This window comes from Hemicordylus capensis, chromosome 1 (assembly GCF_027244095.1).
Source record: "Hemicordylus capensis ecotype Gifberg chromosome 1, rHemCap1.1.pri, whole genome shotgun sequence".
In the NCBI taxonomy this organism is placed as follows: Eukaryota; Metazoa; Chordata; class Lepidosauria; order Squamata; family Cordylidae; genus Hemicordylus; species Hemicordylus capensis.
This window is the reverse complement of record NC_069657.1, coordinates 141,230,052-141,371,336: the sequence shown is the minus strand read 5'-3', so window position 1 is coordinate 141,371,336 and position 141,285 is coordinate 141,230,052. Positions and strand designations below refer to the sequence as shown.

Sequence of the window (141,285 nt, the reverse complement as noted above, 5' to 3'; positions counted from 1 at the left end):
GTGGCACAGCTCTTGTGTCCTGCGAGCAACAGAGCCTTCAAACTGAATTTTGATCATGTGCGGGGAGGCAGGTAGGAGCCTGCCTCCTCTCCAGCCCCCCCCCCCCCGCACCAGCGTTTTTGGTCATGTGAACAACCTTAGGGAAAACCCTCAACAAGGCAACTAGAGGTCATGCCTAAGGCAGGGATGCAGATCCCTGAATATTTGAGGAGTTCCTCCTCTCTTTTTACTGAACTCCCCTCTGCCAATCCTAATAACCCACATTCCCCGCATTTCAAAAGCATCTTTCCTTTCCTCCCAAGAACATTTAAGCAAGGAGTTGCTCCTCAAGCTTTCTCACTGTCTACACCCCTGGCCTAGAGCCCTGCCTGAATGTACAAAATGCCTGTGTTGTGAAGCAATACTGCCCAACAGATAAAGGTAAAATGTGCCGCCGAGTTGGTGTCGACTCCTGACAACCACAGAGCCCTGTGGTTGTCTTTGGTAGAATACAGAAGGGGTTTACCATTGCCTCCTCCCGCGCAGTATGAGATGATGCCTTTCAGCATCTTCCTATCACTGCTGCCCAATATAGGTGTTTCCCATCGTCTGGGAAACATACCAGTGGGGATTCGAACCAGCAACCTCTGGCTGGCTAGTCAAGTCATTTCCCGCTGCACCTTTAGGTGGCTGCCCAATAGTTACTTGCACGTTTTTCACAGATGTTGAAGCGCTTGCATAGTACACATTTTCTTCCCTCCATAGAAATTATCTCTGTTTATTCAAACATTATTAAATTCAGTTGGTGGGTCTTGACTTATCATAAGGAAACTTCTGATTTAAAGTAAATTGTGAACTGGGAACAGTTTTTTAAGAATGCCTAGAAAGTGTATTCTTTTCTGAACCTCAGTCTGACTCATTATTCATACTCATCATGGAAGGAAACAATAGTATCCTATGCATGTTTTCTTGGAAATAAGTTCATTGTGCTCAATGAGACTTCCTTCCAGGTAAGTATATAAAGGATTTTAACCCATTGACTGTTCTTCATTTTTCCTCTCTTGGGTAGCTCCTGGTCTCTGGATCCCTCTTGGTAGAAATGGAGAAAAGACAACACATGTTACTGGTGAATATTCTTCCATATACATTTATTCAGAGGAAAGCCAAAGTGGGCATAATATGGCCAGAGTTAGTGCCAACACTTGATCAGGGTATTTGTTAGACTGTACATCCATATAAAGAAAAGAGAACTTTTCAGTGTCTGATCCAATGTTCATCAGGGTCTGAAGAAGGAGGAGGCTTAAATAAAGAAAGGTTTTATACTGAAGGGAAGGTAAAGGAACTGATGAGGAAGGAGGATATTTACAATGGCTAAATAAAGCAACTAACATGCAATCTCATGTTGTGATCTGAGGGCAGGTATCTTTTCAGAGGTTAAGCCATCTTAATAATTCATTAATTGGTTAAATCATCAGGTCTACACTTGGAGATTAATTCACTCCAATTAAAAGACCCACTTCTGGGGACAATGGCTGATATCCTGACTTAATTTACTAGAGGAAATTCAACTGAAATTCAGTAGTCCTTTAGTAATTCCCCCTAGGTAGTAATACTGAGAAATATAGTCAGGATGTCACCACTCACCTTAGTCAAGGGAAGGCAATATGCCATGTGGATCTTGCCACCCAAGTCTAGAACAAGGGGGATGTCCTCCATCCAGCATTCAGGGGTGCGTGCCTAGACCTCTTGCACTTCCAGAGAAATCAGTGTTGCAAGTTCTGAGATTGTGTTTGTTTGTTTTGTTTATCGTATTTCTGTACCACCTGACATGTGCATCCCTAGGCAGTGTACATAAGTTAAAATACAACAAATATAAAAACAGAATAAAATGATTAAAACAATTATGATATAAAACCAATTAAAAGCCTGAGCAAAACATGCTTAAAGGTCTTTTTTTTTTTAATGGCCAGAGTTGGAGAAACTCTGATTTTAACAGGGAGTGCATTCCAGATCCCCAGAACAACCACAGAGAAGGCCCAGTCCCAAGGAGCCACCAAATGAGCTGGTGGTAGCTGTAACCGGACCTCCCCAGATGATCTTAACAGGCAGGAGGGTTCATGACAAAGGAGGAGTGCTCTTAAATACCCTGGTCCCAAGCCATTAATTATTTATTATTATTTATTATTATTTATTTGATTTCTATACTGCCCTTCCAAAAATGGTGCAGGCCAATTTACACAGAGAAATAACAAATAAATAAGATGGATCCCTGTCCCCAAAGGGCTCACAATCTAAAAGAAACATAAGATAGACACCAGCAGCAGTCACTGGGGGTACTGTGTTGGGTGTGGATAAAGCCAGTTACTCTCCCCCTGTTAAATAAAGAGAATCACCACGTGCCTCTTTGCCCAGTTAGCAGGGGTTTATAGGGCTTGATAGGTAATTATCAGCACTCTGTATTTTGCTCGGAAACATAGCAGCAGCCAGTGCAGTTCTTTTAAGATCAGTGTTATATGAGCCCTTTGAGTTGCCCCAGAGACCAGTCTGGCTGCTGCATTCTGTACCAGTTGTAGTTTCTGGACTACATACAAAGCCAGTCCCACATAGAGTGCTTTACAGTCGTCACGCCTGGAGGTTACCAGCATATGTATCACTATTTTAAGGTCATTTTCCTCCAGAAATTGATGTAGCTGATGTATCAGCTAAAGCTGACAAAAAGCACCCATGTTGTTGCCTCAACCTGAAAGACCAGAGAGAGATTTGGATACTGGAGAACTCCCAAGCTATGTACTTCTTGTTTCTGGGGGAGTGCAACCCCATCCCAAACAGGCAAATCTAAACCATCTCTCGAGTTCTGCCCCCCCACCCCAGTCAGTACCTCAGTCTTATTTGGATTCAATTTCAGTTCGTTATCCCTTATCCAGCTCATTAGCACCTCCAGGGCACTTTCCAGACTAGACCCTACAACGGGGTCATGACGTATCTGGGAAGTGTGCTTCCACACTTCCTGCGTCGTGACACCATTCCTTACGCGGACAGCAGGGTGCCGTTCACATTTCCAGTGCCTTCTTGTGAATTTAATTGCTGCGATATAGAGCAAAGACATTGTATATCTGGTGTGGAAAAGTTGCTGTTTTTTCGGGTTGTTAGTTGCTGCGAGACTGCTCCTCCTGCTGTTTACGTTCCGAATGCAGCTTGCCCAAATGGAGGCATTTTGCTGCTGATGAGCAGGTAGTCTGGAAAGTGCCCAGGCAGGCATTTAGGGAAGCTATGCCATTACCTGATGAAGGTGATATGGAGATATAGATTTGGGTGTCATCAGCATATTGATAACACCCTGTTCCAAATCTGATGATCTCTCCCATCGGTTTCATTGGATGTTAAAAAGCACTGGGGACAATATGGACCTTTGTGGAACCCCATACTATACACAGTGCATGGCTTCCAGAGACTTGGAAATGAAATTATGGAAGTTGGATCATGTTTATTTTGTTTGTTTGATGTATTTATAGGCGAAAATTAGTTTCTATATCAACTTACTAGTCTCTGTGGCAGCACTGGTTGCCATCATCCTCCATGGTATTGAGATTAATCAAGAAGTTAAAAAAGGAGACCTATGTGCCAAGTATCCATCTCATGAGTCAAGTTATTTTCATTGTTCCAATCTTGGTCAGGTAAGCTTTTCCTTTGTCTCTATGTGCATATGCAATCCATAATACTTCACTTTTCCCCCCTGATGTGTTTAACCCTTGTCCTATATTATGGGGTAAATTCTGTCCCTGGGTATGTAAATGTAGCGTAACCATGCACCAACCACTGCACTCCCAGCTATGCCCTTGCATAACATTGTTACTTGCTTGGTAAACAACATGTCCAAAAGTATGACCATTCACCAGTTCTAATATTTTTTTATCATAAATAAAAATATGATACAATATAGGAAACCACCCCAAACTGCTTTGACTGTTTCCAGTGGAGTGGTCTCCATCCCAGTCCAAAGTTAAGTCGCTTGGGAGGAAACCACCCCAGACTGCAATGACTATTGCCATTGGGGGGAGTATGGCCATTCCCAATCAATTTTAAGTCAATTGGGAGAAGGAATTAAGTTCTGTTCCTCTTTGGAAGCTCAATTGACCTTGCAAGGTGATCGTGTCTGACTCATAGTCTGAGGCACTGCACAGTTCTGTGCTCCCTAATTTGGGCAAATGAAACTAGCCCCTCCAAGAATGTAGGATCCAGCAGCTGAATGCACATCTAAAGAGAGACTGCAGGGACACAACTTGAGCTCACACGCTGCTCTCCCAGTCCCTCTAGGGGAGGCATAATGTCAATGGTTCTTTGGATTTGAAGTTCTATCCCTCCCCCATCTTTCCACCTTGTATCTGTCCAGCTGCTGTAAGTTAAGACTGTCCTCCTTACACACACTGTTGTCAAGTGTGTGTCTGTCATAGAATAGGAAAGAAAAGAACTTGAGGTGGGAAGCTAAGACTCCCTTGTAGTCTCTCTTATTTTCAGGATTTGCCTGAAAAGGGTCTTCCTAAACTACTTCTTCCAACGAACAGGAATAGAACATTGCTCAGGCTAAATTGATCCTTAATCATTGGGCTTCAACACAGAGACTCTCTTGACGGTGCAGAATAGAAATGACAATGCTTTACTCTTACATCACAAAGATGCAATGTAAAATTAATAATCCAACATAGGAAACTGCCTTATAGTGGTCACACCATTGGTCCATCTAGCTGAGTATGGTAGCAGCTTCTTGAAGGTTTCAGGCAGGAGTCTTTCTCAGCCCTATCTTGGAGATGCCAGGGAGGGAATCTGGGACCTTAGGAGAGGTGAGCTGGTCTTGTGGAAGCAAGCATGACTTGTCCCCTTGGCTAAGCAGGGTCCACCCTGGTTGCAGATGAATGGGAGACTAGAAGTGTGAGCCCTGTAAGACATTCCCCTCAGGGGATGTGGCCACTCTAGGGAGAGCAGAAGGTTCCAAGTTGCCTCCCTGGCTTCTCCAAGATAGGGCTGAAGGAGATTCCTGCCTGCAACCTTGGAGAAGCTGCTGCCAGTCTGTGCAGACAATACTGAGCTAGATAGACCAAGGGTCTGACTCATTATATGGCAGCTTCCTATGTTTTTTTATTTATTTATTTGATTTGTATACCGCACTTCCAAAATGGCTCAGGGCGGTTTCCAATTAAAACAAACCACTAAAACAGTAAAGAGCTAAAACAAATTTTAAAACAACATAATTAACAATTTAAAAACATTTTAAAACAACAATTACAGTGATTAAATACCCCGAAATCGGGTTTTGAATTTTCAAGTAGACCAAATATTTTTTTAAAGCCCAAGTTTAGGAAGCCAAGAAAGCTTGGGTGAAAAGATGGGTTTTGAGGTCTTTTTTGAAAATTGCCAGAGATGGGGAGAATCGTATCTCAGCACGGAGCGTATTCCACAATCTCGGGGCAGCAACCAAGAAGGCCCATCTCTGTGTAGCCACCAGACAGGTCGGCAGCAACTGGAGACGGACCTCCTCAGATGACCTCAATGGGCAGTGGGGCTCATAATGAAGAAGACGCTCTCTTAGATACCCAGGGCCTAAGCCATTTAGGGCTTTGTAAGTTATGACTAGCACTTTGTATTTTGTCCGGAAACCTATTGGCAGCCTGTGTAACTCCATCAGTAAAGGAGTAACATGGTCTCTCTGAGATGACCCAGAGACCAACCTGGCTGCCGTGTTCTGAACCAACTGAAGTTTACGGACTACATACAAAGGTAGCCCCACGTAGAGCGCATTACAAAAGTCATCAAGTCTGGAGGTTACCAACAAATGTACCACAGTTTTGAGGTCATTGATCTCAAGAAAAGGGCGCAGCTGGCATATCAGCCGAAGCTGATAGAAAGCACCCCTGGCCACCGCCTCAACCTGAGAAACCAGGGAGAGGTGTGAATCCAGAAGTACTCCCAGACTACAAACCTATTCCTTTTGGGGAAGTGTGACCCCATCTAGAACAGGCAGATCAAAATTGTCTCTAGAGTTCTGACCCTGCACAATAAGTACCTCCATCTTATCTGGATTCAGCTTAGTATGGAGCCTTGAGGAACACCATACTTAAGCTCAGATTTTGAAGACCAACAGACTCCAATAGACACCATCTGGAATCTATCCAAAAGGTAGGAGCAAAACCACTGTAGAACAATGCCTCCCACCCCCAACCCCCTCAGACGTTCCAGGATACCATGGTCGATACGATAGTATCAAAAGCTGCCGAGAGATCCAAAAGGACCAACAGAGTCACATTTCCTCTGTCAATTGCCAATTGGAGATCATCCATCAGGCTGACCAAAGCAGTCTCCACCCCATAGCCCACCCAAAACCCAGTTTGAAATGGGTCTAGATAATCAGTTTCCTCCAAGACCACCTGGAGCTGAGAGGCCACCACCCTCTCAATTACCTTACCCAGCCATGGGAGGTTGGAAACAGGCCTATAATTGCTCAACTCTGAGGGATCTAATACAGGCTTCTTTAGAAGAGGTCTAATGATTGCCTCCTTAAGACAAGGAGGCATCCTGCCCTCCCTCAGAGAAGCGTTTATGATTTTCACCATGCTGTTTGCAACAACCTCCCTGCTAGATCAAACAAACCATGTTGGACAAGGGTCAAGAGAACAAGTGGTAGGCCTCACCACTCCAAGCAGCTTGTCCACATCCTCAGGAGTCACAAACTGAAACCGATCCAGTTGAATCACATAAGAGGAGTCGTTTGGCACCTCCAGCTCAGACATCAAATTAATTGTGGAGTCTCCATCTAGGTCAGCCCGAATCCGAGAGATTTTATCTGTGAAAAACTCTTTAAACACATCACAGTGGGTAACCGATGACTCCAAATTCTGGTTCAAGGGAACGGGGGCAGATACTAATCCCTCACAACCCTGAACAACTCTACTGGATGTGAACTCGCAGAGACAATACGGGCAGAAAAGAACTGCCTCTTTGCCGCACGTATTGCCTGAGCATAGATCTTTAGATGTGCTCTGTGTCGCAATCTGTCAGATTTGAGTCGAGTCTTCCTCCACTTGCACTCCAGTCGCCTACCTTGCCACTTCTGCCCCCGTAGATCTTCTGTATACTAAGGGGCCAAATTTGAAGCAGGTCGGAGGGGATGCTTGGGAGCAATCATGTCTACTATGTTCCTATGCTCCTATTACCTTCTACATGATCTCAAAAGACTTCAGTCCAGATCATTGAATCAGTTAGAGCATGGAAAGGAGCTGCTCTTGAACACTGAATCCTGTATTCCCTAGCTATTGATTATGATAGTTCTTCCAGTTCTGGAGTTCCAACAGGGCACATTTCCAGTAGCAGGGCCAGTGGTAATCATGTTGGTGTTTTTTTGCCTTTATCTACAGACACTCGCATATGGTTTGAACTCAGTGTTCATCATCCTTTCAGTCCTTGAAATCTCCATAGCTGTCGCTACCCTGGTGATTGTATCCAAATCTAGAAAACAGCAGCTCTATAGCCAGATGGTGAGAATGTAACTCTTCTTTTTTTCCCCCCTTGTACCTGTGCTGATGATGCCCCCAGTCCTAAAGCAACTTCCTTCCTTCCTTCCTCCCTCCCTCCCTCCCTCCCTTCCTCCCTCCCTCATCTGTCCAAACCATCAGTGGCAAGACAAGCACAAGTTTAGCAGCAGCTCTAAGGATGCTCTCTCTTGCTTCCTTGGTTTTGAGAATGTGACTTCAAGCTCTGTCTTGCTCCCTGCAGAGTTGTAGATTTTGTGGGAACAGAATCTGGTCTTGGTATATGTGATATCACTTCCAAGTCCTTTGAGAATCCCAATTTCCCCCTCTGCTGCCCCTTCAGAGGTCCCCAGTACTCTCCTAGAGGAGCTGATCCCTACATGTTTCTTATAATGTTGGAGAAAGACAACAGGGCACTTTCCAGACTAGATGCTCATCATCAGCAAAATGCCTCCTTTTGGGCAAGTCGCATTTGGGATGTAAACAGCAGGGGGAGCAGTCTCGCAGCAACTAACAACCCGATAAAACAGCAACTTTTCCACACTGGATATACAACGTCCTTGCTCTATATCACAGCGATTAGATTCGCAACAAGGCACTGGAAATGTGAATGGCACTCTGCTGTTTGCGTAAGGACTGCGGTGTCATGACACAGGAAGTGTGGAAGCACACTTCCAAGATTCATCCTGACCCCGTTGTAGTGTCTAGTCTGGGAAGAGCCCAGTTGTGTCTGAGCAGAAGTGGGAGTAAAGCCTGTAGAAAATAATTGCTAATTTTAGTGTTCTGTTGTGTGTGTTTTCCAGGCATCATGATAGGAAATATCTCCACATTCCTGTCACACCACTAGCAGCAGTACTAGGCATGCACCTAGAGGTTTTCCTCGCTTGAAGCTATATATCTGCAAACCTCTTACAATCTCTTGACCTTCTCAAGCTGGACAACAGGCACTGCAAAGAAGAAGTCAACTCTGGATCTTGATGGTCTTTTGGATACTGTTCTTCTCTATCTCTCTTCCTAAAGAACAAACTCTAGTTCAGTAGATTTGTCCTGTGAACTTCGCTTCCTCCAACCATCCTGAAGTAGGAAAGAGAGGTGTTTCTCTCCTCATATTTGTGTTATCAAGAAAGAGCACATCTTTACCTATTGTGAAGGTTTACCTGTTGACCTCTTTTATAGGGATGTGCACGAACTGTGGTTCGCACATAGTTTGGGAGTGGGGCCCAGGAGCTTTAAGAAAGAGGAGACAGGTCCTTATCTTCTCTCCCCCGCCCCATGCAGCTTCCTGCTGGGGCGGTGCGCATCCCTAGAAGCTTGTACAGACACCATGTGCGTTCTGACACTGTGCGCGGCTTCTAGGGACATGCATCTCCCCAGCAGGAAGCTGCATGGGGTGGTGGAGAGACGGTAAGGACCTGTCTCCTCTTTCTTAAAGCTCCCAGGCCCACTCCAAAAATGTGCTCAAACTGCAGTTTGAGCACATCCCTCCTCTCTTACCTGTCCCTGGGAAACAATGCCATTGATCTTTAAACTCTCCTCTTATAACTGGTGGACCCAAACCAACCAGTCCTGTGGCTTTTAGGGCCTCTTCCAGCATTTGACTTTCATTCATATAGGTGTTTTTGAATTATCCCTGGGGTGAAGTACACTTAAAACACACAATTAGAAATCCATGTGATTATTATTATTATTAACACATAATTCTGAAAGCACTTAGGAAGCTGCTTGTGGATCTTTCTAGGGGGAAATCAATATGGATTTTTCAGTGATCACGTAGTGTGTACAACTCCAGAGGATTGGTACCTCTTAAGCATGATCATGGACATCAGAACCTCAACCAGTTTGTAACCAGAAGATGAAGGCAGATTACAAAGTCTTCCTTTGCCCAGTAAAAACCATGCCCATTCTGCATCTTGCCCCAGTACTCTACATGAAAGAAAGCAATGTTCAGGCTCAGTCACACAATCAGACATTTAGATGGGCGTTTGTTACATATTACCTTTTTGCCTCCCCTGGGAGTTATTCACACATGCCTTCATGCCGTGGGATATCTGAAGAGCGAATCTGTTTTGCAGCAGATTCACAAGATGTTTAATTCAGGAGATTGAATGGACAGTTCACACAGGGTCAGCTCCTCTCCGCAATCCTTGGCAGATCTTTTTCTTGTGTGTTCCCACTGGCTTATTCTACATTTTTCATCCAAACAATCACAAATCACATCAGAGAGGAAGAGAGTGAGAGCTTTGTTGCTGTTGTTAGTTCGACAGCTAAGAATGGAAGAATAAAAAATATATATATATATACCGGGGTGTGTGTGTGTGTATATATATGGAGAGTGGTGCTACTCAAAATACAAAGAAAAAAGTTACCACCCAATACAAGAAATATACAAATGAATGAAACTTCTTAAATCATTTCATTAATATAAGTCACTTATTATACATGAATCACTTAAGTCACTTATTATAGTAAAACACTGAATATACATGAATCACTTGACCAGGTTTCGCGATAAGCCTTTGTTTCTCAACGAGCTTCCTCAGAAGTGAAATTGTTATGTCCCAAACGTGATAAACTTTACATCCTCCCTGGTGTATGGAGTTCTTCAAAGTATCCTTCAAAAAACGTTTCTTCAACTCCTCCAAAGAGAGTGTAGGTTGTATCAACATTCATAGATTTCTCCAAGGGAGTTAGAGTCCTTCTAAATTCAAAACACAAACCATACATAAAAGAAAACATTTGCAAAACATGAGAGAAAAACATATACAACATACTGAAATTTAGGGGTGTGCACGAACGGTCACACTGCGTGTGACGTAGGCGGCACGCACACAGCGGCGACAGGCGTGCGCGCGCCACCACTCGCGCATGCATGCTGCTATTACGGAGACTAACAAACGACGACAGGGGCAGGGGCGGCAGTGAGGAACGCTGCCGCCCCCAAAACTTCGCTTTAAACTACAGTGCCGGAGGGGGAAGAGCGGCGGGAGGGGTAAGTTCTACCCCCCCGCCCTTAAAGGTAGACCCCCCCCCTCGGTGCTGGTCCGGACCATGCACATCCCTACTGAAATTCATATGTTAACATCAAAGATAATCACCCAAAAGGTGCAACAGTTCACAAACTGCAGCCCAAGCTGACACCCAGTCTTATCAAGCCTGCTTGGATGAACTGACCAAGCTATCTTACTACAGCTTTATAACACTCTCAATCATTCTCAGCTGCTGAAACTCCTAATCAGCCACTATCTGGCACTCTTCATGCTTAATTAGGGCACCACAATTACAAAAAACAAGATCAGTCTAAATTTGTGTTTAAACCATAAGGTGACAGGGAATTTAATCTGTGTATATAAAACGATTATTGTCTGCTTAACCATCTTACTGCATCAACGTTACAGTATCTAAATTTTTCTTTTCTAAAGGTGGAAATCATCACAAATTTAAAGTCATCAGGCTGATGACCAGCTAGCAAAAAATGTTCTGTGAGTGGTGCCTCTAATACTCCATTTTTTATTCTGTAGTAATGTTCTAAAATACGTTTTTTAAAGTTATATGCAGCCAACATATAACTTTAAACATGAGCACATAATAACATATATGGCATAAGCAGAATTACAATTGGAGAATTCTTCCAAAGGCTTAACATAATTGCCAGTAGGATGTTGAAAGACTTTAGTGGGCAATGAAAACTTGCACGCAGCACACGTTCCACATTTGAAATGGCCCTTAACCCTTGACATAACTAACCTCTCCTGTGGCATATCAGAGTGTATCAAATAGTTAAACAAACTTTTATTTTTCCTGAAGCCAATCAGCGGTGGTTCCTCACAACCTGGAATGATATTAACCAATGGCCAATATTTGAGAACCACTTTTTAAATTTTATTACTTAGTAAAGAATAATTCAGTCCCCATGTAATCCTGTGTGGTATGGACTTATCTTTGGTCTGAAATAGACATCTCCTCTGAATGCTATCAGCACGTAGTCTCGCTCTCTTAATAATATGCCAAGGATAATCCCTGTTCAGCAATTGCACCTCAAACGTCCTGACAGATTTCTTATAATCAGAGTCCAGGGTGTTGTTTCTTTTTAATCTGAGGAACTGCCCATTAGGTAAATTATCTTTTAAATAAGATGTATGAAATGATCTATAATGTAAATATGTATTACGGTCAGTCTCCTTCGTATACAATGATACAGAAATATGATGGTCAAATCCAATATGTACATAGACATCCAGAAATGAAACTCTGGATGAACTTATATTACTCTCAAATTTAATCGTTTCATAAATACGATTGATCCATTCAATAAACGCCTGAACCTTCTCTTTATCCAAAATAATAATAAAAATGTCATCAATAAAACGCTTATACAAAAGCAAATTATCAAAAAATGGATTGTTGTCTTTATTGCAAATAATATGGGATTCCAATCTTCCCATAAAGAGATTAGCCAAAGAGGGGGCAATAGGACTACCCATCGCCACACCCTGAATCTGAATGAAAAATTGTTGATTAAATCTAAAGTAATTCTTCTCCAAAACTATATCCAATAATTGTAACAAAAACCAAGTGGGAGGATTTTTAACGTGTCTAAAGTCAAATGTGTCTTTTGCCACTGACCTTGCCTCATCATGAGGTATATTAGTATATAATGATGTAACATCCATCGTAAGAAGCACAGATCCTGCTGGCACTGACTTATTCTCAACCAAACTAATGAAATCTGTAGTGTCTCTAATGTATAAAGGAATTAATTTAACAAAGGGTTGGAGTATATTGTCCAGATATTGAGCTAAAGGTTCAAGCAACTAATTATTTCCTGATATTATGGGCTGTCCTGGTGGAGGAAAACCTGTCTTATGAATTTTAGGCAAAATGTAAAAAACGGGCACCCTGGGATAATCATTTTGTAAAAATCTGAACAGGTTCATATCTATATATCCCATATTCAGCCCCTCTTGTAAAGTTATTTTGATAATATTGTGAATGTGATTTGTTGGATCATGGGGTATCAATGAATATGCTACACGATCTGACAGTAGCCTTTGGACCTCCTGCAGATAATCCTGTTCATTCATAATAACTAGAGCCCCACCTTTATCTGCCTTTTTAAAAATAAGCGTTCTATCCTCCATCAATTCTTTAAGCAGGCCCCATTGTTTCTTAGTAAAATTATAATACGATGCCTGTCGTGCTTTTTCCAATTGTGCTACTTCTCTGAGCACTGTCTGACTGAAGACATTAATAGAAGGCATATCAATATTGGGACAAAACTTAGATTTAGATTTAAACAATGACTCCTCTCTAGAACTCTGTGAATATCCAAAAAAACCTTCAAGTTTAATCATTCTTATCAATTTGAATATATCAAATCTAGTTTGAAAAGAATCATATTTAGCCATAGGTACATAACCTATGCCAAAATTAAGCACTTCTAAATGTTCCCGAGACAGATATCTGTTTCATAAGTTAATCACTAAACTTCTCCCCTTCCCCTTTGAGAGCGCCACCAAAAATCCTGTGTCGTACTTCTTTTAACTGCTCTATCCAATCTATCCCTTCCTCGTAACTCCTCCCCTGAAGTAGCTGCCGATTCCTCAGTGGAATCATACTCAGATGTACTAGGGGTCTGATCCTGCCAAGACACTGGTTTTCTGTAAGGTCGCAATCTAACATTATTCTTATTAATAGCCGTCCACTTATAGACATAGCCACTATCCTGCGCATCCCTGGAAAATTTTTTATTCTTAAGTTCCTTTAATTGTTCCATATACTGTTTGAGTTCTGTATCTATGTCCTTAATGCGTGTATCAAAATCTTCCTTAACCATCTCTTCCTCCAACTGATTAACCGTGTTAACTATCATGCCATCGATTGATGCCACTTCTTCTCTAGATTTCTCTATAATTAACAGCATCAAATCTAATGAACATTTATTTAATATGGACGCCCAGTTGCTACGAAATTCATCATTATCAGCGAATAAAGCTGGAGGTTTGTGAATTCTTAAACCTCTTGGGATTCTATTAGATTTGCAGTAATCATTCAAAAACATAGCATGCAACTGTATTTAGTTCTTTTCTTCCTTAAATTAATTAAACTAACCCATTTCTTGTTAGAATCATCTTTTACAGTGTCCAAAGATTCTAAATTAGCAAGAATTCTCTCTCTGTCTTCATCAGTAAAAGCAAAAACATAGCTGAAAGAAGTCATGTGACTTCTGAGGAAGCTCTTTGGGGGAAAAGGACTTATCGTGAAACCTTGTCAAGTGATTCATGTATATTCAGTGTTTTACTATAATAAGTGACTTAAGTGATTCATGTATAATAAGTGACTTATATTAATGAAGTGATTTAAGAAGTTTCATTCATATTTCTTGTATTGGGTGGTAACTTTTTTCTTTGTATTAAGAATGGAAGAATGGCATGACGAGTTGCCAAGCAGGCAGATCAAAAAGCAGAATGCTTAACCCGAGCCTGCTTAATCTGACCCAAATCTTTGAGGATTTTTATAATGAACTTGCCTTTGTGAGTGAATACCTTCACCACCTCATGTGCCCCCTCCCCACGTACGCATGCACACACACACAGGGGTGTAACTATAATAGGGCAAGGGGGACAATTGTCTGGGGGCCCCCCAGAGGCAAGTCACATGACTGACTCCCCCAGCTGCACACTCGCCCGGGCTTCCTTCAGTTGTATTCATCCTCCAAAATTGATGTGAGTGTTAAGACTTGGAGCTACCAGAACAGCATGTCTTTCTCTAGTACCATTAAATGACTTGCATCGTCCACAATTTACAAACCCTTTTAAAAAATAATTTAGGATGATGTTCTATTGTGGCACATAGGTTATATATATATATAAATTTTCCTGTGCTTTTTGTTACCACTAGTCAGCCTCATTAAGGTTTCTTTACTTCATGAGCTGAACTCCAGTGAAGGGGGGGCCCATTTTAAAATCTTGTCTCTGGGCCCACTCCAACCTTGCTATGCCCCTGCGCATGCACATACACCCCTGACCATCTAAGAGGCAGGGAAGTTTCAGGTGAATCAGCTCAGACAAAAAGGTCTCAGGTTATATCAAGCTATAGCCTCCATTCTGCATATCTAAAGCCTACAAAACCCACATTTTGCAGTTTGTGCTTGCGTTTAACTCAGGAATTTCCCCCTCCCCTTGTGGACTCCCTCCAGAGAATTTTGCCAATTTGCTAAAGCCCTTCCCCCTACCCCCAGCACTTGCAATTGCAGATACTCAGAGCAGACCATACCAAACACAGCTGTCAAACTCCCCTTCACTGAGTTTTGAAAAATGCCGTGGTCACTCCACACATCAAGGGAGAAGCAACAGGGCATAGCAGAAGCTGAGGGTTGTTGTTTTTCTTCAAAAGCCACTGAAACTAGAGGAATTTTTTAAGCCGGATGTACTTTACACTAAACCAGAATGCCTTGATTTGGGGGAAAACAGAGAGTCATGTCTTTACTGGTCACTGACAGCCCGCAGGGACTTCGAGGTAAATGCAGCTAATATGTAGACTGGCACACTCCATTGCGGAGGAGATTCAAAGTAAAAGCCATGTGTATTAAGCCTCCTGGCAAGTGATAAATATTGAACTATACTTCCTAAATTGGTAGTCTGTGTGAAATAATTTAGTAAAGGTAAGAATCTGCCAGGAAAAGGTGTAGCCAATCTCTAATGAAAGTTGAAGACAGGTGGCTATTACTCTATGGAAATGCCTAATAGATTATGAAGTAAATGCTACCCACAAAAATACAAAAACCTCATTTGGAGACACACAAGTTTGTAATGGAGAAAGAGATGTTGTGCTTAAATAAGTTTTGTTATATTAAAAGGGTAGAGAATGGGTGTGGATAGAAGAGTAAGAAGATATAGGCAGATAAGTCAGTAATGTGCTGTGTTCAGAAAATGACCAAAAAACACTGCCTGAAGTTAAATCTGTAGACCAAAATAAAACATTTATTTCAGAGCAAGTAAACAAGTGTTTTGCTCAGGGGCTTTGACCAAATTTATACAAGCATGACCACATGAGTAAAATGGTAATATTATGCAGTATTATTTCCCAAGGTAGAAAATTAAAAAAAACAAAACAAAAAAAAAACATTATAAGCCAGTTTATACATTCAGCAAAATCAGTGGAGGTGGGGAGAGTGTTACATAATAAATTATACAGAGTAAGACTGCACTAGGAAGTAGCATGGAAGCTTGCTGCAGTGTGTGTACAGGGTGTAAAATCAAGCTTGGTTTGCTCATGCAAAAGCTTTGAATGTCCTACAGTTTACTGTCATCTGGAAAGGCCCTATATTTTATTTATTTTATTTATAACTTCAATGAGAATCCAGCTATCTTGGCTATGAAGTTTTCATTTGGCTATATCTCTGTGTTATATTCTAAAGGCACCTATTTATTATGATCGGTTCCCCAGTACTCAGTGGCTTTTGGATGCTTCAGTTGCTGACGTACCTACAAATAACTCCCATGACTAAACCTCAGGAGGATTTATACATATGCCTTGTGAGTATGATTTTGACCTGGTTACACCAAGAGCTATTGTGGTGTAGTGAGCTATGAACCAGAAATTCTCTGGTTTCAATCTCATAATCTCACTGGCTGGGTTTAGGTAGGCCACTGATTTCAAACATATTGAGGTCATTCATACTGTCAAAAACTGTGTTCTACCTTGTTTTGGGAGCTGTGTGTGCTCCCAATTTTTGGTTGTGTGAAAGCAAGGTAAGAGGAAAACCTGGGTAGAAGTGACTAGGTGGAAGCAAGGTAAGAGGAAAAGTTACCCAGATTTTCCTCCTACCTTACTTCCACACAACCGAAAATTGGGAGCACACACAGCTCCCAAACCCAGGTAGAACACAGTTTTTGATTGTGGGAATGACCTCATTGTTTTGAAAGAAGGAAGGAATGAAAATAATCCAAGCACTGATAATATTTAATTGTGTTAAATTACATTAACACACCCGAGTTGAAACATGGCAGGTTGAGACATAATAGAAAGCTATAATTTCCCACTATGGGAATCAGCCTCAGAAAGTCACAGACTTCCTTATTCCCCTTCCCCTCCTCTTTCATGCACAAGAGAAGCATTAAAGCATTTGCTTTTGGATTGAAGTAAAGTACAGTTCCAAGTTATTTACAGACTCTGGGAACTGTAATTTCATTCAGTCAGGACTAGGATCAAACTGGTTTCAGATCCTGGTTTTTCCCCTAAGTACAGTCCACTAAACCACGGTTCCCTGGAATTGTACATAACATGGAACTGTGGTTTGGTTCAAACTGAAAGCAAAGGTTTTCATTCTCTTTCTCTTGCATGTAAAAGGAATGCCTGTAAGAACCCACAGCTCTCTCAGGATCATTAGAACCTGCCCATAATGTGCAAGTTGTTCTACCATAACAATTCTTGATACAGCAGTGGCCAGAGGAGTGAGTCCCTCTGACTGATATAGTCGGTTGCAGATGCAAGAGCTCTTATCTTGCGATTTTTCCTTCAAAGAAGAACAGAACTTTGGGTTCTGTTCTAAACCATTGCACTGTTGTATAACAGTGATAAATGTGTTTCTGGCATTATCAGAATCCCTTTGTGTCGAGTCCAAGCCAGCTTTCAAGTTTCTTGTATAGCATCTCAGGCCTGATGTATCTGTCACCCCTCTTTGCCATGCACTTTCTACATTTGGATTAAAATATACTTGTGTGTGTGAAGTGGTTTGTTCATAAATTCTTTAACTGGCACTGGTTCCAAACCTCCAAATGGTGAGTTTCTTCTTGTGTGACATACATGCACAAGCTCTGATATTACTTGCTGTAGCATAACAAACCAGGAAGTATAAAGTAAATTCAGTAATCTAAAAAACATTGGCTTAAGATGAGAGTTAAGATGCTTTCAGTCTTCACATACTCTAAAAAGCATGGAACTTGCAAATTAAGGTGCCCATCTTAATTTCTGTGCCATGTAATCTGTCAAACCTTCATACAGTCTTGTATATTATGCTGGCTTTAGAAATTAGGCTTCATGCACCCACACTGTATCTTGGTCTTTCCATCTGAGCTGGATAGGGATGCCTCCAGGCAGAAATTTAACAGGTGCAACAGCTCCCCCTTGCCACTACCTCATATAATCTAATCTCCCTTGGTGGGCAAAGTGATCGAGAAGGTGGTGACCGACCAGCTCCAGGAGGTTATGGAGGAAACTGATTATCTAGACCCATTTCAAACTGGCTTTAGAGCAGGCTATGGGGTTGAGACAGCCTTGGTCGGCCTGATGGATGGCCTATACCGGGGAATCGACAGAGGGAGTGTGACTCTGATGGTTCTCTTGGATCTCTCAGCGGCGTTCGATACCATCGACCATGGTATCCTTCTGGGTCGCCTGGCGGAGTTGGGGATAGGAGGCACTGCTCTGCAGTGGTTCTGCTCCTATCTCTTGGGCAGATCCCAGATGGTGGAGCTTGGTGACAGTTGCTCCTCAAAATGGGAGCTGTTATATGGAGTCCCTCAGGGCTCCATTCTGTCACCAATGCTTTTCAATATTTACATGAAACCGCCAGGTAAGGTCATCAGGAGATTTGGTGCTGGGTGTGATCAGTATGCTTATGACACCCAAATCTACTTCTCTCTTTCATCTGTTTAATCAGGAAATGGCGTTCATTCCCTAAATACCTGCCAACATGCAGTAATGGGCTGGATGAGGGATAACAAATTGAAGCTGAATCCAAGCAAGACGGAGGTTCTCATTGTAGGGGCTCAGAATCTGAGGGATGAGTTAGATCTCCCTGTGCTGGATGGGGTTACACTCCCCCAGAAGGAGCAGGTATGCAGCTTGGGGATACTCCTGGATCCAGGCCTTACTCTGCTATCTCAGGTGGAGGCTGTGACCAGGAATGCTTTTTATCAGCTTAGGCTGATTCAACAGCTGTGTCCATTCCTAGAGGAGGATGACCTCAGAACAGTGGTGCACCAGCAGGAAACCTCCAGGCTTGACTACTGTAATGCGCTCTACGTGGGGCTGCCTTTGTACGTAGTTCGGAAACTTCAGTTAGTTCAAAATGCGGCAGCAAGGCTGGTCTCCGGGGCAACCCAGAGAGACCATATTATGCCTGTTTTGAAACACCTGCACTGGTTGCCGATATGTTTCCAAGCAAAATACAAAGTGCTGGTTATTACCTTTAAAGCCCTAAACGGCTTAGGTACAGGTTACCTTAGAGAGCGCCTTCTTCGGTTTGATCCCCACCGCACGCTAAGATCATCTGAGGAGGTCCGGCTCCAGTTGCCACCAGCTCGTCTGGTGGCAACCCAGAAGTGGGCCTTCTCTGTAGCCGCTCCTGGACTGTGGAATGCGCCCCCTGCAGACATCTGTAATTTGAAGTCTTTATTGGAATTCAGGAGAGCCCTAAAGACCTACCTGTTCGGCCTGGCCTTCCAGTGATCTTAAATTGTTTTAAAGGGTCTTTGATGTTTGTGAACCGCCCTGAGCTATTTTGTAAAGGCAGTCTAAAAATCGAACAAATCTCTCTCTCTCTCTCTCTCTCTCTCTCTCTCTCTCTCTCTCTCTCTCTCTCACAGGTTCCTCTGCTACCTTGCTGGTAGCTTGCATGCCCTTGCATGTCGCTCCACTGCCTTATTGCGGCCTCATCTGCTCTTGTAAGGCCTCCAGGCATCTCACCACTGCCTCATGTGCCCTTGCAAGTGTGTTGTCACTTCACTGCTCTCTTGCATGCCTTCACAAGTCCTTTTGCCAGATCTGCTTGATCTCTCAAGGCCCCCACCACCTCAGGTGCCCTCACAAGATCTCTCTACCTTAATAATGATAATGATGGTGATAATAATTAATAATAATTAATAAACAACTTTATTTGTTAGCCACTCCATAACAAATTATTCTCTGGGTGGCTCACAACAGAGGATTAAAACATACAATAAAAACACATTATACAGTAAATAACAGACAAAAAAGTTAAAAAGAAAATACAAAATACAATACAAAACAGCTTAAAAACTCATTTTAAAATTAGTTAAAAATCAAAACAAATCTGAAAACCCAAATTTAAAAGGCCTGTATGAACAAAAAAGTCTTTACTTGGTGTCTAAAAGAACAAAGTGATGAAGCCAGGTGAACCTCACTGGGGAGGCTATTCCATAAACAGGGTGCAACCACTGAAAAGGCCCTCTCCCTGGTAGACACCCGCCTCACCTTGTTTGGCAGGGGCACCCGGAGGTGGGCCTCTGAAGAAGATTTTAAGGTACAGGTAGGGACATATGGGGCAAGGCACTCTCTCAGGTAGCCAAGTCCCAAGCCATTTAGGTTAAAACCAGCGTTTTGAATTGGGCTGGGAAACAGACTGGGAGGAGCCAATACAGCTGACAAAGCACTGGCATAATATGGTCAACACGTCCAGTCAATAATCTTGCAGCACTATTTCATACCAGCTGCAGTTTCCAGACTCTTTTCAAAGGCAGCGCTACGTACAACGCATTGCCGTAGTCTAAGCGAGAGGTTACCAGAATTTGAGTAACTGTGGCCAAGCTATCTCTGTCCAGGGAAGGCTGTAGTTGGCATATCCGCCTGAGCTTATAAAAGACGCTCTGAGCTATAGAGGCCACTTGAGCCTCTAGTGACCACAGTTCCCTCTAAGCTGTGTGCACATGTGCGTGCTCACAAGTTTTTGGATGTCCGCTCAGTTCATTTTAGATCCCGCTCAGGTTGAATCAGGAAGACCCCACTCTGGATGCACATGTGCGCGCGCACTGCCTTGATACTGCCGCCCAGAACAAAACTCATTCTGCACAGAGATGGAAAAAATTAGAGGGACCACTGCTAGTGTCAGTGCTGGATCAATAAACCCCCCCAAACTGTGAACCTGCTCCTTCAAGGGGAGTGCAGCCCCATCTAGAAATGACTGAACATCATTCACCTGGGCAAAGGAACCACTGAGCAACAGTACTTCTGTCTTGTCTGGACTGAGTCTCAGCTAATTCACCCTCATCCAATCCATTACTGCATCCAAGCACCGATTCAGGGAGTCGCCACTCCACCTGAATCTGATGAAAAAGAGAGATACAGCTTGAGTGTACTTGCCCTCAAACAAGACTCCCCAACTTGCCACCCCCTCATGTGCTCTCACCAGTCTTTCTGCCGCCTTGCATGCCCTCACAAATCCCTCCACAATCTTGCTGCCATGCTGCATGCCCTCACAAGTTCCTTTGCGGCTTCATTTAATCTTGCAAGGGTCCCCACTGCCTCACATGCACTCACAAGACCCTCTCACCTTGTTGCCCTCAAGGCACTCCACCTTAGGAACATAGGAAACTGCCATATACTGAGTCAGACCATTGGTCTAACTAGCTCAGTATTGTCTTCACAGACTGGCAGCAGCTTCTCCAAGGTTGCAGGCAGGAATCTCTCTCAGCCCTGTCTTGGAGATGCTGCCAGGGAGGGAACTTGGAACCTTCTGCTCTTCCCAGAGCGGCTCCATCCCTTGAGGGGAATATCTTACAGTCAGAGGCGTATCTAGGGAAAATAGCGCCTAGGGCAAACAAGGAAATTGTGCCCCCTGTCCAAACATCTGACACCCAACTTTCAGATAACTTGACCATAATATCAGCTCAAAAATACAAGTCAGGCTCGTTAATCTATTAATATTTCAAAAACTATTTAGCAGTGGACTTAGCCAGACCAAAACATGCTGGAAAACTACAAATTTCAGTATGCTGGGGCTCATGAAATACCCAAATACTATGTGGAGGTGTACTTGGAAAACTAAACAGAAGTGGCTGTCTAATTCTCTACTATGCATCATAGCATCACCATTACATAAGTTTTAAAAATAAATGGAGAATTTGACTTTTCCCAGATACTCTGAAAATAATGAAAGGATATGCAGAGTAAACTGTGTCACTGCTTGGAATATATCCTAGCATTTCAGAAAGAAAGTTAAAATGAGAGCAAGAGAGCAAGAAACTCCCAGTGGGCCTTAATACTAAGGATTTCACACTGATTCAAAGACAAAATCACCATTAATAGCCATATTATTAAGACATCACATTTAACTCACTTATCATAAGAAGCAAAGTAAGAGCAAATGAATACAATCCTAGCTCATAAGCTTCAGCTCAGTATTCACAAGCCCTGATTCTCTGTACATAATGCCCATCTGAATATGTGTACCATGTCTTATATTATATTATATTATATTATATTATATTATATTATATTATATTATATTATATTATATTATATTATATTTTAAAAAATAACCTGTAGCCCATTTGAAGGGCTTCCTAAAGGCTGTGGGGGGTTCTGCAAAGGTCCCCCCTCCCCCGCTGGCCTCTAGGGCCTCGCAGGGACCATTTGAGCATGTGCGGTGGCCATTTTAAAAAATAATCTTTTAAAAATGGCTGCTCAAAACAAAATGGCCACCGTGCATGCTCAAATGGCCTCTGCAAGGCCTGGCATGACCTAGGGCCTCACAGAGGCCATTTGAGCATGCACAGTGGCCATTTTGTTTTCAGCAGCCATTTGTTCTTTAATTTTTTGATTTTACAAAATGGCGCCCCCCTTCAAGTGGCACCCCGGGCACATGCCCTGCCTGCCCTACCCTAGATACGCCCCTGCTTACAGTGCTCACACTTCTAGTCTCCCATTCATATGCAACCAGGGTGGATCCTGCTTAGCAAAGGGGACAAGTCATGCTTGCTACCACAAGACCAACCCTCCTCCACCTTGCCCCTGCCTCATGAGCCCTTGCAAGACCCTCCACCACAGCACCATCTCTTTGCTCTCACAAGGCCTTCCAAACCTCACTGCCACCTTGTATGCTCTCACTAGTCCACCTGCCACCTTGCATGCCCTCACAAGTCTGTCCACCCCATGTACCCTCATAAGTCACTTTGCCACCCTGCGACCACCTCACGTGCCCTCACATTGCCACCCTGTATGCCCTCACAAGGCCCCCAACAACTGCTTCACATGCCCTTGCAAGTCCATTCGCTACACTGCCACTGTGTCTTTCAAGGGCTCCACCTTACACATCCTCACAAGGCACCACAGATTCATTGTCACTTCGTGTGTCATTGCAAGTCCTTCTGCTGTCTTACAAGTCCCCCTGCCTCCTTGCCACAGCTTTGTATGCCCTCGCAAGTCCCACCAACACCTTGCTGCCGCCTTGCACACTCTCACAAGTCCATTCACCAGCCTGCCACCTCATGTGCCTTCACAAATCCATCACCTTGCCTCTGCCTTGTGTGCCCTCGCAAGGCCCCTACACTTTAATGCATGCCCTGGAGGGAGCCTTCACAAGACCCCTGATACTTCACCACGGCCTCATGTGCTCTTGCAAATCTATTCATCACCCTGCTACTGCCTCACGTGCCCTGACAAGGTCCTCTGCCACCCTGCCACTTCCTCACATACCTTCCCAAGACCCCTTGCCATCACCTTGTATTCCCTTCGCAAGCTCCCTCACCTCGCATGCCCTCACAAGACCCTCTGCCATCTTGCCTCCACCTCACATCCTCTCATAAAGCTTCTGTCACCCTGGAATTTCTCATTAGGCCCTCAACTTGTCAATGTAAACATTCAAATGAAACAGTGCAGGATGAGAAGCTCCATAATGTTGCCATGCTTGAAAATAGCTATACATAGCAAGGAAAGAGTAACAGTAAGAGAGGAGGAGGAGAGGTCTATCAGAGACTACTAGTCAGAGGGCTGTGGACCACCTCCAGCCTCAGAGGCAGAGTGCCTCTGAGTACCAGTTGTAGGGGAGTAATAGCAGGAGAGAGGGCATGCCCTCAACTCCTGCCTGTAGGCTTCCAGCGGCATCTGGTGGGCCACTGTGTGAAACAGGATGCTGGACTAGATGGGCCTTGGGCCTGATCCAGCAGGGTGTTGGAGATGAACTTCCAGTGCATCGACCTTTTGCATCAACTGTCCTATGACCACTAGGGGCATTGGGAGTAGAGACAGTCAATCAGGGTCTCCCTATCTGTCCCTATTCTATGACCCCTGAACTGACTCTGCAGTACTTCCTGTGCTGAGTCACAGTCCTTCCTTTCCTCCTAGAGAGCAGATGGAAACATCTCTCTCTCTCTCCTTACCTATCCATTATGTAGTCCTTTAGATTAGATATAGGTCTTTCCTATCTAAGTGTATTTAACCAATAAATATTTAGTGTTTAGTCATACAAGGATCACCATGTGTTTTGTTTTCTCTAAATAGCTGCAATATCCAAACCATCCTCTGCTACCTACTCTGTAACTGGTGTGTGTGTTCATTCCTTAGTGCTCTGCTGTTTTACCTATTATGGGTAAAAATCAACAACCTCTAACACAGGGCTGTTCTTATGAGAAGGCACGCCCTCAGCTCCTGCCTTTGGGCTTCCCAGAGGCATCTGGTGGGCAGGGGTTTAGCTATAATTGAGCAGATGGGTTCAAAGAACCTGGGCATATGAGCTCCTGAGAGCCCCCCAGCTCCACCCCTCCCTATTTTCTTCATTATCTCCCTCACTCTGAGGGGTCGCCAGAGAGAGGAGTGAACACAGGCCCCCTCTCCACTAGCTATGCCTCTGTGGTGGGCCACTGTGAAAAACAGGAATGGATACTGGACTAGATGAGCCTTGGGCCTGATCCAGCAGGGCTGTCCTTATGTTCTTATGTACTTGAGAAGATAGGCAAGAGAGCAGTTTATTATATTTGTCATATTTATAAACTGCCTAACATAGGAATCTCAAAGTTTTTCACACAGGGCTTTTAAAGCCCTTTACCTCACATCTCCTCTGGAATGGAGGGTGTGCGTTCACATATCAAGCAGATTTACCCCGTGAGCTATCAGTGAGCACTTCACACACAATTTGTGTTTTTCACTACACTGTTTTCAGAGCAGCCCAATTTATATCCAGGGTTAAAATAATCCACTTTTTGCATCAGGTTATTGGAATAACTTTGAGTTCTTCAAGTTTTCAAACTTGAGTTTAAAGCCTCCCAGAAAACTCGTGGTAAATCCTGTTGTGTGGAGAACTCCCAGGAAGTTTTTCACATGGGGCTTTTAAAGCCCTTTAACTCACATCTCCTCTGGAATGGAGAGTGTGTGTTCACATATGAGCCGGAATGACTTACCCTGAAGTCCCTGCAAGTTATCAGGGAGCCGTTCACACTCTGTTCGGGTGTTTCATTGTGCGTGTCTTAGGTGCCTGGACAAGGCGATGGGATGGAGTTTCTTGGAGCCTGAGAGCGATTTTAGCAGGTTTGTTGCTTTGCGGGTGACTGTGTTGAAAAACATTAGAGCATAGCTTGATTTATATCCGGGGTTAAAAAATCCACTACTTTTGTCGGTTTTTTGGGACAACTTTGAATTCGCAGTAAAGCCTCCTAGTAAACTCACAGTAAAGCCTGCTGTGGGTTCCAGTCCCAGGCAGTGTACTGCTATTTAAAATACAGCAAAAATAAAAGTTAATTTTTAACTAAGTAAAACAATTTAAAACAGTTAAAATGTGTAATTTGTTCTGCTTATGTAAATAAGAGTCACAACAAACCAGAGTCATTTTCTTCTCCGTCCAAATAGTGACACCATATTGCAAAATTTAAAGGAATGTTTTAATTGCATGATTACATGATTTGGGAGTGGCCATGATTGTAGTTGGCAGCTTCCAGGCATTGGGTCCTGGAACAACAAAAAGACAAGTGAGCATTTGCCAGATAATGAAAAAGGAGATGTTGGAATGTAATTGGTGGGGGCGGGGGGGGGTGTTGCATGCAAGGGCCTTTAAAGAGTTTGAGTGCGGTATGTTTCTACATTATCAAGTGCTGTACATTTCTTGGGCCTTTAAATAGCTGCATAGCATCAGAGCTTCGACAGCTGTAGCCTCCCTATTATGGAACAGGTTTTGCACTTGTCGAATTTGTGCCTGATACATAGGAGCCCTTCCAGGGGCATAGCTAAGGGAACGAAATGACGTGTTCACCCCTCTCCCGGACAGCATCTTGAGTGAGGGAGAATAAATAATGAAGAAAATAGGGAGGGGTGTGGAGCTCGGGGGCAGGGTTCCTTGGACCAATCCGCTCGATTATAGCGACGCCCCGGAACCCTTCGTCATCCCCCAACCCCCACCCGTTTTTTAATGTTTTGTTTGTTTTCAACTTGGGAAGCCGGGGGAGTAGTCGACGACCCGATGCCTAAACGCAATGCTGTGAGAGTTCCTGCACATTCCACGCCGCCTGTGCCCCTGCATTTTTGCTTGCCATGAAGTATTTAAAAGTACTTTTAACTCAGCCAGGAAAAGAAAAGAAAAGAGAGAGAGCTGCGCCTGAGCCCCTCCGGTGAAAAATAAAATTCATCTTAAAACTAGTAGTTTTTTGTACTGCTTGGGGTATGTTTCAAAACACAAGAAAGAAACGGGTCCTTGTCTAACCATGTTTGCTGAGAATTTCTTTACATCAGTTCCTTTCTATTTCCACCGCTGTTGCTCCGCACATGCGACATGGAAGATCATGCGCGGAGCAATCGGTATCAATGGCAATCGTAACGGGAACCTCCACCAGACTTGCAAGCTCTAAGCGCTCGCCCGCGGCCCCGCGCTCCCTCTTGCGGTAGTCAAACGTTGAACGTTTTGTTTTGTCCCTTATCTTTACGATCAAATGCGTGCATCCGTCACACTGTACGTGCGCCAGTCACAAACATGGCGCTGTAAGTAGTCTTTCCCTTCATTCTCCGCATATCCTGTGTCGCAGGCCTGATGTCATTGTAAAGGGACCGCTGGTTTTCCCACGTGGAGAAGGGCTGCCTGTTAGTAGATTGTAGAAGGGAGTTCGTTCGTGGAGAAGCGTGGTAGCGGTAGCATCGGTTGTTGTGATGGCATTGCAGAGTGCCGAGTTGTCTCCAGAGGGAGTCGAGACGGAACGCGAGGAGGAGTTTCCGCAGTCTGGGGATGGAGAAGGAGTTGCCGCCTTGGTCAAAGTCGCAGCTGAGACGCTGCAGGCCGCGCCCTTGGGCAAGAAGCGAAAACAGGCTCCAACCATCCCTAAAGGAAAGCCTAAATCCGGTCGAGTGTGGAAGGACCCCGGCAAGAAGCGGTTAGTGCTTGATCTTAGGTGGCTGGGCGAGGCGATGGGATAGGATGGAGTTTCTTGGAGCTTGGGAGCGATTTTAGTAGGTTTGCTGCTTTGAGGGTGACAGCGTTGAGGAACATAAATGCACTGTATCTGGCAACTCTCCTATTGGCAAGTACTGTCCTATGTCTTAGTAGCTCTCTACCCTTCAGGCATCTCCAAAGATGAGCATTAGTAGTGTCCAAGCTAGTCTAAAGGCTGCCTCTAACGAGAGTTAGCATGAAATATGTAAAGAATGTTCGCTCTAAGGTGTGTGCATGTGTGTGAGCTCACACATTTTCAGATGTCGGCTCAGTTAATTTTAGATCCTGCTCAGGTTGAATTGGGAAGGCCCAATTCTGAATGCATGTGTGCACGCACTGCCTTGATACTGCCACCCAGAACAAAACTTATTCCACACACAGATTAAAAAAAATAGAGAGAACACTCTTTGCAACCTAGTCCTGTATAAGTTTACCCAGTTCAGTGGGACTTACTCCCTGTTGACGGTTTGACCCTGCTGGCACTAACCCTGCTGGCACTATATCAGGCAGCAGCGATATAGGAAGATGCTGAAAGGCATCATCTCAGACTGCACAGGAGGAGGCAATGGTAAACCCTACCTGCATTTTAACCAAAGACAACCACAGGGCTCTGTGGGCGCCAGGAGTCGAAATTGACTTGACAGCACACTTTACACAGTGCATAGCATAGGATGGCAGCCTTTGTGTGATATTCCATTAATGTCGGCGGTCGGTGCCTTTTTTTGTTTTATGGTTGTGTGTTTTTCCTCACTAGGTTTTCCCACATGATTCAGGACAAGCCTTTGCATACGTCCTGGGAACGCAAGATGAAAGAACGTCAGGAAAAGAAACTAGTGAAAGATCTTGCTCAGCAACTGGAGGAAGAAAAACGAAGGGAGCGTGAGGTGAGAAGAAAAATGTGATTACTGTAACCTGTAAAAATGGTGTGTGTGTGTGTGTGTGTGTGTCCGTCCGTATGTACTCATGAAGTAGATTGTAACTGGGTGTTAATGAAAAGTGGAGTTCCTTCTGTGGCTCTAGATATGGTTTGGTAAGGCCTGGATTAAATGGCTCCTTTTGTTTCATTTTTTCCTGCTAACATTCCAAGATGAAACTGGAGTGTATGGCTTCCTATTATGAGTGTTTCTTAACTGCTTGTTGCAGAAAGACCTCCAAAGCAGTGGAAAAAAATTAAAAACCCCAGATACAAATTAAGATCAAACAAATCCTAAACAGCAATAAAATAGAAGTAGAATGTGTGGAAGTCTCACTGTCTTCTCTTTTGTCAGGAGAAAAAGCAGCGGCGGGAGGAAAACTTAAAACGACGGCTGGAGAATGAGCGTAAAGCAGAGGTTGTGCAAGTGGTGAGTCCCTGCTCATTGTCTTCTGAAAGGAAACATAAGAATGGCCTTGCTGGATCAGGCCCAAGGCCTGTCTAGTCCAGCATCCTGTTTCCCACAGTGGCCCACCACTTCTGGGAAGCCCACAATCGGGGGAGAAGGTGTGCAATTGTTCCCCTGCAACTGGTATTCAATATTGCATCTCTCTGCGTTGGGCAGAGGATAACTGCTGTTACAGTATACGTCAGGGGCTCCCAACCTTGCATCCCCAGGTGCTGTTGGACAACAACTCCCACCATTCCCAGACACAATGACTTTTGGCAGTATACTTAATCCCTTGCTTTCATTACTCACATTCTAGTTATAGAAGTGACAATACCATAACATTGTTCAGATTACTGTACATGTGAAAGATGAACACTTTTTAAAAATTAGCCCAGTAAGATCATTTTGTAAACCATGCTTCCTAATTGCCATTAATTTAATAGGGAGTGCTTTGGGCAGAGTTCTGCGGGGACTGCTTTGTTGATTTGATGCCTCTGTGTACCTAATTCATGTTCCCTTCTGCCCTGCATTCAGCTAGTTCTGACTAAGGCCTGACATGCCAGTTTGATATGTGACTCTGCCTGACTTGTTTTCCTGCATCTTTGCCACAAAGATTTGAGCTTCAAGTGGGTGTGAGCTGAGAGAGAGACATGCTAGGAATTATGCCTAAGCCAGTTACGAGCTTCTCTGTAGCCCCATTCAGATGTATGTATGTTTGTTTTTAAACCTGCTTATGGTTACAGCACCGGAAGCAGGTAGAAAGTCCCGCCCTGGTGCTGTCACCTGGTGCTATTTGTGTGCACAGGAAGTGCCGTCACTGGAACTTCTGAGGAGAAGAGGTTTTCAGAAGACTGTTAAGTCTTGTAGACGAGAAAGAAGCTCAGTACCTTTTTCTTTCTGTTCTTTCCTCCAGATTCGGAATCCGTTAAAACTGAAGCGAGCAAAGAAGAAGCAGTTGCGCCGTATTGAGAAGCGAGACACACTAGCACTGCTGCAGAAACACCAGGCACAGCGGAAAGCAGCAAAGGAATGAGAGAGGCACTCTGACTTCTGTCTGCATCCTGGCATATTGAAAATGACTTCCTGGGATGTACAAGACAGGATGATGGTCCCAGTGCACCAGGGAGCTTGGATGCATTGCTTGTTTTTGCCTGACTTGACTTACAACTAAAGACCAGATTCTTACAAAGAAGTCTGCACTGCAACCAGTTGTTCCATAGCTGATGGCGAGGTAGAATGCTGCAGACTGAACTGCTGGGGATTATTTTAAAACAAATACCTTGCAGGGTAGCAAAAGTCTTGGGTTGTTTTGAAATGGGGCAAAGTCAAGCCTGAAAGCATTTGAGGATTTTCAGCATCTGGAATGTAGGGTTATATATTAACAATAACCTGATGGGGGGTGTGGGGTGGAAGGGTATAGTTGCTTGGTTCTAAAGTGGTTGAAACTGTTTGGCTGTTTTGGAAACTAAAATTACCCCAGTTATGATCTTGGGCTGTAAAGCAACAGGTGACTTGCATGGCTTGGACCTGACTGGAGGTTAAACGTTAAGCCAGATCTGTCACCTTGTCCAGATTCGCTCTTTCTTCTTAATGTACCTCCCATGTGTTGTAGTGTAAGATGTGCAAGTGCAGCAGCACGTGCCCACACGATCTTGCCTTCCCTCCTTCTCCCCAGTATGTGAGCCTCCTAAAAATTGTTCCTAGGGGGTCGGGGGATCCTCGAATGGCATGGGGAGCTGCATTGGGAAGTGGGGGCGGGGATCCTCAGAAACAGGGGCACCTTCTGTGATCAGTGCTCTTTTTGCTGAAGGTGTGTGTATATCTTGTTTCTGGACATTTCCTTTTCCCAGTGCAGCCCCCTGCACTGCATGCCATGCTGTTCCCAAGACTACACCCTGATCCCCAGGAACAGCATTTTGGAGGCCGTGGAAGCCGCCCAATGGAAGAAGGTGCAGGGAACATTGATTGCGCTTTTACTGCTTGCACTACAATCCCAGGAGCTTGTTTTCTGTGCAAGCCATTAGCCTGATATCTTAATCAAGCACCAGGCATCCTTGAAACAGATGCAGACCTTTTGTTATAAGTTTCTCCAGTAGTTATTTGCACTTCCCTTAGTTGGAAAAGGGAAATTGCTACAAAAGAACAATCCAAATAGCAGTTGTGGAATACTTAGTCAGGGTTTTTTGTTTTTGGTGGGGGTTTTTACAACCAGACTAAGGCTTCAGTCCAGCAAGTCTCTTAATGAGAGCACAAAAGGTTGTGGGAGTGTGATAGTTTTGGGTTGGTGGTTGTTCTGCAAACAGGAACTCCCCAGTACAGCAGAGCACATTCAAAGAGGCTTTTCAAGTTGCTTGTGTGTGGTGCTGCTGTTTACAGAAAATAAGCAAAACAGTCTCCCTCTTGGATTTCCTCTGGATTGAGGTCAGTGGCTCAATTTCCACATTGTATAACCAAATCCTGTCACTGACTGTTTAAAAATCTAAGCTGCATTCATTCAAAGGTAGGCTGTTAGTTCTTGCCTAGGAAAAGAACATGAGAATTAAGGCATAAGCTGTCACTTCACTTTGTGAGCATAACAAGAAAAGTGTAAGAGGATATATCCTGTTAATCCAATCCTATTTGTGGGTTGTACAGAAGTCTTTAACTTGAAATTAAAGGAGGCGAACTAGCAGTGTGAGACTATACAAGACTGGTGAATAGTGCAAGTATCTGTCGACGCTTCATATTAACTAACAAATTGTTTATTATTTCAAATTATGATGTTTAGCAAGAGGATAACAGACATGGAGGCCATCCACACAATCACAAACTGTGTTCTACCCAGGTTTGGGAGCTGTGTGTGCTCCCAATTTTCAGTTGTGTGGAAGCAAAGTAAGAGGAAAAACTGGGTAGAAGTGACTCTGTGGAAGCAAGGCAGGAGGAAAAGCTACCCAGGTTTTCCTCCTACCTTGCTTCCACACAGTCACTTCTACCCAAACTGTGAACAGTTTTGAACTCGGGCACTACAAATTCTGCACCAAGTAAAACTGGATTTTTTTAATTATCTATTCCATTTTGCATAATTTACTGCTACTCCTAGGGAGGAGCAAGGAAGTATGTAGAGCACTTGAAGCCTCAAACCTAACCAATGGAGATCTTATTCGGCCACTGGTCCAGCTCCTGAGATGGCAATTTTTTATTTTTTTAAAAAAAATGTGAATATCATAGAGACTATTCACATGCGCAGCCAAAAGCAGGCTAAGGCCACCAAGCCTGTTCTTTCCTGCACGTGTGAACTGCCTGGAACGCGGCCAGTCCCAATGGCACTTCAGCAGCAAGCCCGCCTAGGGAGCCCACCTCGTAAACCACCCTGAGCCTTTTTGGAAGGGCGGTATAATAATTATTATAATTATGAGGTTAAGGGAGCAGGTGCTCCGTTAGCCCCATTTTCTGGACCCTTAGAACAGCCCTGCTGGATCAGGCCCAAGGCCCATCTAGTCCAGCATCCTGTTTCGCACAGTGGCCCACCAGATGCCACTGGAAGCCTACAGGCAGGAGTTGAGGGCATGCCCTCTTTCCTGCTGTTACTCCCCTGCAACTGGTACTCAGAGGCATCCTGCCTTTGAGGCTGGAGGTGGCCCACAGCCCTCCGACTGGTAGCCATTGATAGAGCTCTCCTCCATGAAGTTGCTTAGGGTATCCTGGCAGTCGAGAGTATCCTCACAATGCACTGTACGCTTGTGTGGTGCATTGTGGGATTTCTGGGGGCTTGGACAGCACATCCTGACTCGCACCTCTGCGCTACTGGGGGAAGCAGTGGAGCATCTGGGCATGTGCGATTGTATACCCTGACCATCCAGACCTGGCAGCTGGATCATCTGCTGCCTTTCCTACCCTCAAGCCCTCTCAAGTGATCGTGAGAAAGGGCTCATAGTCTGGGGAAATATTCCTTATACTGTATAGCCACATACACTATGCCTTTGCAGCTTCCACGTATTTGCCCCCTCCACATGATTTTTGTGTGGTCCCATAAAATAAATGTGGAACCCTTTTGTCTCTCTCTTTTTAAGCTCCCTGGAAATGTCTTGGCAACTTCAGTCTGCAGTGGATAGTATGTTCACTTTCTTTTTTGAATTGTATCAAAATAATGTCTGTCCGATCAAAACAATACCAGTGTATAATGGTCCTCTGAAACAAGGGAGTCTCAAAAACCACCTAGTTTTTTATATGTGAATCAGCCCATACGCTCTGTTTGCAGGAGTTTAGGTAACTTCTGCAAACAAAACTTTCAGTCCTGTACTCAGAGGATATGGATTGTGTGGTTATTTACACTGTTACTGATTATATCAGTTACCCCCTGCTTAACTGGGCAAAGAGATACTTCTTTAAGTGTTGATTCTTTCACAGGGAGAGCAACTGTCCCTATTCATGCCAATATAGTATCTCTCCTGATGATGGCTGATGCTCATGAATCCTTTAGAGACAAACTATTTTCTCATGCCTTTTGCTATGTAAACCACTGAGAACCTTTTTTGTTGAAAAGTGGTTTATAAATATTAGTGCTGCTACCTTTGGTGTAGTGATGCTGACAGCCATGCTAATCTTCCCTGGAAGACTAGGAACTGGTTACAGAGGAAGTAAAGGAACTGAAATTAGCTATGTCCCATTCATTTCAATGGGACTTACACTGGATCCTGCCCTTTATAATCAATCAATCTCACACTGAGGCTATTCCCACAATTGCCCAAAAGTGAGCTTAGGGAGCCCAGCCCGCTTTGGGGCAATCGTGTGCTGCAACGGGAGCCACACGCCTCCCGGCAGCTAGCCATGATAAATCCCCCTTCCTTTAAATGAGGTTAATAGAGCGATCACTCTGTTAACCATGTTTTTGCACTCGTGTGTTGCCGTGGCATGCAGTGGCACACGAGTAGACCCCTTGCTGGGACCGCACAGGGCATCCTGGAACTTCCAGAGGCCACACGGCCCATGATCCCCGCAGCCCCCGCCGGCTCTGTGACAGAGCCGGCAGCTGTGTGGGTGGCCGATCCGGCCATCCAGCTACAAGCGGCTGCTCATCTGCAGGGAGAGTGGGCTAAGCCCGCAGTACCCCATCAGACACTTTGCACGTGTTGTGTGAAGCACCTCACTGTGTGTGTGTGTGGGGGGGTATTTTATACACAGGCCCATACATATATAAACATTGCAGCCAGGATTGTCTAAAGGGTGGGGGTGCGCTGGAGGGAGGTTGCTCATAGGTGCCCCCTCCCCAAACTATTTTTCAGTAGAGGGGACACAAACAGCGTTCCCTCTAAGGTGTGTGCATGTGCGCGTGCTCACATGTTTTTTGATGTCTACTCAGATAATTTTAGATCCCGCTCAGGTTGAATCAGGAAGACCCCGCTTGGAATTCATGTGCATGCACACTGCCTTGATACCACCACTCAGAACAAAACTCATTCTGCACACAGATGAAAAAAATTAAAGGGAACACTGGGCACAAACCCTTTTTGCCTTGGGCCCTGCAAAAGCTAGACAAAGACAACCACAAAAAAACCATACCCCCAAGTCTTGCATGAGTTTTCCTTCTAGTCCCAAGGAGAGCTGAAGACCAAAATAGCTTACTGAAACTCTATAGGATGACCACAAAAACATAATCAAATATCCCAGGCATTAGCGTTCTTTCAAGCCTCTCTGCAAGTGGGCTCAGGGCCATCTGCTGCAATTCCACAGGAGCACAGAAAAAGTGCAGGGTTTGTAGGGTTCCAGAACTCAGATTGTTGAGAACCTCACCTTTTTTTTAAAAAAGGGAAATGTTTGTAAAACCTTATAGCTGCACAGATATGCTTGAAAGTGCATGAGCCACATCTGCTGTCAGCCCAGTGGCGAAATAAAGGTTTCCAGTTGTTGGGGTTAAAGCTTCAGTATCCTTGCCTTGCCCATGGCCAACTAAACAAGGGCATTCCTTTCATGCAGCATGCTGGGGCAATTGCCTCAGATGGTAAGATTAGTGGGGTGCCCTGCTGGCACCCTACCATCACCATTAGAGCAGCTCTTTGGTTTTGAAAGGAGACTAGCCCCCCACCAGGGGCATGAGACAAGGCAGCATTTTGCACCTTGCCTCAGGTGCTGCAATATCTTAGGCCATCCCTGCAGCCAAAGTATGCAAAATGGGAATGTTGCAAATATGCAGACCTCTAAACAAGTTGCATTTTTTGCCATAGAGATACAGTATTCAAATTTGTTTTAACGAAGTATATATAGCCCTGCCTTACGGGATAGAAATTTGCTTTAAAATGAAAACAGGTTCTAAAGATGCTGAATTTTACATCCAGTATCCATTTTTGGACTTACACGGAGGCATGGAGGCAGTTGCAGAGCTCACAGCATTGCCAGTAGTATTTAGAGCTAATGTTTTGTGACAGACCATAGCTGCTTTTGCACAATTTTGACCATATTATCTAACATGAGCTGTTTGGGTGATTTCTTTCTCTTTCATGAGGGTACAGCAAACATTGCTGCTTGTTTATTATTTATTTATTCAATTTCTATACCACCCTTCCAAAAATGGCTCAGAGCGGTTTACACAGAGAAATAATAAATACATACATACATACATAAAGATGGATTCCTGTCCCCAAAGGGCTCACAGTCTAAAAAGAAACATCAGATAGACACCAGCAATAGTCACCGGAGGTACTGTGCTGGGGGTGCATAGGGCCAGTTACTCTCAACCTGCTAAATAAAGAGAATCACCACATTAAAAGGTGCCTCTTTGCCAAATTAGCTTGGGCTTATTGCAGATACTCTGCTAATCTCTGCTTCTCTAGGACAGTGAGCTGTTTTTCAGCCTTGAACTATAAGAGGCCCAAATCAAGACATTAAGATAAGATCACTTACACCTGACTTAGTTAGCCTCGGCAACAAGTGGGGGAGCAGTGTTCCCTCTAAGGAACACGTGTATGTGCACACAAAAAATTTAATATCTGCTCAGTTACTTTTAGATCCTGTTCAGGAAGGCCCCATTCTGAATGCAGTTGTGTACACACTGCCTTGATTCTTTGCCCAGAACAAAACTCATTCTGTGCACAGATGAAAAAAAACTAGACAAAAAACTGGGAGGTGGAGTGTATAATTGTCAACGTGTGTTCAGAAATCCAGACAGCACATAGAAGAAAAAGGCATAGAAGGGAAACATCTTGAATTTATACCGAAGCAGTTTTGAAGACATCTGGGACAGAATCAAGCGTGAAAACCTTTTGAAAGCAAGCCCAGAGTGGGAGGGGATAGATATATTTTGAAACTTATTTTTTGAGTCTTTTGATGTTTACTACTGCTATTGCTTTTAATTGTAACTGAAAATTTCTTAATGAAGCTATGTACCTACCTTGACATCATATCAATGTCTGATCTTTGAATTTGTATGCAACTTTTCTTTAATGTGCCTTAGCCCAGTGCCAGCATCTATTCTCTTGTTTGTTAATTAACAAAAATGTGAGGAGTAAAGAAGCCACCACTTTTTAGCCCACTTTCCCTAAGGAAAGTAAGCTTATGAGATCACCTGGCATTGTGCATCTATGTCCCCCTATCAACTTTAAAATGCCTGGACCAATATGAACCAAATTGGGTGCAATTGTAAGGATGCGTAGGGACACTTCAGTGGTGTAGTTTGTGATAATGTCACATACCCTGATTCAAGATGGCAGATGCATGAACATTTAAAGCACAAGTGGGCTAACTTGTGGACCGTCTAATCTATTTGAACGAAATTTGTTACAGCTATAAGGACCACTTCAGTGGCGTAGTTAATGATTATGTCAGACACACTGATTCAAGATGACAGATGTATAAACATTTTGACCATGCTCCTTATGCTTTTTGCTTAAACAAAATGCAAACTGGGCTGCTTGCTGCTGTGATAGGTGTAAAAAAAGGCTATTTGAATTTGCTTCTGAGTTTACATGTTGAGGACTGGAGTTCATGTGGCTCAAAGTCAACATAAATATAGACACATATATTTTATTATGACACATCCTGTTCTTCTTCCAAAGAGTTCAGGGTATTGTGCATGATCTTCCTCCACACTTTTATCCTTACAACAATCCTGTGAGTTAGGTTTGGAGCAAGAGCGGCTCTTCTCACAATTAGTAAGAGCCTCCTGGGGGTTAGCGGGGAGAGCGGGCTTAGCCCGTATACGAGCAGGGCGGCCAGATCGGTCACCCACACGACTGCTGGCTCTGTTACGGAGCCAGCAGGGGCTGGGAGGATCGGGGGCCGCACGGCCCATGGTAGTTCCAGCATGCCCTACACGAGCGCGCAGGGCATACTGGAGAGACCCCGAGCCAGGAGGCTGCTTTTAAGCCTCCCAGTTGGGGCTTTACTCATGTGTTGCTGTGGCACGGAGCCGTGCCACGGCAACTCACTATTTTTTTAAAAAAAAGATTTGCAGAGTGCTCACTCCGCAAACCCGGTTTACAGGGAGGGGCTGTTTGGTGAGTTAACTGCCTGGAGGCCACTGGGCTCACCTGTGAGCCTGGTGGCTCCCATGATCAGGTGAAATCGGGCTGGGCTATAATAGCCTCAGACAGTGTCTCACCTAAAGTCCTGCAGCAGGTTTATGACTGATTGGGGAATACTAAGTCCCCCAGTCCTAGACTTAACACTCTAATCACTATACCATACTGTCACTGGTTCTAAACAGTGTGTGGATATTGACTGCAGGAGAAACCTGATGCAGTAGGGGGAAAGGAGATTAATTATCTTTCTCAAATACAAAAGAAAACATTTTGGCACACAAATCATTTTGGCACACAAATCATCTCAGCTGGGATAAAATCATTTCCATGGGCTTTGCCACTCTTAAGTTGATCAATAAGTTGTTTGACTTCTGCAGTCAATACTGGAGGCCAGTTCTGAGTACTTTCAAGTTAGAGCTCTGACTCCGGAGTGGGATTGGCACTAACAAAAAGTGCATTAAAATGTGACTCCTATACTGTAGCTGGAATACAACAAGTCAGGGACATCGAATCCCAAATGGAGCAACCCGAAATAATTCGCCAGAATAAAGAAGAATTTTTAAGTCCAGCTGGTTCTATAAGCTGTTGCCATGATTGTTCCAAAGCTAGTCTTTTTTTTCTTGCCCAGCAGTGATTTATACTGTCTTTTTGGCCTACTTTGTAATCTGGTTAGACTCAGATGAGGGATCCCTCCCATGTTGAATAAAAAAGTTAATTAATTCCCTTGTTGCAGTGCAACATTCATAGTCAAACCATCCTTTGGATCTGGATCTGTTCTGTGATGACTCGGATGTACTTCTCATAATGGATACCTGCAACTTTTCAATAAGGATTTCATAGAGATCCAAGATAAAATCCAAAGGAGGGTCTGTTTCAGCAATGCATTCACCATTCCTAAACGCAGTGAGTTTTAACAACTGCTCACCAGTTCACTAATTTGTCCACACCACCTGATTCTAAGGGGCCCAGCTTCCTCTAAAGCATCAAATTGCCTATTGAAAGCAGCCTTGACATTGCTCGCCAGGGGCTTACAGATGAAAATCAACGGTAGGTAGTCACTTTTCCGGTCTGACTGCCACTTCAAAGTGTGAAAGGAAGTGATCAAATTCCAGGAAATCAGCAGATAATGCCCCCCTGACTGTTGTGATTCCCCCACCCCAAGACTTTGAGGCTGACTATGAGCCTGAGTCATTAGTAGACAATTTATGACCGGATCAGAACATAAACTGGCCTGGATAATCCTCTGGTACTGCGCCATTCAGAATAAATAGATCCAGTGCATTGGCTAGATGGGCCAAACATAAGCCAGCCACATTACTTATTACATCCCTGGATGTCCTAGGAAAGAGGGGAGAGCTATGCTTATCTCCTGGCGGGCATTCATGATAGGCTGAAAGCAAGGCAGTATTATGGGCACCCATCCTGGCACTGAAATCTCCCCCTAAGATAGCATATGCGGAGGGATATTTGTCTACACAGGTCTCAAGATACTGTTCCACTTGCTTCCAAAGATGGTCTAACCTGAGCATGAAGATGTTGTGGGAGTAGATATAAATTAATACACAACAATGTAAAGCTATCAGATTCCAACAGTGCTGTGATGACCCACTCTACAAAAAAGGGTAATTTAGTAATCACAGTTTTTAAATTCAAGGAACTAAAAAGACCTAGGCCACCCATTGGCCAAGGAAGCAATATCTGTAAGAGTGCACAGGAGGATTTTCAGGATCAAAGTGTAGTGTCAGCTGAACCAGACTCAGCTTGTTAATGATTATCCCAAGTTGCCCAAAACATAAAATCAGTTCTGAGCAGCAAAGTCTCACTAGATCTGAAGCTTTGAGGTGGAACCTGCAAAGAATTCATGTGGAAGGTGATGTGTGAGAAGGCAATAGGCTGCCCCCGCCCCCTCAACTGCTCCAATGAGCCTTGGAGGAGGGAGACTTAAGCAGTGCTCAGAAAAGGATGCAGCTCTACAGAGCTCAGTTACCCTTTCTCATTTGAGCTTTTCATGGCAAAGGGGGCAGACCCCTTTTGCAGGAAGTTAACCCATTGAGGTAATTCACACTATCAAAAACTGTGGTCTTTCCAGGGTTGGGAGTTGTGTGTGCTCCCAATTTTCGGTTGTATGGAAGCAAGATAAGAGGAAAAGCTGGGTAGAAGTGATTGTGTGAAAGCAAAGTAGGAGGAAAACCTGGGTAACTTTTCCTCCTGCCTTGCTTCCACACAATTACTTCTACCCAGGTTTTCCTCCTACCTTATTTCCACACAACCAAAAATTGGGAGCGCACACAGCTCCCAAACCCTGGGACAAACACAGTTCTCGCTTGTGTGAATGACCCCAATGAGTTCTTAACCAGAATATGGCAGCCAGGTTGGTCTCTGCGTCATCTCGGAGAGGCCATGTTACTCCCGTATTGAAAGAGCTACACTGGCTGCCAATATGTTTCCGGGCAAAATACAAGGTGCTGGTTATGATCTATAAAGCCCTAAATGGCTTGGTCCCTGGGTATTTAAGAGAATGTCTTCTTTGCCATTAACCCCACTGCCCATTGAGGTCATCAGGAGAGGTTCATCCACAGTTGTCAGTGCCACCGGCTCATCTGGTGGCTACTCAGGGACAGGCCTTCTCTGCTACTACCCCGAAGCTTTGGAACGTACTCCCTGCCAAAATAACAGCCTCCCCATCTCTGGCAAGTTTTAAAAAGTCTTTAAAGATGCATTTGTTCACTCAGACTTTTAATTAGATACTGTTTTGATAGTTTTAACATTGTTTTAAAATTTTAAATTGTTGTAATGTTTTATTTATCATTTATTCTGTTTTAACTGTTTGCTGGTCAGTGACAGAATAAACTTATATCCTATCCTGGTTTAACTGGTTTTTGTTTCTGTTGTCATTTCTTTTGTTTTAACTAACGTTTAACTTTTTCTGTTTTGCTTTGTTGTAAACCACCTAGAGATGTAAGTTTTGGGCAGTACAAAAATGTGTTAGATAGATAGATAGTTAGATAGATTGATTGATTGATTGCATTGCCTCCATGGGATATGAACTGAGCCTGCTGCTGTTCCTGGGAGAAAAGCCGTTCTACCTAGCGTTCCGATTCATTTTGGCTTTTCTATGGTTCCCTTCACATATTTAGCACAGAAAAGAACAGTGAGGCGAAGAAAAGGCAGAAGAGACATAGACTCCAGAGATCCCAGTCCTGCGACCAAGGAGGGCTTCTTCCCCACCCGCTCTCACCACCCAAGGCGGAAGGGGAGAGAGAGAGAGAACAAGAAACGAGGGTTTCAGGTGCCCAGAGGTAGCGGACCCAATCCGTGCGCTTCTCGAGAAATCGGAACCTAGTCACATGACCCCGCTGCCGCTCCTCTTCGCTCTTGCCCGTGTGTGCCGCTCCTGGCCTCGCCTGACCGCTTTGCTTTAAAGGCAGTGCCCTGGTGCTGCTCGAGGAGCGCTCAGCGCAGCAGTTCCACCGAGAACGCCGCGCCTTTCCCCTTAGCGCCTTGCTTTTGTTGGCTGACCCTTATTCTCAATCTCAAGAATTGAGGCATCTAATAGCTAACGCTATCATACTTCTGTTCTGGTGAGCCGGGATCCGCGAGGGATTGTAGGGGAGGACAACAGGAAGCGCCTGGCCCAACTCCCCCAGTGGTTGGCACACAAAGCCCTTAAAGTTACACGGCAGAGAGAGAACCCCACTCAGCCCTGATTGTGTCTGGAAGACAGATGGTGAAGACTTATGAACCTCCACGGGGAAAGGAGTGGCAATAATGGTCAAAGTACGGCCCGGGGGTGTCTGTCACAGGCAGGCTTGACATCTTGCGCATGTTAGGTACAGCAGAGCCGTATTAAGACGGAGCCCAGAGCTTCCTGTTTTAAGGCGCCCCCTGAATCGGAGCCCCAATCCCCGCGCCCCATCTTCAGCCTCCCCTGAGCGGGGCGGGGGGGCAAATCAGCTGCATGTCGGGAAAGGCGGGTGCTGAAGTTACGTCAGCGCCAGACACGGCCAATCTGCTCCGCATCCGAGGGGGCGGCTGCAATAAAGGAGGCGTCGTTGCTCATGCAGAGGAGGGCAGTTGAAGTATATCCGCCAGCAAAGAGAGAAGGTGCCAGGGCAGGCAAGGAGGAACAACTGTATTTAACTGAATCCAAGACGACCCCCCACACACACACACCGCTTCAGTTCTCTGATGTTAGAAATTGGGGAATCGCCTTAAATTCGGAGTCGCTTTCTATTCGGGTAAATAGAGGTAGGTGCTTTGGTGGCCAGGTGCAAAAACACTTGTGACTGCCGCTGAGCCAAGAAGCTTCGACACTGGAAGGGAGTGGCACGCACATGCTGCCCGAGAGAACCTAGGCATGCTCTCCTAGAGCACTACCCCGCTCGAACCTCACTCTCGCTCTGCCCTCCTTTCTCCCTGAGCACCATCCCTCACCCTCTCCGGCTCTTCGTTCTCCTTTGAGATAGATGGGCAAAAGTTGGACGTTGAATCCTTCGGCGGGCACGCCGGCAGCCTGCTGGGTCCTAATGCTCCCTCTTCGTTCTCGCCGGACTTAGCACAGGTTTGGAGAGAGGCTTGATTTTGGATTTGCCTCTTCCTCTACTTCACTGTCTCTTGCACCTGAAAACCAGTTTCAGAAGCCACCCCACCCCCGCAATTCACTCCCTCTAATGTAAATAATCCATTCCTCTGCAGCTAGAGTAACAACTGTCTTTTCTCTTTTCTAGTATCCTGTTAAATATATGGAAATCACTATATGTTTCCTTACACTGTCATTTTATTTTCACATATCAATATTTCCGTTTCCTGGACCAGCGAGATCTTAATTCAGCCCTGCAAAGGCTTTCCCGTACTGAGTGCCCTAGGCCTCCAAACCAGAGGTACAGGGAAGTATTAAACTCTGTCTCTTCACACAGATCAGTTTTATGTAAAGTTGGCAAACCATCCAGTGCCTGCTTGAAGGTTTTTACCTGGGAGGGCGGGGGTGGAGGAACAAATGTTATATCTGGCTAAAAGTGCTAGATCTGGGGAGAGGGGATCAGATCAGTCAAGTCCAAGAGGTGGATTCTGTTCTTTTGAACTAGATAAGCAGTAACAGACCCTTCTCTTTAAATGCGTGTCAAGGGAGAGTCTGATTTTAAGAGCGAAGGTGGTGGTGGTGCTGAAACTACCCAATGCCTCCCCACCAGCCCTTCCTCCCCTCCCCTCAGGTGCTTTTCTCCTCATGTCTGCTATCGTAAGTTAACTAAGGATATGTGTACCTGGGCACTTTCCAGATTACACCCTGTTCATCAGTAAAATGCTTTAGCTTGGCAGGATTGTTTTGAAAATGTAAATAGCTTGTGCAATCCTCCTACAACAGGAAAATACAGCTGTCCTTCTGCAATGGACTTGCAACGTTGTAGGACTAAAATGCAAGGATAAAATCCCAAAGAAGGCATCGGAAATGTGAATGGTACCTTGCTAACAGCGCAGGGACTGCAGTGTTGAAACACAGTCAGTACGGAAGCACACTTAGTGATCAGTAGTGTGTAGTAGCTGTTGTAGTGTGCAATCTGGAAAGCACCCTGGAGAAGACGGGATCACGCGCAGGCAGGGGGAGGGTTCAGCACCTGCCAGCAGGTCACCCCAATCAACCTGAGAAGGGTTGGGGCAAATAATACACCAAAGCAGGACAGAGAACTTATGATTGGGGCACATTAAGGAAATACAAGTTGAGGTGGTGTCCTGATATGGTACCTATATCTTTTCCCTGGTGGATGGAAAAGCAGATGGAGGGTAATTTTGAGTGGGGAAATGGGCAGAAAGAAAACAGTTGAGAAGTTTCTTCTTCTTCCCCCTGCCCACTCCCTCCCTTGCCCCAGTTCCTCTCTTTACACTCATTGCCTCCCAAAGCAGCATTTGATTTTTATTTATTTTTAATTCCGTGGGGGAAATAGTTGCCTGTGACTTGGTGCCACGTCCTCTTTGGGCCTAAAAATGTGAGCTATCAGGTGGGAAGTTTCCAGTTCAAATCTCACCCTTGCCATAAATGGACTAGAAGGCTGCAGGCAAGCTGCACTCTCTCAATCGCTTTCCACTCCTCATCTACAAAACAGGGATAACAATCATACTATCTTACCTTCCAGAGCTGTTGCAAAGACTATGTGCAGCATTTTGGATGCTCGAAAGCACTTCAAAATAGCCTAGTATTATCAACAAGTCATAATATGTTCTGGTTTGTATTGCTACAGAGTTTGAAAGAGTCTTCAAAAATCTTCTGGCATTAAAAATCTATACAGTATCACTCCACCTCCTCCTAGTTTCTTTCCCACATGAACAATTTTTCCTTTCCCCCCCTCCTCTCCTCCCCCTTTTCCCCCTTTTTGCTACTATAGTCCCTGTTACTACAAAGGCAGGAGGACATGAAACTGGGTCAGGCACTGAGGAAAACTCCTGCATTATTTAAAGTAGGACAGAATATTTTGGAGAATTATTCTGCCATTCTGTTAAACACATTGGAGAATATTATTTTCCAAGTCCCGGAGAGTTTCTCTGTGTGCTCCTTCACGCCATTTCTGTTTCTCTTCATTATTCCCTCTAATAGCAAACTTGATAGCTTGGGCTTGGGAGACTCTTCTACAGGTATGCACAAAATATATTTGTTTTTAAAGTTGGTGGGGGGGATGAGACAGTCCTACCCCTCCAAACATCTCCTGATGTGGACTGTGTATGCACAGAGCCATCCAGTAGAAACAGAATGTTAGAAAGAGCTAAAGAAGGTCCTTGACAGAAGCAAAAATAGAGGCTTCAGAGCAGCCATTGCCTTCCCTGTCTCCTCACACACTGATCTATGGCACTGTATTATTCAGATTTAAGACTTACTTGCTATGCTGCAACCACTGAACTGGACAATTCTGGGCATGTATTGAATTACCCCATGCAGTACCTCTCAGGCTTGGAGCTGGCTGAACAGCTTGTTGTACAGCCAGCCCTGAAACCTCTCCCTACCCTGTACTACAAGTGTTTAGGTTTGGGGCTGGTGATAGAGCATGAGGCATGGGAATGTTACCTGCTTGATTTGAGGGTGTCCCCACCATCAATCCCTCATCACAGGCCTTTCCCACAGGGGTTGCTTTGTCAGAGAAGAAGAGCCAAGCCTCTTCATCCCACTCACATTAGTTCTCACACGCCCCAGTTTGTTTTACTTTCAACTTCACCTCCTTTCATAGGTATTGTCAAGTTCTGGCTGCCATGTTCCAGCTCACCGTAACCCCTGAAAGCAGTCTAGCCGACTTGCCAGTGTGGATCCGTGCCTCTGGCTTGGCCCCTTCTCAGTTGGTGACCCTACATGCATTGCTGACAGATGAAAAGGGAGTGAAGTTTGAATCCAGAGCCTTCTACCAAGCAAACAAGGCTGGGGAAGTGGACCTGAAGGAGGCATGTTCTCTGGGGGGTGACTATGCAGGTGTGTGGCCCATGGGTCTCTTCTGTTCCATGAAGCCAGAAAAGTTGTTCCACAGATTGGTGAAACGTGATGTGATGGGCAGCCCCTACCGTGTCCACATCAATCTCTTTGGCTATCCTGTACTTCTGCCTTCACCTGAGCACGTGCCACTGGCTACTTGCACTGTGGAGAGGTGGTATGCAGCCCCTGGAGTGAAACGTTTCCAGATTAAGGAAGGCCGAGTTCGTGGGGCCCTTTTCTTGCCCCCAGGTAAGAAAACTACTCTGTTTGCTCCCCTCCCCTCTCTGCTTCAGGCTCTTGCCTTAAGTTAGGTGTTATCAAACATTTTGATACTATGACCCACTCAAATAATATATAAAGCTACATGGCACCATCTGCATGTTTAAAGCTGCTGGCTGACATCCTGACTAATGATGCATAGACCAGAAACATGTTGCTGGAGGTCAAATAATGTATTTCCAGCCTAGCAGAGTGCTCCCAGAGTGCAGACAAGCTCTTGCACAAAAATGGCCCACGTTTTGGAAGCATGGCAGACAAGCGCAGAGGCTAGCACTGCATTGATGTTAGGAACACATACACTGAGCCCATTCACACAACCAGACGGGCGGCGGGGAGGCTGTTAATGGAACTCTCCTGGGGTGATTGGTCAGCACCCCAATGTTTGGGCTTTATGGGGGAATTAGCTCTTAAGTGGGGGGCAGCTCCACATCAGTTTTAATTTGTGCAAACATTTGGACTCAATAAATGACTGAGACAAGGTTATAGTTTCAAAATTAAAATAATTTATTTGAGGAGGGGTGGGGTACATAAAAGAGAAAAATATGTGGTTAAGGCAATATTACTATCAAAAATATATTTAACTGTAATGAGGCATGTTAGTTTAGAGTCTAATTGTGCAAGTTTCCCAGCCATGCAAGAGAAAGAGGCTTTTTAGAGAAGGAGGGGGGTTGGATCTAAGAAAGGGGAATAGAGCTAGATTTTGTGCCCAAGGAGAGGTGAAGGCTCATAGCACCTGGTCTGGATGGGGAACTCCAAGGAGCACCAATGGGCTTTGCTCCTCAGGCCTGGCCAAAGCGGGTGCAGGAAGGTTGGAGATGTTAGTTGATAGTGATGATTCTAGGAGGGCATTTCCTCCTTGGACTAGGTTTCCTGGGTTAGCGAGGAAGACAGGACAGATCAGGCTGGACAAGAGAGCTGCTCTGGAAAATGGCACGAAATACTGAACACAGCCCAGCATGGCTTGTGAACAATGAATTGCCCAAAAAGCTGGTGGAGTAGGCATTGGAGTCTCAAGTGAAAGGCACAAGGGAGCACGGAAATTGCAAGGAGCACCTGATGGAGTCCCAAGTAGAGCATACAAGGGAGCACACTGGACCATATAATTGGGACTTCTTATATCCCAAAACATATCCTGGAGGGGAATTCCAACTGACCATTGTTTGGGAGAGACTGGTAAGGATCCCATTGTTTATCTTTCTTTCTGAGTGGAATAATGTGGGAATTGCCAAGGAATGCCAAGGCTTTTGTCATGAAAACAGCATGTATAGATGTGAGAAGGGGGATAAACAGATATGTCCAGTAATCTAATCAGTACTTTTGATGGGTGCATCTCTTAAGCTCCTATCGCTTGCTCAACCTTCTTTGTGAGAGGGGAAATTTACCTACACACGATTTTCTATTTCTTCTTGCTGAGCCAATTAGCACATTGGCTTACTGCTATCTTTTTATGGAAGGAGGGGAAGAGCTAGGCATATAAAGAGTGCGATCTACAAGCCTGGAGACTTGAACATGAGTGTGAGGGGGCTCCTGGGAGCCAACAAAAAAAATCTGTGCTAGTTACAAGGCAGAGTTCAGCCTACCTTCCCCCAGATGATCCCTCGTTATCCTTTCAGTGTGTAAGCCGCACCCTTGTGCAACCCCCACACAACCTGTCATGTCGGAAGCAATGCGGATGACTGCCTGCACTGCTCCCACCAGCACAGAGCAATAGAGGCCAGGGCTAATTTTCCCAGCCTCCGCATATCCCACAAGGAACCATGCGATGAACACAGTGTCTTGGGCATCAGACAGGCGCTCTATATGGAGCCAAGGAGAGACACGAGTCCAGCAGCCAGGTTAAGGAAGCTGGGCTTAGGAGTGGGGTTAGGCTTGGCAGGAGCCCTGGGATCGGGGAGATGTGAACCTCACACGTGACATGCGCAAAAGGCTCCGTGCAGCCTTTTGCACTCAAGTGGGAGAAGGGGCGGCAGGGAGGTATCCTGCCACCCCAATTACTACATAGAATACGCGCGCTGGAGGAGGGAAAGCGGTGGGAGGGGTAAGTAAACCCTCCCCTGCCCTTAAAGGAAACCCCCCCCCCGAACCGGCCAGGTCCGGACCAGTCCGGAGGCCTTTAGCATGGCCTCCGGACCAGCCCGGACCCATCCCTAACCCTAGCCCAACCCTAGCCTGGGTTAGGCTGCTCCTGAGAACAGCCTCACTTTGTTAGTCAGTATTTCAGCCATTGATTTAATTAGGTAGAGATAAATAATGCACATTTGTCTTTTAAATGCGGATGAGCTTGCTTGCTCCTACTTAGTTTTTCAAACCTGGGCTTCGTGTTTGAGACTGAAAATCTCATTTCAGGCTCCAAGTTAATTTCACTAGGTATTTGCTCGTCATAGCAGCAACTGCTGAAAATTCTGGTTCACTCAAGTAGGAATCGAAGGAAGGGAGTCAGTATTTTAATAACTTTCTCACTTAGTTATTTGTATTCCACTTGTTCACTAATCCAAAATTCAGGAAGAAACTGTCTTGAATATAAAGAGAAGAGAGCTGTGACTTCTCCGAGGCACAGAGAGGGGGATGCCTGGATCCTCTGCTGCTCACAAAGCCAAAGACACCATGACAATGGCCCTTCTTTGGCCGCTCACCAGATGAACGTCAGCAAGTGTCTCCCAAGAGAGAACTCCCTCCTGTCCCGTCAGCCCAAGGAGTGCTACTGCTGTGCCCACCATTGGCTTTGTGAGCAGCAGAGGAGCCAAGTAGTTGTTGGCTTTTGTCTCTGCCTCCCATTGTCCCCAGTCTTCTCCACACCTTGGACATGTTGGGTAAGGTCCCTGCCCTCCTGACAGCTCCCTCCTGAGTTGTTCAAGGCCCCATTTTAAGTTGTTTGGGACCCCCTAGTTTGAGAATCCCTGTCTTAAGTGGTAAGCGGTCCAGTGAATGGTCCGAGAGTGCTCAGTGCTGAAACATGGTTAAACTAAGTGGGCATCTGGATGGGAGCCCTGTCTCACCTCAGCTGACGACCCATCTCATTTGGACAACACCAAAAGGGGCAGGAATGAAATCTTCATGAGATCTAAGAACAGTTTGAATCAACAGTCTTTGCTTACCAAATGCTCACCAAAAGGTGAGAGCTGCAGGACAAGAGCTCTTTTGCTCTCGGCCTTTGGCTCGTGCCAAAGGCTCACACATTAGGTGAGCCGCCGAGCTTAAACTATCTAGGAGAAGGGAAAGGAACAAAGACACTGTCTGAGGGCTGGTGCTGCTGAAGATAATTTCCAATCTCCCACCACCGCTAACTAAAATGAATGCACAACTAACAATGGATTTTTAAACATGGAAATGATACTTCTAGTGTTTGGGTCACGGCTCGCATTTCATTAGTCTCATGATCTCTAAGAAAATCTTGAAGAAGACTAAAGCAATGCCTGTACTTCACTTATGCCTGCTCTCTCTGGCTCTGATCCGTCTACAGGGCCTGGGCCATTTCCAGGAGTGATTGACATGTTTGGTGGGTCTGGAGGTCTTATGGAGTCCCGAGCTAGCCTTCTGGCAAGTAAAGGCTTCGTTGTTCTGGCTCTGGCCTTCTTAGCATATGATGACCTGCCACAGACCCTACAAGAACTGGATCTAGAATATTTTGAGGAAGCAGCCATACTGCTCTTAAACCACAGCAAGGTATGTTTGAGAGGGTATGTTTTCTACTGTAATTGTACGAATCGCACTATAAGGCTCTTCTGTTTCAGAAATAACTGCTATATAGTGGGAGTTGAACTCTTGTTCTGCAACACATTTCACCTTTGCAGGTGTCAATGGAGCCCCTATTGGAGGTTACAGGGAGAACATAGTGGGGCCATAACAATAGCAGGACTAAAGCCATGCATACAGACCTATTTCCAGTTAGAGTTGGAATTATCATTTTGTTGCTTGATAAACCGCTATCTTTCAGCCCCTTTAATCGGTGATGTGGAGATAACGCACACTCTCAGCCATACACATACTCCGCCCAGACTTATAATATAGGGTAATATCTATAGACTGTATTTGCTTTTTGGCACCAGACTTTGGGGACCAAGTCCGGGGCCCGCTCTCACAGGGGCCCCATCAGCGCTCCTGCAGCCCACACCAGGAATCTCCTCTCCACACTCAGCAGGCCAGCAAGGCGAGCCATTACTCCACAAGTTCAGCTCAGCTCTCTCACGTGCAGGGAAAGCCAGGCTGCTGCTGCTCCTCCCCCACCCCCACCCCAACAACAGCCAGCTGTTTGGCAGGTGGGTGGGACTGGCTGAGGCAGACTGCTGTGTGCGCTGCTGCATCTCTGCCTGACTTCTTGTTCCCAGCCTGCAGTGCATGCAGGGACAACCTTCTCATTATAGCCGGCAGGAACCGGCACCTCTGCTCTCTGTCTGGTTTCCTGTTCTTGCCTGCTTGAATGGGAAGCTTTCCCCCACGTGGACTGCAGGCTGGGGGGAGAGCTACAAACTCAAAGAGACAGAGTGGCCAGCACTACCCTGTGTACACACTGTCTGGTCTGCCTCACCAGAGCTGCCACCTCCTCCTACTACTCGGTGTCTTGTGTGCCCCCAGAGTTGTCCTTTCCTCTTTGCTCATGAGGGACCCTCCTCTGCTTCTGCTGCTGCTCTCCACTCCAGACAGGTTTGGTGTGTCTCCCCCCCCCCACTGGATTTTCCCCATGATCTCTCTTGGTTTCTGAATGGAACATAGGAACATAGGAAGCTGCCATATACTGAGTCAGACCATTGGTCTAACTAGCTCAGTATTGTCTTCACAGACTGGCAGCAGCTTCTCCAAGGTTGCAGGCAGGAATCTCTCTCAGCCCTCTCTTGGAGATGCTGCCAGGGAGGGAACTTGAAACCTTCTGCTCTTCCCAGAGCGGCTTCATCCCCTGAGGGAAAAACCTTGCAGTACTCACACATCAGGTCTCCCATTCAGATGCAACCAGGGCAGACCCTGCTTAGCTATGCGGACAAGTTATGCTTGCTACCACAAGACCAGCTCTCCTCTCCTTCACAAAGTGTGTGAATGCATGGCATGGGGGCTATGTGGTGTCTTCAGCTTTTTACCCATGATCTGCCTTGGTTTCTGAATGGTCAAAAAGCTCTAGACCTAGAAATATGGGGACTAGTCATAAAACTAGAAACACAGGAAGTTGCTGTGCAGGTGATGCACAGGGAGAACTCCTTTTTAAGTATGAGACACAAGTACAACGAGGTTTATATAACAGCATAACAAGGGGCTGCAGACAGAAGGGAATAAAAAGTTACTATTCTCCCCCCACCCAGCTTTCATGGCTACATGCATCTTTGAGTCTATTACAAGGTGCTCTAAAAAGACTATATAGCTGGTGGAAAAACAGGAAACCTGTGCTACAGGTTTTCATTTGGCAGACAGAGCCACATGTTATTTTTGATAGTTCTCAAAATGGTTGCTAGAAGTTGTTCTTTGTTGTGTTTGAATTCATTGGCATGATGCAAGCAAGAATTTGGCCCAAGTTTAGGAATTCATCAGCATATGAGCATGCTGCCTGAGTGTAAGGGCCCCCCCCCCCCGTAAGGACATTAGGTCCAGGTGGTAAAATTACCTAGCTGCACCCCTGTTTGCAGCATAGTGCTTTAATTGCTTGAAAATTTAGAAAGGATATGAACTCCTGTCTTCTCCTGTGAGGGGAGACAAGGAGAACCCCCTACTGCCGAATCACAGAGATACTAAAGTCCTGGATTTCCATGGTTTTCTATAGGTAGCTGTCACTTTTACCCTGCACAGGAGGAAAAGATAGCATCAAAAGAAATCTGGAAGTCTCATCCTACCTCCAGACAATGGAATTGTCAGTCTAGGCAGGGGGGTTAAGTCTAACTAAGGAAGAGACACCTTCCACAAGAAGAACAAAATGGTGCTGTTTTGCTATAAAATAACAAAAGAATGAAAGGAAATAATCAAACTTGCCCTCCCTGGAACCCCATTTTGCCTTGATCATTTCCAGTTGAAAAGCAGTGCTTCAGCAGCACTAAAGGCTCCAGTGTGGAAGCAACCGAGCTGCCGTTGTATGTAGTCTGGAACCTTGCATTAATACAAAATGCAGCTGCCAGGTTAATCAGGAACAACATGAAGAGACCATATTACTTCTTAAAATGTTACACTAGCTGCTGATACATTTCAGGCAAAATAAAAAGTGCTGATAGTTAACCTATAAAGCCCTAAATCAGGCCAGCTCAATTCAGGGGCCTCCCATAATCCCCAGCCACAGTGGCCAATAGCCAGGGATTATGGGAGTTGTAGGCCAACATCTGCAGGTGGGCCGAAGCTGAGCAGCCCTGCCCTAAATGGATTAGGTCCAGGATATTTAAGGGAGCACCATATTATGTATAGTTCCCACTGTTGTTTAAGATTTGGTGGAGAAATCCATTTATGGTTGCCACTGGCTTGTCTGGTGATTGTTCAGAGTTGGACTTTTTCAATGGTTGCTCCTAGGCTCTGGAACACACTCCCTGCTGAGATGCAGGGTGTGACCTCTTTGGTGGCATTTGCAGGCCTTAAAAATGCATCTCTCTTTACCCAGACATTTGGCTATACGTAACTGCTATCTCTGTGTGTATGGCGGTGTGGGGGGGGATTGCTTTTGGGTTTTATTTTTAACTAAATTTTATATTGTGTTAAATTATTGTGTGCAACCTCACTTACTTCTGAGTAAAGACATTTTGGATCAAGGTATAAGTTACTAGCTGTGTTTGAATCACAGCCATTGATGAAGTGGCTATTTTCATCTTGTGTTATATAAAAATATTTTTCCACAGGTAAGAGGCCCAGGACTTGGAGTTCTTGGGTTGTCCAAAGGAGCAGAGATTGCGCTGGCCATGTGTACTTTCTTAAAGCAAATAGTGGCTGTGGTCTGCATCAATGGTTCCACGAGTATTAATGGTATTCCACTCCGCTTTCGGGATATCCATATCCCTGGTAGCCGCTACTATGCAGAGAAGAGCCTCATCACCGACACAGGAACACTGTGCAGTTATCATGTCATGGGAGATCCTCGGGAAGAAAGTCTTCAAGCCTCTGCCATCCCCTTGGAGAAGGCCGCGGGGCATGTGCTCTTTGTGGTGGGAGAAGATGACTGCAGCATAATGAGCAAGTTGTATGCTGAGGTGGCCATAGCCAGAGCAAAGAAGTATGGGAAGAATAATTGTACCTTGCTATCTTATCCAGAGGCTGGGCATCTAATAGAACCTCCTGGATCTCCCTTGTGCAGAGCCACCCCAATCCGGGCAAGTCCCATACCTTCACAGTGGGGAGGTAAAACGGAGCCCCATGCCAAAGCTCAAGAGCACTCCTGGAAGGAGATCCAGAAATTCTTTAGGCGTCATCTTGGCCCAGCTGGAAACAGTAAATTGTAATATCAGTAGGAAGATCATCTGGTCAGGTGGCTTCTTCTGATCTCGGAATTGGATCATATAAATCATCCCATACACAAGAGACAAGATGGTCTATGTGAGAACATCCCAGTGATGTGGTCTGTCTGTGTATATGTAGAACATACTGGAAACATGACTTGATATTACGATTCAACACAGTGAGAGACCCCTAGAAATTGCATTCAGTTCTTCAATCTGTCTCCTGCTTCTATAAGGTTGCTTAGTGCAAGGCTACACAACTTCAGCCCTCTGGCTGTTGTTGGACTACATCTGGTGGTGCAGTGGTAAAACTGCCACCCTGTAACCAGAAGGTTACAAGTTCGATGCTGACCAGGGGCTCAAGGTTGACTCAGCCTTCCATCCTTCCGAGGTCAGTAAAATGAGTACCCAGAATGCTGGGGGGCAATATGCTAAATCATTGTAAACCGCTTAGAGAGCTTCCAGCTATAGAGCGGTATATAAATGTACGTGCTATTGCTATCTCCGGCCTCAGTAACTCCCATGGCAATAGTCAGGGGGTGATGGGACTTGTATTCCAGCAACAGCTGGAGGGCCAAAGTTGTGCTGTCCTGCCTTAGTGTCTCTGTGATGTAACTATCTGCCGGCAAAATAGGGATGGGTTTTTGGTTCATTTGTTTTTTTCTGTTTTTTCCTCTGCTCTTTAAACTGTCCAATAAGAGGGACTGTACAAGTCTTGGGATAATGTGAATCTCAATATCTACTAGCTAGCTCTTTCAGTATAATATGAAAAATAAAGCAAACCTCTGTATGTGTGTGTGCGCGTGCATGTGCATACACACACACAGGAGGGAAATGTGTTTCTCAGTATAGTTTAAAATAATTAAAATGCAAGTTTAGGATCTTGCTTTTGATGTATTTAATTTATTTCTGCTTTCCTCCCTACTGATTCTCCCTTCTCCAAGAAAATGGATTTTTGTGTGTGTCTTGCCAGATCAGTTGTGTTTTTAAGGCACTTCAGTTGTTTTTATTTTACATTAATTTAGAAGAACATCATAGTGCCTGTACGGGTTTTGGTGTGAATTTCTTTGACTTATGTATTCTGTGTGAATTTGTGTAGCCAGCAGCTGAAAATCTACACAAATTCCAAGCTGCTAGCAACAAGTGCACTTCACTCAGTGGCTCCTTCACAAGCTGCTGTGAGCTATCCTTTCTAAATATATCTCTGGGTTAGGGCAGATTTAATGTGTTGAGATAGTCACCTTCCAGAATTCCATGCTAGTCCTGAAGACCTAATATCACTTAGTCCCCTTTTTTGTCTGCTTTCCACTGCAGAGTGACATGGCTCTTAGAATCTAATGTGTTCAAAGTTTCTAACCTCTTAAGCTTGCAGGGCAAATTTTACATGAGCCCTGACATGCTGCAGCAATACATCCTACACTAGGATGTAATTAATAAATGCATGCCTCTGGCATAATTCTTCTTTAAAAATAATTGCATGTTTTATCTTTGTTTATTGCATATATGAAGATTAGAAGTAGAAAAACTAGGATTCAACTGAGTGAAATCTCAGCGTCTGAGAAGCAATTTTTTTTTTTAAGTTAATTAGTATTTTACATGTGCAGAACAGATTTAAGAATCTTGACAGAATGATTAAATATCAATTCTTAGTAGAACCAGGAAGATAGCACAAAACATTTTGGTGCCTGAGGAAGAAAATCCAAATAGCATCTCATAGTAGTAAACAAAAAAAGTGGTTCTTTAATGGTACCCAAAATATGTCACCTTATATCCCACATTATTTCAGTAGAACTCAAAAGTGGCATACTTAGGTTTCCCAGAACACCTCTAGGGACTGACCAGCTTCGGCAAAGTTGCTTCACCATGTGCCTTCATTCTAGAGTCCTGATATTGACTTCTGGGGTGCCTATATTCCTAGTTACAACAGCTGTAGTTACTGCTTGGAAATGCATGGAAGAGCATTTCCTCACAACCCTCCTTTTTGGTAAGGGAAACAGCAGGATGTATACAACCCAGTACAACTAGGAGTGTGCACAAAACTGGAAAACCCAGTTTGGCTGGTGTCCAACCAGACTTGAGCTGAATCGGCCCAGTCTAGTTTTGTACACATTGAGCCAGGCCCCAGTCCAGTTCAAGTCTGAACCAATTCAGGCCTGGCTTGAAGAGGGGATTTTTAATTTAAAAAACCTGCCACCTCCGAAGGCCTTGGCAGGTAGATGCTGCTGAAGCCGCAGGGGTGTCTCTGGGAGTTCCCCCTTCCCCAGCTGGGGGAAGGGGGGATATTCTATTCTGGTGGTGGCCATTTTGGAGGCCATCGTGCATGCACACTGGCCATTTGCATGGCCAAAATGGCCCTTTTAAGACCGAGGAGCCAGAGGGGAGGGGAAACCGCCAGAGACACCCCCACCCCCATGGCAGCACACACACACACACACACCCCGAGGCCTCTGGAGGTGGTAAGTCTTTTTTTTTTTTTTTAAATCTCTTAGAACCCCTGAACCAGCCCCAAGCTGGTCCAGCGGGGGGGAGGTTCAGCCTGACCTCCTCCTTGAGGTCAAGCCAGTTCTCAAGCTGGGCCGGATCAATGTTGAACCAGCTCAAGGTCAAGCCGATTTGCACATCCCTAAGTACAATTATTGATATCATTACCTTTTCTTCAGGAAAGTATTTAGTTGTTTTTTAATTAGTTTAAACAACTAATTGTCCACCACGGCAAGGAATAAATAAATTTGCTCAAGCTAGAAAAGAGTGCTCCTACTTTCCTTTCACTGCCTCTACATCTGGATTAAATTTGGTGCAAATCGAAGTCCACAAGTTAGATGTCTTGCACCTCAAATGTTCACGTGCCCACCACCTTGGATCGGGGTGGATGTTGTCATTACAAACTGCATCATTGAGGTGTCCCTGTGTGTCATTCACTACAGCTGTTCCAAATTTGATTGAAATTGGTTAGACAGTCCTCAAGTTAGTGCACTTGTGCCTCAAAAGTTTACGCATCTGCCATCTTTGATCGGGGTGGATGACATCATCACAAACTACGCCCTTGAGGTGTCCCTATGTGTCACTCACTGCAACTGCACCTAATTAAGTTTAAATTGGTTAGGCAGTCCACAAATTAGCTTGCTTGCACCTCAGATGTTCACGGGGCTGCCATCTCGAATTGGAGTGGATAACATCATCACACACCACACCCTTTGGGCATCCCTATGTGTCCCTACATCTGCCCCGATGCCTTCTTTTGGATTTTATTGCTGCGTCACAGCCCTATAACGTCGCATCTGCGTTGCAAAAAAGAAGAAGCTGCATTTGCCCGTTCTAGGAGACTTGCTCCCTTACAATGGACCTCTAATGTGCTTTGAATTCGGTGCCACAGTCTGGAAAGCGCCCTGGAGAGGGTCTATTTGCAATTGCCACCAGTTCCTCTGGTGGCTTCTCTGTTGCTGCCCAGAGGCTTTGGAATAGGCTCCCTGACAGAATAAGAACCTCCCCATCTCAAGACTCTTAAGCAGTGTACCCTCTAACAGGGATTCCCATATATTGTTCACTACAACTCACAGCATCCTCAGCTGCAGTGGCCTTTGGCTAGGGATTATGGGAGTTGTAATCAACAACATCTGGGAATCCCAACATCTGGGAACCCTGCTGTTAAGATGCATTTATTCACCCAAGCTTTTTAACTAGCATCAGGGGAGTAACTATAATAGGGCAAGGGGAGACAGTTGTCTGGGGGCCCACTGCCTTGCACCCCCTCCGAGGCAAGTCACATGACTGACTCCCCCAGCCATGCACCTGCCTGGGCTTCCTTCAGTTGTATCCATCCTCCGAAATTGATGTGAGTGTTAAGACCTGGAGCTACCAGAACAGCATGTCTTTCTCTAGTACCATTAAATGACTTGCATCGTCCACAATTTACAAAACCTTAAAAAACATAATTTAGGATGATGTTCTATTGTGGCACATAGAAGATATATATATGCTTTTGTTACCACTATTCAGCCTCATTTAAGATTCCTTTACTTCATGAGCTGAGCTTCAGGTGGGGGGGCACTCTTGACTCTAGGCCCACTCCAACCTTGCTATGCCCCTGACTAGCATTGTGGGTTTTAAACTATTTTAATGTTTTAATTTATGTTTTAATTTGTGTAATGTTTGTTGTAAGCTGCCCAGGGACGTGAGTTTGGGTCGGTGTACAAATTAAACAAACAAACAAACAAAACAGTGGATATAGATATTGATCAGCATCAGCTAATATTCCTCCAATTGAATACTTTGGGAGCATTCACCATTGAAAGAAAATAATACCACAGGCCTGTTGGTCATATTTATGAGGTCACTGATTGTTCCAATGCACTTTTCTTTCAAGTTCTATTTAAACCAGGCCTGCACAACATAAGGCCCGGGGGCCGGATTCAGCCCGCAGGGGCTATTTTACTGGCCCCCAGGTATCCTGCAGCAACACAGGAGCTGGAAACTACCTTAAAGCGCCATCCTGTGCATGTTTTTTTCATTAATATGTTCCATGGTGTTCCCAGCAAGTCTTACTCCCATGAAAGCATGCCTAGGATTGTAGCCTGAAAGCAATGACTGTTTAGGGAGAGGAGAGGCGTTGGCATTTATTTTGGGCTGGCTTGCACTCCAGGGACCTCACTGACTGAGCAGGGACAGGACCTATTTTCTGGCCACTATTTTTTGGTTAAAAGGGAATAGATCCACACATACCTAATTATATTTTTAATTTTAATGTAATGTGCTAAAATTGATTTTGGCCCCTGCATGCCAAGTTGTGGATGGTTCCGGCCCATTAGGGCATTTGAGTTGTGCAGTCCTGATTTAAAGCTTCATAGTTTATGCATAGGCACAACTATCTCTATCAGGAAAACCCACTCTTTTAAATACAAAAATTGATATGGTCAGAGATAACTTTTAATTTTATTGGTAACAATGTTGTGCCTTCAGAGAGAGAAATGCATTGTGCAAACTGTTTCGAAGATGCAATCGGATGTCATCTTCATATGACAATTTTCCTACGTGGATCAATATATAGGAAAAGCAAATACATTCATAGATGCACCTAGGTAATTTGGGAGCCTGGACCTAAAGACCTTTGGAGCCCCACCACCCTTTCTGGCGGCAAGTTATGCATCATCCACCCACCCACTCCCACACACACACCCATGACACAATATTTTTAAAATGTGGGTTCTGGAGGGCACAAACAGCAACTGAAGGAAACAGGTACATTTGTGCAAATATGCATTGGCAGAAACATTTCAACACACAACATATTCCCATCCTACATATTTCTTTCTCCACTCCCCCCCACTGCCTCTAAAGCATCCAGCACAATCATACTCAGTCATCTGGAGCAGCATGGGGCAGCAGAACAGTACAGTGACTACGCCACCCAGAACAGACTAAAGAGGATTTGGGGGCCGCCAGGGGGTGTGGAGTCCAGGGCTAAGTGTAGGACCCTTTATTTACTCTAAGTCCTCTAGCACTGCACGGTCCAACAACAAGGTAGCCCCAGGAAAACGGACACAGACACCAGCTGGTTTTAGTCAATCAATGATTCATGTTTATTATAGTCAGTTAAACAGCAAGCTAGCTCCTAATTCACACACACACACACACACACACACACACACCAGCCCCACTCCAAAGATGATCAGTCTTTGAAAGGGGTGTTGGAAGAAGCGTGGAGGCCTCACTCTGGGTGGTGATGCTTCTCAGGGATCTCCTGGTTTCCTGCCTGACTTATAAAGGGATGTTTCCACTCCGGCTGGTACATCTGCAGTCCACTCTCATTTCCGTGATCACAAGACGTATTCATCTTATCTTTTTGTTCTATTCCCAGTTCTTTCTCCTTTACAATGTCTTTGGCAGTTCTCCCCGGTTTTCACCGATTCTTCAGGTGTTTGGCGTCTTTCCAAACATTGTTTGTGTTCGAGAGGGAGTGGGGCTGGGGCACACTTGATGTTGCTCACTCATGCATTCTTCCATACATACTGTTTGCACGTACTACCTAAGTTTCTTAATTTGTCAAGATCACATGGCTCATAGGGTTACAGAAATGAGCTATTACAAATTAGTATATTGTTTCTTATCTCTAGATCATTATAAGCTTGCGATTCAGCCAAGTATTTCATTGTTACAAATTAATATATTGTTTCTCATTTCTGGATCTTTATAAACTTGCAAGTTTGCCAAGTACTTTATGCATCACTACTATCACAAAGCTAGCATAATTCTACATAAGAGCGCCACTGAGTACACTGCGTGTGCTGCACCTTCAAATGTGATGAATGCAATGTGTGTTATTTTGCTGCATGTACAAAATAGTTGATGGTTCGCATGTCAATTACAGACAAGCTTGCAGAACAATTTCATTTTGATGGAATGGTTAGCAGTTCTTCTTCATACCTTGTAAGATGCAAGGTTCTTTCCCTTCCGAAGACTTACCATTTTTATTTTTCATCAGTTTGGAGAAATTGCATTGCAGTTTGGAGACAAAAAAATAAATGGCTTCCCTCGGCGGGAGAACATGTGTAAGCAACTGAAAAAGTAAGAAAAAGAAAACGGAGCAGAGTGAAGTTAGCAGATAATAGAATATCAGGCGTGACAGTGAATGATGGGCTGAGAGAAGAAGGTTTTATGCATAAACAGAAAACAAGCAAACAAGAAACTGAAGAAGGATGAGGATATGCATTTTTAAAAGGTTCTGTGTTGTGTAAGCCAACATTACTACTGTTTCATTTCCTGTCTGTTTCTTGGAAGAAAATGACCGAGAACGGACACCCAATAACAGTTACGTAGCAATTGCTATTTTATTTTGTACTTGTAAGGGTTTCCCCCCCCTCCAGCCAGAGCTGCAATATCAGCCATTTAACAGAACTATGGCATTTTCTCTTTTTGTACACCAGATGTTGCTAGGGAGCTGATTTCCCAGCAGCTGTTCAGCTTTCAAGAGTCATCCTAGGATTGCCAGATAGAAAGAAAAGAAGACACTGGCCTTGCTGCTGTAATGAAATCTGAAACAAAATCAAATAAAGGGCACACATTATGTCAGTTATAAAATAAATTAAAAAATAACCCCTCATTCTAGGGGCCTGTATCCAAATCAATATGTGAATTCAGCCTCCCCCCAATCCCTGCTGGTACTATATCGGGCATCAGCGATATAGGAAGATGCTGAAAGGCATTATCTCATACTGCGTGGGAGGAGGCAATGGTAAAACCCTCCTGTATTCTACCAGTGACAACCACAGGGCTCTGTGGGAGCCAGGAGTCGAAATCGACTTGACAGCACACTTTACCTTACCTTAAACTCCAGACCTTGTGAACTTTGCCCTTCTCTCTTGCAGTTTTCTCTTGTCCTCTCAGCCTCCTCTCATTGGTCTACTCCTCCCCCCACTCTTCTGATCCATTCCTTCTTCCAGCCCCTCTTTCCTAGACAGGCCCCCCTACTATGCCGCCCCCCCCCCCATGCTGTTTGAATGCTACTTTCTGAGATCCCTTCGATCAGCAATTCTGACTTCCAAATTATCTCTGTTGTACAAGCAGGGAAGGGACAATTTCCAGTGATCTGCCCTTCCCTCTGAAGCCTACGGTACATAATGAAAATATATCCCAGAGGGTCAGTGCTGCTGCACCCACACATTGCTAGTCCAGATGTCAGCCAGTCTTCTTCACAAGCTCAGCTGGAAAAGATTGTTGCAATAGATCAACAATCCACAGTGGCCCTGATGAAGATTTTGAATATGGCATAGCTCTTTCTGGTCATGGGACTAAGTAACCTGTGGTGCTGTTTGTTTGGGGCTTCTCTGGTTTTATGACAATCTCACTAGGTACTCTCACACTGGTTGCATCTCACACTGGTTGTATCTCATCTGTTCCAGTCATAAGCATCATGCCCAAACAGGGAGCTGGTGTAGTGTAGTGGTTAGAGTGTTGGACTAAGACTGAGGAGACCAGAGTTCATAATCTCCATTTGGCCATGAAACTCACTGGGTAATTCTGGGCCAGTCACTTATTTCTCAGCCTCGCCTACCTCACAGGGTTGTTGTGAGGATAAACATAACCATATACTGGGCTCCTTGGAGGAAGAGTGGGATATAAATGTAAAAATAAATAAAATAAATACATAATATGAAGGAATGGGTGGATAAAAGAAGGGGAAAATCAAGGGAGATTTTTTTAAATATGAAAAAATTAGGGGTCCCCTGAGGTTGGACTACAACATCCATCATCCACTGCCACAATGGTCATTTTGACTGAGGATGATGGGAATTATAGTTGATGACATTTAGGGACCCAAAATTGATTCCAGCTGGTTTATGGAACCCACATTGTATGGTTAATAGGGAAAGGGAGTAGGAAATACACAACCTCATGAGCACATTTGATTATTTCCTTTTGGACTCAGACAGTGACTCTTGAAAGGAGAGAATCCATTTATAAAGTCCAACTATAGAGAAGAATTATAAACCACCTCTATATGAAGACAGTAAAATGGGGATATTGGAATGAAACAGCTTTCCCAAATGTTTTCCTGGTAGGATTCCTATGCCCTTAACCCTTGTATAACAGGAAGAAATCAAGCAGAAGAAGATCTCCCAGTACGAAGTGATAGGAAAAAGTTATCCTGATGAATTTTTGTTTGTCGTACAGTCCCTGGTAAAGGGTCAGGAGCCCTACCAGTGAGGGGGTGGGGGTGATGAAGTTTGCAGCCCTGGAAAAAAAGTGAGGCACAAGAGAAGAGATGAAAGGGAGGAACTGATGGGAAAAGCAGCAAAGGTGTTATTGGTTTTTTTAGGACAATGAGGTGGACATAAGAATAAGGGAAAGGAAATGTACTGCCTGAAGCTGTGTGAATGTATTAAGTAAGTCCTACTGACCACAATAGGATTGGCTCCTAAGTAAACAGGCATAGGGCTGCATCCCTAATGAGAAAATACTCCAGGTCTGATATCATCCCTTATAAATTATCATCCCTTATAAATATCATCCATTCAGCCATGAGACTAGCTGGGTGACTCGGCCAGTCACTTCTCTCTCAGCCTAACCTACTTCACAGGGTTGTTGTGAGGAGAAACCTAAGTATGTAGTACACCGCTCTGGGCTCCTTGGAGGAAAAGCGGGATATAAATGCAAAATAATAATAAAAATAATAATAAATTCAGAACAAGAAAGGGGAAGCAAATAAGTGATGAGACGACAATCTAGTTCTAGTTGGAAAGTAGTTACCTTTCCATTTAGATACCATTTTGTACTTTTGACCTGATCCCTCATTAGGGCCCTACAGATCCCCAGGTGCTCACTTGGTTCTCAGCTCAGCCAACCAGCTTGCACTAAACCTATAAAGCCACTGTCCTTCAGCCTCATTGCAATGACTAGTGGCTGTTGGGTGGTGCTGTTTCTGGAGCTGCTGTAGCCATGGGGTGGAGCTGTAAAGTTTTTGTGAGTCTAGTAAGCTTGGTGCTGCTGCTGGGATTTAGTGATGGACAAAGTGACTTCTGGAGGGTTGGCTCCTTGGCCTTGCAGCATCACTGTGGAGAGTATGGTATGCAGCTGCTTGTGTTTCCTAGTCAGGGCCATGATGTTCGCTTTAAGGTTATAGGTAAGGAAGGCTGATTTCTTGCACAATTGCTTGGAATAAGCTGTTCATCATGTAAATAGGATTCCTATTCTGCCTTATGTTCTAGGATAGTAAGGACTAAAATCTCTAGCTAGCCAATAACATGTGTCTCACTTCTGCTTGAGGTGCCTAAATGCCAAAAATGAGTTCTGAACACAGCAGAGCAACTATATGCTTCCTTTTGTTGCCTTGGAATCTTCCTGAAATGCTATAGGAACCTTCCTTGGCTAAACAGCATCTAGCTGACTTGTTTCAGCAGGGCCCACTTGCGGTGGTGCCACAAATGAGCCTCATGATACTACCTTGTGCCTCTAACAGCTTGAAAGCTATAGCAAGAGCTTGTATTGTATTGTGGTTTTGGTCTGGAGCTGGGCGTCTTTTTCTGGAGTGAAATAGTAAAGAGCAAAGCTAAGAGCAAATGAGGTGGGTTACTACCTTGTTTTGGCTAGCTTGTAATGAGCAACAAGTATCTGTTGGAAACTGAACGCAACTGAGAGAACTTGGGAGGTGATTAAGTGTACAAGAAACACTGCATTCTTAATAGGTTCTGTGGGACCTATTTCCAAGCAACCATGTAGGAGTTTAGGTTGCAAGTTCACTGCTTTTTGTGAGAATCCTCATTAAAACAAATTGCAGTACTAATGAGACTGTAAGTATAACAATGGTTGGCACAGAGGCTCTCAGAACTAGTCTTGTCTTTTCTCAGACTTCAGAGCCTCCTGAGAAACTGCAGATACTTCTGCTGTTGTATGCCAGCAGCTGTTCAGCCTTTTTAGCCTGGATGCAGAAATGATCATGCCTTGGTGTATGCAGAGCTTCACAAGGCTCATTAATTGCAATGTGTTTTCTGCAAGTAAGCTTACTCGAGTAGTTCCTGTCCCTTGATTGCTGTTGTATTAACTCTAATCATACCAGATGAGTTTGGGACACCCTTTGAAGCTACAAACTGTTCCATCTGCCGTCACTGGATCACATCTAATGATGATGGGGCTGTCATCTTCTCTGCTGGCTACAATGGTTGCCATGTAATCAAGAAGGTGAAGTGGTTTTTGCTACTACTTGTACTATGCCTCTGTAAACTCAACACCAGGATTGCACAGCAGTTCTGAGCTTGTACAAAGCCTATGAACACACTATATAAGCTAACCTAAGGAAAACTTGAGTACAGGATGGACAATAGGGCTAACTTTGCTAGAGGGTTTCATTCAAAGCTGAATGGCTATGCAAATGGAATTGCTTTTCACTGTTCAGTGAAATGAAAACTATAACACTATTCAGACATCATACCAAAGTGTGGAAGCTGTACATTCATAAGGAAGTAGCATAAGCTCCATGCAGATAGGCTCTGAAATCGTGCCCCACACAGGCCGCGAGTACAGCATTTGTCAAAGGAGACTTGCTATAATGGGAGATTATCCTTATGACTGGGAATACTGGGATGCCAGAGCTGCCCATAATGGGAAGGATTGCTTTCCCAAGTACAGCAGCTGTCCTTAAACACTGCATTTGGAAAATGCTGGGGGTGCAGTTTGCTGATGCACTTGTGGAAACTGAACCTGGATAATATTTCTGTGGTTGCCATAACTGAACGGGCTTTAAGTCTGGTGTAGGGGATCAAGCAGACAGTATAGGTATTGGTGAAAAATCAAACATAATCTCCAAAGATCTGTAAGCTGGGTGCAGAGGCTTATCTAGGGATAATAGCACCTAGGGCAAGCACTGAAATTGTGCCCCCTGTCCAAACATCTGACACCCAACTTTCAGATAACTTGACCATAATATCAGCTCAAAAATACAAGTAAAGCTCGTTAATCTTTTAATATTTCAAAAACTATTTAGCAGTGGATGTAGCCAGACCAAAAAATGCTGGAAAACTACAAATTTCAGTATGCTGGGCCTCATAAAATACCCAAATACTATGTGGAGGTGTACTTGGAAAACTAAACAGAAGTGCCTGTCTAATTCTCTACTATGCATTGTAGCATCGCTATTACATAAGTTTTAAAAATAAATGGAGAATTTGACTTTTCCCAGATACTCTGAAAATAATTAAAGGATATGCAGAGTAAACTGTGTCACTGCTTGGAATATATTCTAGTATTTCGGAAAGACAGTTAAAATGAGAGAAAGAGAGCAAGAAACTCCCAGTGGGCCTTAATACTAAGGACTTCACACTGATTAAAAGACAAACTCACCATTAATAGCCGTATTATTAAGACATCACATTTAACTCACTTATCACAAGAAGCCAAGTAAGAGCAAATGAATACAATCCTAGCTCATAAGCTTCAGCTCAGTATTCACAAGCCCTGACTCTTTGTACATAGTGCCAAACTGAATGTGTACAGTGACTTATATTAAATTACAAACATTTCTTTACCTGTAGCCTCTTTGGCGGGCTTCCTAAAGGCTGGGGGGTCTTCAAAGCTTCCCCCTATCCCGCCGGCCTCTTAATTCACTGCCACAGCCCGTCCCGGGAAGACTTTGGGGCCTGTTTGGGCCTGCAAAGATCAGCGTGGTGACTATTTTGGAGGCTGCCATACATGCTCAAATGCCTCTGCGAGGCCTGGCATGGCCATTTGAGCATGCGTGGCAGCCATTTTGTTTTGGGTGGCTGTTTTTTTTTTTTTTTTTAAATTTAATGGCACCCCCCTTCAAGTGACACCCGGGACACGTGCCCTGCCTGCCCCATCCTAGATACACCCCTGGCTCGGTGCTAGTGAAGGAGGATGCTTATGCTTAGATAGCTACTGGTTCACCAGTACAGCAAAAGCTCCTGTCAGTCTGTCATATTAACTTGCATGTAGGAGAAACGTTAACATTTTGTACAGAGGTGTCCAATACATTGAGTTGGTAGATAACATCCACCCTTGCCAAAAAAAACAACTAAAGGATGCCCTAGAAGTCCCCTTCCCACAAATATTGTGACTGGAATAGAAATGCATAGCTTCACTGTAATGCTGGCTCCATGTTTTCCTGCAGGATGGCCGCAACAACCTGAAGGTTCGTGTAGAGGAACTATCACGCAACAGAAGAGTTACCACCACCCGTGACATCAACATGATCTGCCCTAAGCCACAAGAACAAGTTGTGACACAAGTGGACAACATGCGTTTGGTGCCCCAGCCCCAGCCGCAGCCTGGCCTAGTGCGCCCGGTGCCCCAGCCGCAGCCTGGCCTAGTGCGCCCGGTGCCCCAGCCGCAGCCTGGCCTAGTGCGCCCGGTGCCCCAGCCCCAGCCGCAGCCTGGCCTAGTGCGCCCGGTGCCCCAGCCCCAGCCGCAGCCTGGCCTAGTGCGCCCGGTGCCCCAGCCCCAGCCGCAGCCTGGCCTAGTGCGCCCGGTGCCCCAGCCCCAGCCGCAGCCTGGCCTAGTGCGCCCGGTGCCCCAGCCCCAGCCGCAGCCTGGCCTAGTGCGCCCGGTGCCCCAGCCCCAGCCGCAGCCTGGCCTAGTGCGCCCGGTGCCCCAGCCCCAGCCGCAGCCTGGCCTAGTGCGCCCGGTGCCCCAGCCCCAGCCGCAGCCTGGCCTAGTGCGCCCGGTGCCCCAGCCCCAGCCGCAGCCTGGCCTAGTGCGCCCGGTGCCCCAGCCCCAGCCGCAGCCTGGCCTAGTGCGCCCGGTGCCCCAGCCCCAGCCGCAGCCTGGCCTAGTGCGCCCGGTGCCCCAGCCCCAGCCGCAGCCTGGCCTAGTGCGCCCGGTGCCCCAGCCCCAGCCGCAGCCTGGCCTAGTGCGCCCGGTGCCCCAGCCCCAGCCGCAGCCTGGCCTAGTGCGCCCGGTGCCCCAGCCCCAGCCGCAGCCTGGCCTAGTGCGCCCGGTGCCCCAGCCCCAGCCGCAGCCTGGCCTAGTGCGCCCGGTGCCCCAGCCCCAGCCGCAGCCTGGCCTAGTGCGCCCGGTGCCCCAGCCCCAGCCGCAGCCTGGCCTAGTGCGCCCGGTGCCCCAGCCCCAGCCGCAGCCTGGCCTAGTGCGCCCGGTGCCCCAGCCGCAGCCCCAGCCTGGCCTAGTGCGCCCGGTGCCCCAGCCGCAGCCCCAGCCTGGCCTAGTGCGCCCGGTGCCCCAGCCGCAGCCCCAGCCCCAGCCGCAGCCTGGCCTAGTGCGCCCGGTGCCCCAGCCGCAGCCCCAGCCCCAGCCGCAGCCTGGCCTAGTGCGCCCGGTGCCCCAGCCGCAGCCCCAGCCCCAGCCGCAGCCTGGCCTAGTGCGCCCGGTGCCCCAGCCGCAGCCCCAGCCCCAGCCGCAGCCTGGCCTAGTGCGCCCGGTGCCCCAGCCGCAGCCGCAGCCTGGCCTAGTGCGCCCGGTGCCCCAGCCGCAGCCGCAGCCTGGCCTAGTGCGCCCGGTGCCCCAGCCCCAGCCGCAGCCTGGCCTAGTGCGCCCGGTGCCCCAGCCCCAGCCGCAGCCTGGCCTAGTGCGCCCGGTGCCCCAGCCCCAGCCGCAGCCTGGCCTAGTGCGCCCGGTGCCCCAGCCCCAGCCGCAGCCTGGCCTAGTGCGCCCGGTGCCCCAGCCCCAGCCCCAGCCCCAGCCTGGCCTAGTGCGCCCGGTGCCCCAGCCCCAGCCCCAGCCCCAGCCTGGCCTAGTGCGCCCGGTGCCCCAGCCCCAGCCCCAGCCCCAGCCTGGCCTAGTGCGCCCGGTGCCCCAGCCCCAGCCCCAGCCCCAGCCTGGCCTAGTGCGCCCGGTGCCCCAGCCCCAGCCCCAGCCCCAGCCTGGCCTAGTGCGCCCGGTGCCCCAGCCCCAGCCCCAGCCCCAGCCTGGCCTAGTGCGCCCGGTGCCCCAGCCGCAGCCCCAGCCATACTACATAGGTAAGTGTAATTCTCAGTCTCATTTATTAATAGGCTCTTTAGGCATGTAGAAAATTCCTCCTTCAGCTATTCATTTGGGGATTTCATGCATAAATATAATAACTTTGTTCAAAGTATTTGGAACTGAGCAGAACTTGGAATTCTAGGAAGCCTGTTTGAATCAAAAAGTGGGATTGGGTATCAGTAATTTTGCATTTGGATTTGTGACGCAATGTAATTACTGTCTGCTGCAAGAGATTTACCCTGGGGAATAGGGCTGTTTGCATTGTATGCAAACAATCCGAGGTTAAATCCTCAGCATCCCCAGGTAGAGCTGGGAAAGACTCATGGAAAACTAAGATGGTGGCTGCCAGTCAGTGTAGACACTGAGTTAGATGGAACAATTGTCTGGCCTGGTATAAGGCAGCTTCCAATGTTGCTTCTGCTTTGGAGCCTTGCGTATGCCAACTATAAACTCATTCCCTTGGAGTACAATCTCGAATACTATACTATATCTGTAGGCACTTGCCCAAGCAGGGGGAAGAATAGATTCTAGAGACACTGGTTAAAGAGTGGTCTGTTTTGATGACAAAGTAGCTGCCTTTTCCAAATGAGGACTTGTTGATCTCCTTGAGTGTCTTCTGGGAAGAAGCAGCACAGTATGCACTGGCTGTACCATCTCGTGGTGGTGGTGGTGACTCCTTGCTCTTGCCCTCCTAGGTTCCACCCTCACCTTGGAGCAATGCCAGGTCTTGTCTGGGAGGATTCCCTGTGCAGCTGCACAAGGGCCAGCTGCCTGTTACCAGGCTGGATGCTGTTATGACAACAGGGATCAAGCTGCTCCATGTTACTATGGCAACACAGGTAATGGGTAAAATACACTCGGCTCCTTTTGAGCTTTCTCTTCACTGTCTTGGTTCCTACTGGCAACTGAGGCTTAGATGCAGTCATTATGAGGAGTTCTAACAGGAGAACCTCTTTCTGGTACTAAGCAAAGTGACTAGCAAAATCCCAGTTTAACCCAAGCACAGGACTCCATATTATTTATGCCCTTCACACAACTGCCAGTCAACAGGCTAAGAGACCCCAGTTGCAAAAATGCAGGCATAGGCTTACTGGATTGCATGCATCCAAGACAGGCAAATGGCAAGTTATGGGCTTTCTTGTAGAACTTGTCTTGACACACTTCTCTTGGCTTCTAGCCGCCAGAGTCCTTGATCCTTGGCATAAAGCCACAGTGTTCTACCAAAGAAAAGTACAGGGCTGTGTGGGTACAAGGAGTCGAAATTGATTTGACAGCACACTTTACCTTTAACTCCATTCTTGCGATCAAACTGAACTGGTTTGAAAGAGAAACCTCTTTGAGGGGTCAAAGGTTCCAGGGGGCTTTTATGCACAGTAGGTTTTACCCCGCGTTTACGGGGAGGCTTTACTGCGAACTCAGTGTTGTCCCAAAAAACCGACACAAATAGTGGATTTTTTTTACCTCAGATATAAATTGGGCTACACTCATGCAGTGGAAAAACCCATATCGCGTGTGAACTGGTCCCCAATAACTTGTGGGGACTTTGGGGCAATTCTCGCCGATATGTGAATGCACCCCCTCCAGTCCAGAGGAGGTGCGAGTGAAAGGGCTTCAAAATCCCCGTGTGAAAAGCTTCAGGGTAGCACCACAAAAGGATTTCCGCTTGTAATCCCTCGCTTGTTCCCTCGGTCTTGCAGTCACTCTTCAGTGCCTTCAGGATGGTCACTTCATCCTGGTTGTCTCCAGAGATATGACCGACTACCCGCTTGTCCTTGAGAATGTCAGGCTCTCCTATGCCCAAGCGGGCTGCCAGCCTGTCAGAAGAACAGAGGCTTTCCTGGTCTTCCGCTTCCCCCTCACCCAGTGTGGCACGACAGTTCAGGTGAGGATGTGGCCCTTGTAGCCAGGGAGGTGTTTCTTCACCCAAACCTCGGAGCCAGATAAACAGAGCCTATATCTTGCTACCCTTTAGGTGACTGGTGGGAGACTGATCTATGAGAACGAGCTGGCTTCTGGCATTGACGTCTTGGATGGGCCAGATGGCTCTGTCACACGAGACAGCACCTTCATGTAAGCTGAACTTCCCCGTGTATTGGTAACGCACCTGCTGGTACGGATCACTGCACTTGAGGTGCATCAACACTTGTACAGATGCTCCAGCTGCAACCGGGGAGGGCTTCATCAGGGAGACCTGGGGGCAGTGGCGTGGAGAGCAAAACCCTGTCTTCACAAGTGTGGCTTGAATCACCCTTTCATGATCTCAAGATGGCTGCATGTGGTTGGGTCCTATCCTTTGGTTTGCAAGGTGATGATGGTGGGGCGGGGGGATATATGGGAATTTCATACACTCTGGAAAGCGATGTCTACAGAGCTGTTAGAGGATTTGACGCTTCCCCTGATGACCAGTTTGACAATAAGGCTCAGGACTCTGCACCCTTCGTCAACCCTGTCTTCTGTGTGCAGCCTCCATGCTCGCTGCGTCTACAATGCCACAGACTTCCTGCCAGTTCAGGCTGAGGTCCTCTTGCCTCCCACCCCAGCTCCGGTTCTCCAGGCGGGGCCTCTCCGGTTGGAGCTGCGCATTGCTAGAGGTAGGTGTACTTCAAGCCTTGGTGCAGACGCTGCTGCCCCGACTGCCCCTTATGAGCCATACAGCTGACCCTCTGCCTGCCTCTCTCCTCCAGATGCCGCTTACCTCTCCTATTATGTGGAAACCGATTATCCTGTGGTGAAGGTGCTCCGGGACCCTGTGTATGTGGAAGTTCGCATCCTGCAGAGAACAGACCCGTCCTTGATGCTGGTTCTGCAGGACTGTTGGGCTACCCCCAGCGCAAATCCCCTCGAGCGGCTGCAGTGGCCAGTCCTGGTGGAGGGGTGAGTGGTCAGGAGGCTGCTGGCTCCCTTGGGGGGACGGTTGGCTGCAGTGGCCTGCTTGAATGGGAATGTCTCTTGTTCCCAGGTGCCCTTTTGAAGGAGACAACTACAGGACCCAGCTGGTGCTTGTGGGGCCTGCCACATCTGAGCTGGCCTTTCCCACCCACTACCAGCGCTTCACCCTCTCCACCTTTGCATTTGTGGATTCTGCCTCTCAGTTGGTGCTTGATGGATTGGTAAGAATTTGGGACAAAACCTGTAGTGGGTTCCTTCAGGGTTGAGTATAGAAATAGCAGGTTGTCAAATTAAACCTTTTAGTGCAGGAGTAGTGTGTGCTCAATTCTGCAGAAAGCATTTATGTACATTGGACAAGCTATTAGAGGATTCTCACTTTATTACCATGTTAAACAGTGCTTAACTCATGGATCTGGCCAGGTTTAGAATCCTAGGAGGATCCTAGGATTCTGATAGGAATGCTGCTACCCTGGTGAAAGGAACACTCTCAGGAATAAAGGCCTTGGCTTCTCCTCTTACTAAGACTTGTATGGCTGTTCAGTCCATGCACTCCGCCCATCCCATGTTGGTCAGCACAGATATATGGCCAGTGGCAACTAGCACAATATCAAGAGAACCTAGTGGTTTTTGTGGACCTATGTTGTCCAAGCATGTCTAGTTATGGTGCCCTTGGTAGGGCTTTCCATAACCCTGGGTGGTTCACCTCTAGTGATAAATGAGCTTGAGGGAGGACTAGGCCTCAGTTAGAGCAACTGCTTGGAGGGTAGGTCTAGGCCTGCCACCTGTTCTCTGTTTTAAGGAATTGTTCTTTATTTGTGATTAAAATGTAGGGTCGCTTTTCAAGTTAAAAAGGAATGTTGTTTTGTTCATGTGTGTGTTTTCCTTTGGCCTTGCAATGGACTGCAGTCTATTCCAGGGCTGTCACTCACCCCAGACCTCATTGCTCACAGTTAGAGCAGTATTTGTGTGATTGGCACCCATTGTAACTGTGGTGGCTGCTGCTGTTTCTGTGACAGGCAGCCTTGGGCACCCAAGGCTGCTAATCATGGTAATGACAGCCATCATGTAATATGTGTGATTTTTAAAAATTAAGGCCTTGCAGTGTGTTCCTCATTTTAGAGCTCTTCAGGTGGCAAGCCTGGGTGGGCCTCTCCAAATAAGGAAGAAAGCCCAGGAGAATCAAATCCCTGTGGCCCAATCCAGAGGGAGGGGCAGGGTTTACTGGACAGGGAAGAACTGAACTCTGAGTAAGGTCTGATAGCAACTACTGTAAGAGACTAACTGCCATAGGCTGGGAATCAACTGAGAGTCCCTTACCTGGAAGTAAGTAGGAGGGATTTCTTCTTCCAGGTAAGCTAGACACTTACTGTCCAGTTTAGCTAGACACATCAGGGAATTCTTGTTTTTAAGAGCTTGGATCTGCTATATGGTTCTTGTAGTTGGGAAAGGATTTTTTTACTTGAATGGAAGCAGCAATTGTTGATGCCTCTATAGTTTTTCTTTTCCAGTTATTAATTCTTATAATGTCACTCCTTATTGGGTCCTGCCCTAGTCACATGCTCCTGAAAGCCCTAGGACTGCTCAAGCCTTTCCTGGGGTGGAGGGGGCGGGTTCCCCCAAATATTCTCCCCAAATATTTCCTTGGAAGGGTGAAAACCAGCACTCCTCAGGGTTAGGAGAATTTTGTATCCTGCCTCTGATCGTTACAACTTCCTCCTGTCATGTCCAGCCTCTCGGTAAACATGGCTTCTTCATTTGAAAGCTTATAATTGATATTTAGGTGTCTTGCCCTAACTACACTTTGGTTAGCAATCTTTCCATGCATGCACCCCCTCCAGCAACCGAGACAACATAATTCAACCCGTGCTTTATTTGAAGCATTTGCATTTTATGATCATAACTGGGTTGTGAGAAGTCTATTATTATTATTATTATTAGTGCTTGTTTACACAGTCAGACAGGTGTTATTGACTGGTTTGTTTTATCCAGACATCAAGTCCTTCCCCAGGACCTGGGATGGCTGAATTTTATTGTCAGTTGTTATAGATATCGTTGCAGAATATAGGCTGTTCCCATTAAAGCTGCTTTTTGTAATTGGCTGATGGTGATTTCTGTGGCCCCTATGGTTTTGAGGTGCTCTTCAAGGTCTTTTGGAACTGCACCCAGGGCGCCAATTACCACTGGGATTATTTTGGTCTTTTTCTGCCACAGCCTTTCCATTTCAATTTGTAGATCTTTGTATTTGGTGATTTTTTCTATTTCTTTTTCTTCTATTCTGCTATCCCCTGGTATTGCTATGTCGATTATTTTAACTTGTTTTTCTTTTTTCTTGACTACAGTTATGTCTGGTGTATTGTGTGGCAGATGTTTGTCTGTTTGTAGTCGGAACTCCCATAATATTTTTACATCTTCATTTTCTACCACTTTTTCAATTTTATGGTCCCACCAATGTTTGGCTACAGGTAGCTTGTATTTTTTGCAGATGTTCCAGTGTATCATCCCTGCTACTTTGTCATGCCTTTGTTTGTAGTCAGTCTGTGCGATCTTTTTGCAACAGCTGATTAGGTGGTCCACTGTTTCATCTGCTTCTTTACAAAGGTGGCACTTGCTGTTGTGGATTTTTCGACTTTTGCTCTTATTGCATTTGTTCTTAGTGCCTGTTCTTGCGCGGCCAGTATTAAACCCTCTGTTTCTTCAAGTAACCATTCTTAAGCCATTGCCAGGTCTTGGTGATGTCTGATTTTCCACTTATATTGTGCAAATATTGACCATGCAGGGGCTTATTTCTCCATTTTTCTGCTCGGTTCTTGACTTGTTCTTTCTTGTAGGCCTGCTTTGTTTCATTGGTGTTGAATAGTTTCGCATTATTGACCATTTGAAGTGCATCTTCTTCACTGTCCTTGATATATTCTTCAAGACCTCTTTTCTCCTCCTCTATTGTTTGATGGACTTGCAGTATTCCTCCTCCACCTGAGCTGCGAGGGAGGTATAGCCTATCTACATCACTGCGGGGGTGCAGAGCGTGATTGATGGTCATTATTTTCCTGGTCTTACGATCCAGTGTCTCTAGCTCTGCCTGGGTCCAGTCTATTATTCCTGCAGTGTATCTGATAACAGGTATAGCCCAGGTGTTTATGGCTTGTATGGTGTTCCCGCCATTGAGTTTGGACTTGAGGATTTTTCTAACTCTCCTGATGTATTCACTTCCAATTTTTCTTTTAACTTCAGTGTGTGCGATGTTATCAGCCTGGAGAATGCCCAAGTATCTGTAATGTTCTTTCTCTTCCAGGTTCTTGATCTTGCTTCCATTGGGCAGTTCGATTCCTTCTGTTTTTCTTATTTTTCCTCTGCTCATTATTAATGCAGCACACTTGTCTAGTCCAAACTCCATTGCTATATCGCTACTGAATATACGGACAGTGTTTAGCAGTGATTCGATTTCTGACTGGGACTTATTATTATTATTTTGATTTCTATACTGCCCTTCCAAGAATGGCTCAGGGCGGTTTACACATAGAAATAACAAACAAATAATATCTTATTTATTTATTATTTATTAAAATATTTTATACTGCCCAAAACGTACGTCTCTGGGCAGTTTACAACAGGCGGTTTACAATATCTATTACTCTAGGAGAAGCATTTATGTGGGGTCATTCATACTTGTCTAGATAACAAGTGTCAAGATGCAGGTATATGACCCAAGACTTAAAATTAGGATCCCCTAGGTTAAAATTAGGACTTGTATTCACAGTTGAGTGGTCTAACTTAATGCAAGTTGTTCAAACTTTAATTAAATTTAAATAGTTTAAACAATGGACTACTACAGATCTTGCTACAGTGGTGGCACCAGGAAAAAAAGGCAGGGCACAGAAGAGGCAAAGTGCATGTAAGGTTGGGCAAATTGTGTTCCATATTAGATTCCTGAAACAGAAATGAGATGGGGGCATGCCAGTTCTTGGAGGTGGGGGGTGCATGCACTTTTCTTGCTACAATAAACATTATACCTAAGTTGTTCTTTGGCTTGCGAGTTGTACAGCTACTAAGAACACTTGTTCTATATGAGCACAGAAGGTAGATCACAGAATGACTTGGCCAGCTTTTGGTAGACTACCTAATGCCTGTAAATTGAGATTTAGTACAAAAACGTTAGACACTCCCTGAACCAGCAAGGCAATACTTGTGTTAAGAGTGTAAACTCTGGAATTAGTCCTTAACTGCAAGGACATCCTTGGCTCTGGTTGCCCATGAAGATGAGGGTAGCACATCTGTCCTAACAGGACTCTTCTAATGCAGTGTAACTCTTTTCAGGTATACCTCTTCTGCAGTGTGTCTGTCTGCCATGCCTCTCAGCTAGAATCCTGCAGAGTTACATGCCAAATGCCAGTGGCTGCAAGTAAGTCAGAAGGGCTTTGTTGATGTTCAAGAGGTGTTAGAAGTGCTGCGCATGCCAATGGCTTGTTTTGCCCATGATGACTAAGCACTAGATCTTAGCACTGGTAACTCTGAGATGTGTGGCAGTAGGAGCAAGGAATTGCATCTAGTGTTTGAAATAGGAATAAGAGGTAAGCACAGACTCGTGAAAGCATCAGCTTACAGCACGGCTGCACAATTTCAGCCGCCCTGCAGATATTGGACTGCAACACCATCATCCCTGCCAACTGAGGCTGGGGATGATAGGAGTTCAGGAGAACTAAAGTTGTACAGCCCTGGTCTACAGCTAGGTACCACAATATTGCTTGATACTCGTTCCCCAGCTCTTTCTTAACCTGATATGTAGTCTGGCTGTAGCTGCTTTATAGCCATGGTATCCTTCTGGACCACCTCTCGAGTATAGATATTGGAGGTACTGCTTTGGAGTGGCTCCTGTCGTTTCCTGGGGAGGGTCCAGAAGGTGGTGCTGGGGGACTATTGCTTGGCTCTATGGCCTGTGGGGTCCCGCAGAGGCGTATCTAGGGAAAATAGCGGCTAAGGCAAGCACTGAAATTATGCCCCCTGTCCAAACATCTGACACCCAACTTTCAGATAACTTGACCATAATATCAGCTCAAAAATACAAGTCAAGCTCGTTAATCTATTAATATTTCAAAAACTATTTAGCAGTGGACGTAGCCAGACCAAAAAATGCTGGAAAACTACAAATTTCAGTATGCTGGGCCTCATAAAATACCCAAATACTATGTGGAGGTGTACTTGGAAAACTAAACAGAAGTGCCTGTCTAATTCCCTACTATGCATAGCAGCATCACTATTACATAAGTTTTAAAAATAAATGGAGAATTTGACTTTTCCCAGATACTCTGAAAATAACTAAAGGATATGCAGAGTAAACTGTGTCACTGCTTGGAATATATTCTAGTATTTCAGAAAGACAGTTAAAATGAGAGAAAGAGAGCAAGAAACTCCCAGTGGGCCTTAATATTAAGGATTTCACACTGATTCAAAGACAAACTCACCATTAATAGCCATATTATTAAGACATCACATTTAACTCACTTATCACAAGAAGCAAAGTAAGAGCAAATGAATACAATCCTAGCTCATAAGCTTCAGCTCAGTATTCACAAGCCCTGACTCTTTGTACATAGTGCCAAACTGAATATGTGTACAGTCTGTGACTTATATTATATTATATTATATTATATTATATTATATTATATTATATTATATTATATTATTTATTTATTTATTTACCTGTAGCCCCTTCAGGGGTATTCCTAAAGGCCATGGGGGGTCTTCAAAGGTTCTCCCTTCCACCGCTGGCCTCTAGGGCCTCGCAGGGATCACTTGAGCCTGTGCGGTGGCCATTTAAAAAAATTTTGTTTTAAAAAAATGGCCACTGAAAATAAAATGGCCGCCGTGCATGCTCAAATGGCCTCGGGCCTCACAGAGGCCATTTGAGCATGCACGGTTGCCATTTTGTTTTCAGTGGCCATTTTAAAAAAAATTAATTTTAAAAAATGGCACCCCCCTTCAAATGGTGCCCGGGGCATGTGCCCTGCCTGCCCTACCCTAGATACACCCCTGGGGTCCCTCAGGGTTTGTTTTTGTCCCCCATGTTGTTTAACATATACATGAAACCACTGGGAGAGGTCATCCGAGGACTTGGACTGAGTTGTCCGCAATATGCAGATGACACTCAGCTCTATCTCTCCTTGTCACCTGATCCCAGGGAGGCAGTGGATGTCCTGAATCATGGGCTGGAGGCCATAATGGGTTGGATGTAGGCTAACAAACTGAGATTGAATCCAGATAAGACGGAGGTAATGTTGGTCAGTAGGAATGCCAATTGGATGAGGAGATTTTACCAGTTCTGGATGGGGTTGCACTCCCCTTGAAGGAGCAAGTACACAACTTGGGGGTATTGCTGGACCCGGCTCTGCTTTTGGAAGCTTAGGTGGAGGTGGTGGCCAGGGGGGCCTTTACACCCCTTTTGGCTAGTGCGCCAGCTGCGTCTCTTTCTCTAAGGCAGAACTGGCCAGTTACCCACACCTCATTTATTTATTTGATTTCTATACCACCCTTCCAAAAATGGCTCAGGGCAGTTTACACAGAGAAATAACAAGATGGATCCCTGTCCACAAAGGGCTCACAATCTAAAAAGAATCATAAGATAGACAGAACAGTCACTGGAGGTACTGTGCTGGGGGTGGATAGGGCCAGTTAGTCATATCATGGCTGGATTACTGGATTACACTCTACAGGGGCTGCCCTTGAAGAATAGTGCAAAATGCAGCAGCTACTCTTTACCTAGAGCTGCCTGCTGGGATCACATCACACCCATTTTGAAAGAGCTGCACTGGCTACCAGTTTGTTTCCGGGTCCAATTCAAGGTGCTGGTTTTGACCTTGAAAGCCCTTAATGGTTTGGGCCCTGGATACCCAAGGGTTGCTGCCTGCTTGACAAGGTCATCTGAGGGGGTTCTGCTCTGGGTGCCAACAATGAGGGAGGCTCAGCTGTTGTGCACTTGGGACAGGGTCTTCTCTGTTGCTGCCCCCAGACTCTAGAATGCTTTCCCGGTGGCTATTTACTCCTCAGTCTCCATAACAGTTTTTAGAAAGCATGTTGAAGAGCTTCTTACCCAAGCTCTTATGATTGTCTCTACTTTTATTTTGTATGCTTTTTTATGCTTGTGTATTAAATCTTTTTAGTCATATTTCTGTTTTTATATTTTAGCTCAGGGATTAACCTTGGGTCTCCAGATGTTATTGGACTTCAACTCCCATAAACCCCAGCCCCAATAGCTTTTGGTTGGGGATTATGGGAGTTGAAGTCCAATAACATCTGGGGACCCAAGGTTGAGAATCCCTAACTTAGCTTAATATTTTAATTGTATATTTTTTTTATAGTCTTGTGTGTGTTTTTGTGTGAACCACCTTGGGATTGTTCTAATGAAGTGCGGTATATAAATTTAACAATAAAATAAATAAACAGTGCATCCTCTAGCGTACATGACATTTGTCTCTAGCTATTGGACACACAGAGCTGAGCCCTGGCTACAAACTCCTAGTCCTTGCAATACGATGGCAACTACTGTACTCCTCTCCCCAGCCATTCATATATGGCATGAGAGCCTGCTGGTGAGAATATTAGCAAAATCTCCAACTTGCCTTTAGGAGGCCGTAGGTATCTGAAGACTGACAACGGGACAGAATCCTTGGACCTCATAGGCACTTATGGAGCCGTAGTCTTTCAAGAGAACAGCCAGTCTTATGAGAAACACGTCAAAGGGCAGAATGGTAAGTGAGCAATTGAGAGAATTTCCTACCATGCCTATTATACTTATCCCTGCATCATCTGCTGTTGCAGATACATCTTGGTGTCTGAGATGAAAAACTGTCAATAAGGCTTATCACCATGCTGTTTTCCAAACTTCCATCAAGGGTTTGCATCCTTGCCTACATGGTGCTATGTGTAACTAACCTACGCAGATGGGACAGCTGCAGTGGTGGATTATTGGAGAGGCAGAGTTGCCTATGGCGGCAAAATCTGAGGAGTAGCAAATCTTGCCCCTCCAATTTCGCCTCCCCTTTCTGTGGGCAGCAGCAGCTGCAGCAAGGGTGGAGTGGGCAAGGAGAAAGCCCTCCCTTTTGCCTCCTTTTTTTTTTTTTAAAGGCAAACCTTGTTTTCTTTAAGGTGAAAGGGTGGCAAAAAGCCTTTTTGCCTATGGGTGGCCTAAGATTCTCATTGCAAGTCCCTGATTCATTGGGTGCTTATCTCTACTAATCATAACCTAGATAACCAGGATACAAGCAGTCATATGGGCTTAGAATTTGAGCCTTTTATACAGTCAACTATTTTGAAAGCTAATAGCAGGATAACTACCTGTCAGGCCCATATTATGGCAAGGTTGTTATGTTCTCCCAGTAGACTAGCCTGACTCTGCCAAGAGAAGGGTCTCCCCATGACTTCACCAGTCAAGGAGATATTATGACAGTGTTTCACAAGGTACACATACACAGTTCTTAATCTGTACTCTTGTCCACAGACATGGCCTCCAGTGAAGACCTGACTCTGATGTTCTTAGTGGTCCTGCCTTTGGTGGGTTGTATCCTATTTGTTGCAGTGCTACTGTTCTGGAAGAAGAAAAGCACGATGACAAAACTTTGATACTGATGGAAGGGGGGAAATATATTAAAGAAATTCAACATGCTTCCAGTAGATTGCTTGATATTTCATTTCACTAGATAAACACATTTCAAGTTCTCTCCCAGCCATGTCATTCCCCTCTTTGCATCCCACCACATTTATTTGCACTTAAAGCTGCTGGCAACATCTCTGGTAAAACAATCTTTTGCTTTTATAACTAGCTTTAATGGTACTGATCCACTACTAAAAATAGCTCTGTGTGTGTGCGCACACCCCTATAAGCATGGAAAGGGAATGACTTGTTATGTTGTGGGCTCTAGCAGGATAACTTAACCTAGCAGCAGATTAGAACATAAAGCTTTCATTACAGAACAGATTCAAATAGAAATAAGGTCAGTTGCTAGGACAAACTAGGCAATTCTGCTGTTGCTAAATTGGTATATGGAGAAAGCCTTCATTTGGACTAATTATTCACTGCCCTGGAGGAGGTGTGTTGTCAAACCCCACTTGCTGAGCCCATCCTGGAGGCCTATGAGAGCAAGGCAGAACAGCCAGGTGAGCTGAAAATTCCTCTCTCCTGGCATCTGTCAACTTGTCCTATAACTACTCCTGTCTTAGGCGCTACACTAGCATTACAAGTCATCAATGCTAATCTTGGTCTAGAATATAGTCTTGATCACTGGTTTTTCAAGAACTGAACCTGTACTGGGAGTTTAACTTTTCCTGTTTCAAAATGTGGATAGCCAAAAAATCTGACCAAGTTTAACTGACTGTTAGAAATCCTTCAACTAAAACTGAAAGTATGCATGTGCCTTTAGTGTCGGAGGAGGAAACCTGTAATATAAAATGAGTTTAGACTTGGAAACATTGGAACCAGGCTATGTTGTAAGCCACCCAGAGATCATTTTGTTATAGGGTGGCTAACAAAGTATGTATGTATTCAAAAGCTGAGCTATAGTGAAGCATTTTTAGCCTAATGAAGGTCATAGCTTGGACGTGTGTGGAGATCACCTGCAGGAGGAAGTAGTTTAAGTTAGGATGAGTGTAGAAATCATACCAGTGTAAATGAGCATAAATGGGAGTAAGTCAGGCTGTTCACATTGCTGCTTTCTATTGTTGATTAGGTTTTCTTATGGTTTTCTCAAAGGTTGGTTTTCTCACACAGCCAGCTCCCTGAGCCATCCCACCCATTTCTGGCCAATAGGGTTATAGAGGAGGTTCTGCCTCCTGCTTCTGATTGACACATTCTCTTGTGCCCAGGTAGTGAAAAGAAGGATGTATACATGTTGCCTGCAGATTCCCCCAAATATAATTTTCTTTCTCGAACTTACTTTCCCAGTGTTCTTGCACAACAATAAGTGCATGCTAGATCAGTGGGAAGAGCCAGCTGCTGCAATGGAGCACTAACTCCAAATCACGATATTCAGTCTTGCAAGCAGTGGGAAGCTTCCCTTTCAAGTGGAAGTGCTTTCTATTCCCCTATTACCTGGATTGGAAGTAGAACACAGGAAGCAAGTCTGCCCAGGAGTGGAACTGAGAGGGGTGGCAGGTGGAGCAGACCCTCCCAGACAAGTAGCCACACCTCCCAACCAGTGTTTCCTGTAAGGAGTCCCAGATGTTGATTGCAGCTCCCAGAATCCCTAGCTGCAGTGGGCTTTGTAGTCAACATCTGAGATTTTCTGTTACAGGGAATACTGCTCCAATTCAGGGGTCTCCATACAAATGCCTGGATATCTCACACAACTGTGGTCAACACTCCCCCAAAGTTTGCTGTTACCAAACTGGAGTAAATCCCACCCACTGACCAACTCTAATAATAGAGAAGCAGGAGTAACTCACCATTTGGAAAACCTCCATATGTGCACTTCAGTCTGACCTGATAGAAGAGCTTGACAATTTTGAAACAACTAATAGCAGCATAGTTTTAGAGCTGAGCTATAGCGATGACAAGCCCCTACTCCAGTAGAGTTCTCTCTCAAGAGTCAAAATGCTGCAAACAAACCTACTACTATAGCTTAGGCATCCAAACCAATTGGTCTAAGCAGTCCCTGCCAATCATAGCTTGTCCTGTCCTGCAATCTGATTTGGAGGGATTACTCAAACTAGTTTGAATATCCACACAAACTAGGAAGTGATGCATTTAGGGGATGTGTGAGGCTAGGATGCAGGGAATGTCTAGTTTGAGTGGCAAATATAAGTTGTCACTGAGGTAGTCACACTAACAGATTTTTATCAGCCTTCTGATAATTGATCTTTTGTTCAATGCTTCTGTTCAAAAGTATAAGGCAAGACTTGCCTAGTGGTAGTCTAAGCAGTAATAAGGTAACATGCTGCATAGGTAAAGGTTAAGCATTGACCCTATTACCCCTTAGGATTGTTGATTTCCAGTGTTTCTCAACAGTGTCGTCTTTGCTGATTAGACCCAGTGACTTCCCCAGTGCCACTAAGCATAGATTGAGACTGGAGGGCTCTAAGAGGTTCTGAATACAAGTCATGAGATCAGTTTACAATCCCGGGCTTCTCCCTGGTGACAAACCTGGGTCAGGAAGCCATGGGCTGCAAGTCGTGTAGAAAGAGTCTTCCCTAATTCAGTATAATACCCTAGGGCGCTTTCCAGACTAGACCCTGCAACGGGGTCAGGATGCATCTTGGAAGTGTGCTTCCACACTTCCTGCATCCTGACACCGCAGTCCTTACACGGACAGCAGGGTGCCATTCACATTTCCAATGCCTTGTTTCGAATTTAATCACTGTGAAATGGAGCTACGACATCGTAGCTCCATCTGGCATAGAAAAGTTGCTGGTTTGGGGGGGGTTGTTAGTTGCTGTGAGACTGCTCCCCCTGACGTTTCCGTTCAGAATATGACTTGCCCGAACAGAAGCATTTTGCTGCTCATGAGCAGCTAGGCTGGAAAGCACCTAGAAGGCCGAGGAGGCAGTCTAAGTGGTGGGGAGACAAATCCCCATCAGCCTGGTCTGCGTTGCAAATTTGATTTTAAAACATTCAAAACACACGCCTCACAACTGAATCATCAACAATCAAACCATCCATTCTTAAGCAGAATAGTTTGTGTTAGAACAAAGTGGACTTCAGAACATTGAAAGCTGAGAATATGACAAGTCTCTGAAGTGGAAGAAAAGCTGTGGGTGCTGCCAAAGCCATACCACAATGGTTGTGAAGCTGAGTCAAATAACTGTAATAAAGCACTTTGCACAATAAAAAGTGCTACAGAAAGGGAATAAACAATTGAATTCATATGTATTCATACACCCATGTGTATAATACTACAGAGTATGTATATAACTCTGTAAGTCCTCCTACTTCACATACATGAAGGCCAGCTTCAATCTTGCTATCCCTGAAAGCCCTTCCCATGTACACAAGGAGGACTACCATTTTAGAGGCCTCCGAACCGGTTCAGAGGTTCGGTGCCTGCAGGGAGTGTCTCGCTTTAAGGGTGGGGGGGTGTACTTACCCCTCCCGTCACTTTTCCCCCTCTGGCGATCCATTTTTCTACAAAGTTTTGGGGGCAACAGCATTCCTCCCTCCCCCCCCCGTCGTTAGCAGGAAATAGCAGAAGTAATCGGGCGCGTGCACAGTGGATACTTCCGCTATTTCCTGCTAACAACAGGGGCAGGGGCAGCAGGGAGGAACACTGCCGCCCCCAAAACTTTGTAGAAAAATGGAGCGCTGGAGGGAGAAAAGCGGCGGAGGGATAAGTACAACCCCCCCGCCCTTAAAGCAAGACCCCCCCCTCGGCGCCTAACCGCACTTCTGCGGTTCTGTGCACATCCCTACTACCAGCTTCTGTAGCTACAGTAGCCTGAACTGCAGGATTAGTAAATAATGCTATTTATCTCCATGAATGAAATAAATTATCTCACCTGAATTTCTGTAGAGCAAGCTGCTGTTGAAGGTCCAGTTGTATGTCGGGGCATGTTTTTCCTGGTCATTTGGCAGGCATCATCTCCAGTGCAATTTCTTGTAGTCCAGCAACAGCTGGAAAGCCTCAAGTTGGTCACCCTGCCTGATATAAAGCATTCACACTTTAGGAAGCTGCCTTATACTGAGTCAGACCACTGGTTCATCTAGCTCAGTATTACACAGACTGGCAGCAGCTTCTCCAAGGTTGCCAGCAGGCATCTCTCTCAGCCCTATCTTGGAGAAGCCAGGGAGGGAACTTGGAACCTTATGCATGCAGGTGCTCTTCTCAAAGGGGCCCCATCCCCTAAGGGGAATATCTTACACTGCTCACACATGTAGTCTCTACCACAAGACCAGCTCTGCTCTAGGGATGTGCACGAAAAATTATCAGTGCCGGCGGGGGTAGGGCTTTAAGGGCGGGGGAGAGTGTACTCACACACACCCCCGCCGCGTTTCCCCCGCCGGCGCTCTCCAAATTTTAAGCCTCTCGGGGCGGCAGCGTTCCTCCCTGCCGCCCCGTTCCCCGCACGACCGGTGGGCGCGCGCACGCACGACAGGTGCACGCGCGCTCGGGACTTCCGGCCGACAGGGGGAACGGGGCAGCAGGGAGGAACGCTGCTGCCCCAAGGGGCTTAAAATTCGGAGAGCGCCGGCGGAGGAAACATGGCGGGGGGGGAGTGAGTACACTCTCCCCCACCCTTAAAGCCCTACCCCCGCCGGTGCCGAATCGCCGAATCCGCCCCCACACCCGAAACGTTTTGGCGGCCTTTTCAATGGCCGCCGAAACGTTTCGGGCACAAGCCTACTCTGCTCCCCAAATGATAGGTGATGTTGCACATTAACATTACATGCATTTAGATTGGTGTATGTGGAAGAGATATTGGGGGCCTGGGCCCATAGGAGAGCCTTCTCTGTGGCCAGCTCTCTTCTTTGGAACACTCTTTCGTCCTCTAGATTCATTCAGTCCCCTCCCTAGCTGTTTTTAAGGCCCTTCTTAAGACCCACCTGTTTCGCCTGGCATCTGCCCTTTATTTTATTTATTAATTTAATTTAATTTAATTTTAATTTTGTTATTGTTGTTCACCGCCTAGAGTCTTTGGAGGAGGTGGTATATAAGAAAAATTTAATAATTAAATTAAATTAAATTAAATTAAAGATTGGCAGCTTGATCCTATGCATGTTTACTTGAAAGTAAGTCCCACTGCATTCAATACATTTTACTCTCAAATAAGTGTGCATAGTATCATAGCCTTTAAAAGTTACTTCTAGCTGAGTGGATCACTTAAATGGAGAATGGCTTTTTGATGACAACCAAAGCAGTCCATGATGCTTAAATTGTTTCACAATAACCCCCACAATAACCCTATAATGTAGGCCTGAATCATTAAGCCTAGATTACAGATGAGTGGTTCAGTCTGGGATATCCAGAGAGCTTATGGCTGAATAGAGATTTGAACCAGGGCTATCCCTTCTCACAATGCATGCTATTACCTGTTATCTACACTAACTACTGTACATTACCTAAAATCTATAAGAATTCAAAGCACTCATCTATCAAAGGTCATAAGTGTGGTGTAGTGGTTAGAGTGCTGGACTAGGACTGGGGAGACCCAAGTTCAAATCCCCATTCAGCCATGAGAATTGCTGGGTGACTCTGGGCCAGTCACTTCTCTCTCAGCCTAACCTACTTCACAGGGTTGTTATGAGGAGCAATTTAAGTATGTAGTACACCGCTCTGGGCTCCTTGGAGGAAGAGAGGTATATAAATTTTAAATAAATAAATAAATAAGAATGAACTAATGAGCAGTGGGAATACCATGCAACCTGCACATAAGTAGCACTGAAAACATGCTTGCCTCCCTGTCCTGGAAGGGCTCTTTTATTTTTTACTCTTCCACAACAGGTAGAAATTCAACAGGTGATGCTTTCCCCCATCATGTCGTGAGAAGCTGCATCACTTAAATTTCTGCACAGAAGCCCTCCCCACCAAAAAAAGGGGGAGGTGGGGAAAAAATAATTAAGTACAAAAACATGCCATCAGACAAAATTTTTAGCCACAGATAAGAAAAGATAACAGAGGGGAGCTTTGCAGGACACCTGCCTCCATGGAGCAACAGTCTCAGTCCCTCTCTTTCAGGATCAGTTTCATTTGATTTGGATGTGTTTTGTGGGACTTTCTTGAACACGTTTCAATTCTTGCCAGTTTTAGGACAGAAAAATGACGAGTGCAAAAGAGAGCAAGAAAGACCTAAGAAAAAATCATGGAAATAAAAAAGAAAGAAAGAAAGAAAGAATTAACTAATAAGGAAGGTCACTGATGAAGGGCTACCTGAAAGACTTGGAGAAACTGGGGATTCAATATTTCTTCTTCAGCCTGAACTTTGCACTTTTGACACAGCCCCTCAGATGCTCCCTTCAGCTCTACCAGGTGCAAAGCTGCAGACAGTTTCATGGTCCCTCCCTCCCCTTCCCTGATTTTAACTCCCTGTTCTTGGCGGCTTGTTGCTTATGGAAGGTAGTAAGCTGGTGAAGTTAGTTTTAAGTCTTTAAAAAACAAAAAGTTTACTTTTTCTTTTCCTATAGCCTGCAGCCATGGGGCTGAGCTATGGTAACATCTTAGTTTTGCTGTTTCTAATTGGCTTGTCCTTTGGGCAGCGTGATATTGTGAGTGTCAGTTTTTCAGTTTCTACATATAGCTATGATTGTGGGGAGTTTAGCATGCAGCTCTCTGTATTGCCCAAGCACAGCCTTGCTGTCCGCTTTAAAGTTATAGGTAAGTTGTCTGCTGTTGTCTAGTTGTTCGTCCTTTTCTTCACTCAACTAAAAATAAAAGGGAAACTGCGTGAAAGGTCTTGGCTTCTGATACACAATTATGGGGTTGAATAATAGAATGTTAGAGTTGAAAGGCCTTCTAGACCAACCTGCTGCTCAGTGCAGGAATCTGCTACACCTTCACTGAGAGATGGGTGCCCAGTCTCTGGCTGAAAATCTCTGGAGAAGGAGAGCTCGCAACTGTGTGAAAGGCAGTCTGTTCCACTTGGTAGCAGGGCTGGCTTAAGGCAACAGCCAAAGTGGCACCAGCCAGTGGCGCAGTCAGTTCAGGGGCACCGTGCTGTTGTGTTTCCTCTCTAGCTGGACAATGTTCTCTTGCCCCTGGCTGCCTGCTGCTTTCGCTGTGGCGGCTGTAGTGAGCCTGGCTCACGGAGTCTGGCTAGGGGCAGGGGGTGAGACTGGGAGCAGGAGGAGGAGGAGCAGCCTGAGTCGCTCCCCTGCCCAGCCATAGCAGATAGTGTGCCTGCACAATGCGTGCCAGTGAGCGATGTCACGTGGCACATGCACGTGTCGGTGTTGCATTGCAGGAGTCAGCTAGGCAGCGGCCGGGCGAGCAGATTATGCTGTGCCCAGGGGTGTCGCTATAATTGAGTGGATAGGTTCAAAGAACCTGGGCCACACAGCTCCTGCAGGCCCCACTAGCTCCACCCCCACCCTGTTTTCTTCATTATCTCCCACACTCCTAGGGGCCACCGGGGAGAGGGGCAAACATGAAACCCTCTCCTCTAGTTACACCCCTGGCTGTTCCTCAGTGGATCCGGATTTCCTCTCACAGCTTGGCCTACTGGCCTCTTTCAGACTTTGTATTTGAAGTTAATGACCCTTCCCACTTGGCTAAACAGGAGAGATGAGCTTCTTCAAATGTAAAAATGCACCCCACATGCATAGGAAGTGCAAATAAAAATATATATAAAAATGGGAGGGGGGTGCCAGGGCAAAACTGGTCGACCTCTTGAGCCGGCACTGCCTGGTAGTGCTTCTTCCTCAATTGCTTCGTCAGTGAATAAAAGATCTGGGCATACAACAAATATTACTGTTAGAATTAATATACCACTATATATTGTCAGTTGCTTCTTAAAGGCTTCTGGGGCATTCTTGGATTAGAAACCCCTAAGCTAACTAAATGCTGGTCTCCAAGGCTAAAAGGTAGGCAAAAGGAAAGCAACTCTAATATTGTATCTTTTAGTACAGCTATAGATCTCCTGAGTGTGTCTAGACCAAACTGATCTCAACAGACCTAAATAAAAATGGAGTAAAATGAAAGATGGCTAAGAAGGGAAGGGAAGGGAAGGGAAGGGTCAGGCCTGCCTGAAAACGACCTAATGGAAGCCCTGTCTGTTCCTTTAACCACAACATTTGGGGGTCTTCATTGGTGACAGGAGAGCACTTTTTGGCTCCTTTTAAAAAATATATTCAAAACTTCATCTCTATAGAATTGGAGGGGACCTTGTAAGCTATCCAGGTCAACCCCCTGCACAGTGTAGGGTAGAGCATCCCCAACAGATGCTGTTGGAGGCAGCTAATTGGCCTGCTCCCCCCCACCATACCGCATTAGCATATTTTCTGTGTCACCTGTTCTCTAGGATGTCCAAAACATAAGAGGTTCTAAAAGTACATTAGCAAGATTTTAGTGCCCTGCGTCAAGACCTATATCTGAGTTCATTCCTAACAAACTCCTTATGTATTAAGTTTGTCTGAAAACACACACTGGGCTTGATTTTATCAGATTTCTCTAGCAAGTCTCTCTCTCTCTCCCCCCCCCCCCCGCCCCCCACAATCCAGCATAAAAATAAAGGTAAAGTTGTGCTGTCAAGTCAATGTCGACTCCTGGCACCCACAAAGCCCTGTGGTTTTCTTGGGTAGAATTCAAGAGGGTAGAATTCAAGAGGGATCATCTCCCTCACAGTATGAGATGATGCCTTCCAGCATCTTCCTATATCGCTGCTGCCCGATATAGGTGTTTCCCATAGTCTGGGAAACATACCAGCAGAGATCTGAACCAGCAACCTCTTGCTCCCTAGGCAAGTTACTTCCCCGCTGTGCCATTAGGTGGCTCTAACAGTCCAGCACAGGTGAGGACAAATTGTATGGCCCACTACTAAGGAGTGATGAGTGAATACTGAACAGTAGCAGTCTGAGTTGAGCATCTTAGGCTTGTAGCAGCTTTGGACTTCTCTTTGTTTTGGCTGGAAATACTGTAACTGACCCTTCTGGAAAGATGCTTCTTGATCCACATAAGGGAGAAAGGATACATGCTCTTTAATTCTCAGCTATAATCCTATTTGGAAAGTGCAGGTGGGTTAGCTATATAGAAGGCAACAGTGTTCCAGGTGATTTGTTTGGGGGTTCATTTGGATTTTGTCCATGCATTAACAATGAATTATCATAGGCTTGTAAATAACTGTTTGGAGGCCACTATTGCGTTAAATTAAAAGACTTCAGTTAGAACTTAAAGGCCTAGGTCTGTGTGGTAGGCAAACTAATAAAAAACCAGGGCTAGTGATTCCTGTGGAGTTATTTGGGCTCTGTGGTTGAGCCTTAAAAGATTCAGCTGTGGAAATGGTAAATGGGGATCTATTGTGTGGTTTGGGTATGGGTGGAGAATACAAAGTGTCCCTCCTGTTCGCAATATCATCTTGGATAGGAGTGTGTCTTTTGAGCTATTTTTGTTGACCTATTTTTCTACAGATGAGTTTGGGACAACCTTTGAAGTAACAAACTGTTCCATCTGTCGTCACTGGATCACATCTGATGAAAAGGGGGCAGTGGTGTTTTCTGCTGGGTACCATGGCTGTCATGTGCTGAAGAAGGTAACTTCCTCCATGTCAGTTCAGCTACTGCTGGAAGAGGCAATGAGTGGTCAGGATATTTGAGAGAGGAGGATGCTGAATGTAAGAGAGAAAGAGACAACTCCATTGTAATCCTCAAATAAGTCCTGAAGCAAGGCTTCAGGGGAAGGTCTTGTCTGCCTGGTTTTCAAAATAGAGAAAGGCAAAAAGACTGGACTCTAGAATGCCATGTACATCAATGGCACTATATACACACAAAGAAGGGACCCTGCCACAAGGAACTTGAAAACGTCAGGGGGGGAATGAATGCAGGAGTTAAGGTGGGAGTGGGGAGAGCAAGAGTTCATAAATTATTATTTTGTAGAGTTGGAAGGGAATTTCTGGAGGTCTTCTAGTCCAGTGTTTTTGGAGTCATGGACCAGTTTCCTGGACCAGCAATTAGTAAGGGGGTCACCCCCCTCACCCCCAACCCCATGCCCAGGCACCCCCCAAAAAACCATTTCGGGCAGCTCTCTGGAACTCATTCCCAGGCAGCCCTCACTGCATTATGAACTCCAATGAACTCCAAAGAGCTCCTGCCGGCTTGAAATGGTTTTGTTTGTTTGTTTTGGGGGGAGGGGTGATTTTTATTAGTGATGCCTCACAGACCCAACACCTTGCAGACTGGCACCGGTCCGTGGACCGGTGGCTCAGAAACACTGTTCTAGTCCACTTCTCCTGCTAAGTGCAGGAAATGGCAACAGCATCTCTGACAGATGTATGTCCAGCCACAGTCTGAAAACCAACAGCGAATGAGAGCCTAACATTACATAAAGCAAATTCTTCCATGTTTGAACAGCTCTTACATTTAGGAAATTATTCCTAATGTGTAGCAGAAGTGTGTTTTCTTCTCATTCTAACTCATCGGTTCTAGTCCGGCCCGTGGAAGCAACAGAGAATAAGTCTGCTTCTTTTATGCAACACCTCAGATGTGTGAAGATGGTTATATCTCTCTGTAATCTGCCTTCAAGTATGACTTCCCAGTTGTAAACACACCTTAAAGCATTCTGATTCTCCCCTGTAGGATGGCCGCAACAACCTGAAAGTCCGAATAGAGGAAGTAATGAGGAATGGACAAGTTGCCAATACCTATGATATCAACATGATTTGTCCTAAGCCACAAGACCAAATCATGACAGAGATGGACAACATGCAATCTGTGCCCGTGCCGCAGCCCCAGCCCGGCCTAGTGCGCCCGGTGCCGCAGCCCCAGCCCGGCCTAGTGCGCCCGGTGCCGCAGCCCCAGCCCGGCCTGGTGCGCCCGGTGCCGCAGCCCCAGCCCCAGCCCGGCCTGGTGCGCCCGGTGCCGCAGCCCCAGCCCCAGCCCGGCCTGGTGCGCCCGGTGCCGCAGCCCCAGCCCCAGCCCGGCCTGGTGCGCCCGGTGCCGCAGCCCCAGCCCCAGCCCGGCGTGGTGCGCCCGGTGCCGCAGCCCCAGCCCCAGCCCCAGCCCGGCGTGGTGCGCCCGGTGCCGCAGCCCCAGCCCCAGCCCGGCCTGGTGCGCCCGGTGCCGCAGCCCCAGCCCCAGCCCGGCCTGGTGCGCCCGGTGCCGCAGCCCCAGCCCCAGCCCGGCCTGGTGCGCCCGGTGCCGCAGCCCCAGCCCCAGCCCGGCCTGGTGCGCCCGGTGCCGCAGCCCCAGCCCCAGCCCGGCCTGGTGCGCCCGGTGCCGCAGCCCCAGCCCCAGCCCCAGCCCGGCCTGGTGCGCCCGGTGCCGCAGCCCCAGCCCCAGCCCGGCCTGGTGCGCCCGGTGCCGCAGCCCCAGCCCCAGCCCGGCCTGGTGCGCCCGGTGCCGCAGCCCCAGCCCCAGCCCGGCCTGGTGCGCCCGGTGCCGCAGCCCCAGCCCCAGCCCGGCCTGGTGCGCCCGGTGCCGCAGCCCCAGCCCCAGCCCGGCCTGGTGCGCCCGGTGCCGCAGCCCCAGCCCCAGCCCCAGCCCGGCCTGGTGCGCCCGGTGCCCCAGCCCCAGCCCGGCCTGGTGCGCCCGGTGCCGCAGCCCCAGCCGCAGCCCCAGCCCGGCCTGGTGCGCCCGGTGCCGCAGCCCCAGCCGCAGCCCCAGCCCGGCCTGGTGCGCCCGGTGCCGCAGCCCCAGCCGCAGCCCCAGCCCGGCCTGGTGCGCCCGGTGCCGCAGCCCCAGCCGCAGCCCCAGCCCGGCCTGGTGCGCCCGGTGCCGCAGCCCCAGCCCCAGCCCCAGCCCGGCCTGGTGCGCCCGGTGCCGCAGCCCCAGCCCCAGCCCCAGCCCGGCCTGGTGCGCCCGGTGCCGCAGCCCCAGCCCCAGCCCGGCCTGGTGCGCCCGGTGCCGCAGCCCCAGCCCCAGCCCCAGCCCGGCCTGGTGCGCCCGGTGCCGCAGCCCCAGCCCCAGCCCCAGCCCGGCCTGGTGCGCCCGGTGCCGCAGCCCCAGCCCCAGCCCGGCCTGGTGCGCCCGGTGCCGCAGCCCCAGCCCCAGCCCGGCCTGGTGCGCCCGGTGCCGCAGCCCCAGCCCCAGCCCGGCCTGGTGCGCCCGGTGCCGCAGCCCCAGCCCCAGCCCGGCCTGGTGCGCCCGGTGCCGCAGCCCCAGCCCCAGCCCGGCCTGGTGCGCCCGGTGCCGCAGCCCCAGCCCCAGCCCGGCCTGGTGCGCCCGGTGCCGCAGCCCCAGCCCCAGCCCGGCCTGGTGCGCCCGGTGCCGCAGCCCCAGCCCCAGCCCGGCCTGGTGCGCCCGGTGCCGCAGCCCCAGCCCCAGCCCGGCCTGGTGCGCCCGGTGCCGCAGCCCCAGCCCCAGCCCGGCCTGGTGCGCCCGGTGCCGCAGCCCCAGCCCCAGCCCGGCCTGGTGCGCCCGGTGCCGCAGCCCCAGCCCCAGCCCGGCCTGGTGCGCCCGGTGCCGCAGCCCCAGCCCCAGCCCGGCCTGGTGCGCCCGGTGCCGCAGCCCCAGCCCCAGCCCGGCCTGGTGCGCCCGGTGCCGCAGCCCCAGCCCCAGCCCGGCCTGGTGCGCCCGGTGCCGCAGCCCCAGCCCCAGCCCGGCCTGGTGCGCCCGGTGCCGCAGCCCCAGCCCCAGCCCGGCCTGGTGCGCCCGGTGCCGCAGCCCCAGCCCCAGCCCGGCCTGGTGCGCCCGGTGCCGCAGCCCCAGCCTGGCCTAGTGCGCCCGGTGCCGCAGCCCCAGCCTGGCCTAGTGCGCCCGGTGCCTCATCTATACTACATAGGTAAGTGTAATTCTCAATCTCTTATATATTAGTAATTGGATTTTCAATACCCATCAGACATGGAGAAAATTCCTTCTTCAGCTATTCATTCTGGGATTTTATGCAAAAATAGTAATACCTCTGTACCAAGTATTTCACAATGAACACATCTTGGAATGCTAGGGATGCTGTCCCATTAATAAAGAGTGGTTGCAGACCAGTCCTATAAGCAGGATTTGCATTGGTTTGCATTTGGATTTGTGACTTTGTGTGAGCACTGTCTCCAGTGAGGTTATTTCTCTCAGAGGATGGGGCTGTAGCTCAGTGGTGGAGCATCTGCCTTGTATACAGGTGGTCCCAGGTTCAATCCTTGGCTGGGAAAGGCCCAGGTTCAATCCACAGGTAGGGCTCGGGAAGACTCCTGCTTGAAAACTCAGAGGGTGGCTGCCAGTCAGTGTAGACACTGAGTTAGATGGAACAATCATCTGGCCTGGTATAAGGCAGCTTCCAATGTTGCTTCTGCTTTGGAGCCTTGCGTATGCCAACTATAAACTCATTCCCTTGGAGTACAATCTCGAATACTATACTATATCTGTAGGCACTTGCCCAAGCAGGGGGAAGAATAGATTCTAGAGACACTGGTTAAAGAGTGGTCTGTTTTGATGACAAAGTAGCTGCCTTTTCCAAATGAGGACTTGTTGATCTCCTTGAGTGTCTTCTGGGAAGAAGCAGCACAGTATGCACTGGCTGTACCATCTCGTGGTGGTGGTGGTGGTGACTCCTTGCTCTTGCCCTCCTAGGTTCCGCCCTCACCTTGGAGCAATGCCAGGTCTTGTCTGGGAGGATTCCCTGTGCAGCCGCACAAGGGCCAGCTGCCTGTTACCAGGCTGGATGCTGTTATGACAACAGGGATCAAGCTGCTCCATGTTACTATGGCAACACAGGTAATGGGTAAAATACACTCGGCTCCTTTTGAGCTTTCTCTTCACTCTCTTGGTTCCTACTGTCAACTGAGGCTTAGATGCAGTCATTATGAGGAGTTCTAACAGGAGAACCTCTTTCTGGTACTAAGCAAAGTGACTAGCAAAATCCCAGTTTAACCCAAGCACAGGACTCCATATTATTTATGCCCTTCACACAACTGCCAGTCAACAGGCTAAGAGACCCCAGTTGCAAAAATGCAGGCATAGGCTTACTGGATTGCATGCATCCAAGACAGGCAAATGGCAAGTTATGGGCTAGAACTTGTCCTGACACAGCTCTCTTGGCTTCTGGCCACCAGAGTCCTTGATCCTTGGCATAAAGCCTCCTGTATGCTACCATAGAAAAACACAGGCCTCTGTGGGCATCAGGTGACGAAATTGACTTGACGGCACACTTTACCTTTAACTCCATACTTGAGATCAAACTGAACTGGTTTGAAAGAGAAACCTCTTTGAGTAAAAAGACAGAGCTGCTTTGTAGCTTCCTTCCTACAGAAAACTGGGGGTCAAAGGTTCCAGGGGGCTTTTACACACAGCAGGTTTTACCCCACATTTACAGGGAGGCTTTACTGCGAACTCAGTTGTCCAAAAACACGCAGTGTGAAAAACCCAAATTGTGTGTGAACTGCTCCCCAATAACTTGCGGGGACTTTGGGGCAATTCTAGCCGATATGTGAATGCACCCCCTCCAGTCCAGAGGAGGTGCGAGTGAAAGGGCTTCAAAATCCCCGTGTGAAAAGCTTCAGGGTAGCACCACAAAAGGATTTCCGCTTGTAACCCCTCATGTTCCCTCGGTCTTGCAGTCACTCTTCAGTGCCTTCAGGATGGTCACTTCATCCTGGTTGTCTCCAGAGATATGACCGACTACCCGCTTGTCCTTGAGAATGTCAGGCTCTCCTATGCCCAAGCGGGCTGCCAGCCTGTCAGAAGAACAGAGGCTTTCCTGGTCTTCCGCTTCCCCCTCACCCAGTGTGGCACGACAGTTCAGGTGAGGATGTGGCCCTTGTAGCCAGGGAGGTGTTTCTTCACCCAAACCTCGGAGCCAGATAAACAGAGCCTATATCTTGCTACCCTTTAGGTGACTGGTGGGAGACTGATCTATGAGAACGAGCTGGCTTCTGGCATTGACGTCTTGGATGGGCCAGATGGCTCTGTCACACGAGACAGCACCTTCATGTAAGCTGAACTTCCCCGTGTATTGGTAACGCACCTGCTGGTACGGATCACTGCACTTGAGGTGCATCAACACTTGTACAGATGCTCCAGCTGCAACCGGGGAGGGCTTCATCAGGGAGACCTGGGGGCAGTGGCGTGGAGAGCAAAACCCTGTCTTCACAAGTGTGGCTTGAATCACCCTTTCATGATCTCAAGATGGCTGCATGTGGTTGGGTCCTATCCTTTGGTTTGCAAGGTGATGATGGTGGGGCGGGGGGATATATGGGAATTTCATACACTCTGGAAAGCGATGCCTACAGAGCTGTTAGAGGATTTGACGCTTCCCCTGATGACCAGTTTGACAATAAGGCTCAGGACTCTGCACCCTTCGTCAACCCTGTCTTCTGTGTGCAGCCTCCATGCTCGCTGCGTCTACAATGCCACAGACTTCCTGCCAGTTCAGGCTGAGGTCCTCTTGCCTCCCACCCCAGCTCCGGTTCTCCAGGCGGGGCCTCTCCGGTTGGAGCTGCGCATTGCTAGAGGTAGGTGTACTTCAAGCCTTGGTGCAGACGCTGCTGCCCCGCCTGCCCCTTATGAGCCATACCACTGACCCTCTGCCTGCCTCTCTTCTCCAGATGCCGCTTACCTCTCCTATTATGTGGAAACCGATTATCCTGTGGTGAAGGTGCTCCGGGACCCTGTGTATGTGGAAGTTCGCATGCTGCAGAGAACAGACCCGTCCTTGATGCTGGTTCTGCAGGACTGTTGGGCTACCCCCAGCGCAAATCCCCTCGAGCGGCTGCAGTGGCCAGTCCTGGTGGAGGGGTGAGTGGTCAGGAGGCTGCTGGCTCCCTTGGGGGGACGGGTGGCTGCAGTGGCCTGCTTGAAAGGGAATGTCTCTTGTTCCCAGGTGCCCTTTTGAAGGAGACAACTACAGGACCCAGCTGGTGCTTGTGGGGCCTGCCACATCTGAGCTGGCCTTTCCCACCCACTACCAGCGCTTCACCCTCTCCACCTTTGCATTTGTGGATTCTGCCTCTCAGATGGTCCTTGGACACTGGGTGAGGAAACGTTATTTGAATTAACTGGTTGCTCGCTTCAAGTGACATCTTTACAGGAAAGCTGGGTGAGCTTCTTGAAAACAGGAGACATTCAGACTGGGCTCATCCCCCATTCCTATAGTTCCTATATTGCTAGCTAGCCTTCTTTTTCCTCTGTCCTCTCTCTACACGAATATGTTAATAGTACTGGGACAAATCTAGCCTAATCTTTCTAGGGAACATCAATCCTCATAATTGGCAGCCAACTATGATCACCTGTCTGGAATGAATGAGGGAATTTCTAGGAGTTTTCTGCAACTGTGTTGGTCTTCGATTAGCCCACATTTAAGGTCTTAAGGAATCTATTCTTTTACTACTGCAAGTATTCTGTTGGCAACCCTGAATTTTGCTGTTTAGGTTAGGAAACTTTCAGTTCCAGAATGAGTCTTACTCCCTGGTCTGTCTGGACTCCAGCTGTAAAATGGAAATCATGATTACTGGCGAGACTGAATGGTGTATACTAACTTGAGCCAACAACTTGGATTTCAGGTGTATCTCTTCTGTAGTGCTTCAGCCTGCCACCCTTCCCATTTTGAGTCCTGCAGGAAAACGTGTAGCATTAATGTCTCTTCAAGTAAGTGACCATCTTTGCCTTTTGCTCCCAGGATGTGAAAGCTTGGTACAAGCCGTACCTGGAATACCTAGGCCATGTATAGGAGGGTTACCAGCTGAAACTTTGGATCAGAATTTATTCTGGCTACCTCTTCCAGTATACAGAGCTGGAGATCAATCTACCATTTTGGGGTGGATGGGAGGAGGAAAGGCCTCTATTGACCAAAGAACAGTCTAATGATGAAATTCAAATTTGGTGCAGTCTGAGGGATAAAACTACCTTAAAACAGTAGTACATATGCTAGTAACTTCCAGGCTTGACTACTGTAATGCACTCTATGTGGGGCTGCCTTTGTGCATATTCCAGAAACTATAACTGGTAACAGAATGCAGCAGCCAGGTTGGTCTCTGGGACAACCCAAAGGGACCATATAAACACAGATTCTGAAAGAATTGCACTGGCTGCTGATACGTTTCCAAGTGAAATACAAAGTGCTGGTCATTTACCTATAAAGCCCTGAATGGCTTAGGTTCAGAGTACTTGAGACTGCCTTCTTTGTCATGAACCCTGCTTTCTGTGAAGATCATCCAAGGAGGTCCACTTACAGTTGCTGCGGGCTGGTCTGGTGGTGACTCGGGACCAGGCCTTCTCTGTGGCTGCCCCAGGGCTTCGAAATGTACTTCCTGTCAAAATAAGAGAATCTCCATCTCTGATTGCTTTAAAAAAAGACCCTCAAGCCACTCCGGTTTTCTCAGGCTTTCAATTAAAACTAATTTTAAACTGTCTGTTTTGTTCAGTGCAATTGTTTTCTTTACTTTTATGTTGTAACTTGGATTATGTACACTACTGAGGGACGGGGATGCAAGTGCACGTAATGAAATCCCCACAGGTTTGTTTGTTTGTTTGCAATGAAAAGGGACAGGTGGGTGGCAGTGAGACTTGGAATAAAGTGGCGGAGGTGGGCGGGCGGGTGCTTAACCCTTTTCCTGGCTACCATTCTACTGTTCTAGATCCTCCTGATCAACTGATTCAGGGTTGCAGATGCATGTCTGTGCATCTCCATAAATCTACAGCTAACAGTTTATAATGCCACTACTATATGCATTAAGAGCTGCTGGATTGAATACGTGTTTGACAGTCACTTGCATTCATTAGTAGTTCTAGTGATTTATTTTCATTTATGTATTCAAAATATTTATGCCCCGCCACTCCAGTACACTATGTTTGGGGTGGCTCAGATCAACAAAACAGATACAATGTAAAGTAAAAGATTAATAAAACAAGTTAGACTACCAGGCTAAAACCACATTTAAAATTACAAATTTTAAACATTTTGGATTAAATTATTAATAGAAAGCTAAAAACCTGGGGGGAGGGAGACCAGGGGGTGGGGGCTGCTTTTTTAAGCAACCAGATATACTGGTCTATAACTTCTTTTGGTGTGGCCACTTAAGCATTTCCCAGTGCGTTGTGCAGGGGTTTCTAGGGTGGCTGTCCGTGGGGTAGGGCTATTCACATGATTAAAACATTGATTGATCAATAACCACATGACTAGTAGTTTTGCATATTGCATATTCAGGATGCTTCTGAAGCAAAGAAGCATGTTGTGTTTAGATGCAGACATCCTCTTAGAGATGTATATCTTTCTATACAAGTTAAAAAGGGTTCCTTTTAAATCGTGTTTGCTGCCTGCATTTTTTTTTTTTCAGAAAAAAATTAGGGCACAACCTTAATTTTTTTAAACTTGCAGTATTGTTTTGGAGTACTTGCCCATGGACTTGAAGCTTTTTCTTGCTATATTTTCCAGGAGGCCGCAGGTTCTTGAACACCAAGAATAAGACGGAGCCCTTGGATTTGGTGAGCTCACTTGGGGCTGTGACCTTTGCTGAGGAGACTGGGCAACAAGCATATACTAGTAAGTGCTTTTGATTGGATTATCTCGGTGGGGGTGCTCACTTTCATGGCTGCTATTTGGTGGCAAAAGCTATTTTAATAGGAGTCGGGCAGAAGGCCTGTTTGAGTAAACTAGAGGTCTTTTCCTGAAGGCATGAGTTCTTGGATATTATTGGACTACAGCTCTCATAATTCTCAGCCACATCTAGGAATTCAGGTTTGAGAATATTTGCCTTAAGGGCGGAGGCCTACAGTGTGAATGAGACAAACACAGCCCTAATGAGGCACCACACAACCTAGGACTGATTGTGGCTCCTATATAAAGTGGTGCAGGAGCATTGCCACTGTGAAACTGCTCTCAAAACCTGGTAAAGATTGAATTGACTTGGATGGACCCCTATCCACCCAACCCCCCCACCCCCAATGTCTGGATAAGGGCTCACTAAGACAGATTTTGGCCTGTACAGTTCCTAACTCAAATCTTTTCATTTTCCTCCAGGTTCAAAAGACAGAATGGACCTGAATATTGTCCTCTTTGGAGTAATCTCGCTAATGTCTGTGGCTCTAGTGATCATGGCTTTGATCATAATCTGGAACAGGAACCGAGAAGGATCCTGTAGTGTTGGCCACAAGAGCTGTACAGCAACAAAATAAAAGTCAGTGTTTGAATTTCTGACATGGACTTCATGTTTTTGGACTGATAACTCTAGGCCTGCTTGCTAGAGCAAGAAGGCTCAATGGTGCACCAGTACTGCGTCATCTACCAGCAGTGGGCAGAAGGATAGGTGGTCTCTGGGTGATTTACAATAGATCAGCAAGGGTCTTGGATTCTTAATAACAGCAACTATTATAAGCTTTTTTCCTGAATTAGGCTGATGAAAAGTGCTTGATGGGGAAACAAGGAGTGGATTTTTCGGTGAAAGGACTGATTTTGAACTGTAAATGAAATTCTTGAGGTGAGCTATGTGCTCAAAGAGAGGTGGGGACTCTGTTCCTTAATTTAAAGTGCTTTCATTCACTGTTTAGCACCTGGCTCCAATGGGTGGCATTTTAATAGAACTTGAGGTTCTATTAAAACCAAGGAGATCTAAAAGTCTAATCACCCCTGTTCTAAACTACAGCTATTCAGTAGGGGTGTGCATTTTGGAATTTTCTTGTTTCGATTTGTATCCAAATTGAAACATACCCATTTTGTTTTGTACCCAAATTTTCTGAATCCGAATCAGCCCTGTTTTGTTTTGTAGCCAAATTTTCCAAATCCGAATTGATTTGGATTTTTAAAAAGGGTCCCAGGGCAAAAAGAGTGGGTGGTGGTGGTAGTGTCCAATGGATGGAAGCTACCACCCACATTTCAAAGGAATTAGGCAAAGGGCTGATTTTTTTGGTGAACTTTTTTTTAAGTTTACACATCTTTAAGAATTTTCCCATAGGGAATAATGGGGATTCCAGCAAATGTATCACTTCAAATCAAGGGGAAAGGGATGACCCAGAGCAGAGTGTGGTGAGTGGTAGTGCCCAATGGGGGCAAGGAAACTTCCAGAATTATTTCAAAGGAATTGGGCGAAGGGCTGATCTTTTGTGGTTTGTTGAAGTTTATGTGTCTTTAAGATTTCTCCCATAGAGAATAATGGAGGTTTCAGCAGCCCCATAATTCCACTTGGGGGGCACTGGGGTTACCCAGAGCGAGGGGTTGTGTAGTGCACATACGGTGCCAACCACCCCCATACCCACAAGCCTGTGGGGTACTGGGTTTTGTTGTTTCTGAGGTGTTCATTGTAGATTCTCTGGTAGCATATGAGATTTTCAGTGAAAAACAAGAATCCACTCTCATATGCTACCAGAGAATCTACACTCAGAACACCACAGAAACAGCAGAACCCAGCACCCCATGGGTTAGCAACCCTTCCCCTGGCCAATGTGGGGTCAGTAAAGAGTGGGAAGAAGCAAAAGAGCCAATGCGGAACAAGGAGGGAATTGTCAGCAGGTCAGCCCATGATTTAGGTCACTGATCAGAAGGCTGGAAGGGTGGGAAATTCAAAGAGATGTCAAACACAAAATGGAGACTGACTCAGAGATCCCCACAAAATGGAGGTCCGAAACAACAAAACGTTTTGTAGCCGAAACAGGGGCGTTTTGTTTTGTATACAAAACTTTTGGATCTGGAAAATGGGTGTTTTGTTTTGTCTACAAAACACCCGAAACAGGCTGTTTTGGGTACAAAACGTTTTGTATCCGAAACGTTTCGCACATCCCTACTATTCAGGCTTTTACAAAGTGGCTACTTAAACAGAGGGGAAATGGAATCTTTTGGTTTACTCCTACAGTTTCTACCATGTTACACAAAGGATCTTGAAGAACTCTTGTCTTGCAAGATCATATCATAGCTATCTTCCATTTTGTAGTTCACAAACGAAAATTCTACACTAGGATGGGAAAGGGGTGTAAATAAATCTCAATTCCAGTTACGATTCCCTTACAGCAGGGTTTTTCTCTTCCCTTGCAAACAAAAAACAAAAACAAACCCTAATCCATCAGGGTGATGGTTCTTATTCTGACCAAATTTCTGCTCCTGGAGGAAAAACAGGGAGGCACAAAGTTGAGCAGAAGGAAAACAAAGTGTATACAGCATCTGCCTTAGTTAATATATCAGATCCACTCTGTTGCAAACCTGGAATCCGTTTTGTAACATAGTTTATAGAGTAATCTTATTCCCACAGTGTTCTGATAAAGATGTTCAAGTATGGCACATTGGCCAAAACAGATGCCTTGTGTGCAGTCAGAGGTTTGCTTCATCTTTAGTTTACAACTTGGGTCAACTGACTACTGAACTTGAGCAGAGACTCCTCTCCTACACCCCACCCCACCTCTCCCGACATGTAGCTGCTTCTGCAGCATGATTAGTTTCCGCCTGGAGGGAAGAGCTGGATTAGGTGTGGGGAAGGAAGGAGTGAAACTTGTGTTGATACACACACTCTAAATTGTTCCCTAGGTCATGCCACAAACAACTTTGTGGGATGTCCTGAAAATGACTTGTGAAGTGAATGGGCACACATCTGTAAACAATCACATATTACACTTTCTGTTTAACACAAATCCTGTATAAGAAAACTGCTTTCTGGGTGTAGAATGCTTGTGTAAACTACACATATGACTAAATGCAACCTGCTTCTAAAATAGTGTCAAAGGCCCACTTTCTCTCCAAGTTATAACTTCTTTAGAGAAAACTGAGCCACTATGGCTACTGTAGCTTTATCTTATATACATGTAATGAGAAACTTACTGTAGGGAGACCATCATACTCCGTTTTAACCTCTCTATTTATGTCCAAACTGCAAACTTTTACCTTAACTCCAATAGAAGCCTTGCAGTTGGTATGAAGAGCAACAGCATATACGTTAGATGTTTTGTCCTTCCACAGGATCAGCTTTACTTACAGTAGGCAGCAGATTTCCTGCCTTAAGCAGTACACAAAGACCTATGGGAGATGGCACTGAGATGTTCTGTGGTGCTTTTACAGCCATGTCTATAAGCTGCAAATGTAGCATAGAGCAAGCCTTCATCTTGTAAGAAGGCTGTAACTTTCTGCGTCGATGACCTGGTCACTGTCATTTCTACCTCAAACGCTAAAACTAGGCTGCTGTAACTAGCAGGGTCGTATCTAGGGTGGGGCAGGCAGGGCACGTGCCCCGGGCGCCACTTGAAGGGGGGCGCCATTTCTTAAAATTAAAAAAAAAGGCCACCAAAAACAAAACGGCCACCATGCATGCTCAAATGGCTTCTAAGAGACCCTAGGCCATGCCAAGCCTCGCAGAGGCCATTTGAGCATGCACAGTGGCCATTTTGTTTTCTGAGACCATTAAAAAAAATTTAAATGGCCACTGCATGTGCTCAAATGGTCCCCGTGAGGCCCTAGGCCTTCCCAGGCCTCACAGAGGCCATTTGAGCATGCATTGCAGCTTCCAAAATGGCCACCAAGCCAATCTTTGCAGGCCCGAACAGGCCCGAAAATCAGCCCGGGACAGGCTGTAGCAGTGAGTTAAGAGGCCAGCGGGGGGAGGGGGAATGGTGAGTTTGTCTTTGAATCAGTGTGAAATCTTTAGTATAAGGCCCACTGGGAGTTTCTTGCTCTCTTTCTCTCATTTTTACTGTCTTTCTGAAATACTAGAATATATTCCAAGTGGTGACACAGTTTACTCTGCATATCCTTTAATTATTTTCAGTGTATGTAGGGAAAGTCAAATTCTCCATTTATTTTTAAAACTTTTGTAATAGTGATGCTACAATGTAGAGTAGAGAATTAGACAGGCACTTCAGTTTAGTTTTCCAAGTATACTTCCACATAGTATTTTGATATTTCATGAGCCCCAACATACTGAAATTTGTAGTTTCCCAGCATTTTTTTGGTCTGGCTACATCCACTGCTAAATAGTTTTTGAAATATTAAAAGAATAAAGAGCTTGACTTGTATTTTTTAGCTGATATTATGGTAAAGTTATCTGAAAGATGGGTGTCAGATGTTTGGACAGGGGGTACAATTTCAGTGCTTGCCCTAGGCGCTATTTTCCCTAGATACGCCTCTGGTAACTAGAGGTTTGTTGTGGCTGAACTTGGCAATACACCTTTTGGGGATAGGTCAGAGCATATTGTACTACTACCTGCATTGGTTCCTTGTTGCTTATAGGAGCAATTCAAGGCACTGTGTTCAACTAAGTTCCTTCAACAGCTTGACACCTGTTCTCTGCTTCACATTATTGGCATACAGATGGTAGAAGTCATTCTTGAATAGCAATTGCCTCTGAAAGTGTTCTCAGGAGCTACCTGTGCTTGAAGAACTCCTCCCCTCTAAAGCTCATCAATGCCTGTAGCTGGATACTTCTCAGAACAGCTGTGAACATTCTCTTTCTAGGCTACAACTGTGTTTCGTGGCATCTCAATATTGTAGTAGACATGTTTGTAGACTAGTCTGCTTCTTAGACTAGAGTTCAATGGGCTGCTTTAAGCCAATTGTGGGATAATTCAGTTAGGGGGATGCTCATAGCTCTATTCACACATTGAGTCTCACACTAATGGCACATACAACAGTAAACTTCCTATCTCTACCTATATTGAGAGGGGCTATAGGCAGACTCACTTCTAAAATGAATGAAGCATGTACATGTGTACAAATGTCTGAATAGGGCTTGTGTGCTTCTACTCACATTTTATTTTATTACCTACCCTGAACCCTAGCAAAGGGGAAGATAATTTTGGAATTACTTAGTTTCTACACAATATCAAGTTAGTGTTTGTATAATTATGTGCCAGTGACCCAGCTAAACCAGTTTCAGAATCTGAATTGAGCCCTGGGCACTTTATTTAACATATTTGTATACCACCCAAAACATAAGTCTCTGGCTGGTTTACAACAAAACAAAAGCAAATAAAAAGGTTATAACATTACAATTTAAAGTGTTAAGACTATTAAATCAAATTATTAAAACAGTATCTAATTAAAAGCCTGGGTGAACAAATGTGTCTTGACTGCCTTTTTAAAAGTTGTAAGAGATGGAGAGGCTCTTATTTCAGCAGGGAGCACCTTCCAAAGCCTCGGGGCAGCAATGGAGAAGGCCCATCCCCGAGTATTTACCAGATGAGCCAGTGGCAACTGCAGACAAATCTTTCCCGAAGATCTCAAAGGGCAGTGTGGTTCATAATGAAGATGGTTTTCTCTTAAACATTAGGCAGAAGCCCTGTAACCTTTGCCTTGTTATTTGACAAGGAACCCCTACTGCACTTTGGAGAGTTAGGATTGCTAACAGTATGACACTACAAGTCTCGATTCTACTATGTCATAGCATAGGCAGGCTAATTGTTATGGTATTGTATTGATGAAACTGACACTAACTACAAGTGCAATATTTCTTGGGGAGGCAGGGAAGAGAGAATTCCACTGTATGAAGACAAGTGTATTGTAGAATCTTGTGCTCTACTAACACTGAGAAGAATCTACAAACTGTTTCTGAACCTTTGAAGCTTACAGGCTTTAGAACTCATTTTAAATGAATATTGACAGCTGGAGAGAAAATGAAACTAGGATTCCAGCAAGAGCCCATTGTCTGCAACAGGGGTGTATCTAGGGTGGGGCAGGCAGGACACGTGCCCCGGGTGCCACTTGAAGGGGGGGTGCCATTTTTAAAATTTAAAAAATGGCCACCAAAAACAAATGGCCTTTATGAGGCCCTAGGGCATGCCAGGCCTCGCAGAGGCATTTGAGCATGCACAGAGGCCATTTTGTTTTCAGCAGCCATTTTTTGAAAAAATAAAAATAAAAAATGGCCACCACACATGCTCAAGTGGTCCCTGCGAGGCCCTAGAGACTAGAGGGGGAAGGGGAAACCTTTGCAGACCCCACCCCATGGCCTTTAGGAAGGCCCCCGAAAGGGCTGCAGGTAAAAATTTTTTTAAAATAATATAAGTCACTGTACACATATTTAATTTGGCACTATGTACAGAGAATCAGGGCTTGTGAATACTGAGCTGAAGCTTATGACAAGCTTCTTGTGATAAGTGAGTTAAATGTGATGTCTTAATATGGCTCTTAATGGTGAGTTTGTCTTTGAATCAGTGTGAAATCCTTAGTATTAAGGCCCACTGGGAGTTTCTTGCTCTCTTTCTCTCATTTTAACTTTCTGAAATACTAGAATATATTCCAAGCAGTGACACAGTTTACTCTGCATATCCTTTAGTTATTTTCAGAGTATCTGGGAAAAGTCAAATTCTCCATTTATTTTAAAAACTTATGTAATAGTGATGCTACAATGTATAGTAGAGAATTAGACAGGCACTTCTGTTTAGTTTTCCAAGTACACCTCCACATTGTATTTGAGTATTTTATGAGGCCCAGCATACTGAAATTTGTAGTTTTCCAGCATTTTTTGGTCTGGCTACATCCACTGCTAAATAGTTTTTGAAATATTAGAAGATTAACGAGCTTGACTTGTATTTTTTAGCTGATATTATGGTCAAGTTATCTGAAAGATGGGTGTCAGATATTTGGACAGGGGGCGCAATTTCAGTGCTTGCCCTAGGTGCTATTTTCCCTAGATACGCCTCTGGTCTGCAAAAGAGTTATCTACCTCATCAGCCAGCAGTCCTTAAATGGCTTGAGGGCTGCACACATTAGCAAAAAAGAGATACTACAAGGCTGTGTAGCATGCACATGCAGAAACACTTATATGGTCTTAAACACATCTCTAACCGTGGATCTCTGTAACTTCCTTTGTGCATTCTTGAACAAAGATCATGTAAGAATAGGAGAATGGTAGCCATTACAGCTCACATTCTGCAAACCTGATGTGCTTGTGGCAGCCCACCAGTATTCCTATCCCAATCTAAACACCACTGAAGAAAAGTTTCACACATTAACTTTTCCCATTTTCAGAGTTGTGTTCTTGGCTGCCATTGCTATTTAGCTTTGTCTCTTAAAGTTGTTTCTATTTACTACTACTATTTTAATACTGCTTTTCAACAAAGAAGCTCAAGGTGGTTTACACATAAAATAAGATGGTTTCCTGGCCACAAGGGGATCGCAGTCTAAAAGACACAGTGGAGACTCCAGCAATCGCCACTGAAGATGTTGTGCAGGTCTGAATAGGGACAGTTGCTCTCCCACTGCTCAATATGTCAGGAGTCTAGCCTCCTGTTTGAAGGTTGAAAACCTCAGTAAAGATTTCTCCCAAGCAACGCATCTTTAACAATCTTGTAATCAGAGTGCCAGAGAGCCCTCACCTTAGCCCAGCTTAAAGCACTGCCATCAGCTGTATTGCGGGGGGGGGAGAGATACCTCCAAATTCCTTATACGGATCAGATTTCACCCTGCCAGATGGGAGAGGTTGAAACTGCAGACCATGTGATATCATATTGCCTATTTTATAGAGGTATTTTCTTTGTATAACCCCAATTTTAAATTTAAGAAATTAAGAAATTTAAAATTAAGAAATTTCCAGGCAGTCCAGCGACATTTTATAACTCTCTTCTTCTTTCTAACACATACATTACCCTCAATGGTTCAAAATTTTGCTCCAGGGCCTGCTCCATCAGAAGTCAGATGGCTAAATCTGTAATTTGATTGCTGGCAGACTTTGTCCCAAATTCTTCAGAAAAAAATGTTCCATTTTCCAACTTCCGTAATCATCAGCATGTAGCATTACACATGCATCCAATTTCAGCTTTCTAGCTAGGACAGAAATACGCTAAACTATTTTCAAACAATACTTTGTCCTTCATTTCAAAGGAAAGCTACTAAAATGTTCTGCCTTCAGCATTTGCTAACTATCAGTATCTTGAACTATGTATATATGAAATTTAAACTCTTGGTTACTGAAATACCTAATGAATTCAACACCTTCTCAGTGAGTAGGGCCCAAGTACTTATTTATATAGGTATGCGTGAGAGATATAGAGATAGAACTCAAAACCACAAGACGCTGTTACAGTTGACTTTTTTAATGAAACTAGAGAGCTGCTTAAAAAAAAAAAAGAAGATTGCTCTTTTCCCCATCCATCCCTCATCCCTGCCACCACCCTTCACTAGATGGTCAACACTAGATGGGTTTGGCTCAGTATTGTTACAATCACAGCACAGACAAAGCTGGTAGAGAACAAATAGGGAAAGGGAAAACAAATCCATTTAGTACAAGGCTCATCTTTCCATTCTACAGGCAGCCTGAGCCAAGATAAAATCTATGATGTGCCCTATATTCCCATTCACCCCCCCGCCCGCCCCACCCATTTGCCCCATGGTTTCCCGATATCTTAACACTACAGTGAAGAACAGGCTCCACTCCCTTGGCACCCTGGGAGCAACAGCTACAGGCTGTAGAATTTCAGGCTCCTGTCCATGCCTGTTGAAGCAATGAACTTAGCATGATGCCCAAAGGCCACTCCCGTTGTCAGGCCGCTATGCTCTGTAGGGGAAAAGGAGAGACAGGCGAAAAGTTATCCCACTGGATGTTTGGCATCTCAAAAACAAAACAACAGATCAAGTCTTGATGCAAACCACCAGATTTTCAACACAATACAGTGTCTCTCAAGAGATGTGAGTTTTGGACAGTATATACACATGTTAAATAAATACAATTTAAAAAAAGAGTGCTACAAAAGCCCCTTACCTGTGAAGTGGAGAACCTCTGTCCATTGTTTACAGATGTACACCTGGACATCAGTGCCACCCAGGGCCAAATAGGTACCACTCTGGTCAAATATGAGAGATTTCACCTAAAGAGAGAAAGGACATTTGAGATGTTCAAGTCTCCAGTTCAGAAGCACTGAAGTCCAATGCTATCAGGCAGACGCAGCACCCTTTGCCCCATCCTTAGGGGGCAGCCAAAATGAAGGGCAAGGGCCATGCATGGTTCAACCAACTGTCACAGGGGTAACTAATGGTCACACAAGGTTTCAAAGGCAGGGAGATGAACACTGAACAAGCAAGGGAATCCTAGCTGCTGTTCTCTGCCTAAAAGGAAAAAAGCACCAAGCATGCTGGACGGGTAGAGCAAAGATGGTCACACAAACCTCAAAGTTATTGTCCAGCTGCAATGTCTTAAAGTTCTTCAGCTTGCGCAGATCCCAGAGTTTGACAGAGGAGTCATCAGCAGCAGTGGCCAGGTAGTAGCCATTCTCAGAGAAGGCAATGCTGGTAATAGGGCCTGAGTGTCCTGGGAAGTTAGCCACATTAGTCCGTTCCTGAGAAAGGCAAGCTAGTCAGTGCTGTTGCAAAGCCATTAAGTCACACTAGTAGAAAACGACAAGACCGCCTCATCTCAGCTTCCCAAGAGATGATGCTCTTGCACCTCCTCCTGCCCCTCTAGCGAAAAGAACCAGGAGAGTTCATCCTCCCTACAACTCATTGTGCATTAGCACCCAGGTGCACAGGGCTCTGAAAAGGAGGCGAAAAGTGGGTGTAGGGGGAAAGGGCAAAAAGGAGGCAAACTGCAGGTGTTTCAGCAGTGCTGCCAAAGAATTTAGTTGATAGAGCATGCTGTGTCAGCTCTTAGGAAGCACTTTTCAATACAGGAGAACTTGTCCCCAGTGAAAGAAATATGTTTGGCAATTTAGCAGTATTAAATTCTCCTTTGGCACCTGACTGAGGACCATCTCTTTCAGTGCTCTGTTTTCCTTTCTCCCTTTTTGCTAACAGTGGGTGAAAGCAAGTAATGTTCCACTTACTAACACAACAGTTGTGAAATGCCTCTGACTGATGGTTCATAACATGATTGTGCCCATCCATTCCCCAAAGCAGCAACCAGCCATAAGCAGAGCCCATCTTGATCTTCCCAAGCTAAGATAAACTATGAACATACTCCTGAACTGAGTCATCAGGTATCCTCCAGACACTGAATAAAGCTAAAAATGAAAGCCATATTGTTCTGAAGGAAAGATGGAGCAGAGCACACCATTAGAGCCTTGGATTCAACTAGACCCAATTCTGTAAGGCATGAGGAAAGTATATCTTGTGTATTCCCTGTAGAGATTCCATTTCTCATTCAACCCCCTAGATAAGAAGAATAATGCTTAGATTTATACAACACTTCAGAGCACACAAAGTACTTCCTACATATTGTTGTCAATCTTTATGAAGGCTATTCAGTAAAGATCGCCTTGCTTTTTCTTACCTTCAGGTCCCAGATCTTAATCTGTGAGTCCATTGTCCCCGTCCCAAAAATAAGTCCATCAGGATGGAACTGAGCACAAGTGAGAGCTGCAGAAGAAGAAAACATTTACCACTACAAGACTGAGAGGGAGCCATGCCTATGAGAAGGTGAAACCTCCACCCAGCCTTCTCGCACACAAGAATCACAGACCCACTGAATGTACAGGCACTCAGCTCCTCCAGAGACATCTCAGAGTAGCAGCAAAGCTTTGATGTAAAATGTATCTTACCACAGCCAGAAGTTTCATCTGTGACCTTGGTGAGCACACGGCCAGTCTGGATGTCAGAGAAGGCCCAATACTGAAAAAGAGAGGCTGAGGTTTGTGTGGAGGCAAGCAAGGTCCCCCTGCCCATTCTGCAAGATGCTATTCTCATGGCTCCTTCAGCACAACAAGCTTTACAGGCAAAGCTGTCTGCACATGCTCCTCTCTGGTCCCATTCTCACCTGGTCATCAGAGGAACTCAGCAGGTAGTCCCCTGTGGCGTGGAGACTCAGTCCTGTCACTGCACTCTCATGGGCCCGCACCACCTGCACACACGAAGCACTGGGAACTGACCAGATCCGGATAGTGGCATCTGGAGAAGCTGAAAACACTAGTTCCTAGAGAGGAAAAAGAACAGACAGAATTCAGATGAAAGGGTTTATACAATTGCTTCATGTAGGTACTGAGGCAACTGGTCAATGAAAGCATTGTCTGAGGAAAAAATGCAAACTGCTGAGTATGGTCTCTACCTGGGATGGGTGGAAAACTACACTGGTGACCTTCTTGGAATGACCTTTGAGAGTTGCCAGGATCTGCTCTGAGCTCTTGTCAAAGACAACAACGTTTTTGTCAGCTCCACCTAGAGCACAAAAGAAGAAAATAAAGGAGTGAAAGAGAAAATCATACTTTCTTTCAGCATGTCCTGCGTTCACAACCATATAAAGCAAGATGACCCCATAGAACCAGAGCTCAAGAATATCACGACCAGTATATCCTGAGCTGCCACCCTTTCAAATCCAAGTATAGAGCAAGCAGAAGAGATGTCTTTTGTACAGATGAAAGGACTCCATGGCTTACCCTATCCTAAAGCCGACACAAAAGCCTTAACGTACCTGTCAGGATCTTGTTGGTGTCGGAAGGACATAGGTCGAGAGCAAGGATGCCAGGGATGCTGGCACTGTGCAGTCCCTGTTCAAAGACAACAGGGGTAGCATTAACATTTCAGGCCAAGAGGAGAAGGGCTCTATTGCATAATCTCATGAGCTGTCAAGCAATGGAGGGAGAAGCCCTACAATAGAACAAGCATCTCTAGGCACTCAACTGTGTTCCTTTCCATTGGTGTCCCTGATAGAACAAGCAGTTTCTCATTTTGTTTTGACAAGCATCTGTGGCAGATGTGAAATTACTCCAGAAACATGCAAGTCAGGTGGAAGAGAACAATACCCCAAAACATGGTGGCATCACACTCATCTGGCCTCATTAAAAACAGCACAATACTGTTGCTGGGTGTGGGTGTCAAGAGGAACAGAGCATAATATTCAGACAGAAATGCAGAATTGTTTAGGTGCTGACAAGAAACCCAAGAATACAAGAGTCTTCTTGCCTATAGTGGTATTGCTGCAAAGCATGACTAAAGTTCACAGAACAGGGAGGAAGCTCAACACAGAGATTTCCACAGGACAGAGAAGCCTTCGCAAATCCAACCAAACTTACCACATGGGAAGCCACCTGCCGGTACCTGCTCAGTTCTTCTGGCTTTACTAGCTCCTCTGGCACAGTCTTCCCTCTCTGTCAAAAAATACAACAGAACTCACCCATCTGAAACAAGAGTAACCCATCAACTCAACACAGAAAGCTCCACCTTTTCACAGTTCCCACGCAAAACAGAATTTCTGTGCACATCTCAGAACCACTCAATATCCCTCTCCTGTAGAGCAAGTTCTCTGAAAAAGAGGCACTCACCTTTTTACGCTCCGTGGTCAGGACTGTGGCTTTGTCTTGTAGCTGCAAAACAGAAGAGTATTAGAAGTCAAATCTGAATATGGTATGTTAGGATACAGGCTGGCTGGGGTCACTGCTGCTTTACTATAGAAAAGACCCAGCCGTGCCATTTCCAGCTCTGAAGCTTGTGAAGACAATAATGTTGTTGTATCTAGAGCAAGGAACGGACAACAAATCCTGAGCCAACCATGTTTCTTACCTTCTGGATAATCTCTGGTGTCATTCCTGCCAACTCTCCTAGGTCCATTGGTTCACCAGCACCCTGAAAAAAGGAGGCGGTTGTGAGTTCAGAGACAGAGACAGAAAAGAAGGCATGAACAGGAGAGTCACAGACAGATACAAGGAACTTACCACAGCATTGGGCTGTGCAGAAGGTACAGCCTGGGGAACAATGAGGCCAGCCTGGGGTTTCAGAGTAGCCAAAGCTGTAGAGAGTGGGAAGAAGAAGAAAAAGGTGGGTTGCAACAGGTATAGAGGTCATTAACACAGGAACTCTCCCTTTAGATTGGACACCACCCAAAATGTACATGATTACCTTCTCTTGCAGCAGTGACCTCTTTGGTGAGACGAGCAATGACACGGCAGGCAGCATCATGCTGGTACAGTGCATGAGAGAGTTCCTGGCGTGTGGTCTGCAGCTGCTGGCGTAGCGTGAAACTGTGCAGCATGACAGCATCCTAAAAGAGAGCGAGTGACATATGAGTGGATTTATAGTATAGTAGCAGCAGAAACGTGATGAGATGTCAAAACACACAACCAAAAGATGGTTTCTACCCAGGGTATACACATTTCTTCTAAAGTTACTCCATGACAAGACAGAACACTGCTCTGTTCAAACAGTGTTGCTGGAGAATCACCAGTGAATCAATACATGTTGGGCTTTATACAGTACATTTTTGGTCCACCTTCAAGGTTCTCTCTCTCTTTGTTTCTGCATCTGGCCACAATACCACCCCCATTTCTCTGAAAAAGCCCTCTCATCCATTCTTCTAAACCTTCCAACCCAGCAAGTTCTTGCTTTCTGTCTAATCTAAGCACAGCAAAAAGTGCAATACAGCCAATTGCCCTTGAGCTAGAAAATGCAGTAACACATTGTCAGTTCCCATCATCTCAATGAGCACAGGAGGATTTTCAGCCTACTCAAAATACACTACTAAATATAGCATATTTATATAGAAATATAAGTATATTCTAAAAGACACTTACCCATTCATCTTGAAGTGCCTTCAGAATTGCTGGGATGCTAGTAGCTGAAGGTGGCTTTGGCCGAATTGGGTGGGCAACTGTGAATGGCGGACACAAGGAGACATTAACTCTAGAAACTCCGCATCATCCCTGCTGCCACAAGCCTGCCACCAAGCCTATAAAACCAAGCATGGCTCAGACAGTGGCTCACCAGACCCACATGCCTTGCAAGAAATTCAGATGAAGCTCCTGCTGCAGTTTAACAGTGTGCTTCCCCTGCCTGCCCTTATATACAGAGGGCAGAAGATGAGTGACCTGAAAGCAGGGGGAGCACAGGGATAAAATCAGACATGGGGGCAGAGCGGAGGAGCAGCAGACAGACTGAAAAGGGGTGGGTTGGTGGTCAAATGAAAGAAGCAGTTGCTGAAACTACTGAAGAGGGAGAAAGGGCGGATGTGGCTTTCAGTCAAATTAAGAGTATATGACTCTCTGGTTCAAAATGTTGATGAATCTGTTAAGTAGCCCTCTCTTTACAGAGACCCATTCATAGCTGATGCTTTTGGACCCGATTAGACAATGGAGCATGCAAGGCATTCTTTGAAGCTAATTCAGCATCTGACTTAGCTTCCTTTCCTTGTTCTGCCACATGCTAGTCCAGCTCCAAGAATAAAGAATACAATAAAGAATAAGTAGGTAGATAGCAGCAACAGCTAGATCACATTGCATCCAACACTGGAGACACTTCTTTGAAAGCTAGCCACAACATTACATTTTACCATAGTGCAATCTTGAACAGTCCAGAAAATACATGCTTTTAAAAAAAATTGTGACCTCATAGCAACTGATGACCTCATAGCAAGCAACCTGCTTTCAGCATTGTCTAGAGGCTGTCTTTTTAGGCAGCAGTCTCCCAAATGCCCTCTCAGTTCAAGCACAATGTCCTTATCAGCAGGCAATCAGGTTTTCCCCACAGTGTGAAGAGAAGACCCAGAACTGAAACTCCATACTTAAGGTATCTAACACATGGGAGACACAGAGCCTCTGGCTCGCCTCACCTTTGATATCTATGAGCTGCTCTTCAGATAGGGGCTGGTTGTTCACTGGGTCAGTCCCATTCTCTGCAATGTACTTTTCAATCAGTCGTCGCTCATAGACGTGGTTCGAGACTGGAGACACACAGGGATGCTCAGGCACCTCATTAGAAACTGCAAGAAAAAGGAGAAAGTAGTAAGGATTTAAAGTATGTCTACACATATCAGCAGTTTGGGAGGCAGGAAGTATATAGGAAAGCTGGAAACAAAAAAAATTAAATAGCCCAACTCATTAGAATCCACAGTAAAGATACTAATACAGATCAGCAATGAACCATACTTCCTTTTCATGAACTACACACCTTCTGAAAACAAGGGCATAAGCCCCTAATGACAACAGTGATCTAGTCACAGAATTACTAAAATGAGTATTCTACGAGCAATAGGACCAGTCTTGACAGGTTAATCTTTTAGCAACGTATTCATATGCAACTTATTTTTCCCTAGTCAAGCCACAACAATGCATTAATTTGCACCACTTTTGAGTCAGTTTGGAAGTCTGCCCTGGCCCGATCCTGGCACAAAGGAAGGCACACGCTTAAAGCTGCAGCATGAATAAGCTTCCAACCCGGCCCAAAGAGATGCCAACAATAGCACCGATTAAGAACTCCTAGGAGCTTACCAAAAAAAAAAGGAGACACATTATACATAACATACTGGCCTAAATCCAGAGAAGTTTTCCTTGTTAACTGGATGGACAAATAAACGCCTTGTAAAGTGGTAGCTTTCATTTTGAGCAGGACAGCAACTGTCCTTATTCAACCCAGCACAGCATCTCTTCAGTGGACATTTGCTGGTCTTTCCCTTGTGAGCCCCTCTGAGACAGGGAACAGTGTTCCCTCTAACAGGGATTCCCAGATGTTGTTGACTACATCTCCCACAATCCCCAGCCAAAGGCCATTGTAGCTGGGAATGCTGGTAGTTGTAGTGAACAACATCTGGGAATTCCTATTAGAGGGAACACTGATAGGGAACCCTCTTTTTATTTTATTTGCTATGTAAACTGCTTTGAGAACTTTTTTTGCTGAAAAGCAGTATAAAAATATTTATAACACAACAGCTTGTCCCATTTAAATTAACGGGCCGCAAGAATGACCAACTCTCTCTGGATTTAGGCCAATATGTCTAACATCAGGAGCCATCAATCCACAAAGGGCTTTAGCCTTTCTATTACAGTAATATATACATTTGTAGAAATTACCTTCTAGTAACCTGATCCAGAGAGGCAACAGCACAGACCTGTTTAATCCTATCCTGTATCCTATCAAATCACCTTGCTTCACATTTCCCCACTCCCAGAAGTGGCAGCCAATGACATGGAATGGGAGCAGAGAAATACACACTGTGATAATGCTACAGGATCTGTGAAGGCACAGAGTTTGAAAAGCACTGATTTAAGGGTGGAAAGGTGCCACAGGGATTCTTAACTATGAATCTATACACACGCTGTGGCAGATGCTGAATTGATTTGTTGCCACATCATAAGGTCCATACTTGCTGAGGCTGGGGGGAAGGCAGGATCGTACCTACCTTTGCCCCACACGACAGACCGTTGAGGCTGCACCGCTTTTGTGCCCACATTATGGCTACTGTGGAGAGCGGCACAGCGATCTGGAGGCTGGGAGAGCAAAGCCCGGGTGCTAGGAATCCCACAATGAACTGCATAAGTCGCACAGTGCATTCCTGAGGCTTACTCGCTCCTTCCCCCAGCCTCTATGTTTTTAATGGCTGCCAACAGCACAAAAGGAGCTGCTGGCAACCCAGTTGCCTACATGTCCAGGCAGCAGGGTGGATTTGATTTAAATCAAATAGATTTAAATCACTAGTCAGTAAGACTAGATTTAAATCATGGTTTTTTACATAAAGACTCATTCTTGTTGGTATAATCTTAATATTTACAACCAGATGAAGGCTTAATCTTTGGTCCTCTTCTAGATAGAAAAATTGCCCAAAATAATCTTACAGAAACCTCTGGAAGAGCATGACATTGTGAATGGATTAATGGAATTCATTTACCAAAAAATTTAAACACTGCATATATACAGCTTCATGCTACATAATTAAAAACTAATCCTTATTTTATGATGAATAAACCTTTGGACTATAACGTATCTTAAATAGAAAACTATCTTTAGATAGATTTTTCAAAAAAAAATATTTGTTTTTAAAAAATCCAATTTAAATCCAAAAAATCCAATTTAAAATTTAAAAATCCAATTTTTTGATATATATATTTTTAAATCATTGCTTTTTATCCAACCTGCCAGGCAGTGAGGTAGGATAGCAAATGTAGACCCTCCTACCTCACTTTCAACCCAGGTACAAAACCTGGGCTACCCAGCAGAGGAGCACCGAGATCAGGAGCAATCCCAGCAATTCTCACGACCAGCCCTACCTGGGCTAGCGCTGCCCTAGCTGGGTAAGGCTGGTCGTGAGCTCAATGTCTGAAGAAGTCCTCATTCATGTGCCGTAAGCATTCAGGAAGACTATCTCCCAATTAAAGAAACCTCAGCTAATTGCATAGATTTAAGGCAATTAATTAAATCTACACTAATTTGTATACGAATAAGCAATTTTGAAAGGCATACATTTTGTTTTAAGATAATGTCTGCATATGTTGCACAAGGCACTATCTTTGTAAGAAATAATGGGGAATGCTTTTTCCGCCCCCAAGAGAGATTTCTGTAGAATCCACAGCTTTCAAATATATATTTTTTAATCTGCTGCCCAATTTTAATTAATCAAAAAGTTTTAAAACTGATTAATCTGACTGACCAAATATCACAGCCCTAGTTTACAGAAAATGAAAGTCAGTGCACGAAAAGTGAATTATCCAGAAAAGCCAACACCCACAAAATGATCTGCTAGACATGTCCCCTAACCCCGGGGTGGCTCAACTGAGGCCCTGAGCTGTGCTTGGATGACAACTGTCACCATCCCCAGCTACAGAAAACTGTGGCCAAAGACGATGGCAGCTGTAGTCCAACAACAGTTGGTGAGCCTCAGGCTGGCCACCCTTGCCATCCAGCCAGTGCACAACAGCTAAATAGGCTGTAAGAGCTTCTTTAACTCATACTATCAGATCTCAACCATGTCTACTCAGTAGTAAGTCCCTTTTAGTCCACTGAGACTTTCAAGTATATATATATTTTATTTATTTATTTATTTTTACATTTTTATACTGCCTTTCGTTAAAAGAAAACCCCAAGGCGGTTTACAAAAATTAAAAACATACAATAAGAAGCAGTAAAAACAACAAGCTAAAAACAAGCATAAAAACAGACAACAGATAAAAACAAAACAGATAAACAGATAACATTTACCAAAAACAACAACAGCAAAAACAACAACATTTACCAAAAACAACAACAGATAAAAACAAAACAGACAACAGATAAAAACAAGCATAAAAACAGACAACAGATTTAGGATCGTAGCCCAATATTCCTATTCTTGATTGTACACTCAGTTGCCCCTTAGCACATGAGTACTGACGAGAAACTGCAAATCTGGGCAGCATAGAAGTTTTAAGCAGCATTAGCGATGGAGTATGGAACTGGTATTTAGTCCAGATTAAGGAATCCAAAACAGAAAGACACAATCTTTTGTATGTCTCCTAATTTGCAGTATTAATTCCCAATAATGCAAACCTTTAGAGAGTATTAGTTATTTCTTTGGCAGGCATCTAGGGCCTTCCATTTCATTTCTAGTGTTTTGAGCATAAAACAGATGTTTCTCTTAGCAAAGGCTAAAGGAAAGCTTGCCCTTCTCAGCCAAGTCAAAGCTGAAAAACTTTGGCCCAAGATACAAAAGAGACTAGCATTTTATATATATGAAAAACAAAGAGGCAAGAGCAGAGACCATTCTGAACCTTCAGTCTCACACACAGTGTTCCCTCTAACACGAATTCCCAGATGTTGTTGACTGGTTAAGTTGTGCTGTTGAGTCAGTGTCGACTCCTGGTGACCACAGAGCCCTGTGGTTGTCTTTGGTAGAATACAGGAGAGGTTTACCATTGCCATCTCCCATGCAGTATGAGAGTATGTCTTTCAGCATCTTCCTATATCACTGCTTCCCAATATAACAACGGACATTCGAACCAGCAATCTCTTGCTCCCTAGGCAAGTTACTTCCCCACTGCGCAATTAGGTGGCTACAACTCCCATAATCCCCAAGCCAAGATCATTGTAACAGGGGATTCTGGGAGTTGTAGTCAACAACATCTGGGAATCCCTGTTAGAGGGAATACTGATCACACATCAATTACTCTTTAATATTTTGTACACAGTACCTTCTTTGGCAGGCATCTAGGGCCTTCCATTTCGTATTCCCTCTAACAGGGATTCCGAGATGTTGTTGACTACAACTCCCAGAATCCCCTGTTACAATGATCTTGGCTTGGGGATTATGGGAGTTGTAGCCACCTGTTACAATGATCTTGGCTTGGGGATTATGGGAATTGTAGCCACCTAATGGCGCAGCGGGGAAGTAACTTGCCTAGGGAGCAAGAGATTGCCGGTGTCTGCCAATGCGAGGGAGGGCTCTAGAATTAAAAAGGAAAAGTGTGCCTTCGAGTCGGTGTCGACTCCTGGTGCCCACAGAGCCCTGTGGTTGTCTTTACTAGAATACAGGAGGGGTTTAACATTGCCATCTCCCACGCAGTATGAGACGATGCCTTTCAGCACCTTCCTATATCGCTGCTGCCCAATATAGGTGTTTCCCTATATAGTCTGGGAAACATACCAGCAGGAATCCAAACCAACAACCTCTGGCTTGTTAGTCAAGTCATTTCCCCGCTGCACAATTAGGTGGCTAGAATCACTGAGCTGGACATGTTGCACCCTCAAGAGTATTTTTAAAGCAGTGAAGTCTTACACAGCAGTGCAGTTCTGGAGTTACTGTTTCAAGATGCCATATTACAAAGAGGAACGTTTCCACTTTTAAGAATAACTTTAATAAGCTTCTCCCATTATAACCAAACTTAACACTAAAACAGTTTAAATGAGAGTTTGGTTAAGATGGCTAATCAAAGGATAATTCATGCTGAAAGAGAAAAAATGACTATATGATCATGGATGCCTTCAAGAATTAATCGTAGGACAAGTGCGCATGTAAACAATGGGGTCAACAGACTGATTTGAACCTGGTCTCACACCACTACACAGTAATGCACTCACTGAGCAGCTTTCAGCAAGTCACTCTATTTTTCACCTGAAAAATAGGAACTGCAGCAGTGCTCGGAATATTTTACCAAGCACTGAAAATCATCATCATCATCATCATCCAGAGTGCAAAACCGTTATGGCAACTGTCAATAACTCATTAGTGACTTAAATACTTGTTAACAATAACAACTACATATTTCTTGACAACAGTTTAGAAGCAGGACCAACAGGTAATTTGTCCACTCCCTTGTCCACGTTATCGGCAAGAATTTGCAATAAGTGGCTTAACTACAGGATACCCTGTTTTCAGGCAGATGTTGGGCTAAGTGACCCATAAAAGTTCTACTTTAATCATGAGCCTAGAAATCGGGTTGAATCGCCATTTGCTAGGAGCGAAGGGTAAAAGGCCAGCCCACCCTGAGCTGGGGGTGAAGCTCTAAAGCACCAGGCCAGCAACTCCGAGACCGAGCGGCCAGTTCCCGAATCCAACCTGCCTAAGCATCCGAGGGGGACCCGTTCCCATGACTGAGCGTCCCTACGCGGTGCACAGATATTTGCACATGCCCTGCATGCATGGGCTGAGCTTGTCCTCTCCCACCCCGTGGAGACTTTCTTCGCGATGCAATGGAGATGGCACTGACACGGCCCGGAGAAAGATCTCCCTTCCCCGCTCTCCCACCACCTGCCCGAGACCATCAACTGCCCTTGGCTGTGAGGGAATAGAGAAAAGGGGCTACGCACTGGAGCAGATGAGGGACATGATGGGCGCCTCTTCGGCATAAGCCTTGCGGCTGCTTCCGGAACACAAGCCTGAGGAGCCCGATTCTGTTTCCGGGAGCCCGGTCTCGCGCCGTTAAACTCTATCACGCGCCAGGCCCAGAGCGCGCGGGAGACGCCAGCACGGGCCGGAAACGGATTTCGTTCCCCAGCGTGCGTGCGGACGGAGTCTCCACAAGGCCTGCCGGTTAAGCAAACAAGAGCAACTTCCGGATCCGGAGGACTCTAGCGGGGTGGTGCAGCAATACAACTCCCAGCATGCAGTTGAGTCGGGTCGGGTCGCGTCGCGTGTGGTTCTAGAGGCGGTGGCTGAGGGGAGATTCCCGCTTCCCAGGCATAACCCTCGAGTCTAATGTTCTCTCCCAGGAACGATGATCATTCCCAACATGCAATAGTAGGAGCGGTTCTCGTGGGAAGCACACGCAAAAAGTAACGGGTTTATGTCGCTAGAAGTGCAACGGAGCGGCGTTGCTTTAAAACAACAACTCCCAGTGTGCTCTGGGCGTCGAGAGGCGAAGTGCCTCTCTCCCGATCGAGGACTGCATTTCCCAGCATGCAGCTGGGCTTGGAGCCGGATTCGAATTTCACCATAGAGAGTCCAAGCAGCAGTTTATGCCTCGGCTGGGCCGCTTTAATCCTTCTCTTTAAGACAAGACCAAAGGTCGGTGTTTAGCCGCCGTCTGTGAGTTTGCAGAGTCAAATACTGAAACGCCTCGGGATAAGGTTCTAGCTTGGCGCTGGCTGCGGGAAAGGAACCCGCCGGAGGCAGGGCTGGTGCTTTTGGCGCAAGAGGCAGCCAAGGGCGTTCGCTGCAAGAATTCGGTGGCGCTGCTAAACTTTGGAGTCCGTAGGGCTGTAGTTGGAGCACATGTGCCTTAAAGATCACTCGCGCGCACGGTTTCAGCATAGCTGCATTTGGGGCGTGTGTGCGCGCGCCTGTGCATACTTCTGGATATAGCACCAGCCTCCACCCGGCGGGCAATAATAATAGCCATCCGCACCCCACTCAGGGAGCGCGCCCACCAGCTGCGTTATGCTTTGCTGACGGGAAATTGCTTCTGAGTGTATGCAGTGTGCATTTCCCGACTGAGTAACCAAGCCACTTGCCTCTCGCCTGTTCTTGCAGTAGAGCAACTTCAGATCTGGAATGGGAAACCGCCTGCTGCCAAATGATTCCGTGATAGGTTAAGCATTTCAGCCTGCAATAATTGGGCCCAGAATGGGTTCAAAAAGTGGGGGAGACCAAACGTGTTTTTGCTTTCCAGAACGGAAAGCTACTGGATGTGGTGTATGGTCCTCTGGGCTAGGAACCTAAATAATGTGAGTCGAATTGCCCCAGCACTGGCAAGAAAGACGCTTGTGTTGCAGTCTTGCTTTGTGGTATACCTCTACTTTCTTCTTTCAGGGTATGCAGTTAGAAAAACTGTAATGGTTGAGAGGCCAGGCTACAAAGCTGGTTTCCAGCCTGATGCATTTGCTAGTGTTATTTAAAGCTGCATTACCTGCACTGTGCTTTGATATTGGTAGTATATATACTTTTTCATTTTTGCTTTCTGCAGTAACTATTCTGTTCAGGACAGCTCTTGCCATTTCCAAATGCCAGATAATAATTAGTACAACTCATTCAGGCAGATGACTTTCAATTTCTATATACAAAATTCAGCTTACTTGCAAATGAAAGACCTGGAATGATGCTGTGCATTTAATAGTCTGATTAGTTCATTGGTCTACATTTCTCATTGGCTGATGTGCTCTGTGATTCATCTTTCCAAATACTTTCTCTTCATAAGTGGTTAGTTGCTCTAGCAGGAAGACATTACACACACACACTTACTTGTGTGGCTTGAATGTCATAAGCCAGCTTGTTATTGCTTGATAAGATTGCCAGGAGTACCAGATAAACTTGCCTTTTAAGATTTTTGTTGTTTTAAATCATTTTTCCAGATATGTTTGGCATGAAGACCAAAACTGGATGGGTCTCCTCCTTATGGAGTTGCTCCCAGACTATGCTGCGGCCAACCCTGACCATCCTGATGTTGCTGGCTCTCTCTCACGTGGGTATAACCAATGCTCAGAATTACAAGAGTGATCCTCGGAGACAGAGACCTGTGGAACCTGACTTTCTTTCCCACGTAACTCGAGCTGTGAGGGAGACCTTGGAAGACTTGATTGGAGAAGATAATTTTCTGATGTTGAGTAAGGTAAGAAATAAATTCTTTGTTCAGCTGTTTCATGTATCTGTGTCAACTATTTAGCAATGTGGATTAGGTTACACATTCATTAAAAAAAAAAAAAGCGCACAGGGTACAGTCTCATCAAGACAGAATCATTTCTGAATGTAAATGAGGACAGCAGAATTGAATGCTCCTGGGTGTTTAAACAAGCAAAAACCTCTGTCTGGAGAAAGCTAACACGCTGGGGTTCTAGACTCGTCTTCTCCCTAACATGCTAGGTTTCTTTGTGCCAGGAGTTTTGTTTGAGCTGGTCTTATTCCACTTCTCAGGTAAAAAATCACAAAGTGGTGTCCATAAGAACAATCAAAACAAACATCCATAAAACAATGGCAGCAGCCAAAGACAGAGTAAAACATCAAATCAAAATAAAACACACTAAAAGGCTTGGGTGAATGAAAAGGACTTCACCTGGGATCAAAAAGAAAGCAGAGTCAGCAACAGGCAAATCTCCCTGGAAAAGCATTCCAAAGGCAGACTGCCAGAAGAGAGAAGGCCCCCTGTCATGATTTGCTACACATCTCACCTTACCTGATGGTACAGGGTACAGTAGGGTCTCCAATGACCTGGCCAGTCTGTGTGGGTGGTCCTTGAGATCCCATGGTTCCCAGTTGTGTAGGAAACTAGTATCAGGGAACATTCCACTATTCCATAGTATGAGGAAGCACTATTTCCCCCATTATGCAAGCGCATCCCACTATTCCATAACCTGCACTTTTAATTAGAATGGCCCAAGAGCCCCATTTTTTTCCTAAATGTGTAGCTCATCTCTAAGGCAACCTCGAGTTTACCCAGTTTTCTTCAGAAGAAAAGACCTACCATCTGCCCTCCACTGCAGTCCTGTATAACCAGCTGCACACATTTAGCCACCTTCCTGGTAATGCCCTTTCTCCTGGGGAGTATTATTTAGTGTTTCGTCATGGAATGGCTTTCTCCTCTGGAGAGGACATTAGCAACCCAGTTGCATGCATATTTACTTGCTCCCCAGTTTGTAAAAAAAATAAATGAGATGGAGCCTTTTGGTGAGTATGTTGAACTGAGCTGGCGCTATATGAACTTTGACAAGAAGTATGTAGTTGCCACAGTCCACCTCTCACGTCAGCAGTGTCAGCAACTGAAGAGCTACACTCTCTTACCGTGCGTTATCCTAATCTGCTCTGATAACCATGTGGAAGGTCCCCTTGAGATCTTGGAGCTGGTGGTAGGGCACTCAGTGATAAATTGTGTGTGTGTGTCATCCTTGCAGAATCTCTCTTTCCTGGTCTGGACAGTTTCCTCTGGAATTTCGGCAGCTTTATTTGTGGTGGCTCGAATTGCAGGGCAGTTCCTGACTTCATTTGGAATAGCTGGTAAGTGGGCATGGACACTTGAGCATGGCAGAGTGTGGGGAAAATGGCAGAATAAATAATGCGGTCACATGCTGAATCCCTTCTGCTCACTCATTTCTGCTTTGCGGATAAAGAGCATGGGCTGCAATGCTATGCTCATGTGTTTGCAAGTCTCCTATTGAGCTTAGCAGTATTCTGCGTAAATGTGAACAGGGTCACATTCTTAAACAGTTATCTGTGCTAAGGGATAGCATGTGGTTGGGATCTTATGTGGGAGTCCCCATGACAACTCATTTAATTTTTTGCTTAGAAACACAGCATGGCGGTGGTTAGTCATATTTACCCAAGAGGGCTTTGGGGTTCTTTCTCAAACAGCAGCCCTCTGTCTCATAGCAAACTGCTTTTAGATCTTAATGGGGACTTTCAAAACACTGAGTTTGATAATGGCAGGCAGAGGTGGGCCCTGCAGTTCTAATGTTAAAATATCAAAAATGTCTAAAGTAGCTCTTTGGATACTAGCCACTACATCTGGCGAATCTGCCTTGTGTACTGGTGTTTCTCAGGAGAAATAGGTTAAAGCTCTTATATATGTTTTGTGTGTGTATGTGTGTTTAAATATATATAATGACAGTACTAAAACATTCAAATTGAAGACTGGAAATGCTGTGCACAAAATATTATTCAAAAGCCATCAATAAATCCAAATGCATCTGGGGCTGTATAGTCCACTTTAAATAGCTTGTTCAGCTGTCTAGATTGCCAGTGCAATCTTTTTCTTTAAATCAATGTGTCCACAAATTTCATGTTTGGCATTCTCCTGCCTCCAACAAAAAAACATATTTCCCCAGTTTGAACTTTAGTGCTAAATGCATGTAGTTGGAGACAAGTCAAAAATTATTTTATTTTATTTTATTTTCTATACCACTTTTCTGTTGAAAAGAGAAGTTCTCAAAGTAACTTACAGTTCAACTGAACCGATTACTGTGAGTGTGTTTAGGTTGCATTCTAAGGGCCACTTCTTACATATATTAAGGTGTGTGCTTTTGAGAAACTTAGTGTACCCCTAAAAATACAAAAGCATAATTGTGACAAATGAATATCTGCAAACACCGATATACATACAAGAGAGTTGGGATTGGTGGCAGGTTCTTCTCCTCTTGTTGGGAGGAGAGCTGGTATTGTGATAGTCAGGGTTAATGGTGAGAGCATGCCCTTAACCTCAGCACCAGGTTCATGATTCAGGTGCCTAGAGCGCCTGGCCCCCAGGGTATCCCCCAATTCATAGCACAGTGCATTGTGAGATTCCCAGAGGCTGGGAGAATGAGTCCTGGTCTCCAGCGATCTGTGCTGCACAGAGCAGCACGGATCGTGTGGACGCACGGTGGTGTGCCCATCAAGGGCTCCAAAGATCATCTGGGGGGAAGGTAGGTGAAACCCTGACTCACCGCCCACCTATCCTCCCGTCATCTGCATAGCTTCATAGTCAATGGTGTAGCATTGCACCAGCTCGAATACACTTCATGTATTGCTTTTCTTCTTTGTGTTCCAGGGGATGAAGTAACTCGGTTTCTGAAGCTGAGCCCTGATCAAGTGCAGATATTGCTGCTCTGGGGCCTGGTTGCTCTGGTTGGCTACTTGGTGCTGTCACTGCTGCTAAGTTTGGTGCTTGCAGTCTTGAGCCGCATCATGTGGGGCCTCAAGGTGGTCCTCTTTGGGGCGTGTTTCATGTTTATTGTGTCTGCAGTACCTGATCGCTCTGTGCAAGCTTTGCTTTTGTTGGCCTTACTCACGTTTTATGCCCTATTGGGCAGACTGAGTGGGTCCCATCACTCTGGGGCACGGTTGGAAGCCAAAGTGCGCAGCTTGGAACGCCAGGTAGAAGATCTGCAACGTAAGCAAAGGCGATCTGCCAAGCTCCTGGATGAAGAATGAAGTTGGAGAGGCTATAATATTTGCATGCTTTTGCTAAGATACCATCGCTTTCTTCCTTTCTCCATGTACTTGATGATTCCTTCCTAGATTGTAGATGCTCTCAGGTATCCCTTCACCCACAACTATGCAGGAACATGTGGATCCTGAAGGGAACTTCTGTACAAGAGAATGAATGCAATAGTATAACTTCAGTGACCTGTTCAAAAGTGCTCTCCATCCTTGTCTTCTCTCTCTCTCTCTCTCTCTCTCTCTCTCTCTCTCTCTCTCTCTCGTCTGCCTGTCTGCTCCATGTCCCCTATCTCTGCTTATTTGCCACTAGGCTCATGGCAGCTCATTTTGTTTAAGGATGAAGGGCCTAATGTTGGAGGCAGAGTGTTGATCATTCTCAAAATTGGATTTTTAAGTAAATTTGACTGCACTATTACATATCTGGATCAAGAAGAATAGGGTGTTTCACCATATGCCCTGAAGATCCCAGGCCTAGATGTTGCACCAGCATGCCAGTCTCTATATCTGACACTAAAGCCCACTGTGCTAAGTGCCTTCATGAAACAAAGTTTGCCTTCTGTGCTTATGGTGGCAATGGGGGATATCAGGATGTCAGAGTGTGTGTGTGTGTGTGTGTGTGTGTGTGTGTGTGTGTGTGTGTGTGTGTGTAGAGGTAGTGTTTACACAACTGAAACTCCCAGCTTCTTACAGGCCAAAGATGCCCAGTGAATCCATGGTCATACCATTTTCTTATGCACACTAGTTCTGCATAAGGGAATTGGATAGTACCATGGCAGGTAGTGTCCATCTGCCTGTCCTAGGTGAAATCAAGCCATAGGTCAGAGACAATGTGAATGTACACACTATACCTTCCAGACAGAATTTTGGGTGTGCCACTAGCAAACCCATCTTTTGTAGACTCGACTGCCCTTTCTGCCTGCTTGGGAAGGGGGCCTATCTGACTGTAGCATTGGTCACACATTGTTTGCCAGTGTTTTTTTTTTTTTTTTTTTTTTTAAAAACCCTGCCAACTTTAAACAAAAAGTATTTTGTGACATGCTTCCAAATAAATCCTATTTAATCATTTCCTATTTGCTTTGAGTGTGTCTCTCTCTTTCTGATTCATCCTTTCCCAAAAGAGCTGATTAATAGAATGATGTGGGAAGTTCCTGGGTGGCTAGGCCAACAGAAGTCTTTTTCCCCGGTGGTAGGAGATCCTCAGACAGGGGAAGTGCGCATGCCTGAGACAGAACTGGACCATGTGACTCTTTGTAGGCGTAGCCGCCCCAGTTCCAGTTCTGTCTCGCTCGGGACTAGACAGCTATTGAGAGAGCACTTAGATTTGAGAGAATCTTTCTGCTATTTCAACTTGGTTCATTTGCAGCCTTGCTGTTTGAGTGTTTTTTCTAACTTGCTATTCGATCGCGGTCGCGCTTTGCGCTCCGCTGTTTTCTCCTTCCCTATTCTATTTGTTTGGGGTGGGGTGGGGGGAGAGTCCGTTCTACATTCGGCACCAAACTTGACTTGTATAAATTTGCTCTTTTTTCTTTCGATTATTGAACGATTTGGCAGTCAAAATTTTTAAACGTTTATATTCTTTTGTACCTTTTCAATTGGCCTCATGGATATTTCCCATGCAGAGGAACTCCTACAGGGGTCCTTGTTGGAGGCTTCGCAGTTGCCGCAGTACCTGGGCAACGCACGGGAGAATCGCTCCACTACTGATCTCCCTGTTCAAATGGCGGTTGATTATCTGGCTCCCGTTTCTGCTGCACTGGTGGTGCTGGCTGGGGAAGCAATGACGACAGGATAAGCTTCTTCAAAAGCCCCAAGGAAAACGAAACATTTAGTGGAGCAGGGAATCAAAAAGAAAAAGAAACAAAAAGAGTCTCTCGCTAAGGCGGAGGGACACAAGCGCCTTAGTGAACGGCTGCTAATTCAAGCCGTTTGCCGGCGCTCAAAGGCAAAATTGGCGGGAAATGACGCAAAAACAAAGGAACTCTGCAAAAAAACGATCTAAAAGTGAAAAGAATGGTCGGTGCCCGGTGGGCAATGTACCGGCAGATACGAAAAAACAAGCAGTTATGCCGCTTGGGGAACCCTCGGCACAGCCTGAGTCCCCTATGCCTGCTGTTCCCGCACATAGCCATGTTCCTTCACCAACAGAGCAAAGCTTAACTGTAAGTAAGGATCCCTTTTCTCCAGCAGCCACCCAGTGGCTTAAGGAGTTTTTCATGAGAGAATTTGGGTCTTTGCAACCTAGGGTGCAGCTGGCTATTGATCCGGTGGGTCAGCCATTACACCCTCCTGTGACTGAACATGTTCCCCTACCCGCTACCAGGTTAGGTCGCAGGCGGCAGCCCAACAGGCGCGGTTCAGAACGGCTGTCTTTCTCTTCTCCAGATTCTAGCCCTAGACGTAGAGCTGTATCCCCTTCAGAAATTGGTTCCTTCCTTCCCAGGTTCCTACCACAAAAACCTAGGAAGAGACATAGACACTCCCCTTCTTCTTCTCCTTCTGCCTCGAGTGGGACAAAGAAACTCAAAAGGCATAGACAGCCTGTTCCAGCAGTTCCTGCATTACCACTACCTACACAACCTGTACTAGTGGCACAACCTGTACCAGGGGTCCCAACTATAATCCCAATAGCTCCCGATAATCCACCTGTACAGCCCATAGCTCCTGCTAACCCAATTGCCCTACCCAGGCAACCGACCTCCCCCCTAGGATCCCGTTCCTCGTCACGGGAACGCTCACCACAGTTGCCCAATGATCCTGAATCTGATAAGAAGGGGAACTTTCGGAGGAGGAGTTGGTTCCCCCCATCCCCAATAATGCCAGACTCTTTGCCTCTCCAGATTTCGAAATTCTACTTGCCATAGTGAAACGCGCAATTAATGATGTCACTCCTCCTGAACAGGAGGGCACTGCACCCACGTTAGATCAACAGGTATTTCCGGAAGCAGAGGCGGTGGGTCCGGTGGTCCCATTCCTGCCATTGTTTAAAAGGGTCCTGTGCGCAGAATGGCAACACCCTACAGCGGCCAAGCCTATAGGCAATATACCTAAAAAGCATTACATGGTGTCCAAGGATATAGCCAAGCTGCTTGCCACCCCCCAAAGTCAACCCACCGGTGGCTCAACTGGTGTCAGGGGCAATTGTACAAGTGGAGGGGCAGGAACAGTTGAAAACACAGGAGGATAGACGATCTGAAGCCCTTCTTTAAAAGCTGCATGACGCCACGGCGTCCTCTATCAGGATTGCTACTACAAACTCCATCTTTGCCAGAGCGTCCTTGCTCTGGGCTAAGGAGCTTGTTAAAATGGTGCCCGCTGATATGCCCAAGCTTCGTCAGGGCGTTAACAAGATGGCCAAGGCAGCAGCCTTAATGGCCAATTCGAGCTTGGATAGTATTCAACAATCGTCCAGGGCCATGGTAGCGGGGGTGGCACTTCGCAGGTCCCTATGGCTTAGGTCTTGGAATGTTGATTATAAGTCTAAACTAGCCTTGACTTCTGCGCCTTTCACAGGAGAGAGTCTCTTTGGTCCTGCCTTGGAACCGGTCCTAGTAGAATCCTGGGACAAGAAAAAAGTGATGCCTACTGTACGTAGGTACTCCAGAGGGTCTTTTCGTAGTTCCACGCGCACTTTTCGTCCCTACAGGCAGCAGTTCAACCAGCACTTCTCTCCATACACTCGGAGCTACTCCTCCGGTCAGTCACGGTTCAATACCACCAGAGGCTCAGGCCGACCGCAGTGGAGACAACGCTTCAGAGGCAACTCCAGAGCCTTCGCCAACAAGGCCTTCACCTCAAACACCAATTACAAGAAGCAATGACGCCACTACCATAGGCGGAAGACTTTCGGACTTCTGTACCACCTGGATATCCACGGCTTCCGATACATGGGTACTCAATGTCGTAACCAATGGCTACGATATCGAACTCTTCACAAGACCCTGTCAAAGATTCATTCCAACACCAAAGTCGGCCAATCCAGTCAAACATCTGCGGATGCTGCAGGCAGTACAACACCTTCTTCAGATGAGGGCAATAGAGCCGGTCCCTCCTTCTCAACTTTTTCAAGGCACTGACTCCATTCTATTCCTTGTGCCAAAAAAAGCCGGTCCCTCCTTCTCAACTTTTTCAAGGCACTGACTCCATTCTATTCTTTGTGCCAAAAAAAGACGGATCCTGGCGAGCCGTTTTGGATTTTAAATCATTCAACCAATACGTTCAGAAAAAGAAATTCCGCATGGAGTCCCTGCACACCATAAAGGAAGCGGTGCAACCGGGGAACTTCTTGGCAGCAATAGATCTCTCGGAAGCATATCTCCACATCCCCATCGGAGAACAGTCTCGCAAATACCTTCGGTTCTCGTATGACGGGAATCATTTCCAATACCGGGCTCTGCCCTTCGGCCTGTCATCTGCGCCGAGGGTCTTCTCAAAAGTAATGGTGTCCCTGATTCACAATGTGAATGTACACACTATACCTTCCAGACAGAATTTTGAGTGTGCCACTAGCAAACCCATCTTTTGTAGACTCGACTGCCCTTTCTGATCAGAACAGACAATGTGATGGTGAAGGCCCATATCAACCGGCAAGGAGGCACAAGGTCAAGGATTCTGATGGCAGAAGCAGACCTATTATTCCAATGGGCGGAGGACAACCTTCTATCGATCTTGGCAGAACATCTAAAAGGAGAGGACAATTGTCTGGCGGATTGGTTGAGCCGCAGCTCGCTGGACCCCGGAGAATGGACCCTTCATCCAGAAGTTTTCACCCAGATTGTCAGGCTGTTCGGACGTCCGCTGGTGGATCTGTTTGCATCGGACAACAATCACCAACTCCCTTGCTACTTCACCAGGTATCATTCTCCCCTAGCGGAAACCATGGATGCCCTTTATTCCCCGTGGCCGAAGGGTTTGATGTACGCCTTTCCTCCCACACCCATCATCATGAAGGTGGTTCGGAAAGCGATTCAGGAAGCAGCAGACATTATCCTGGTAGTACCATATTGGCCTCGCAGACCTTGGTTCTCCACCATAGTCAAGTTGGCCATCGACAACCATTGGTTTCTTCCACCACGTCCAGATCTCCTTTACCAGGGACCCCTTGTACACCAAGAACCTCAATGGCTCAAACTATCTGCCTGGAGGTTGAACGCTCGAAATTAGAATCGATTAGCTATTTGGGGGCTGTTCAAGACACGATCTGGGCATCTAGACGTACGTCCATGCACTGTATATACCAGGCTACCTGGACCGCATTCCTCAAATGGGCGTGACAAAACAAGGTGGAACCAGTTACCTCAGGTGTGGCGGAGGTTTTGGGTTTCCTACAGGATGGTCTAAAACTGAACCTTCGGCCTTCAACGTTACGTAGACAGGTATCTGCCTTAGCATCGGTGTTGGACCTCTCGGCCGACACCCAACATCCTATCCACCCACACATTACTAGGTTTCTGCGAGGGGCCACTAATCTCGCTCCACCGCCTGTCAGACGCTTCCCCTCCTGGAACCTGAACAAAGTACTGAATGCCCTCACTAAGCCGCCATTCGAGCCCATTTCGTCTATTCCTTTAAAATTTTTGTCCTATAAGGTCCTGTTTTTAGTGGCAATTACTTCTGCCCGCCGAGTCTCTGAACTTGGAGCCCTGTCATCCAAAAGGGAATTTTGCACATTTCAAGAGGATGCCGTTGTCTTGAGATTGGACGAAACGTTTCTGCCAAAAGTTAATTCGCTATTTCATAAGTCTCAGGTCCTCGTTTTGCCATCCTTCTGTCCCGCTCCTACTCATAGGAGGGAAAAACTATGGCACAAGTTGGATGTACGTTGAGCACTTCGTATCTACCTCAAGAGAACTAAAGATATCAGAAGATCTGACGCTCTGTTTGTTTCGTTCTACCCACGTACCTTGGGTAACAGGGTGTCAGTTAGGACATTGGCAGGCTGGATTCGGGCCTGCATCTTGCTGGCGTATTCATCTATGCGCTTACCTCCGTCTGGAGGAGTCACTGCCCATTCGACCAGGAGTGCTGCCACTTCAGCAGCCTTTGCTGCACACGTTCCTTTATCTGAGATTTGCAAGGCGGCTACCTGGTCATCTGTTTTGCCGTTCATTAAACATTATAAGATTTCTGGATTTAATGAACGGCAGGCGGCCTTCAGCTGGACGGAGTTGCAAAAGGTTCTATAACGTTATCCTACCCAACCCAGGGACTGATGTCATTAGCTTGGGCACGTCCCTGTCTGAGGATCTCCTACCACCGGGGGAAAAGGAACATTGGTCTTACCGTGAAGGGTTCTTTTTCCTGGTGGTAGGAGATCCTCAGCCCCACCCGGATTTGTGTTACTCTTATTAAAGATCTGCCTTGGGGGGGGACCGTAAGGGCATAACAGACGGCTCTCAGGGTATTTAAGAGCTGGTTTTTCACGTTTTTTCCTCTGTTACTGTTACTGTTACCTCTGTATTTTCCTTCTGTTGGGGTTATCTTAGTTATGCTCTCGTTCTAAGACCTATGGGCACTGTACCTGTCTTCCCTCCTGTTTCATTGCTTCAATTGTAACGTAAAGCCTTGACACTTGCCATCTTTGCCTAGCTCTTTCTAAGACTCTTAGGTTCCTCGCTCAACAATCCTGGAACTGGGGCGGCTACGCCTACAAAGAGTCACATGGTCCAGTTCTGTCTCGGGCATGCGCACTTCATAACCCTGTTTGAGGATCTCCTACCACCAGGAAAAAGAACTCTTCACAGTAAGACCAATGTTCCTTTCTTAGTAAGAACTTCTAAAGGATAGAAATAGGGAACTGTTAATGGCATGAGCTGGTGCCTAGACAATATGGTTAAAATAACTGTATCTGTGGGGCTGTGTGTATTGTCTCCCTTACGGCCTGATACTACATGTTTGAGTTCAGTGGAACTTCCAAGTAAATTTGTGTAAGATTATAGCCTTATCCTAACCACAGGCAGCATAACCACAGGGGAGCCAGCGTGGTGTAGTGGCTAGAGTGCCAGACTAGGACTGGGGAGACTCGAGTTCAAATCCCCATTCAGCCATGAAACTAGCTGGGTGACTCTGGGCCAGTCACTCTCTCTCAGCCTAACCTACTTCACAAGGTGGTTGTTGTGAGGAGAAACCTAAGTATGTAGTACACCGCTCTGGGCTCCTTGGAGGAAGAGTGGGATGTAAAAATAAATTAAAAAATAAACATGTGCACTGAGAGCCAGTCCATACCACACTTACAAGTAGCTTCACCATCCTTTCAGATAGAGATGGACTAAATCTGAGCATGTGATGCTGCATTAGACCAGGCCACATGGCAAAGTAGTTAATACACCACAGAAACATTCAGCAATAAACAATGTTTCAAGAACCAATCTGAATAACAAACTGGATGTTCAAATTCTATGTATGGGCTGCTAACAGTTCCAAGCAGATAGACCCTCCATGTCTCTTAAGCATGGTGTAGTGGTTAGAGTGCTGGACTAGGACCGGGGAGACCCGAATTCAAATCCCCATTCAGCCATGAGACTTGGTGGGTGACTCTGGGCCAGTCACTTCTCTCTCAGCCTAACCTACTTCACAGGGTTGTTGTGAGGAGAAACCTAAGTATGTAGTACACCATTCTGGGCTCCTTGGAGGAGGAGCAGGATATAAAATGAAAAAATAATAATCCAACACGGGAGACCATGTGGCTTAGTTCCTTGTCTGGATTAAAGAAAAAGAACTCCACTTCTTGGGAAGGGGAAATGTAACTGCTGGCAGCTTCTGCCATTTCTGGAGGAAAGATTCAGCAGAATGAACTGGTTTCACATCCACTCAACACAATAATGAATTTTGTACCGGCATCCATCAGTAAACTTGGCCTCAAAAAGGAGCTCTCTCTCTCTCTCTCTCTCTCTCTCTCTCTCTGCGATGCTGTGTTCTAAAGGCCTATTGAGGGATTAGTCCTGGCACCTCTTCCTGGGAAAGCTAAAGATGTGCAGATGTCTAAACATTTTCATTCCTGTGCCAGTTCTGCTCTTTATTATATAAGAATGTTTTGTCTTTAATCCCTGCCTATTAGAAACATCTTCTTGGCCTGCAGCTTGATTTGTAAATCTGCTTTAGTGGTCAGTTGCAGCCCAAGTCATGTTTCACACTGTGGCAGCAACAGCAGCCTCATTCAGATATTAGAAAATGGAGGCTGTACTTGAGTACAGTGTCCAAAAGGAGGCAGAAGTCCCACCTGGCACATCAATCACTCCCCTGCTAGACAGGTTCATCATGCTTATAGCCTTCATCCGAAGAGGCCAGAGCTGTAAGCATGATGGAGAGTGCTTCCATGAATGAGAGGTTGGGACTTCTGCCTCTTCAGAGGCTATACTTCAGTACAGCCTCCATTTCATGGTTCAGACCATGGGGTTTATGGTCTATGGTTCAATGAGGTGATGCAATCAAGTTCTGCTTCCAGGGGCAGCCTATGATATTGCAGCAGTGCCTGAGGCAAGGCGCCAAATGCTGCCTTGCCCTGTGCCCCGATGGGGGCCAGCCCCCCTTTAAAACTGACCCTTACAAGTGTTGTAAGTGACAAAGGGGTGTGGAGGACGTCAGATTCCCAGCAGTCTTCTCTTCTTGCTTTGCAGGTTTTGCAAAGCTTGCAAAGGCCAGATCAGTCCCTAAGAGCTACTCTGATGGCATCTTGCCACCTGCTGTATCCCCAGTTGTCCACTGCCTGAAACAACCATCTCACCTTGCTTCATGAAAGGGCTGCCCCGGTTGCCCTATTGCCAGCTAAAATCCCACTGTCACCTGCTACCACAGCAAATGGCTCTGGGACTGCTTGTGATTGCTCCTGGATCTGTTCTAGCCTCCTCTGCCCTACAAGCCCAAACAGGAAGAACCACAGCAAGAGGGAGCAGAGGTTGCTTCATCCTAGTTTCATCCTAGTTTCATCAAAGCTGCTAGTCTTAACCTGCTCAGCCTTTTGGCCACAGCCCTTTCTTTTTCTTCAACTACCTCTAGGAGTTACCTGAATCTATACTGCCATCGCCCCATGGTCTGAAGTGGTGCAAGACACTCCCCTCCACACCAGGACCTACCTTCCCCATTCTCTAGCCCTAATATTTATTATTATTTCTTGTTTACACAGTCAGACAGGTGTTATTGACTGGTTTGTTTTATCCAGACATTGAGTCCTTCCCAAGGACCTGGGATGGCTGAATTTTATTGTCAGTTGTTATAGATATCGTCGCAGAATATAGGCTGTTCCTAGTAAAGTTGCTTTTTGTAATTGGCTGATGGTGATTTCTGTGGCCCCTATGGTGTTGAGGTGCTCTTCAAGGTCTTTTGGAACTGCACCCAGGGCGCCAATTACCACTGGGATTATTTTGGTCTTTTTCTGCCACAGCCTTTCAATTTGTAGATCTTTGTATTTAGTGATTTTTTCTATTTCTTTTTCTTCTATTCTGCTATCCCCTGGTATTGCTATGTCGATTATTTTAACTTGTTTTTCTTTCTTCTCGACTACAGTGATATCTGGTGTATTGTGTGGCAGATGTTTGTCTGTAGTTGGAAGTCCCATAATATTTTTACATCTTCATTTTCTTCAACTTTTTCAATTTTATGGTCCCACCAATTTTTGGCTACAGGTAGCTTGTATTTTTTGCAGATGTCCCAGTGTATCCTCCCTGCTACCTTGTCATGCCTTTGTTTGTAGTCACTCTGTGTGATCTTTTTACAACAGCTGATTAGGTGGTCCACTGTTTCATCTGCTTCTTTACAAAGGTGGCACTTGCTGTTTGTTGTTGGTTTTTTCTACTTTTGCTCTTATTGCATTTGTTCTTAGTGCCTGTTCTTGTGCAGCCAGTATTAAACCCTCAGTTTCTTTCTTCAAGTTGCCATTCTTAAGCCATTGCCAGGTCTTGGTGATGTCTGATTTTCCACTTACATTGTGCAAATATTGACCATGCAGGGGCTTCTTTTTCCATTTTTCTGCTCGGTTCTTGACTTGTTCTTTCTTGTAGGCCTGCTTTCTTTCATTGGTGTTGAATAGTTTCTCCTTATTGACCATTTGAAGTGCATCTTCTTCACTGTCTATGATATATTCTTCAAGGCCTCTTTTCTCCTCCTCTGTTTGATGGACTTGCAGCATTCCTCTTCCACCTGAACTGCGAGGGAGGTAGAGCCTATCGACATCACTGCAGGGGTGCAGAGCATGATTGATGGTCATGATTTTCCTGGTCTTATGATCCAGCGTCTCTAGCTCTGCCTGGGTCCAGTCTATTATTCTTGCAGTGTATCTGATAACAGGTATAGCCCAGGTGTTTATGGCTTGTATGGTGTTCCCGCCATTGAGTTTGGACTTGAGGATTTTTCTAACTCTCCTGATGTATTCACTTCCAATTTTTCTTTTCACTTCAGTGTGTGCGCTGTTATCAGCCTGGAGAATGCCCAAGTATTTGTAATGTTCTTTCTCTTCCAGGTTCTTGATCTTGGTTCCATTGGGTAGTTCTGTTCCTTCTGTTTTTGTTATTTTCCCTCTGTTCATTATTAATGCAGCACACTTGTCTAGTCCAAACTCCATTGCTATATCGCTACTGAATATACGGACAGTGCTTAGCAGTGATTCGATTTCTGACTGGCACTTTCCATACAACTTCAGATCATCCATGTACAGCAGATGGTTGATTTTACTTGATGTTTTAGATGTTTGGTATCCGAGGCCTGTTTTGTTTAGTATTTGTGAAAGTGGGGTCATGGCGATTACAAACAACAGAGGGGATAGTGAGTCCCCTTAAAAAATGCCTCTTCTAATCCTAACCTGTCCAAGTGTCTCGCCATTGATTGTTAACTGTGTACTCCACATGCTCATTGCTTTTTTAATAAATATCTGAATGTTTTTGCTGACACCAGTTGTTTCTAAACATTTTAGTATCCATGTGTGAGGCAATGAATTGAAGGCTTTTTTGTAGTCAATCCATGCAACACTTAGATTGGTTTTTCTTCTCTTGCAATTTTCTAAAATCATTTTGTCAATCAGCAGCTGGTCTTTTGTGCCTATGGTGTTTGGGCAATTAACTTTCTGTTCAACTGGAAGCTGTTTGTTAGTTAATAAGTGTTGCATCACTTCATCTGCTATTATTCTAGTTAATAATTTGAACATGGTTGGCAGGCAGGTTATCTGTCTATAATTACTTGGAACTGCACCTTTTGTTGGGTCTTTCATTATGAGATGAGTTTTCCCAGTTGTTAGCCATTGTTCAATATCACCTCCTTGCAAGATGATGATGATGATGATGATGATTTATTTTTTACATTTATATCCTGCTTTTCCTCCGAGGATCTCAAAGTGGTATATATGGTTATGTTTGTTCTCACAACAACCCTGTGAGGTAGGTTAGGCTGAGAGATACATGACTGGCCCAGAGTCACCCAGATGTTCATGGTTGAATGGGGATTTGAACACGGGTCTTCCCAGTAATAGGACTTAGCCTGGCTCGGCTCTCACCTAGGTAGCCAGTGGCCACCTATCCCACACAGGGGCATTGTGTCAGATTCCTGGTCCAGTTTCACAGAAAGCAGCTGCCAAGGGCTACTTTTAGATTTATTCAAGATGTTACATCACAAAATGGTAGTGTATTTTAAGAGCCTTTGTGGCAGTGACTTTTTCTATGTCTCCTAAGAACTGCGGCAAGGGCGACTTCAGCGGAGGAGACCTGCCTCCCTTTCTTAGGCAAAGGCTTTGTGCCTCCACCACACATCCTCAGGGCACAGGCCCGCCCATTTAACTGCTTTGTAGCAAGAGCCACTTATGGAGAACCAGTGAGGTAACTGGAGAGAGACATGCTCTCGATGAATAATCACATGGGGTTTGTAACATGAGTGAGGGAAGCCCCCAGCCAGCTCCCATACTGCTCAAATGGCAATTAAGATCCCCCAGTACAGAACCATGCTGATCCTATCCCCTGTTTGGCTCTACAGGTCAAATTACATTTTATATCAAATGCATTGTTTGGCCCTGTGTGTTTTTAAAAGCTGAATAGCAGCCACGGGGAGTGGAGGAATCAAATCTGGGACTGGCACTGCGATACGTGGGGTGGGATATTTTACCCTTTCCTGCCATGTTGTGGTCTAACTAGCCCAAAGCCGCTAGCCCAGAAGGGAACCCTTCCATGGGCACCAATGCACACAGGTGATACAGGCAGTGAATGAATGATACTTCTTGTACTTGTCAGGTGGCGGGGGTGGGGTGGGGTAGGGGAGACTGGGTTTGGGTCCTACCATAAGCATGAAGGCAACAGATATGCTGGTGTTCCAGTGCTGGAATTTTCTAGCCTGATCCTCTGAGGTGCTCTTGCACCAACTGTGAAGCTTCTAAAATGGAACCGACAATGCCTGTAAATGGGGATCATTTGCCAGATGGAAGCCGATCACTTTGTAGCCTTGGGTGGATTTAGAGCTACAGCCTCTTCTCATTTGTAGATTGAATCCTGAAAAGCAATTTCCATCCATAAGTCTTCAAACTGTATGGTACAGTAACTGATCTTGTATGTTCTCAAACCCTTCAACAATCCGTGTGGTAAACAATCTCATATGTTCCCTAGCTCTTTAATAAATTTGTAGGGTGCTTTAAAAAAAAAGATATTAACAAACATCTACATTAATAAATCAACATGAATCTTTTCATTAGTTGTATATTTGAGGTCATCATTAGAGTGTCACGTGACCCCACACTTCATATTTATTACCTCTGTCCAAGAAAAAGAAAAAAACATCCTGAACCATGTGATCAACACTGAGCCATTCCCATCACAAAAACTAGCTAATTAGTGAATCTAATTGCTGGGAAACATCTGGATGGGGGCAGAATGTCACCTCCTCTTGGTGAATTTCATTTCCAAATGGGTTCCAAATGTAGTTGAGGTGTGCGTGCATGTGTGCACACACGCGCACACACACACACACACACACACACACACACACGAGGGCTGAATATATAAATGACTTGAAATATTGATTTAGCTGGTTGGATTTAAACTAGCATCCCACAGATAAAAAGCTTTTATATCCTCTCTATCGTGCTGCCACTCATATGGGCCATCCTGAACCCTAGAGACAGGCTCTGGGAAAACAGTTGTTGGGATGTTCTGATCTTAAAAGATGCTTATGTTCTAATCCTCTCTGTGTTCAGTCTCGCTCTCTTTTTCAGATTCCCTCTTTAATCGCTTTACGGTGTCGCCACCGTCCCCTTGTGTTCAATTTGCTTGCAAGTCCCACTGTGCCCCTCTCCTACTCTACCATCTCCTCCTCCTCATCTCATTGCACTGCGGTGATGCTGTTATATTTGATGCAAAGGTGAATGTACTTTTTCAGAAACACACTGGTGTGTCTGATGCCTGGGCAAGTTTTATGTTGTAATCTGGGGTACAAAGGCTGCAGAATGAAACAGCTCCGGCAGCAAAAGTGGTCTGGCCAGGCTGACCTGAAATCTGCCCTGAAATCCAGGACTTGGCAACAGAGCAAGAGAAGTGATGACAATGAGGAGAGTGACTCAGACCATGTGTTGAGTGCCTTGGCTTCAGCACTGGATAAGCACAGTCCCACCCCAGCACCTGAGATGAGGAAGAGAGCTTCTGAGTCAGAAGACGAGGCGCTCAGGCAGGTTTGACCTCAAGAATTATTGCACCATTGTTTATTGCATGGACAATAAACGGGCATAGTATTGAACAGGTTAAAGTTTTTAAGTATTTGGGGGAGTATTCCACCAAACTGGAACACGTAAAGCCCATCTTGATTATATTTCCCAAGGTGCTCAACAGACAGCAAATATGATTAAGTCCTTCTATTACTCTAGGGGTGCCTTTTTCGTACCAGCCGCTATAAAATTGTTGGAGGCCAAGATATATCCCCAAATTCTTTATGGGGCACAGATCGGTCCTCTGGAAGATTTCTCTCAGCTTGAAACAGTACAAACTAAATTCTTGAGGGCTATTTTTCAGGTACCCAGGGGTACAGCAAATGCCATCTTTCGTAGGGAAGCAGGGGTCACCACTCTGAAAGCAAAAGTATGGTTTTGCATAATTAAATTTTGGTTAAGCCTGGTCTTCTTTCCAGCTGGTCTTGCCCCTTTAGTGTTATCAGACAGTTTTGCTTCCAAATGGAAATCAGCTTTGAAATTAAAATTGCATCACTTGGGCGCGTCTCAAGAAGATCTTATTGGGCGAGGATTAGAGCAGGCGCTTTGCTTTGTGAAGCAACGGCTCTGAGATATAGATTTGCAGGAGGAGTCCGCATGGTTACCTAAGAGAATTTACTTAGGATCTCAAACTTTTAGAAGTGCTTTGTAGAAGTATTAGAGAAGATGACAAACTACATGGTCCCAAAATTGGGAAACAAGACTATAAGTTGAGAACCTTTGCAGATGATGTTGTGCTGTTTTTAGAAAATCCAATGGACAAGATTGAAAGACTCTTGGATAAGATACAACAATTTGGCCAGCTGGCTGGATTTTATATAAATAAGACTAAAACCAAGGTCTTGACTAAAAATATAGATCAGAAAACCAAGGACAGATTCTCCGAAATAAGTGAGTTAAATGTGGAGAAGAAAGTTAAATACTTGGGGGTCTAGTTATCAAATAATAATTCTTTGTTGTTCACCCATAATTATGTCAAAATATGGAACTCAGTGAAAATTGATCTACAAAGATTGTCTAAAATGAATTTATCTTTAATGGGAAGAATTTCAGTGGTGAAGATGAATGTCTTGCCTAAAATGTTATTTCTCTTTCAGACTATTCCCATAATTAACACTTTAACTTGTTTTAAGCAATGGCAGAAGGACATAATTAACTTTGTTTGGCAGGGGGAAAGACCAAGAATAAATTTTAAGAACTTAACAGATGCAAAGGAAAGAGGTGGTCTTGCCTTGCCAGACTTAAGGTTGTATTTTGATGCTGTTTGTTTGACATGGCTAAAAGAATGGATAACATTGAGAAACCCTAGAGTTCTTGATCTGGAGGGATTTGACAGAAGGTTTGGATGGCATGCTTATCTATGGTATGAAAAAAGTAAAATACATAAAGATTTTTTGAACCACTATGTGAGAAGGAGTTTAATGAGGGTGTGGTTAAAATATAAAAACTGGTTGGAACCTAAAACTCCATTATGGATATCTCCGATTGAAGCCTTATCACGTAAAGAAGTAAACATGCAGATGTGTTGGGGTACTTATAGGGACTTGTTACATTTTCAGGGAAAGGATTGTAAGTTAAAAAGCTTAACTGAAATACAAAATTTGGTTAGAGATTGGTTTCAGTATTATCAGTTAAATGAGATTTATAAGAAAGATTTTAAAGTTGGATTTGAGGATCAGATTTCGAATTTTGAGAAGGAATTATGTCAAGATGATGAAAAATTAGTTTCTAAAATGTATAAACTGTTACTTTTGGAGGAGACAAGAGGAAGTGGTCAAAACGACTATGATAAAGTGGGCTCAAGATGTGGGACATAATATAGAAATGGCAGCCTGGGAAAAGTTATGGAAAAATGATTTAAAATTCACTGCTTGTTATGCTTTGAAAGAAAACTATTATAAAATGATGTATAGATGGTATTTGACACCAAAAAAAAACTGGCATTAATGTATAAAAATGTTTCAAACAAATGTTGGAAGTGTGGGCATTCTGAAGGTACCTTTTTCCATATGTCGTGGACCTGTGGGAAGGCTAAGGCCTATTGGGATATGATATATAATGAATTAGCCACTGGTGGCGCAGTGGTAAAACTGCCGCCCTGTAACCAGAAGGTTGCAAGTTCGATCCTGACCAAGGGGCTCAAGGTTGACTCAGCCTTCCATCCTTCCGAGGTCTGTAAAATGAGTACCCAGAATGTTGGGGGGCGGGCAATATGCTAAATCATTGTAAACCGCTTAGAGAGCTTCCAGCTATAGAGGGGTATATAAATGTAAGTGCTATTGCTATTTCTATTGCTAATTAAAGAAAATATTTAAAATGACATTTCCTAAGAAGCCAGAATCCTTCCTGCTGGGAATAACACAAGGAGTAATCTCTACAAATAACTTAACATTCTTCATGTATGCTTCTACGGTGGCCAGAATAATATATGCACAGAAATGGAAGAGTAATGAACTGCCTTCAAAAGAAGATTGGCTGATAAAAATTTTGGAATATGTGGAGATGGCAAAACTTACAACACTGATAAGAGACCAAAACTTAGAAGGTTTCAAAGAAGATTGGAAACCATTTTTGTTGTACTTAAAGAATTATTTTTCTACTATGGATCTTACAGCAGGATTTGAAATTTTTTTTTAAAATGCAGGTTGGGTAGATTAATTGTTTTTTTAAGGGCTTAAATTTGTGTTTTGTATTACTATAGCAAGGGTAAATTTTATAGTTGATGTTTCACGAAGAGAGGTGCGCGGGAAGTTCATTTTTGTTATGTTTGTTATGGATATTATTGTTAAAATTAATAAAAATTGAATTGGGGGGGGGGGGAAGGATCTCAAACTTTTAACTATAAACCGGCTAAATATTTAGACCAGATCTTGGTACCAAAATTTAGGAGATTTCTGACCCTCCCACGATTGAATGTTCTCCCTTTGGCAGTACTTGATGGTAAATTCAAAAGACTTCCTTATGATCAGCTCTGTTGTCCCTGGGGCTCAGTGGATACAGAGTCTATCACCCATGTTATTCTTTATTGCCCGTTTTATAAGGACGCTCAGACCAAATTTATTGCTCCTATTTTAGCCATTTATCCTGGTCACACAGACCAATTTTATTTGGAAATTATGCTGGCCAATTTTAAACCTATAATTTCAGATAATGTGGCAAAGTTCTGTTTTGTGGCGTCAAAGGTCCGTAAAGACTGTATTAGTCATTTGAATAGTTTGTGATTTTGTAAACTTTTGAATTTTCTTATCAATGCTATTAATTGTGATTGTTTGTTAATCTGGTCTGTGACCGTAATAAACTTACTGCAGCACCATTGCACACAGTTTTGATATGATATGATATGATATGATATGATTGATTATTTATTTATTACATTTTTACTGCCCAACCTTAACAGCTCTAGGCAATTTATATATCTAATATAAAACAACAGAAAAATAATTTTAAAATGGCAACAATTAAGACAATTTAAAACCATTTTAGAATGGCCAGACTAAAATGTGTGTCTTTCTGGTGCTCTTGGAAGCCATTTGAGATGATAGGCCTTGGATTTCTGTAGCGAGCACATTCCACAATGCAGGAACAGCTGTTGAGGAGGTCTGGCCCCTTGTTGCTGCCAGGTGAACCTTATCAACAGCAGCTGGAGATGGACCTCTCCTCCTGATAACCTTAATAAGTAGTGGAGATCATTGAGCTGAACATGGGAAGGTATGTCCACAGGCATGGGATATATACCTCTTCTTATCCATGCTGTGAAGCTAGACTACAATTAAGAGATTTTAAGCAGGGAGAGAGAGAATAACTGAAGGTGATATAACAGAAGCCTGCTTTCCAATAGTGTAAGTGAACATTTCTTTTGGTCTGCTGTAATCCCTAGTCAAGCAAGATTTGCAAGTTTGGGGATCACTATAAAAACTTACAAAAACCAATGAACAAATAGGATAGTGGATTGAGAAACTGCAAGTAGCTGTGTTGATCCATCAGAAATCCACACCCCTCAAATTAATGGTATTGCAATACCTGGGCACCAATTAAAATATCACAAAGGAGTGAGCAAGCTTTTGAATTCACTTGAATTGTTCTTTGGGCTGGAAGTTAAACAAAAACCAACCAACCAAATGGGGTAAGCTGTTGGGCATGACAGAAAAGTCCCAGTTTGCAGTCTGTAATAGTCTGAAGGGAGAGTCAAGGAGATCTTATGGAGATTGACTGGGTGCTTTCCATGGGATATGTTTGTCTGTCTCCAGCCTCTGTCTGTTTCCTTAACAGATCTGCCACTGCAGAATAGAATACAGCTGCATGATCTGGTATCTGTTGCTCTCTTCCCCTGACCTACACCGCCAGCCTGTTTTGAGACCACATAAGAGTGGTCCAGCATCCAAGCCTCTTGCAGCAAATGATAATCAGACAGACATGATCTTTGGCCTGTAACCCAGCAACCCTCATTGACTGTGAAGGAATAGTTTCTCTAGCTGTGTTGGAGCAGTGTAGGACTGAGAAAGCATCTTCCTCATAGTTCCATGTATCTGAGGCCATGGTGCAGAAAGCAGATGCTTCTCTCCATCTCCGGTTGCTTTAATACTCCCTCTTTGTTGCAATCAGAGAGATTTTCTGCCTCCCTGGTGGTTCTCCCCTCCTGCTTTGTGCTCATGTATCATCCTTTTTTCCTAGTCATCTTTGATTTAGATTCTCAAGAGCACTGTATAGATGTTAATTTGCTGACAGCGTATGTATATATTTAGCTTATTGTATGATATAGTGTGGTCACAGCTGAACAGAGTTAAGTATGCTTAAGCCTATTGAACTAAATGGGCTTAAGGGGCATGCTTAAATCTCTCTTAAATTGTGGCTTCTGTGCTGAATGGCCATTTTAACCGTGAGCAGGAGGAGGAGGTTGCCAGTGGTTAATAGCTGGAGAAGTAATAACAGTGGGGCAAAAGAGACTGCTTCCCTACTGTTGGCCGGGATTGCTAGGCTCTAGTAGGAGGGTAACAGGCTGAGTATGAGAATCCTGTCTCCCTGACACTGAAAAACAGCCAGATAAGATCTTCCACTGCTCATTTCTCCACTCCTGCTTATTGCATGTGGTTGGCACAGAGAGAAAGCATCTGCTGGAAATAGCAGAAATGAAGTATGCTAATTTAGCACGTGCACTGTGCACATCCATAATTGTGATATTCATAAATAAATCACACCATATGTAAATTATGTTGCCTGGATTTGTGGGGCTGTGATACGGCAACCCTGTTCATTAACGGAGTGAATGGCTTGCAGCAGTGCAGCGGGAGGCGGGCGA

General features: G+C 45.5%; 6 protein-coding genes and 1 long non-coding RNA gene across 12 annotated transcripts in view; 5 read left to right on the top strand and 2 right to left on the bottom strand.

Moving 5' to 3' along the window:
* MS4A15 (membrane spanning 4-domains A15) overlaps positions 1 to 9,797 on the top strand; it is a 17,931-nt gene extending 8,134 nt beyond the window's left edge. The window contains exons 4-7 of the mRNA XM_053305117.1: positions 1,049 to 1,105; positions 3,492 to 3,653; positions 7,386 to 7,505; positions 8,303 to 9,797. Of these exons, the coding sequence (XP_053161092.1) occupies positions 1,049 to 1,105; positions 3,492 to 3,653; positions 7,386 to 7,505; positions 8,303 to 8,311 (348 nt within the window). The 3' untranslated portion in view covers positions 8,312 to 9,797. The remainder of the gene's footprint in view (positions 1 to 1,048; positions 1,106 to 3,491; positions 3,654 to 7,385; positions 7,506 to 8,302) is intronic.
* A 9,630-nt stretch (positions 9,798 to 19,427) lies between these two features.
* Positions 19,428 to 25,228, bottom strand: LOC128340172 (uncharacterized). The gene is made up of 3 exons (XR_008313502.1): positions 24,635 to 25,228; positions 20,437 to 20,563; positions 19,428 to 20,304 (listed from the first exon to the last, which is right to left on the bottom strand). It is a non-coding gene; the product is annotated as an uncharacterized LOC128340172 (long non-coding RNA).
* A 978-nt stretch (positions 25,229 to 26,206) lies between these two features.
* Positions 26,207 to 35,378, top strand: CCDC86 (coiled-coil domain containing 86). The gene is made up of 4 exons (XM_053285017.1): positions 26,207 to 26,587; positions 27,401 to 27,530; positions 27,915 to 27,989; positions 28,924 to 35,378. Exons 1-4 carry the CDS (start codon positions 26,367 to 26,369, stop codon positions 29,041 to 29,043), a joined length of 546 nt encoding a protein of 181 aa, XP_053140992.1. The 5' UTR covers positions 26,207 to 26,366; the 3' UTR covers positions 29,044 to 35,378.
* A 5,180-nt stretch (positions 35,379 to 40,558) lies between these two features.
* Positions 40,559 to 52,505, top strand: LOC128341173 (acyl-coenzyme A amino acid N-acyltransferase 2-like). 4 transcript variants are annotated; one of them, XM_053287332.1, is made up of 6 exons: positions 40,622 to 40,750; positions 41,318 to 41,382; positions 43,089 to 43,126; positions 43,714 to 44,198; positions 47,689 to 47,891; positions 51,026 to 52,505. In XM_053287332.1, exons 4-6 carry the CDS (start codon positions 43,736 to 43,738, stop codon positions 51,620 to 51,622), a joined length of 1,263 nt encoding a protein of 420 aa, XP_053143307.1. In that variant the 5' UTR covers positions 40,622 to 40,750; positions 41,318 to 41,382; positions 43,089 to 43,126; positions 43,714 to 43,735; the 3' UTR covers positions 51,623 to 52,505. The 4 variants fall into 4 exon arrangements, with proteins under 4 accessions (XP_053143306.1, XP_053143307.1, XP_053143310.1 ...); XM_053287331.1 differs by lacking the exon at positions 43,089 to 43,126 and having other exon boundaries at positions 40,559 to 40,740; XM_053287335.1 differs by lacking the exon at positions 43,089 to 43,126.
* Positions 52,506 to 60,995: 8,490 nt separating this feature from the next.
* On the top strand, positions 60,996 to 96,609 carry ZP1 (zona pellucida glycoprotein 1). Its single transcript, XM_053250455.1, has 22 exons — positions 60,996 to 61,235; positions 62,169 to 62,290; positions 64,236 to 66,036; positions 66,736 to 66,879; positions 67,738 to 67,922; positions 68,013 to 68,110; positions 68,504 to 68,631; positions 68,725 to 68,914; positions 69,000 to 69,150; positions 73,241 to 73,325; positions 86,964 to 87,085; positions 88,128 to 88,442; positions 90,153 to 90,270; positions 91,050 to 91,193; positions 92,036 to 92,220; positions 92,311 to 92,408; positions 92,802 to 92,929; positions 93,023 to 93,212; positions 93,298 to 93,448; positions 93,977 to 94,061; positions 95,848 to 95,955; positions 96,433 to 96,609. The coding sequence occupies exons 1-22, from the start codon at positions 61,052 to 61,054 to the stop codon at positions 96,585 to 96,587; spliced, it is 4,887 nt and encodes a 1,628-aa protein (XP_053106430.1). The 5' UTR covers positions 60,996 to 61,051; the 3' UTR covers positions 96,588 to 96,609.
* Positions 96,610 to 104,401: 7,792 nt separating this feature from the next.
* PRPF19 (pre-mRNA processing factor 19) lies at positions 104,402 to 116,928 on the bottom strand. The gene is made up of 16 exons (XM_053284770.1): positions 116,791 to 116,928; positions 110,849 to 110,998; positions 109,815 to 109,891; positions 109,144 to 109,285; positions 108,960 to 109,033; positions 108,808 to 108,870; positions 108,570 to 108,611; positions 108,321 to 108,395; positions 107,720 to 107,795; positions 107,357 to 107,466; positions 107,069 to 107,224; positions 106,854 to 106,923; positions 106,586 to 106,671; positions 105,486 to 105,656; positions 105,083 to 105,188; positions 104,402 to 104,878 (listed from the first exon to the last, which is right to left on the bottom strand). The coding sequence occupies exons 1-16, from the start codon at positions 116,807 to 116,809 to the stop codon at positions 104,781 to 104,783; spliced, it is 1,515 nt and encodes a 504-aa protein (XP_053140745.1). The 5' UTR covers positions 116,810 to 116,928; the 3' UTR covers positions 104,402 to 104,780.
* A 21-nt stretch (positions 116,929 to 116,949) lies between these two features.
* TMEM109 (transmembrane protein 109) lies at positions 116,950 to 123,391 on the top strand. Of its 3 annotated transcripts, none has more exons than XM_053284772.1 (4): positions 116,950 to 117,089; positions 118,771 to 119,027; positions 120,304 to 120,406; positions 121,935 to 123,391. In XM_053284772.1, the coding sequence occupies exons 2-4, from the start codon at positions 118,773 to 118,775 to the stop codon at positions 122,315 to 122,317; spliced, it is 741 nt and encodes a 246-aa protein (XP_053140747.1). In that variant the 5' UTR covers positions 116,950 to 117,089; positions 118,771 to 118,772; the 3' UTR covers positions 122,318 to 123,391. The 3 variants fall into 3 exon arrangements, with proteins under 3 accessions (XP_053140747.1, XP_053140746.1, XP_053140748.1); XM_053284771.1 differs by lacking the exon at positions 116,950 to 117,089 and adding an exon at positions 117,096 to 117,487; XM_053284773.1 differs by lacking the exon at positions 116,950 to 117,089 and adding an exon at positions 117,605 to 118,146.
* Positions 123,392 to 141,285: the final 17,894 nt, after the last annotated feature.

Bases quoted from the DNA above. Each gene is read 5' to 3' on its own strand.
- PRPF19 (XM_053284770.1), bottom strand. The intron at 107,467-107,719 runs GTACGTTAAGGC...TTTGTGCTCTAG, and splicing joins CACCAACAAGATCCTGACAG to GTGGAGCTGACAAAAACGTT. The intron at 104,879-105,082 runs GTAAGGGGCTTT...TTTCCCCTACAG, and splicing joins AGAGGTTCTCCACTTCACAG to AGCATAGCGGCCTGACAACG.
- TMEM109 (XM_053284772.1), top strand. From the start codon at position 118,773: ATGTTTGGCATGAAGACCAAAACTGGATGGGTCTCCTCCTTATGGAGT. The intron at 119,028-120,303 runs GTAAGAAATAAA...TCATCCTTGCAG, and splicing joins ATTTTCTGATGTTGAGTAAG to AATCTCTCTTTCCTGGTCTG. The intron at 120,407-121,934 runs GTAAGTGGGCAT...TTTGTGTTCCAG, and splicing joins GACTTCATTTGGAATAGCTG to GGGATGAAGTAACTCGGTTT.
- LOC128341173 (XM_053287331.1), top strand. From the start codon at position 40,561: ATGCAGAGGAGGGCAGTTGAAGTATATCCGCCAGCAAAGAGAGAAGGT. The intron at 44,199-47,688 runs GTAAGAAAACTA...ATCCGTCTACAG, and splicing joins GGCCCTTTTCTTGCCCCCAG to GGCCTGGGCCATTTCCAGGA. The intron at 47,892-51,025 runs GTATGTTTGAGA...ATTTTTCCACAG, and splicing joins TGCTCTTAAACCACAGCAAG to GTAAGAGGCCCAGGACTTGG.
- CCDC86 (XM_053285017.1), top strand. From the start codon at position 26,367: ATGGCATTGCAGAGTGCCGAGTTGTCTCCAGAGGGAGTCGAGACGGAA. The intron at 27,531-27,914 runs GTGAGAAGAAAA...CTCTTTTGTCAG, and splicing joins AAAAACGAAGGGAGCGTGAG to GAGAAAAAGCAGCGGCGGGA. The intron at 27,990-28,923 runs GTGAGTCCCTGC...TCTTTCCTCCAG, and splicing joins AAGCAGAGGTTGTGCAAGTG to ATTCGGAATCCGTTAAAACT.
- ZP1 (XM_053250455.1), top strand. From the start codon at position 61,052: ATGGGGTGGAGCTGTAAAGTTTTTGTGAGTCTAGTAAGCTTGGTGCTG. The intron at 68,111-68,503 runs GTAAGCTGAACT...TTCTGTGTGCAG, and splicing joins ACACGAGACAGCACCTTCAT to CCTCCATGCTCGCTGCGTCT. The intron at 93,213-93,297 runs GTGAGTGGTCAG...TCTTGTTCCCAG, and splicing joins TGGCCAGTCCTGGTGGAGGG to GTGCCCTTTTGAAGGAGACA.